At 37.5% G+C, this 144,179-nt stretch overlaps 4 protein-coding genes across 4 annotated transcripts in view; 2 read left to right on the top strand and 2 right to left on the bottom strand.

Annotated features, from left to right (window-relative positions):
• The window catches only part of ints11 (integrator complex subunit 11), a 26,983-nt gene extending 15,024 nt beyond the window's left edge, over positions 1–11,959 (bottom strand). Inside the window, exons 1-6 of the mRNA XM_038309392.1 lie at positions 11,932–11,959; positions 11,616–11,713; positions 10,443–10,516; positions 10,116–10,344; positions 9,885–9,983; positions 9,775–9,809 (exon numbers count right to left, since the gene is read on the bottom strand). Of these exons, the coding sequence (XP_038165320.1) occupies positions 9,775–9,809; positions 9,885–9,983; positions 10,116–10,344; positions 10,443–10,516; positions 11,616–11,713; positions 11,932–11,959 (563 nt within the window). The remainder of the gene's footprint in view (positions 1–9,774; positions 9,810–9,884; positions 9,984–10,115; positions 10,345–10,442; positions 10,517–11,615; positions 11,714–11,931) is intronic.
• Positions 11,960–12,357: 398 nt separating this feature from the next.
• LOC119799326 (ceramide-1-phosphate transfer protein) lies at positions 12,358–18,037 on the top strand. Its single transcript, XM_038309160.1, has 2 exons — positions 12,358–12,704; positions 17,210–18,037. Exons 1-2 carry the CDS (start codon positions 12,580–12,582, stop codon positions 17,730–17,732), a joined length of 648 nt encoding a protein of 215 aa, XP_038165088.1. The 5' UTR covers positions 12,358–12,579; the 3' UTR covers positions 17,733–18,037.
• Positions 18,038–28,260: 10,223 nt separating this feature from the next.
• On the bottom strand, positions 28,261–42,294 carry zgc:193690 (ATP-dependent RNA helicase DDX19A). Its single transcript, XM_038309391.1, has 11 exons — positions 42,136–42,294; positions 41,951–42,002; positions 41,682–41,874; positions 41,505–41,597; positions 35,114–35,216; positions 34,224–34,338; positions 32,974–33,151; positions 32,661–32,898; positions 29,996–30,158; positions 28,728–28,919; positions 28,261–28,643 (listed from the first exon to the last, which is right to left on the bottom strand). Exons 1-11 carry the CDS (start codon positions 42,196–42,198, stop codon positions 28,582–28,584), a joined length of 1,452 nt encoding a protein of 483 aa, XP_038165319.1. The 5' UTR covers positions 42,199–42,294; the 3' UTR covers positions 28,261–28,581.
• Positions 42,295–47,734: 5,440 nt separating this feature from the next.
• Positions 47,735–123,747, top strand: vwa5b1 (von Willebrand factor A domain containing 5B1). Its single transcript, XM_038309204.1, has 22 exons — positions 47,735–48,064; positions 57,517–57,673; positions 57,801–57,962; positions 59,977–60,202; positions 61,774–61,928; positions 65,315–65,446; positions 69,199–69,323; positions 71,599–71,775; positions 73,529–73,639; positions 80,524–80,726; positions 87,005–87,119; positions 87,317–87,502; positions 87,757–87,958; positions 92,666–92,856; positions 98,187–98,421; positions 100,511–100,804; positions 101,037–101,174; positions 101,423–101,545; positions 105,439–105,510; positions 105,908–105,980; positions 114,343–114,466; positions 122,399–123,747. The coding sequence occupies exons 2-22, from the start codon at positions 57,535–57,537 to the stop codon at positions 123,038–123,040; spliced, it is 3,825 nt and encodes a 1,274-aa protein (XP_038165132.1). The 5' UTR covers positions 47,735–48,064; positions 57,517–57,534; the 3' UTR covers positions 123,041–123,747.
• The last annotated feature ends 20,432 nt before the right edge of the window (positions 123,748–144,179 follow it).

Raw genomic sequence — 144,179 nt, 5'->3', positions numbered from 1 at the left:
TACTAACAAAATCTCACAAGAATTTGCAAAATATCACAAGAGTTTGTAACAGAACGATGAAATTTCACGAGATTTTGAAAGTAAAATAGATCGATACCGCGTTTTAAAAATCAATTTGATATCAGCATATGAAAATATATTTGAGTATATTATTTTTCAAAGTGTCAGAAATGGATAACAAAACTGCTATTTTCAATGACTACTTATTTTTGTCCAGCTTTGACATCGTTATCGATATCGGTTATCGGCTACAGGAGTTTTAAAATATCGGCATATCGGATATCGGCCAAAATCCCAATATCGTGCATCCCTAGTTTTCAAACTTGGAAACAAAGTCCAGTGGATTGGTTTTTTTTTTAACTGGAGTATAGAGACTCTAAAACATGCCTTTAGCTGGCAGAGCGACCCACTTAGAGCAGTAATTATACCAAAAGTGTAAAAAAAAAAAAAAAATTGTACATATATACATATATATATATATATATATATCTCAACCTTTTGCATTTAAGGCAAGGCAAGGCAAATTTATTTGTATAGCACAATTCAGTACAAAGACAATGCAAAGTGCTTTACATTATTAAAATACAGGAAGATAAAACAGAATCAAAGCAAGTAGGAAAAAAAAAAATAAAGTAAAAAATGCAGAAACAAAAAAGAATTTTTTCCTAAGAACAGTTGGACTAAAGAAAATATGTTTTAGTTGAACTGTTTAACTAGAACAGTCGAACTAGAACAGCCTTCGACTGTTCTAGTTAAACAGTTCAGATTTAAGATTTTAAAAAAATTAATCTGTCAATAAGCTCTATACAGAACTCCTTAAGGGGAAATATTTAAGTTTCACCTGGTTTAATTTTATAAAGTCTTCTGTAAGGAATCATTGGCTATCTGATTATTAACCGATTAATCGAAAAACTTATCGACAGATTAATCAATCTGCAAAACAATCCTTAGTTGCAGCGCTAATCTTATTATCAGTGAGTCTGCGGCTGCTGATTTTTTTGTCACGATTACAAAAACATGGTTTAAAGATAACAAAGTAAACATAGCCAGATTATCATCGATCTGGGTTTATTGTAGAGGTTTTGGTTTAATTCTCCTGAGGATAGTTTTTTTGTTTAATTTTATTTTACAGATACATTGGTTATAATTCATATCTTTATCTCCTCTTCTATCATTATGGACGACTCTAGACATAAGAAATGTATTAAAAACACGTTGGCGCCATCTAGCAGTAAGTAATGCACCACAGTACCCAAAGTTATATCTAATGCTTAAAACACAATTATTTTGTGAAAAAGTAATCAAATTAATTCAAATAGTTAAGGATGGTTATTTATTTCCAGGACTTGATTATGATGCTTCATTTGAAACACTACTTAAGCAGGAAGGAAGATAGTAAATGCATAAAATAAGGAGCTTTTAAATGGTAGAAATGTTTTATTCTACAGAAACAAATTGTATATTTTGACAGAATAAAGTCAATTTAGCAGAAATCCATCCTCATCCAAACATTTTGCATCTGGATTTTAAGTCACATTTTACAAAGTTCAACATAAACTGAAGTGAATACATTCTGCAAAAATACCAGATTTTTTGGATCACAATGTTTTTTTCATGGATCACAATGTTGATACCATTTTAAACATGTGAACATTCTTTTGAGGACCACAATGTTCACATTTTGGACAAAGAAAATAGGTGGTTTGAGAGGGAAGGAAGCCATCCATGTTAAGAAAGAAAAAACAACCTTAAACAGAGGGGGTAGACTTAGATTTTAGCTTTCAAAAACCTACAATACAGCAATTGAGTTAATCCCTGCTATCATCGCAACCCTCAACCCCTTTACAGGGGAACAGAAGACCCCGCCTGTTCAGCCAGGCCAACAATTCCCTTTAACGACCCCCCTTTCAGAAGCATAGACAGGTGTGGGGCATTATAGGCTAACAAAAGCAGCCAGACGACCCCCATTCCAAATGGATGGACCCGTTTGTCCGTTTATATTTGCATGTTGTCTAAGCAAAAACAAGGCTTTGTTGGGCAGCTGTATAAAGCAACTCAACGCTATTTCTGACATTTGAATTGAAAAAGCTTCCTGGATGGGAAGAGAAACGTCTTCAAACTTAGAAATAAAGTCCAGTGGATTGTTTTTTAACTTTTTTTTGGAATACCATTTAGAAATGTTTGTCAATGCTTTGCTAATATTCTTGCACTACCACCTCTTATCTCTTCCGTTTCTAGTGTTCCTCTCCATTAACTGCACATGATGATCAACAAAACACAGCCACTGGTTTTTCTAGTCTGATGCAACAAAAACCGTTGACAGGCTGAGGCTGCTGTAGCACAGGAATAACTGGATCTCACAAAGAACTGTGGTCCAGTAAAGCAGTGGTTCCAACCCTGGTTATCAGGATTTACCACTCCTGTTTGCCTCACTTCAACTGATCTACAGGAACGGGTGAAAAACAGGTTTCCAAAGAAACAGATTGTATATAGAGAGGGAAAGTCATCACTGAATCTGGTGTGCTGGAGCAGGATACATCAAAAACATGCAGAGGAGTGAGCCTTGATCACAAAGCTTAGGAGTAGTGATCCTCCAAAAAAAAAAAAAACAAACTGTTACTGAAAATAAATATCATCTGAATTTATTTTATTGGCTTTGGGGCAGAATGATTTTTTTCTCAAATTTGGATTTAAAAGTCTGAATAATGAAAAAAAGAAGAGGAAATAGTCCATTAAACCTCCAGAGACTGAAGAATTGACATGTTTTGCTGTTTTCTATCAGCCCAGGACAGCTGTGTCCCACTGCTATTCCAAACTACGTCCCTTTTTCAACGCAGCCGATTAAAGATTTCTTCAAAGGCCGAGCTATAAACCGTTTAATGTTTCATTAAGTTACATTTAGCCGTTTAACTAATTAATTTTTGAAGTTTCCACAGCATCAGTGTAATATTTCTCTTCTTGTTTATTGTACAACAACGCCTAATGAATCACAAATCCTACAAATAACTCATTTATTATTCATTTTATTTACAAATATTTTATGTTTTTCTTTTTTTATTTCTCAGAAGGTTCGTTGGCAATTATTTCATGGTTTAGGCTCAAAATGGTTGAGAGTTTTTTTAATGATTTAAATATTTAAGATCCAAAATTTTCATAAAATCTAAGTTTAAATACGATGTTTAACTTATAACTTGCGTAACATTGCCAATAAGTTAATATAACACTACAGGGTTCCTACAGCATGAGGCAAGTTATATTCAAGACTTTATAAGACTTTTTAATGCCACTTGAAATAAAAATTTAAGACCAAATTCACAAGAAACACAAGAAAAACCTGCTTGCGACAACTTTACCCAAAGGTTTATTTTAACATAAACCAATGCGCTAATGTTTCAAATAGGGATGCACGATATTGGGATTTTGGCCGATATCCGATATGCCGATATTTTAAAACTCATGTAGCCGATAACTGATATCAATACCGATGTTAAAGCTGGACAAAAATAAGTAGTCATTGAAAATAGCAGTTTTGTTATCCATTTCTGACACTTTGAAAAATAATATACTCAAATATACAGGTGCTGGTCATAAAATTAGAATATCATGAAAAAGTAGATTGATTTCAGTAATTCCATTTAAAAAGTGAAACTTGTATATTATATTCATACATTACATACAAACTCATATATTTCAGATGTTTATTTTGTTTAATTTTGATGATTACAAATGACAACAAATGAAAATCTCAAATTCATCATATCAGAAAATTAGAATATTGTGAAAAGGTTCAAAATTGATGGCCCCTGGTGCCACACTCTAATCAGCTAATTAACTCAAACCACCTGCAAAAGCCTTTAAATGGTCTTTCAGTCTAGTTCTATAGGCTACACAATCATGGGGAAGACTGCTGACTTGACAGTTGTCCAAAAGACGACCATCGACACCTTGCACAAGGAGGGCAAGACACAAAAGGTCATCGCTAAAGAGGCTGGCTGTTCACAGAGCTCAGTGTCCAAGCACATTAATAGAGAGGCGAAGGGAAGGAAAAGATGTGGTCGAAAAAAGTGTACAAGCAAGAGAGATAACCGCACCCTGGAGAGGATTGTGAAACAAAACCCATTCAAAAATGTGGGGGAGATTCACAAAGAGTGGACTGCAGCTGGAGTGAGTGCTTCAAGAACCACCACACACAGACGTATGAAAGACATGGGTTTCTGCTGTCGCATTCCTTGTGTCAAGCCACTCTTGAACCACAGACAGCGTCAGAAGCGTCTTGCCTGGGCTAAAGAGAAACAGGACTGGACTGCTGGTGAGTGGTCCAAAGTCATGTTCTCTGATGAAAGTAAATTTAGCATTTCCTTTGGAAATCAAGGTCCCAGAGTCTGGAGGAAAAGAAGAGAGGCACTTCATCCACGTTGCTTGAAGTCCAGTGTAAAGTTTCCACAGTCAGTGATGGTTTGGGGTGCCATGTCATCTGCTGGTGTTGGTCCATTGTGTTTTCTGAGGTCCAGGGTCAACGCAGCCACATACCAGGAAGTTTTAGAGCACTTCATGCTTCCTGCAGCTGACCAACTTTTTGGAGATGCAGATTTCATTTTCCAACAGGACTTGGCACCTGCACACAGTGCCAAAGCTACCAGTACCTGGTTGAAGGACCATGGTATCCCTGTTCTTAATTGGCCAGCAAACTCTCCTGACCTTAACCCCATAGAAAATCTATGGGGTATTGTGAAGAAGAAGATGCAATACACCAGACCCAACAATTCAGAAGAGCTAAAAGCCACTATTAGAGCAACCTGGGCTATCATAACACCTGAGCAGTGCCACAGACTGATCGACTCCATGCCACGCCGCATTGCTGCAGTAATACAGGCCAAAGGAGGCCCAACTAAATACTGAGTGCTGTACATGCTCATACTTTTCATGTTCATACTTTTCAGTTGGCCAACATTTCTATAAATCCTTTGTTTTTATTGGTCTTCAGTAATATTCTAATTTTCTGATATGATGAATTTGAGATTTTCATTTGTTGTCATTTGTAATCATCAAAATTAAACAAAATAAACATCTGAAATATATGAGTTTGTATGTAATGTATGAATATAATATACAAGTTTCACTTTTTAAATGGAATTACTGAAATCAATCTACTTTTTCATGATATTCTAATTTTATGACCAGCACCTGTATTTTCATATGCTGATATCAAATTGATTTTTTAACGCTGTATCGATCTATTTTACTTTCAAAATCTCGTGAAATTTCATCGTTCTGTTACAAACTCTCGTGATATTTAGCAAATTCTTGTGAGATTTTGTTAGTAAAATAGATCGATACCGCGTCAATATATCAACATATAAAAATATGGCAAAATTTCGTGAATTTTCGGGGATTTCGTAGCATAACGATGACATATAGCAATATTTCATTAGTAAAAGAGATTGATATGGTGTTTTTAAATGGCAATATATCAGCATATGAAGATATTGGGATATTTTAATGGATCAATATTTTTTCCCTCGTCTTTAGAAGTTTTTAAGTCTGTAAAAAAGAAGTTTTTGAGGAAGAAGAAGAAGTAAAATTTTTTATTTTTTTTTTTTTTTTTTTTAGACTTTAGAAACTCAGAAGCTGATCAAATATCGGGTTAAATATCGGTGGGGTGGCCGATGTCCGATATTCAGTTTTAAGGCCGATACAGGCCGATACCGATAGGGGGACGATTATATCGTGCATCCCTAGTTTCAAATTTTGAAAACCTTCCCATACAGGAAGAAAGCTAAAAGCACACAAATGACAGATATATTTTAACAATTATTTAACTAAATTTACAAACTTTGTTTTAGATGGGAACAAAACAAATCAGTTTTAAAGCCACAATATAACCAGTGCTAAGTCTTTTTTTGCATCTATTTTTCTTTATATCGTTTTCTTAGTATGTTTGATTTGGTGATAAGTGGAGGCGTTGCAGAGACAAGGGTGGAACTAAACTGAGAAATACCGGCTGTTTCTCTGTAATAGAGACTGACACGGGAGTGGATTTTCACTCCTGTCCCGTCCCACTCCCACAGAAAAAAATTGTGTCCCATCCCGATCCCAGGCCAGAGAAGAAATCTAAATCCTGTCCCGTCCCACTCCTGGTGAAATTACTCCCACTCCCATCCCGCTCCCATTCAGAATGACTCCTGCTCCTGCACCACTCCCATTCTTGTTGTTTTTGAGCGCAGGTGAAAAACTCAGAGCGGAAGTTACTATTGGTTTGCTCCCGCTCCCGTCTGCTCCCGTTAATGTTTAATCCTGTACCATCCCAATCCCGCGATCGTTACTAATACTGACTCCCATCCCATGGGAATCCCGTGACCCATGGGATTCCCGAAAAAATGTCAGTCTCTACTCCGTAACTCGATTTTAACGCTTTATATCTCACATGTGCGACTCCACTGCCTTAATTCCCATCGTTCGAGCTTGAATGACTTCTTGCACAAAATACACTGAGCCTCATGTATGTTCCCTGGTTTTAGCCATGGAGAAAACTCTTGGCTGGATAGACAATTTTCTTTACATTTACACTTGCTCATATTTAACTCTTTGGCTAGCTGGTTGGACTCTACCTAATCAAACTCCTCCAAGTCCCATTGATATATTTTAATATAAAAAAAATGTTTAATACCAAACAAAAAGCATGTTTTTAACTAATTATTGAATTCATTCAGACACAAAAGCTAATCAAGCTAACCGTTGCCGCTTCTCAATCTGTGTACTTGTGCGTTCTCGTGTACTCCTGAAATGTCACCACAAAAAGTAAATGGCGCATCTCCCAAATGTCCCGACTGCAACAACGCTTTTATTGGTTCCGCTATCGGGACGGAACCAATAATGGCGAGCCGTTATTTTTTTTGTATAAAATTTTTTTTTGTCAATTTTAACATTTTATTTAGATTACAAAAATAAATCGTAAAAAAATAATCCTATTTATGATGTTTTAAAAATTAAGACCTACGAAAGACTGATTTAAGACATTTTAATACCAATTAAGGCCTTAGTTTTATTTTGAAGAATTCAATGCCTTTTAAGACTTTTTCAGGATCCGCAGGAACCCTGCACTATCTAAACATGAAACTTAATGAAAAACCACAGAGGAAATGACTGAACAACATTTATATTTAAAGCCAAATTAAATGTCATTAAATTACTGCTATGGAAAACCTTTTAATACATAATATTGCGGTAATTGAATATAAAACAGTTATCATCGAGTACAGGTACTGACTCCCTGATATCGGTACCATATCGGTTGAAAGGTGAAAGCAACCCGACACTATAAACGATAATAGCAGATATTTTTCTCAACACTACAAGACATAGAAGAGAGCGTATTTACAGCAGCTCTTTGATTGAAATTGGAGTTTTTAATGCAACAGATTTAAGATTATAGCTATTTAAGCAACAACGAACATTTCTTTAACATTTTAATGATTTTTTTTTTACCAAAATCAAACCTGAGCATCAAAGCGCATCATGTTGGTTGATTTTTTTAAACACAAAAAAAGGCAAAAATAGTAGCTGTGATTCATTAAAGGAGTTTTTTTTTTAATAAAAGTTGTTTTAAAACTAATGTGGTTTGGATTTCTGGCAGATTAATGGATCCATCGCTGCTTCGAGACACACTTTCATGTCGTGCTTCTGGGAAATAAAAGCTTAAATAAGCTTGGATTAAATGTCAGGCCTCTGGTGCTACTGGGTTAAAAAATGACCTGAAGGGGTATTAGACAATGAATTAAGCTAAAGAATCAGGCTAAATTCTTGGAAGAAATAAAAGATCATGCCCTTTAAATATTGGTTGTTGTTGATGGGTTATAGAGGGAGACGAACGCTTTCATCACATCCCAGCTGGGTCATATTAACGATTGATCCATTCTGCTGTTTCCTAGAACAGTTCCTTTAAATCTACTTTAAGTTTCCTAATAGGAGCCAGGACAAGATTTATTGCTATTGTGTAGAATTTTCAAGTATCTGTTAAACATATAAAAGAGTTAGATTGAAAATAAAAACAGAAGAGGATTTGAAATGTTTTCAAAGCTCCATCTGATAATAAAGGCAGATGAAGCCTCTTAAAGCCCTGAAGATTTCCATCCAATTTGCTGGAGTCGTGAGCCGAGGCTTCGAGATGCCCCCTTTCCACTATGGCGGCTCTTTAATGCCCCATGAAAAAGGAAAAAGATGGGATTTTTTTTTTTTTTATATATATATGATGTGCAGGAGTTCAAACAAAAATTCTTTATGTTTTCAAATGCTGTAAAAATGTGTATAATAAATTAATTCAAACAACAAATGCAAAAAGTTCTGTCAAACAAGATTTGCGTCATGCCTGCAGCACACGTTTTAGCATGGTGCGGTGCCAGGCAGGTGGCTGCTGGCATTTCCTGGAAAGGCAAGCTAAATATACAGCTGACCACCAAGCTGGGAGTGAGAGGACAAGTGTAATTGCAGGACTTCTGGATAATTTAGAAGAGAGTAAAAATGAAAAACAGGTCCAACAGGTAGCGCTCTGATGCAGGTATGTGAACTTTCTTCCATTCCCCCTCCATTTAAATAATGCAACAAAACCTGATACATTAATACTGCAATGGAATTTAAACTCAAAGCACCAAATATCGTTCATCAGAGTAGCCACATGATGTGACATTTGCTCCAGGATCAACATTTAAATATATATATATAATACATAAAATAATACATGAATGCTTATTATATATTTAAGCACATGTAGTACTTTTTTATAGAGGGCTAATAAACTCAGAGACCGTGTTGTCTTTCGAGGCTTATATTAGACTTTTACATTTTTTCGGCTCCAGACAGATTTGTTTGGTACAATATGGTTCTTTGAACAGTTCGGGTTGCCGGTTTTATCAGGTGGATGATAAATCTTACTTAAATACATAATTGAATTATGTGATGCCTAAAAAGAAATGTTGAATATGGTCTGAGTATGATATTAACGAAAAAGCTGTGCCACGCTGGAGAAAGCGCAACAAGGAAGATGGCAACAACTGCTGAACAGTTCTCCTTTGACTCAGCTTTGGAAGGATTAGACTTGGGGTTTTGTTTAAATCTTAGCAGTAAAAGGCTCTACGCTCATTCATTTTTACCGACAGGCTGTTTTTTTCCACTCCCCCACCTTCCTGTCGCGCTCACTACGTCACAGTCAGTTGCGCTGATTGGTCAGAGCGTTGGCAAAAAGGCACAGAGAGCAGTTTAAAAAAAAAACGTGTTGTTCTCATCAACAAGCTTCTGATGTGTCATTGATCGGGGCCAGACTAAATTACACATTTAATCTAACTTTTAGAGTGAGACTATCACCTCCAGATGTCTCTATTACTGAGAGCAGTAATAGAGGCTCTAAAGCCGCCAGTTAGCTTAGCAGCAAAACAGACAGAAGCTAGCAGTATTCTTTTTTTTTCTAAATAAAGTGTGTTTTTAACATTTCATGTTATATGAGTTTGTTTTAAATGCATATAAATAAATTTAAAAATGTAAAGCATGTTTCATCATATGCTTTGCATTCAATTCAGTTTATTTATATAGCGCCAATTCACAACACATGTCATCTCAAGGCACTTTACAATTCAACCCGATTGAATTTTAGCAGGAATATTGTTTTAACATATTGCTTTATTCTTTCTGAAGGCGTGGCTGTTTTTATTTTGTGCCCCGATCGATTACACGTAGAGGAAACTTTGCAACTATTTATAAAAAAAAAAGGCTAAGAAAACTCACCCTAAATGTCTGTCTGGCGTCATGTTGTAGTCTCCCTAAAATAGGGGAGAGAAATTATGAAGTCATTGCACACACCCACTGTGACACAGTCCCAACTTGTTTCCACTCACCGTGTAGACAACAGACTCTGATCCCACTTTGATGTGCACCATAGCAGCTCCCAGGACGTGGCCTGCATAGTAAGCCTTGATCTCCAGCTCATCGTCCACCTGCCGGGAGCACAACAGAAACAGCTTGGTTTGCCATCAAAAAGGCCGAGCAGCTGGCGCAGAAAAAGGCGGGATTAGATAAAGTTGTGTGGCAGAATACATCCGAAAATAAACAGACTTTTAGCACAGGACCTGGACAGTTTGATGGAGGTTCAAAGGAATCACTTTCTTCATGCAGTCCTTGATCATTTGTGAAGTAAAGAAGTTGGTTTCTCCTTTCTTGTCCACAGTGATTTTCCGGAAATCTTCCAGTAAAATGGGACAAATGGCCTTGGTGGGATGGGTCATGTAGATGGGTCCGTCGTAGCCCACCATCTCGCTCATGTAAGGTAGGGCGCCGCAGTGGTCCAGGTGGAAGTGACTTAACGTCGGAACAGGAGGAGATAAAGAAAAGGTTGAAAAAAAGATTAGTGCAACGAGGGTTTGAAGAATGAAGAACTATTGGAGAACTTGACAAACCTGATGATCACGCAGTCCAAGAAGTCCGTCAGACGTCCGTTCTGCGTTATATAGGAAAAGTCTGGGAAACGCCTCTGCAATGAGAAAACGGACTTATTGTCAATATAACAGTTTTACTTTGTGTATGTGCAAACATTAAAAAATATATATTTTACAGATAAGAGAACAATGATGAATTTTGAGTAATACCAATTTGTTTTAATAATTTACTGACAAGACATCTTCAATATTTAAACCTTATCTTACCGCAAAATATTGAGCACTCATGAGATAACAAAAACATTTCAAATAATTGTCCTAAAATATAAAAGCAGTTTCTACAGCCTTGATAGTGGGTGCTTTTCAGACCTTTTTGGAGCCAAATAAGATCTGTGGAAAAGACCGGGTTTATATCCAAGTATCGGCTGATTTTCCAAATGCTGTGACCATTTTTTCTATAATCTTATTGCTGCTGTAAACACAGGCATTTCCCTATTGTGGGACAATAAAGGGATTTTCTACTCAATTCTGTTCAAATTTAATGAAATCAAGGCTGACTGATCAGCTGAACAATTATTCAGTCACGGTAAAAAGCAGTACAATAAATTTCTATAATTTGGCTTTGGAAGCAGCTTGAAGCCTTGGTGGTTGCTCTAAGTCATTAGTTTTTGCAGCCATCCCTTGTTAGCTCCGTAAAAGTTTCAAAACAGTCCACTGGACTTGGTTTCCAAGGATTGAAGACGTTTCGCTTCCCCTCAAGGAAGCTTTCTCAATTCAAATTCAGACATTTGATTTGAGAAAGCTTCCTGGAGGGGAAGTGAAACATCTTCAAACATTGGAAACCAAGTCCAGTGGACTGTTTTGAAACTTTTACGGAATACTATGACCTGGATAACTGAGAATCTTCATCAGTATCCCTTGTTAAATCAGTCATGAAGAAAGTTTAGATAAAAAGGAATAACTAATCTTGCTAGCTGCTTAGTCTTCATATTAGAAAGGGTGTCTGCCTTGGGGACTAAAACTGCAAATAAGCACATTTCACAGAGGAGAGTGGCAACAAAAAGATCTGCCTCCCTCCATAAATCTGCAGTCTGGAATCTAAGTTGTGCATCATAAAGATGAGACAATAATATGTCTGACTTAAAGGATTTTTATTTCCTTTAAGTCCTCTATTGAATGTTTTGGTTCACTTACATCGTCGTTGTATCCCATGTGCATCCCACAGTCCAGCATGATGTTTTTGCCTCCAATGGAGACGAGGATGCAGCTGCGACCGACATCCTGTCCAGCACCTTTGATAGAAAACACAACAACTGAGGAGCTGCAAACACAAATCTGAGCCACTTCAGTCACCAAATAGGTGACAAAGCTTCAAAACATTTTTTCCCTTATAAAATACTGAACCTTTGGTGCTGGGAGAGGGTGAGACACACGCCCCTGATCCAAATCTGTCAACATGTAATGTTGACAGAACTAGCTTAGCTTCGGGCTAACAGGCTGCAGTACTCACCTAAGGGAGTTACTTTTATTTCAGGCATTCTTTTGTCACCTGCCCGCTGCTGGACTCAGTAGGAAGGATAATTCAAATAATATCTTATAAGAATTTATTTACGGCAAACAATACTCTATAAAATCGGAATGAAACCGCTGCATGGTATTGTTTCAGACATTCAGAAGCATTAAGCTAGGCGGCTAACATTACTCTTCCGATGAACGCTATCAAAATAAAAGCCGCGAGCAATAAAGCTAATAAAGAGTCTTCATTTTTAGGATGAAAACTAAATTAAACTGAACGAAACACCTGGTTGAACTTTACCATTTTGTACTTTTAACCTATTATGTCTGAAAGAAAATCATCAATCCACTTTACGCGAGTTTTATCAATTCAAATAGCTTTTATTTTGAAAGCATCCCCGCGATTTCCGGAGTTGTTCCCGGTTGGAGTCTGCGCAGTAGGAGTGGATTAGAACAGGTATCACCTGCAATGAATTGTTTCCACTTCACTTTGAGTTTTTCTCTGTCGGGTTGATGTGTTCACTTTTTGATCCTGTAGCCCCACGTCCGAATCTTTCCCCAGCTTTTGGTTTCTTTTAAACAGATCTTTGTCATTCGCTTGGTTCGTTTTGTTGACAATACTTCCTGTTTGAGAAAATCCATTATGGCAGGTTCAGAGAGCCAGAAATTCAGTCTACAGCAGGTCCTGGACAGTTTCAAACTGTGTCTGTCGCCACACAAAGACGTGTACCTCGAACACTACGTCTCTGGATGGAGAGGTCTTGTAAAGTAAGTGATACATCGTTAGATTCTTTTTTGTTCCATAGCAATGGATTAGGGGTACGTAAAAATAAGAGATATAAGAATATGTACAACGACGCTAAAAGGGGATTTTCTCTAGAATAATGGAAATAAATTACAATGTCAAAATCTGGATTAATTAAAGTGTTTCGGTTGGCTCCAAATCAAACATTCAGATCTTGAGGTTTGGAGGTAACCTGTTGTTCAGGTTGGGTCACTAACGTGGTCATGACCATCTATGGCAGGCCATTTTGACATTTATTAGCTTGCCTGAATATGTTTTCCAGATTTCTCAAATGCATTTCCTCCTTGCCGAAATGAACTTTTCAGATATCTGCAATGTAATTCACGTTTCCCATTCATGCATATTGGACTTTTACTTCCAGATATCTAAATAACATTCTTCTAATCTAAAATAAACATACTTTCTATCTAAAATGAATTCTGTCTAGGATGAATTCTAATTTCAGATCTCAATAATAGAGTTACTGCTTGTCATAATTACGATCTCGGATATCAAAGATGAATATAACATTACAGATATCCAGAAATCCAATTCTTAGCATCTAAAACATATTTCTGCTAGTAGAAATATAATTACAGATATGAACTATTGATATATGACTAGTTAAATTAGAATTCCAGATATCTCAATTTTAATAATGCCTATCTAAAACTTAGTTTTAGATACTTTCGAAAGAAAGGCTGCATTTTAACATAAAATATGCAGGCTGACTAGTCACAATTCTAATATAGATGGCACTAAAGCATTCTACCTAGTGACAATTACAATATTCCTAGTCAGAATTGTATTTTAAATATCACAAATTAAATTTTTACCTCTAGAAATTCGATTTTAAGTGCTCTGGAATTAAATTAATACTAGTAAGAACTACATTTCAGATATCTACAAATCTTATTTTAGGTGGCCGTTTTTAACATATATTTGTTTCTATTTCAGATATCTTTAATAGTATTCCTCCTACATAAAGGAACATTTCAGATATCTGAAATGTAATTCTTACTAGGACAAATGACATCACTTTTCCCCATTCATGTGTATTGGGCCGTTACTTTCAGATATCCAAAATTACATTACCCCTAACTAAAATAAACATTCTGGATGTCTAAAAATGAATTTCAGATCTCTATAATCTAATTGTTACTGGTCATAATTTTGATTTCAGCTATCTTCTGCCTCTTAGACACTTTGCACAATCTGAGGTTCTGCTGGAGGCAATTGCTTCACATAGGGATAATCATAAATGCTGGATCCCATTTTCTGTGGGGAAGGAAATCCAGCACTTGTCACCCTTTTGAGATCCTTAAACTGAGATCCTAGTTTAAGGGTGTGGTTTGTTTTACTTATGTTTCTATCATTATTTGCTTTTATTCTCCTTTTATTTTTCTATTTTCTTATCTAGTTCATGTAAATCTATTTGAATTGTCCATGCGCTGAATTATTGCCTAATTTGAACTTATTGCAACTATGAAGATTTTTTTCTTTGTTATTAAAAACTGAATCTTATGTATTAAAAGGGTTCATTACAATAACAGGGACATATTTCCTGTGTTGATTTTGCTTTGTTAATTTGGGTGATTGTGGCTAAAAGATCATTAAAACATTAAAATAAAATATATATTAAAATAAAAACATACAGAAAACCAATTAATGGCTTTTTAATACTATAAATATACAGTCACTGACAGTCCCCAGTTTAAAGTGTGGGATCCAAGCATAATTATGGAAAGTTAAGTGGAAGGAAAAATGTGGTGTTATAAAGAACAAAGGCAATAATAATAATGACTCCGCCTTGAAAAAGGATGTTAAAGCAACAGTGATTCAAGTGTTTGTTGATTTATAAGCCGAGTGCTGCAGCAACACAGATTAAGCGTTTCATTCTTTTAATGAAGCCACTCCTAAACAGGTGCATCAGAAGAGTCTCAGGGATATTTCCAGAGACTCAGGACAGTGTGAGGAAACATTGACAAGTTGTTTGATCTCCAGATGTGTGGATTTGGCGAGCCACTGTGTCTGTACTCAGCACAGCCATTTTTCAGACAATAGATCTTCAATCTTTTATTATGAAAGGGCCGATGTCATTTTCCAGCAGGATTCGGCCACCTGCACACACTGCCAAATGTAAAAACACCTGGTTTTAATGAGAATGGTTGTATCTGTTTAACTGGATTTGAAACTGGTTTGACTTGTAGCCCTCTGAGATTCTGTGGAGTGTCGCAAAGTGGAAGATACAGGTGCTGGTCATAAAATTAGAATATCATGAAAAAGTAGATTGATTTCAGTAATTCCATTTAAAAAGTGAAACTTGTATATTATATTCATACATTACATACAAACTCATATATTTCAGATGTTTATTTTGTTTAATTTTGATGATTACAAATGACAACAAATGAAAATCTCAAATTCATCATATCAGAAAATTAGAATATTGTGAAAAGGTTCAAAATTGATGGCCCCTGGTGCCACACTCTAATCAGCTAATTAACTCAAACCACCTGCAAAAGCCTTTAAATGGTCTTTCAGTCTAGTTCTATAGGCTACACAATCATGGGGAAGACTGCTGACTTGACAGTTGTCCAAAAGACGACCATCGACACCTTGCACAAGGAGGGCAAGACACAAAAGGTCATCGCTAAAGAGGCTGGCTGTTCACAGAGCTCAGTGTCCAAGCACATTAATAGAGAGGCGAAGGGAAGGAAAAGATGTGGTCGAAAAAAGTGTACAAGCAAGAGAGATAACCGCACCCTGGAGAGGATTGTGAAACAAAACCCATTCAAAAATGTGGGGGAGATTCACAAAGAGTGGACTGCAGCTGGAGTGAGTGCTGCAAGAACCACCACACACAGACGTATGAAAGACATGGGTTTCTGCTGTCGCATTCCTTGTGTCAAGCCACTCTTGAACCACAGACAGCGTCAGAAGCGTCTTGCCTGGGCTAAAGAGAAACAGGACTGGACTGCTGGTGAGTGGTCCAAAGTCATGTTCTCTGATGAAAGTAAATTTTGCATTTCCTTTGGAAATCAAGGTCCCAGAGTCTGGAGGAAAAGAAGAGAGGCACTTCATCCACGTTGCTTGAAGTCCAGTGTAAAGTTTCCACAGTCAGTGATGGTTTGGGGTGCCATGTCATCTGCTGGTGTTGGTCCATTGTGTTTTCTGAGGTCCAGGGTCAACGCAGCCACATACCAGGAAGTTTTAGAGCACTTCATGCTTCCTGCAGCTGACCAACTTTTTGGAGATGCAGATTTCATTTTCCAACAGGACTTGGCACCTGCACACAGTGCCAAAGCTACCAGTACCTGGTTGAAGGACCATGGTATCCCTGTTCTTAATTGGCCAGCAAACTCTCCTGACCTTAACCCCATAGAAAATCTATGGGGTATTGTGAAGAAGAAGATGCAATACACCAGACCCAACAATTCAGAAGAGCTAAAAGCCACTATTAGAGCAACCTGGGCTATCATAACACCTGAGCAGTGCCACAGACTGATCGACTCCATGCCACGCCGCATTGCTGCAGTAATACAGGCCAAAGGAGGCCCAACTAAATACTGAGTGCTGTACATGCTCATACTTTTCATGTTCATACTTTTCAGTTGGCCAACATTTCTATAAATCCTTTGTTTTTATTGGTCTTCAGTAATATTCTAATTTTCTGATATGATGAATTTGAGATTTTCATTTGTTGTCATTTGTAATCATCAAAATTAAACAAAATAAACATCTGAAATATATGAGTTTGTATGTAATGTATGAATATAATATACAAGTTTCACTTTTTAAATGGAATTACTGAAATCAATCTACTTTTTCATGATATTCTAATTTTATGACCAGCACCTGTAAGAGAAACTGGATCCAACAAGGCAGATGAGCTGAAGGCCTGACACTGAGATGCTGACTGCAATTACGTTACAGAGCATGGAAATACTTTCAGCTGACTCTCTGACCTCTGTTGTTTCATATATCGTTTGTTGATCTTATGAATTGTTGTGATCAGGGAAGATAAATTTGAAGTTTTATTTAGCTGTAGTTGATCCTTTTAAAGGATTTTCTAATCACTTTTTAATTTCCTTTGCTAGGCAGTGTGTTTTTTATTGTTTAACTGGCACTGTCAGCCATGACACCCACTGTTATCACTAATTTAGCTGCATATTGCTGAGGACTCCAAAATGGTCTTACTGGTACAGAAGTTCCTTAAATGTTATTGATTATGACAACTGCTTGCTCCAAAATCTAAAGTTGTTTTTGGGGTACAATTTGTAAGTTTTTTGTAAAAAAAATATTTAACTTTCTTGAAAAGCAGACAGAAACAAATAAAATGAGCATTAAAGAGTAAATACTGCAGGCAGGCAAAGCCTGGAAGAGTCTTGAAATTCCTTGTATGCATGGTCTGATTATGTTTTTGAGCTCGACTGTGAACAGGAACTTTAAAATGCTCACAGGCCACGTCTGTTTATCTTGTCAACAGGTTTCTGAACAGTTTGGGAAGCATTTTCGGTTTCATCTCCAAAGATGCTGTCAGCAAGATCCAGATCCTGGTGAACTTCATGAAAGGTGAGAGCGGCTCCGAGTACGTCACCGTGCAGTCCATGGTCAAGTACGAGTTGAACAATCAACTGGTGGACGTGGACAAGAAGGGCATCTATCCTGAGTCCGGCTGCCGCACTCTGCTGAGGCTCCACCGTGCTCTGAGGTGGCTCGAGCTCTTCCTGGACCGCCTGCGAACAAGCAGCGAGAACGACAAGACTTCAGTCATGTGCAGGGAGGCCTACAACGAGTCCCTGGCCAATCATCACCCGTTTATGATCCGGAAGGCAGCGGGCATGGCTTTTCTCGCCATTCCCGGACGTGCAGCTTTCTTTGATGTGATGAACGTTGGCCCCCCTGAGCGGGTGGTGGCAGTGCTGGGGGAGGCTTTGCCTCTCATTTCTGAAGTGTACCAGATCACAGAGGAACTCTATACAAAACACAACCTACATGATCTACCATAGACGTGCATAGGCTCTCCTTTGGATAGATTATACCTGTCTGTAAATAGTCCCTGCTGGGAAGCTGTGGAAAATGCTGCTACTATATGATAATCCCAGCATTTGAACTATATCTATAATTTATGACACTGATTGTAATCCTGTATGTTACAGTTTTAGGTATAATGTTGCATGTTTATCTTTGACTCATTATCCTGTAACTTAAAGCAATACCTTTACAGTTCCACAGGTGTTATTAGTTCAAATAAAAAGCAGGAGGTATTTGATTAATCCTATTATTTATGAAAGGGAACCATATATATATATATATATATATATAAATATTTTTTTTTTCATTGTAATTTTAGAAGGTATAAGCAACAGCCTGTATAGAACCAAGTCATATTGTTATGCTTGCATGCAAAGAATGTTGTCAGTCGTTTAGTTGCTTAATATTTCTATTTATATATTCATGTTGTAAATGGAAGAAAAGCATTACTTTTAAATTCATTTCCATAAAGCCTGCATTAAGATTTCAAAGTCGACTTTGTAAATTAGATACCAAATATAAATAACCTTGTTAAATAAAGTAACTGATTTAACATCTTGCATTTAAAATGTAGTTTTTCCTTAAATATATATATATATATATATTTATCTAGCACCTTCCAATCTTAAAGAATTTAAATCCACTTTCAGAGGTCACTATTTTTTTTTATACAATATTATTTCTTACAGTCCTTATGTTTAATTTAGCTGCTGCCTCTGCATTCACCTCGGTTTCTGCATCACTTTTGCTGCCGTTTCCTGTGTGTTGCTCTTCCACTTTATATAAATGGAAAGAAATTAAATCACTTTGAATGGAGAATGTCTAAGAACATATAAATTCAAGGTGTTTCCACTAATTTATTATGTTTTTATAGAATCCAGGGCTGAACTTTAAAGACTTATGTTTGATTCAAACCAATCCCTTGCAGCCCTTTGTTTTTATTTACCATCAATGGCGGTTCTAGACTAAATTTAGAGAGTGCAGAGATTTTTATTTATTTTTTCTTAATGGGGAAAAAACAAAAGAACACAAAAAAAAGACCAAAGAGTGCTTTTTTTTTTTAGTTTAACTGAACTACAAACATGTAATTTCTTAATTGTTCGAGTAAATTGTAAACACAAAATATTACATTCGTCTAAAGGACAAATTGGTTACAGGCTTATCAGCATTAGAAACTGTATGACATTGCAAAAATTCAATTCAATTCAGTTTATTTATATAGCGCCAAATTCACAACACATGTCATCTCAAGGCACTTTACAGTTCAACCAGATCATACAGTCAAATTGATACAAAGTTTTCTGTCTAAGGAAAACCAGTTGATTGCATTGACTCATTGACTCAAATACAATCCCTCACACTAAGCATGCTTGTAGCGACAGTGGAGAGGAAAAACTCCCTTTTAACAGGAAGAAACCTCCAGCAGAACCAGGCTCAGTGTGAGCGGCCATCTGCCGAGGCCGACTGGGGTTCAAGGAGACGGAAGCAGAGACACAAAAAGCAGCTGTAAAAGCCGGCCCCATCCAGGAAACACACAGCCAGGCAGACGAGCTCCGAGCCAGCTCCCATTCCAGAGGACGAAGAGAGCACATCCACTCAGTCACGGTCAGAGAAACAGAACCACACTGGAAAACAGGCCGATCTCCAACATCTACAGGTGCTGGTCATAAAATTAGAATATCATGAAAAAGTAGATTGATTTCAGTAATTCCATTTAAAAAGTGAAACTTGTATATTATATTCATACATTACATACAAACTCATATATTTCAGATGTTTATTTTGTTTAATTTTGATGATTACAAATGACAACAAATGAAAATCTCAAATTCATCATATCAGAAAATTAGAATATTACTGAAGACCAATAAAAACAAAGGATTTATAGAAATGTTGGCCAACTGAAAAGTATGAACATGAAAAGTATGAGCATGTACAGCACTCAGTATTTAGTTGGGCCTCCTTTGGCCTGTATTACTGCAGCAATGCGGCGTGGCATGGAGTCGATCAGTCTGTGGCACTGCTCAGGTGTTATGATAGCCCAGGTTGCTCTAATAGTGGCTTTTAGCTCTTCTGAATTGTTGGGTCTGGTGTATTGCATCTTCTTCTTCACAATACCCCATAGATTTTCTATGGGGTTAAGGTCAGGAGAGTTTGCTGGCCAATTAAGAACAGGGATACCATGGTCCTTCAACCAGGTACTGGTAGCTTTGGCACTGTGTGCAGGTGCCAAGTCCTGTTGGAAAATGAAATCTGCATCTCCAAAAAGTTGGTCAGCTGCAGGAAGCATGAAGTGCTCTAAAACTTCCTGGTATGTGGCTGCGTTGACCCTGGACCTCAGAAAACACAATGGACCAACACCAGCAGATGACATGGCACCCCAAACCATCACTGACTGTGGAAACTTTACACTGGACTTCAAGCAACGTGGATGAAGTGCCTCTCTTCTTTTCCTCCAGACTCTGGGACCTTGATTTCCAAAGGAAATGCAAAATTTACTTTCATCAGAGAACATGACTTTGGACCACTCACCAGCAGTCCAGTCCTGTTTCTCTTTAGCCCAGGCAAGACGCTTCTGACGCTGTCTGTGGTTCAAGAGTGGCTTGACACAAGGAATGCGACAGCAGAAACCCATGTCTTTCATACGTCTGTGTGTGGTGGTTCTTGAAGCACTCACTCCAGCTGCAGTCCACTCTTTGTGAATCTCCCCCACATTTTTGAATGGGTTTTGTTTCACAATCCTCTCCAGGGTGCGGTTATCTCTCTTGCTTGTACACTTTTTTCGACCACATCTTTTCCTTCCCTTCGCCTCTCTATTAATGTGCTTGGACACTGAGCTCTGTGAACAGCCAGCCTCTTTAGCGATGACCTTTTGTGTCTTGCCCTCCTTGTGCAAGGTGTCGATGGTCGTCTTTTGGACAACTGTCAAGTCAGCAGTCTTCCCCATGATTGTGTAGCCTATAGAACTAGACTGAAAGACCATTTAAAGGCTTTTGCAGGTGGTTTGAGTTAATTAGCTGATTAGAGTGTGGCACCAGGGGCCATCAATTTTGAACCTTTTCACAATATTCTAATTTTCTGATATGATGAATTTGAGATTTTCATTTGTTGTCATTTGTAATCATCAAAATTAAACAAAATAAACATCTGAAATATATGAGTTTGTATGTAATGTATGAATATAATATACAAGTTTCACTTTTTAAATGGAATTACTGAAATCAATCTACTTTTTCATGATATTCTAATTTTATGACCAGCACCTGTATAAACAAGGGTGTTGATGGAAGCAGCACAGCTGATGTTTCTTTCCAGGATGACGTCACAGCCAAACAGGAACAGACGAGGCAAAGCTACTCTGAGGAAAAGCAGAGAGAGCAGAAGGTTAGAGATTGAACTAACAGATTCTGCAGAATAGGAGAACAGAGAGAGAATGAAGCAGAATGATGAAATGGGCGTCCCTATGCCCTCCAAAAGTCTAAGCCTATAGCAGCATAACTATAGAGATAGCTCAGGATAACCTGAGCCACTCTAACTATAAGCTTTATCAAAAAGGAAAGTTTTAAGCCTAGCCTTAAAAGTAGACAGGGTGTCTGCCTCACAGAATAAAACTGGTAGTTGGTTCCACAGGAGAGGAGCCTGATGACTAAAAGATCTGCCTCAAATTCTACTTTTAGAAATTCTAGGAACCACTAGTAAACCTGCAGATTGAGAGCGAAGTGCTCTGTTAGGAACATAAGGAACAATCAGATCTCTGATATAAGATGGAGCTTGACCATTTAAGGCTTTATATGTGAGAAGGAGGATTTTAAATTCTATTCTTGATTTAACAGGAAGCCAATGAAGAGAAGCCAGGATAGGAGAGATATGATCTCTCTTTTTAATTTTCATTAGAACTCTGGCTGCAGCATTTTGGATCAGCTGAAGGCTTTTAACTACAGTTTGTGGACTTCCTGATAGTAAAGAATTACAATAGTCCAGCCTTGAAGTAACAAATGCATGGACTAGTTTCTCAGCATCAACCCTGGACAGGAGATTTCTAATTTTTGCAATGTTCCTCAGATGAAAGAAGGATATTATAGAAACCTCTTTGATATGGGATTTAAATGACAGGTCCTGATCAAAAATAACACCAAGATTTTTTACTTTATTATCTGAAATCAGTTTAATCCCATCCAAATGAAGTGACTGGCTAATCAGCTTCTTTTTCAGAGACTCTGGTCCAAAGACTATAACTTCTGTTTTGTCTGCATTCAGAAGCAGAAAGTTAAGAGTCATCCAGGTTTTTATGTCTTCAAGACATGCCTGTAATCTATGTAATGGGTTAGCTTCATCTGGATTTATTGACAGATATAGCTGGGTATCATCAGCATAACAGTGGAAATTAATCCCATGCTGTCTAATAACTCTACCAATTGGGAGCATGTATAAAGTAAAGAGAATTGGTCCTAGCACTGATCCCTGTGGTACTCCACAGGTAACCTGTGAGCATGTGGAAGATTTGTCATTAACATGAACAAACTGAATTCGATCAGATAGATAAGATTTAAACCAGTCTAGTGCTGTTCCTTTAATTCCAACAAAATATTCAAGTCTTTTTAAAAGAATATTATGGTCAACTGTATCAAATGCAGCACTAAGATCTAACAGGACGAGCACAGATACAAGTCCATTATCTGAGGCCATGAGAATATCATTAGTGACTTTCACCAGAGCTGTTTCAGTGCTATGATGAGCTCTAAAGCCAGACTGAAACTCTTCAAAAAGTTCATTATGGTGTAAGTGATCGCAAACTTGTTTGGCAACTACTTTCTCAAGAATTTTGGATAAGAAAGGAAGATTGGATATAGGTCTATAATTAACCAAGTCATCTGGGTCAAGAGACGGTTTCTTAAGCAGAGGTTTAATTACAGCAACCTTAAAAGCTTTAGGTACATATCCCTGTAACAGAGATAGATTAATCACATCTAAAATGGAGGAGGAGATCAAAGGGAATACCTCCTTAAATAACCTGGTTGGAACTGGATCTAACATACAAGTTGAAGGCTTAGATGAAGACAATAATTTTGCTAATTCAGAAAGTTCAACTGGATCAAAGCAGTCTAAACCCGGTTCAGATTCCATGACTACCTCAGGTACAATCGCGGATAGAGGAGTGCTTATGATCTTATTTTTAATAAGATCAATCTTATTTTTAATAAGATCAATCTTATTTATAAAGAATCCCATAAAATCATTGCTGCTAAGAGCAGGTGGAATGGACGGTTCAACAGAGCTATGGCTCTGGGTGAGTTTGGCAACTGTATTAAAAAGAAATCTAGGATTATTCTTATTCTCCTCTATTAATGAGGAGAAGTATGCTGCTCTTGCTTTACAAAGGGTCCTCTTATACAGCAGTAAACCATTTTTCCAGACTTGGAAGGACTCCCGCAGGCCTGTGGAGAGATATTTTCTCTCCAGTTTCCTAGCATTTTGCTTCAAAGTACGCAGCTCTGCATTAAACCAAGGAGCAAGCTTTCTATTTTTAACGGTTTTCATTTTCAAAGGAGCTGCGTTTTCTAAGGCAATACGCAGAGAACTAGCAACCCCATCAACAAAATCATCAACCTGTGAAGGGGAATAAGCTATGCTTATGCACTCTGCAGCACTGCTCAGTGACACAGAGGAGAGAGAAAGTGAAGCAGATTCTTTAAAATTTATAACTGCACTATCTGATAAAGATCTACTAAAATTGAACCTTTTTTTGGGGGAGGAGAACTCTGTTAAAGTAATCCTGAAGGTTATTAGAAAGTGGTCAGAGAGGACAGGGTTGTGAGGAAATACTGTTATTTCTTCACATTCTATGCCGTATGTCAGCACAAGATCCAAAGTATGAAGATGAGAATGTGTGGGACTATTCACATTTTGAACAAAGCCAATAGTGTCTAAGATAGCATTAAAGGCTGCTCTTAAGCTATCGCCTTCAATGTCAGCATGGATGTTAAAATCTCCCACTATGATGACCCTGTCAGTATTTAATACCAAATCAGAAAGGAACTCTGAAAACTCATTTAAAAATTCAGAGTAGGGACCTGGTGGACGATACAAAGTTACAAAAAGAATAGGTTTTCTTGCCTTGAAATTTGGATCAGGGAAATTAAGGGTTAAATGTTCAAAAGAGTTGTAGGTATTAACTGTTTTGGGAGTAATCAGTAAGTCAGACTGGAAGATTGTTGCTACTCCTCCTCCTCGCCCAGAACTTCTGGGTATGTGAAAATTTAAATAGCTTGAAGGAGTTGCCTCATTTATGCTCACATAATCCTCTTGCTGCAGCCAGGTTTCTGTAAGGCAAAACAAGTCAATGTGATTATCACAAATCAAGTCATTAACTAGCAGACTTTTAGAGGAAAGCGATCTTATGTTAAACAGACCGCATTTAATTGTTTTAACTTTTTCCCCAATTGAAGTTATTTTGATTTTAATTAGATTATCATGATTTACTCCTTTGGGAATCTTTGCTAATTTATTAGATTTTGGTCGTGGGCAAGACACTGTCTGGATGGAGTAAAGAGTGGGTAACAGTAGAGAAGCTGCAGAGATGTGTGTTAAACTACAACTCTGCTTCCTGGTCTGCACCCTGGGTGGTCAGGGTTTTGGAGGACTAATAAATGTGGCCAGATTCCTAGAAAGAAGACCTGCACCATCCAAAGTGGGATGGATGCCGTCTCTCCGAATCAGACCAGGCTTTCCCCAAAAGGATTGCCAATTATCAATGTAGCCCACGTTGTTTTCAGGACACCACCTAGACAACCAGCGGTTGAATGACGACATGCGGCTAAACATGTCATCACTGGTCAGATCAGGGAGGGGACCAGAGAAAATTACGGAGTCCGACATTTTTTTTGGCAAACTTACACACCGAAGCAACACTAATTTTAGTGACCTCCGATCGGCGTAACCGGGTGTCATTACCACCAGCGTGAATAACAATCTTACCGTATTTAACCTTATCCTTAGCCAGTAGTTTCAGGTAGGATTTGATGTCACCCGTTCTGGCCCCCGGCAAACATTTGACTATGGTCCGTGGTGTCTCTAATGCCACGTTTCTGACTATGGAGCTGTCAATCACCAGAGTGGGCTTCTCAGTGGGTGTGTCACTGAGTGGGGAAAACCGGTTAGAAACGTGAACGGGTTGGTGGTGACCAGTGGGCAGAGATCCACGACTACACTTTCTGCGTACAGTTACCCAATCGCCTGGCTGCTCAGGCACTTTTGGAGGACAGCTACGTGGGGGGCCTACTTTAACTCCTGGATGTTCAACAGCCTGAAGCCTGGATTCTAACTCTGACACCCTCGCCTCCAAAGCTACAAAAATACTACACTTATTACACATCCCATTATCACTAAAGGAGGCAGAGGAATAACTGAACATCTGACACAGAGAGCAGGAGAGAGGAGAGGAAGAAGGAAGAGTTGGAAAAGAGAGGGAGGGAGAGAGAGAAGCCATAGCAATGCTAAGCTAGCGCTAGCCTAGGCTAGCTACTCCTTGCTATCAGAAATAAAACCGTGTGAAACTGACAAGTGCTCAGTAGAAAAGTGCAGCAGAAGGTGCTATGTTTTAAAGTAGTCAGTTAGAGTTACTCAGATACAGAGATATCACAGAGAAAATAACTTAACTTCAGATGGAGTTCCTCTGGACAGCTGCAACACCTCCACACTCACAAAAACTGATCTAAAAAAGTAAGTCTTTTTTTCATTTTGAAAATACAAACATGTCATTATCTGAACAAGTTCTCTTTGTAGTTATGGCATGACAGCAGTTATTTTACTCAACTCAGGGGAAAAAAAGAGAAAAAAAAAAAACAAACAAAAAAAAACAAAAAAACACACACGGCTTCTCAAAAACGGGGGTATGTAAGAAAGTACTAATTGGTCAGGTATGGATATACATATCTATACAACTTGGCACACCACAGGTTCCAGTAAATTATAACTCAAACAGACCTTCAGTCAAGTTTAAGTCCTTAATAAAATTAATGAAAGGCCCCCAAATCCTCTCGAAAAGATACCGTTTGGATTTCTGAATATACATTATTCTTTCTAGCGGCAAATTAGACAACATCTGTTAAGTCTCTTAAATTTCAGTGCACTTTCCCCATATTTGATCTCCTAAAAGGAGGAAAAAGTTGCCCTTAAAACAAGGTAAATAGATACCATGCTCTTGAAATATGGTAATTGATCAAACATTGTTTTTCTTTTTTTAAAACAAATCAGCTTATTTCATCTGTAGGTTGTCTAATCTACCTGCTTAAATCAATGTAATATGCACCTATTTCTTTTAAAGGTTATTTTAAGGCTCTAGTTGCCTTTATTGTTATTTTAGAAAGTATGGAGAGTAGGGCTGCAACTAGATATTATTTTGCAAATTGACTATTTTTTTTATTAATAATCTGATAAAAGTTCCTTTAAGATTTTTTATTAAATTAAGCCATGTGTAGCTAAAGGTTTTCCACTGGAGGAGTTCTGGATACAGCATATTAACAGATGAAAACTTAAATGCAAAATGTTTATATATTTTCTTTTATAATTTTGATATAATTACTGCTCGGAGTAGGTCGCTCTTACAGTCTCTGTATTCCAGTTGTCAATTAATCCATTAGTTTAAGATTATTTCAACAATCGATTAATTGCTTCAGCCCTAATGGAGACTGGAAAGTGGGTTAAAAGAGAGGGGAGAGAGATTCAGCAAAGGTCAGCAAGGCTGGGACTCGAACCTGCGACAGCCGGTATATGAATCGTTCGTTCTACCTCCATACCATAGCACTAATATTATGTATAGATGTTAGAGAGATGCCTTTTGGTGCATTACAAATATAGGGCCCAAAAACAATGTATGAAAAAAATCATGAATAACAGCCAGTTTCTAAATCGATATATCATGCATCCCTGGAAATACAAATTCAATTCCATCCATCCAGAAAAATCTGGATATTCTGCATTTTAAATATAGAATAGCATATTTTTCATGTAAACTTTGTGGTAAACTTATTTTATTGCATGTTGCATATCCCAGTAAATCTGTTTCACCTTTAAATCTGCAGCTCTCCCTACTTCTCTCTGTTCTGTTTAAAAAGATTTATGAACCTCTTTACTAATATGCCAGAAACAAAATTTCAAGATATGTGGAAACTCTGTAGTCTGATTCTGTCTGTACAATAAGAAAACATGTTAGGAAAAAACTCAAAAGGCTCTGAACACAGATAGCTGCACCCAACCCATTATAGTTGGCTAAAGTAAATGAGCAGAGAGGTGCTGGGGACATGTCCACACCAGTCCTTCAGAAAGTCATGCCTGTGATGGAGTATCTGACAAAATATAAAACATTGCAGATATAAACTCGCCAGTTAATCCACAATGCTTGTTTTGGACTGAAGCAAATCAGACAAAACATGCAAACTCCATAAAAAAGATACAAAGTTTATAACTTTTAAATAAAAATCGTCGTTTTTGATACATAAAATATACGATCTTCAACTTACTTTCCTGCTATGTGTAAAACCATTCTACCAATGAACCACCCTTGGCAGAAAACAAATTGATTTGTTTTACTAAAAGTCAGACTGTTAGACCCACAGGGATTCACAACTAGGAGAGTTTTTGTTCTCATTTTTGATTTACTTTGAAAAGAAATCAAAGCTTCAGATTTCAGTAATAATTAAAAGACCTTAAGGCGGTATTAGGTTATTGCAGTTCATAGTTTAATCCATAAAATAAAAAGGTTTTGTTCACAGCACCTAATGTACAAGGCCACTTTAATTTGAAGTTTGACATTTTGAAAAAAACACCATTTTAAGTTTAACAGCTACTTTAAGGCTAGGTAATGTGCGCCATGTATTAAGCCATTTTTGAGTGTTGCATGCTGTTGTTTTAGACCAGAGCCTTTAAATGGGCTGACCAAGAGTTGAATCATCATCCTAAATAAAGATGATTAGCTCAAATTTAAAGATGTATGGAATAAAATCAATTTTATTTAAAAGAATATGCTTTATAAATGGAAAACATAAAAAATACAATCCATAAATATGATTTAATGATCTGTGATAGGCTACCGGTAGGTGCTGTTGCAGTTACTGTCTCTTTAAGCTAAGCCGAGATGCTTCTGGAAGAAGAGGACCGTTTTTTGCAGGGGGAACATAAAAAAAAAAAAAAAAAGCCTATCAACTCCGGTCTAGAGTGTTTGCATTGGGCTAAAAGTGGGAATGTAATCTATTAACGATACTTAAAAAAAAAATGCAACTTCTAAATATCAGTGAAAGAAATAATCTTAAAGATAGAAAAAAAAAAGTTTGAAAATAACATCAAAATATAAAAAATAAACAGCAACATCACTCAACAATGTTTTTGTGATTAATAGGTTTGTAATTTTTTTTTATTTTTCTCTTCAAAGTTACATTTACCAAATGAGTTCTTTGCTTGCAGCAATAATGGATCAAAATTCACTCCATACATGCGTTAAATGCCTTTTCATTTTGGCTTGCTAAACAGACCAGAATTGTTTGATTGCTTACAGCACTGCAAAAAAACAAAAATGAACAAAAAACAATATCCTCTGAACTTCAGACATTTCCTGGTCAGTCTGAAAAACTTTACTTTAACAAAGTGTGCAAAGGAGAAGAAATGTACATCATACATGCATGAATTACAAATCAAGCGCAAGCATCTTATGCAAAACAATATACACACAACACAAAAACGATTAGATATTTAACAAAATATAAACATGCAAACCTCAAAGAACACTCAGTTTAAAGCTTAAACTCAAATCACTAGAAAACAGTTGGAACATCAGATCGTCATCTCCTCCATTTCCTCAAGGTTGCTGGTATCAAGTTTTGTGATTTTCTTGTCTGGAAGAAAAAGAAAAAAAAAAAAAGAATTAGGATCAGATTATACATCTCATTAGACTATAATCAAAATGATCAAAAACGTACCGAAATGCTTTTCAATTTGTCTGATTATGTCCATGCTGTGGTCACTGTCCACCATGTTGACAGCGAATCCTCTTCGCCCAAAGCGTCCTGTTCGGCCGATCCTATGCAGGTACGTCTCGTTGTCAGCATTCCCTTGCATATCCACTGGGAGGTCAAAATTGACCACGAGAGACACCTGCTCCACATCAATACCTGCAAACAGGCAGAACCAGGTGTGGAGGTAACATCTGTTGGGCTACTGTATAAAACCTCCAACTCAATGCTACTCCTGACATTTTAAATTCAAAAAGCTTCTTCAATGGGAAGCGAAACGTCTTAAAATTTGGAAAGAAAGTCCAGGGGATTTCTTTGAATTATATATTTTTTTAAATACCAATGTTCAGTTATTAGTGTTGAAATGTTCTATATACTAGGGATGGGACGGTTTATGAAAACCATCTGAACCGTTCGGTTCGACTGTCTCTGTTCAATTCGCGTGTGTTGCGTTCGATTCATGCACTGCTCCATTTTCTCATAGGCGAAGCGTTTACACTCCAGAGCAGAAGGTGGCGGTACTGTGACCAAAGCCAGCCACCAGTAGTAAACAAGAAGAAGAAGCGAAGCAGCGTAGCCGGGTGTAGCAGAAAAAAATCAGTTGTTGTGGAGAATTGTGTGGGTATGGCGAGTGGGAAAGAACAAGAGTTGGAAGGCGCGCCAGCAGCACTTTATAGGTCCGCTGTATGGGACCACTTTGCATTTAGAGTGACCTACGATGACGGCGGAAAGAAAGTTGTGGATAAAAGTGCAACAGTGTGCAAGCATTGTGCAACACGTTTTGTTTACGCTAACAGCAACATTACCAACATGTCATGCTAACCCCGCAAATCCCACATACTCCATCAGCGCTCCGCCCCACTGCGCTCCAGACCGCCTGCGCAAAGCAAAGCCTACAGCCTCCACTGTGGCTCCCGTCCGCTCCGCTCTGAGTTCCTTGGGGATCGTAGAGAGTATGCGCCAGATGATTAAATTCAAAGCAGCAAAACATGCAGAAATGATCCATGGTTTCTGCGAATCATTAAAAATAATTACAATTCATTAATTTTTTTGGATTTTTTCATGAATTTCGTAAAAAAAAAAAATGTCATTAATTTTTATAATTTTCATTAATTTTTTTATTTTTCGGTGTAACAATAAACATATACCCAACCGAAAACCGTGACCACGAAACCGTGAACCGAACTGGGGATTTTGTGAACCGTTCCACCCCTACTATATGCAGGCCTGCTTACCTCTGGAACAAACGTTAGTGGTCACCAGCACTTTCTCGTTGCCATTTCTGAAGCGTTCAATGACAGCAGCCCTCTGCTCCACAGTCATTTCTCCGCTCAGCAGAGCCACCCGGTGGCCTTCTTCAATCAGCTGTGAAGCCAGCCAAGCAGCCATCTTCCGAGTCTAAAACCAAAAAAAAAGAAAAAAAAAAGAAAATAATGGAAGGGAGTGGTTAGGGCATGGGGCTTGGAATCCAGAAGGGAGTTTGCAACCCACAGCCACAGACTGCCACTCGGGCTCTCGGAGCAAGACCCTTAATCCCACACTACTCCCGGGCGCCCCATGATGGCAGCCCAGTGAATTTCATTGCGATGTTCTTGTAACAGTGTAATTATAATTAAAAAGCTGGGAAAAAAAGCCCTACTAATCATTGATAGGCCCAACAGTCTCCTGGTCATCTAAACCAATTATTACCAAATGTTCTAATAAATGGAGTATTCAGACTATAAATTGTACTTTGCTAAATAAACCACCCAACCACAGGAGAAAACAGGCCTAAGAATGAGAAAAAATATTTTGCATTCAAGACACATTTTTTGGGTAAATTTTTTATCCTCAAGTGGCCAAATTTTAGCTTCAACTTGTTCCAATTCTCCTTAAAAGTACACTATGCAACCGATGTTGATTTTCCAGCGAAGCTCCCCCCAGAGGGCGAAAGTAAAAGTGCACTGTCGTAAATATGCACAGCTGTTCTCCTGGTTTCTCCGTCAAGCCAGGCGCGGTTGTTTTGAGCTTAGCAGACAGGCGAACGCAACGAATGACTAAGCACCTGACGCGCGTGACGCGCCGCAAACGCGCTGCTGCTCGAGATGGAAAAATTGAATCTTTGCTGCTCGACGCACCGCGTCAACCAATCAGAGAAGCTGATCTGGGAGCTGGAAGGGAGAGAGACACAGCGCTGATGATCAGAGCGCTATGATCACTCTTAAACAGTTTATTGACGCCTAAATTAACTTAAAATGCATTATCCTGTTGCCTGCAGTTTGGATTATTTAGATGAAAAACACCTACCAGATGCCGCGGTGAACCGCGAGGAGGCGACCCGGCCAGAAGCTGCTGATGAAGGGATTCCTACTGTCGGCGCACCGCTGGTATGTGGGGGTCAGAGCGGCTCCGAGAGAAAAAATATTCTAAGTCAGGATGATAATCTGAATGAACTGACTGCACCGATTACGTTTTTAGGTGTATTTTCTCACTTAAAAACATATTAAAACTACTTTATTCCCACTGATAGTGAAGCTCCGCCCAACGCGCGTCAGACACACTTTTGCACCACGCAGCCAGAGCAGCAAAGCTGCTTCAGCCGCGCATCAGAACTAACTGGTACAAGCAGTAAAAATGAAGCAGCACACGCGATTTTGCTGCTTTTGCTGCGTCCGGTGTGAAAGCAGCACTGCACAAAGATCGCCACTGTGCTAGCAACTAGCATGCTTTTAACTGGGGGCGTGTAGCAGTTCTCGCCGTAAAGCAAGACCGACTCTCGCAAGACTTCTGAGCCTGTGGGTGCGGGCCGAGGGCTCCTGCAATTGCAAGTGCGGTATTTCCCCCACAGACCACCAGGGCTGCCGAGAAAACCTTTGTTCAACCTGAAATGACTCATTTAATCATCCAAAACGTTATGGAACACATTCATTAACTGAAAAATTTTGCATAGTGTGCCTTTAAAGAAATAAAAAAATCTATTAACATCCATTTTCCATCTGAAAAATTATTTATAAAAAAGAAGTTGAAATAAACAATTAGAAAAATAACTGTTCATTCATCATCAGGGAGAAGCAACAGGTGGGGGTGGGGCGCTTGGCGTTAGTATTACTTATTGCTTCTTTAATGAATGCAGAATGACATCTAGTTTAGTATAATTCTATTAAATCCAAAACGATCAGCTCTATTTAGTAATTTGCAGGAACAATTTATTTCATGGAAAATATTAATAAATTATAGATGATGTAAATTCAATTTGATATATTTAATAATGGAAATTGTTGCCCTGCGGCAGACTGCCGACCTGTCCAGGGTGGACCCCGCCTCTCGCCCTAGACAGCTGGAGATAGGCACCAGCACCCGATAAGCGTGACCGAAAACAATTCTTTGAAAAGTAAATGCTGCTGTAGAAAAAGATAGATATTGTCAAGTTAAACCTCAGTTTAACAGAATAAGCATCAGGTTGCTGAAGGCCTCTTTAAATCAGCCAAGCTGAAGCAGCAACACGTCCAAATCCAACTAGAGATGGACTCTGGACAAGCAGGACTAAAGATAAGAGGAAGACTAATGTCTTTGTCTTACATGTTAAAAAGGAAATGCTCAGAAACGTAAACTACTGGAAAAGGTTCAGGCTATAAAATAATTCGACTTTTCTTGATGAATCGAAAGTATTTCTGTCCATCTGACAGTTTGACACGCTGTGCTGCAAAATGCTGTTGGAAGCTCAGCGCGTCCCTGTGGGTGTCTGAGGAAGAGCGCTCCCTGGGCCTCCCACTGCGCCCTATAGGAGGGGGTCAAACAAAGGGGACACTTTCCCCTCTAGGGGACTATAAATGGATCATTTCTCTCCCCTCTAGTCTTCATGTCGTAAATTTAACTGACAAAATGCACACAAAAAAAATCTTTAGAAACATTTCAGCTTACATGGCAGAAGATCATTGCCTGTGCAATAGTCAGGCACCCGTACAGGTCGCAGAGCGCAATGAACTTGTCCTCCTTCCTCCTACAAAGAACGTAAAACTGTTTGATGGTTTCCAGCGTCTCTTCCACCCGTTTGAGTCGGATGATATTCGGCTGTGAAATCACTCGCTCAGCAAACGTCATCACAGAATCCTCAAAGGTTGCGGAGAAGAGCAGCATCTGACAGCTTTTGTTGAGCAGCCTGGATAAGAGTGAAGGCAGGGATCAGAGATGTTTTTTTTATTTTAAATCCGTCATTAATTGAATAGGTTCCCACCTTTGGATACGGATGCTCTGTTCCCGATGGCCCTGCCTGGCGATCATCACGTCAGCTTCATCCAGAACAAACATGGTGATCTTCTTGGGGTCGATAAGCTTGTACTTGGTGCACCAGTCTAGGACCGTTCCTGGGGTTCCAATGACGATCTGCTCCTGCCGCTTAATGCCTCGCTCCACTAAACACAGGCATGCAGACATAAAAACACCACTGCTGGATTTCAAAGTACAGACCTTCTAAACTCGCTTAACAAAAAGGTGTGAACTTCAGACAATAAAAACACCTTTAATCAATTTAGATATCTCAAACATTTATTCCCCCAAATATTCTCTCCTTCTCGTTTCTTCTTATAAAGTATGACACTAGCTACGTTTACATGGACACAAATAATCGGATTGAAGGCCTGATCAGATCAAAAATGTTTTGTGTAAACATGTCAGACTGAAGATTCTAATCCGATTCGGTCCGATCGGAAATAAATTTAATTCCGAAAGAGAGAGGTGGTTTTTGCCGATCGCCATTCTGATTGGCGTCCATTCGGAACACCCATTCGGATCTTAAGAGTAAAATAATCTTCACTGCGCATGTGTGCGACGTCAGCGTGACGTTTTTCCGCCTTGTCAACAACAGGAAACCACCGGTCGCTCTTGATCTTGTTGTGAACAACATGGCGGGAGGAGTCTAGGAACGCCGACTTATACACTCAAGTTCATTTAAAGCTGCAGGAAGCAGGAATTTATCCTCCTCCTCTTCCTCTTTTCTCTCTCCACAGCCCACTCGCTCTCCCACGCCGGTTCAATCGCTCATTCTCTACATTTTCTCTCGGACATTTCGCCGCCAAGCGCTTTTTTCCTCCTCTCTCCGTTTTTCTTTCCGCTCGCTCCGAGCGCATCGTTTGTCAGGCCTCCCAAAAACCAGACGCAGACAGATCTGCCAAGTTTGGCAGGAAGTTCTGCGCATGCTTAAAATATTTAATCTGATCCAACGCTTGGTACATGTATACACACGTCATGATCGGATCATTTCATTTAGTGTCCATGTAAACAGAGATTTTGAATTTCCGATCAACCAAGGTTTGGATCGGATCGGGGAAATTTTGCGCATGTAAACGTAGCTAATGATGCTCCTGAAAAGTTTAAGGATAAATTTATTTGACTGACTACAGATAATGAAAGAATGGCTTCTGATGCTCACGTAAACATGTACAAACAAATCCTCCAACCACAAAAAAGATCATTTCAGGTTCTTACCTCGGCTCCCTCGTATGGCGTAGGCCAGTTTCACATTTGAACAGAATTTGCCCATTTGTTCGATCACTTGGCCAATCTGCAACGCCAGCTCATAAGTTGGTGCAACACACAGACACTAAAAGAAATTTTATTATTAAAATGAGAGAGAATGCTACCAGAGACTAACAAAGACCCCATTTACACTACCCTTGAAAAACCGATCCATGTCTAGACCGGTCCGAGCTCGGATCAGTTAACCAGGCCGAGCTCGGTTCTGACGACCGTTTACACATCACGCTATCTCGGTTCCTCGACTCTTCGCCTCCTAGTGACGATCTGCGGTATTACTGCCAGTATTGAAGGAGGAAAACAAGCAGTTGGTGGCGGTAATGCACCAAAAGTTGTTTGCCAACCGCCATAAAACACAAGAAGATGACGAAGGAGGGAATCAAGCAAATCAAAATGGCGGCGCCCGTCACATTCAGAAAGTTATGCTTGATTATTGCTGTACTTCGGTGTTTGCGGAGGGTCAAGCGAAGACGGCAACCTTTCGTGGATGTTTATAGTTGTTTATAGTTCTCCTTCTTCTGTTTTGTGTTGGTTAGCAAGCAACTTCCGGAGGGGCATTACCACCAACTACTGGAATGGAGTGTGAATCGGGACGTACAGCCAGACAGAGATGACGCGTTCTGCTCATGCGCTCTTGTTATCAGAGAACCGAGCCAGGGCAAAACAGAGCCCACCTCTGGAACTGGTCTGCAGTTATCTCGGTTCGGTTGTGTCTAGCTCGGTTCAGTTCAGTTTGCTTTCCATTTACACACGATAAGTTATCTCAGTTACTGAGCTCGGACCGGTCTCGACACGGTTTTTTTTTATGGTAGTGTAAATGGGGTAAAAGATCTTTTGCTCACATGAGTCCAGTTATTTTCAGGGTTGACGTGACTCAGCATGGCCAGAGAGAACGCTGCAGTTTTACCGGTGCCAGACTGCGACTGAGCGATCAGATTCTGACGTCTAGAAGTAAAGACAGCTTACATGAACTGAACCCATCGCTCATCCGATGGAGTAAATACAGAATGACATCATCAGTTATAATACAGATAAACCTCCCCCCATCTTATTTTAAATGGAAAACACCAATAATTGAACAAGGAAATATACCTGAAAAAATATATATATAAATGTCAATTTTATCAATAACATTGATAAAAGGACAGAATCTTAAGCTCACATTCCTTTTATTCTTTTTCTAAATTTGTCCTATATAAAATTATTTTAATAATCGTTTGATTCATAATGATGCAGGAATGCCCACAGCTTCCAAATGATCCGGCCCTGGAGGACTGTGGTTTCATTAATGAACCGATTTACTGAAATTAATAACATTCCTATTTACTGAATAATGCTGGATATTTAATCCCAATTGTTAGTGAAATTGTGCAAAAATAAAGGATTTTTCTCCTTGTACAGGATTATACAGAATATATATTTCACACTGATATCACAATCACATTATTTACAGGGATGTGCACAGATAGAAACTAGGTGGTGCTTTGGTCCAAAATACTAATTATGAATTTAAAAGCCTATCAAACCAAGAGTCTAGATTCTTGTAATTTTTGCTTCATGAGACGTGTAGCACCACCTCAATAGAGCCTTGCCCTGGTGAAGGGCCAGCTAGCTCTGCAAATAACTAAAGCGCATTTACATCCTTCAAAAACTGGTTAGTTTATTTAGTTTTTAGTGAAAAAAAAAAAAAAAAAATCTATTTTGGCAATATATTGTGATTTTTGGCTGCCCGATATAAATATTGATTATTCAGTTCCTAGTATTGATAAAAAACAAAAAACTTATTTTTTTTTTTGTTTTTACAGCACCAGTGGCTTGTTATTTTGACAGTAGGCTGACAGGAAAGGGGGTACGAGAAGGGGAGAGACATGCAGCAAAGGACCACAAATCGGATTCGAACCCAGGTCGGCCGCACCGAGGGCTAAGGCCTCCATACACTGGTCGTGCCGCTTACCGCTGTGCCAGCTGCACTCCCAAAAAACAAAACATTTTTACCTAAAACGATAAGGGAAAATGGGCTACCTCTGCACCACTGCTCTTGCAGATGATGCTGTGGAGCCCCTTTGCTGTGCAGCACAGCACCATATCTGTAGCTGAGGCAGTCACAGTGGAAGACATGGACTGACTCAGACCCCAAACAACATGGATACCAAAATAACCAAATGATCAATATCTTTTCATTAACATATATAGCACTTGCCGCTTTATCTATACATTTAATTTTGATAGATGGAAAAACTATCACAATAAATAGTGAGACTGCAATATCGTGATAATATTGTATCGTGATCCAAGCACCCATGCCAATACTCACCCCTAGTATTTAATGGCCTCCAGTAGGTGTTAAACGACTTAAAATGCAACTAATTAAATTAGAAAAAAATATATAATTTAAAGCAGGGGTCTTCAACGTTTTCATAGCCAAGGACCCCCCAAACTGATTGCGAGATGGAGCGGGGACCCCCTAATTATATTTATTGTATGAAATTGTGTTATATCAAACTTGTCCTATAGTCACTCTATTACAGATGGAGTCATGTAACGAAAGTTATTTCTGTATTTATTAAAGTATTTCTGATTCCTGGTTGATGGGACAGGTGTTGTGAATGAAACGGTGCCCTGGTTTGAAAGAGCTCCTGTGTGTCGCTGAATGTGTTCGTTGATGACTGAAAGACATCTTCTGCTTCCTTTTATGTGTTTACTACAGTCTGTTGAATTTATGTTAATTTGGATTTAAAGACATTTGAATTAGTGCAAAAAATTGCAGTACCTCCGCGGAACCCCTAGGGGTCGCGGACCCCCCTGTTGAAGACCTCTGATTTAAAGCATCTCATTGATGACTCATACCTTTTTTATGACAACTAGCACAAGTTACCTTTTGTCTGCCAAGTATTTAGTTTAAAAGCAAATATAAGGCCAAATGATCACAATTGTAAAAACAACTTTAATAAAGCTTTATCTAGTTAAAGAGTGGAGTGTAGATTAAGTTGCATTTTTAATTGCTGTGTTTATTGACAGACATCTGGTATGGAGGACCAACTCTGCCATATTTAAAAATAAATACAGAAATAAATAAATGCTCAATAAATATATAAGCATACCATTAATTGCCAACAAAAATACAATAAACAAATAAATGTAAGTAGAAATTAAATTATACAGTGAGACATAAATGTATATAACTCTTAATTAGCTTCTTTATGTGCCTTTTTAATATTTACCTTATTTATTTTTTGTCCTTTATATTTTTTTTTTACATTTCTGCCTGCCCTACATTTACAGGCCAACTAATGTGCATAAGTTGACTCTCTAGGACACACCCCCTCCTCATTTGCATAATGAAACAGAAATGCAGGCAGGAATGTAAAAAAAATATAAAGGACAAAAAAATAAATAAGGTAAATATTACAAAGGGAAATAAATAAAGAAGCTAATTAAAAGACATATACATTTATGTCTGTATAATTTAATTTCTACTTACATTTATTTGTTTATTGTATTTTTGTTGGCAATTAATTGTATGCTTATTAGGGCTGCAACTAACGATTATTTAAAAAAAAAAAAAAAAAAAAAAAAAAAAAAAAAAAAAAAATCGATGAATCGGCCGATTATTTTTTCGATTAACCGATGAATCGGACAAAAAATATTTTTTATATTTTATACTCTTTATTCCAAAATAAACATTTTAGACAGAACAAACAAGCACACAAGTACAGGTTGCTCATTAACTGTACTGGTGCAATATGAAAAATAAATGTTTGTGTTAAAACTACGCAAACTTACATGAGAAATGTAGCTGTACATCCACAAAATATAGGGTACTTTGTTTCATAAAGCGCAAAAAAAGACATTTTAGTTTTTTAAAGCCCCTAAGGGGTTCAAACAATAGGCCCCCCCATTTCAACAAATGAGGTTTTTTTAGACTAATAGAGTTCTGCCTTTTAAGACAGGAAAGTATAGCAGTTAAAGTTGCTACTTGAGAAAATACTGAACCATAGAGATAAAAATAGCCCTGTGATTCAAATTATAAATTGTATTTGGAATAAAAATGAGAACTAGGGGTGCTAAAAAACACATCCTCCAAAAACAGATATTTACATGGGAATGTGGCATATAATTAATTGACATATTACTGATCTTTCTGGATTTTATTCTGCTTTACTTCCATAAATTGCAGGATCTTTACTTTATTTTTGCCAGAAGATTTAAACTTTAAAAGCCTTGCCCTCATAATTTGCAAGTTAATTTATTTATAAAGAAAATATAAACGCTGCTTAAGCTAATTCAAATGAAATTAAAAGTAAAATAAGTAGCCAACCTTATCACTGTCTGTAACCTACTAACACGGTAAGGAAAGCATCAGATGAGCTACCTGAGAAACTAACGTTACGTTTCCCCACTTTAAAACGAAACAAACATGGTGGTTCCGTGCCATGTTAATTTGTTTTGACAAAAGTTGCATGTTACGACTTTTTTCACTATACAAAGCGCAGGCTATTTTAATTATTGTGATCAATTTGCGCCGTCAATCCCGGTGCATGCGCGCTTCATTTGCAGTCTGGACGCTGAGGGTAAAAATCCTGCTGCTCTGACTGCAGCGCTGAGAGGGACTCCTGCGGGAGTGGGGGGAGGCACTCCACGGCAGAGTAGGAATGATACATGCTTTCACGTAAGAGTCTCCAAAAGCCGCCAGTGACACCGTAAAAAGTCGCCAGATTTGTCGCTAGTCGCTTTTTTGAAAAATAGTCGCTGGATGGGTCTGAAAAGTCGTTGAGTTGGAAACACTGCACCTGCAGCGCTGGCTCGCTCTGCCGTATTTTTTCTTCTTCCCCCGCTTCAGTCAAGTGGCAGTGATGACGGCGGCGGCGGATGACGCATTAATCGCGCGACACAACTAATCGATGATGAAATTCGTTGCCAACGCTTTTAAAAGTCGATTTTTATCGATTTTATCGATTCGTTGTTGCAGCCCTAATGCTTATACAGGTGCTGGTCATAAAATTAGAATATCATGAAAAAGTAGATTGATTTCAGTAATTCCATTTAAAAAGTGAAACTTGTATATTATATTCATACATTACATACAAACTCATATATTTCAGATGTTTATTTTGTTTAATTTTGATGATTACAAATGACAACAAATGAAAATCTCAAATTCATCATATCAGAAAATTAGAATATTACTGAAGACCAATAAAAACAAAGGATTTATAGAAATGTTGGCCAACTGAAAAGTATGAACATGAAAAGTATGAGCATGTACAGCACTCAGTATTTAGTTGGGCCTCCTTTGGCCTGTATTACTGCAGCAATGCGGCGTGGCATGGAGTCGATCAGTCTGTGGCACTGCTCAGGTGTTATGATAGCCCAGGTTGCTCTAATAGTGGCTTTTAGCTCTTCTGAATTGTTGGGTCTGGTGTATTGCATCTTCTTCTTCACAATACCCCATAGATTTTCTATGGGGTTAAGGTCAGGAGAGTTTGCTGGCCAATTAAGAACAGGGATACCATGGTCCTTCAACCAGGTACTGGTAGCTTTGGCACTGTGTGCAGGTGCCAAGTCCTGTTGGAAAATGAAATCTGCATCTCCAAAAAGTTGGTCAGCTGCAGGAAGCATGAAGTGCTCTAAAACTTCCTGGTATGTGGCTGCGTTGACCCTGGACCTCAGAAAACACAATGGACCAACACCAGCAGATGACATGGCACCCCAAACCATCACTGACTGTGGAAACTTTACACTGGACTTCAAGCAACGTGGATGAAGTGCCTCTCTTCTTTTCCTCCAGACTCTGGGACCTAGATTTCCAAAGGAAATGCAAAATTTACTTTCATCAGAGAACATGACTTTGGACCACTCACCAGCAGTCCAGTCCTGTTTCTCTTTAGCCCAGGCAAGACGCTTCTGACGCTGTCTGTGGTTCAAGAGTGGCTTGACACAAGGAATGCGACAGCAGAAACCCATGTCTTTCATACGTCTGTGTGTGGTGGTTCTTGAAGCACTCACTCCAGCTGCAGTCCACTCTTTGTGAATCTCCCCCACATTTTTGAATGGGTTTTGTTTCACAATCCTCTCCAGGGTGCGGTTATCTCTCTTGCTTGTACACTTTTTTCGACCACATCTTTTCCTTCCCTTCGCCTCTCTATTAATGTGCTTGGACACTGAGCTCTGTGAACAGCCAGCCTCTTTAGCGATGACCTTTTGTGTCTTGCCCTCCTTGTGCAAGGTGTCGATGGTCGTCTTTTGGACAACTGTCAAGTCAGCATACTTCCCCATGATTGTGTAGCCTATAGAACTAGACTGAAAGACCATTTAAAGGCTTTTGCAGGTGGTTTGAGTTAATTAGCTGATTAGAGTGTGGCACCAGGGGCCATCAATTTTGAACCTTTTCACAATATTCTAATTTTCTGATATGATGAATTTGAGATTTTCATTTGTTGTCATTTGTAATCATCAAAATTAAACAAAATAAACATCTGAAATATATGAGTTTGTATGTAATGTATGAATATAATATACAAGTTTCACTTTTTAAATGGAATTACTGAAATCAATCTACTTTTTCATGATATTCTAATTTTATGACCAGCACCTGTATATTTATTGAGCATTTATTTCTGTATTTATTTTTATTTTTTAAATATGGCAGAGTTAGTCCTCCATAATCTGGACTGTAAAAAAATGACCTAAAAATATATAAAATTTTCTAAAAAATAACTGATTCTCCCTGATCCGAACAGGAAAAAAAGATAATCTGTAAGAAGAATGAGAGTTTTTTTTTTTAGTAATTATTATGCACTGGAAATAAGATAACAGTTTTTTTTTTTTTCATATTTTAAATGTAAACCTTAGTTCATCTGCAAAATGTCATATATACCCCATAATAAACTTAAACATGTTTTGGCATCCTAGGCTTTGCATTAAACTTCTATTTCTATATTCCTTGGAAAACTGCCTTGCCTTATGGTTAGCATCAGGATAATAACAGTTTCTCACATATATTAGATCCATGTTACAACAATTGAAAGATGCTTCACTGTCACAAAAACAGATTTTAATAAAGGATTTTTTTTTTTTAAGAACTTTTCAAAATTTTGAGACAATATCGTCTGATAAAGAGTACATTTACATAATTTTTAAACAATTTTATTTGACATTTAAATATGACTTCCCTATGACTTTAAAGGAATAAACTTTTCCAATGATTCTTCCTCCAATTTAGTTGTTACTTACGGTTCTGCGAGCATCATAGGCAAAGCATTTTCCTGGATCCTGGATGGTCTGTTGAATCCCATTGTGAAGACACCTTTCAACAGTTCAGGTTTCCTAACATAAAAACCAGTCAGGATGAGTTTGCACATTCAACAGCTGGAAAAAATAAAATAAAAATGGCTACCATGCAGAACATACAGTCTGAGTTCCTCAAAGGTTTTGGCAGAGAACAGAGGGGACTTGGGGTCTGCCTGCTGGACTTCGACCTGGTTCCCGTTCTTCACCAGAGAGCAGCGGATCAGTTTATTAAGCAGAGACTGCTCCGCTTTGTTAACTCGATCACCCCCCGCGTCATTTTCTTCATCCTGGCTCCATTTTGGCTCTAGGTTAGCTGCAGGGTCAAACACCACAGACACAATTAAAGCGGTTCAAATTCAAAATAAGAACAAAAAGGATTGAAAAAATACCATTAACGTCCTCCTTCAGTTGATGAAGTGTTGATGTGATATGTTTGGGAAACTGAAACAGTCAAAAAACAACAAAAGGAAATCAGTTCCAACGGGCGTGGTTAGCTTCAGCTAACAGGATATGCTAATGAGCTAACGAGCAATCAACAGGTGTTTCTGACCGACAGATATTTAAAAAAACCAACCAAACGGGACGGAGTTGTGGTCTCCTGAACATCGACTGCTAACGCCCAAGAATCCTCTGCCATTCTCTTGAAATATATTTATAATCCAGTAAAAAACGAACTGATTTTTGCCGCCTGCGTCCTTTAGACCGGAGGGGACCGTTACTGCTTAAATTCTGTTGTTGCCTTTACAAGTGCAGCCCATGTAGTAATTTCAAGTTTCTATCAAAATCCGCATTTAATTACTCAAATATAGATTTTAAATTCAGTTTCACTTATGCGATCATAAGGTGTTTCTGTGAGTTAAAAGAAATTTTTAAAGAACTATATATATAAACCCTTTTTGTGCAACATTTATTTTCATTCTTTGATTATTTTTTTTTCTAAATAATTCTCTAATATTTTACTGGGTGACTTAAATCACATAAGATTTGAAAATGAGTTTTAGTATTTAACACATATACCGAAATCATTACCTTTTTTTAGATTATATTTTAAAGGCCAGACACTTTTGTCCAGACTGATATTTTCTTACTTTATTGGGATACATGAAGGCATCACAAAGTTTTGCTCAGTGCATTATTTGGGCGGGAAGTTGCACGCCGCCACAGTCTCCCCCTTGTGTTGGCTGAAGCACATTAGAATTTCTAATTTTTTATAATTCAGAATTTCTACAGAGGCTTGAATGGAATGGACAGGGGGCAACCAGAAAAAGAAATGATTATAAATGATTATAGATTAGAAATGATTATATATTTTTAAAATATAAAAAGAAATTCCAGCACTGTTATACATTATTTTGTATATATATATATATATATATATATATATATATATATATATATATATATATATATATATATATATATATATATATATATATATATAAAACTGTAACTGGAGCGTGTAACAAAAGCAATTTCCCTCTGGGATTATTAAAGTATTTCTGATTCTGATTCTCATTTTTAAGAAGTAAACAGTAAAACAATGCAGGAATATATTCACTAATATCCCCATCTTGCATCACATCAGGTCTCCCCGTCTGTCCACGGCAGTTTGCTCGTACCGGGGCAAAATAAGTGCCATGTGCGCGTAATTTTACTTAAAGATAATGAATGAAAGAAATCAATGCATCTTTATAGCAGTTTAAAAGCTTACATACATTTTATTTGTGTGTGGCGCAATATCACTGTCTTTCATGGGGCCCCATCCCTGGTGCCCCCCCCCCCCCCCCCCCCCCCCCCCCCGGGAATGGAATTAAGTTTAATAATTTTGGAACGGATATTCATTCAAAGCGCTTTATTCACCTGCCAAATGGAATTCATTTATCCATTAATCATCCAGTTTTTTATTTTTTTTTTATTTTTACAGTTTCTAACAGTAAAACCTGATATCACATTAATCATAACAATGGTTAAATAAAATTCATATTGAATAGTGTGTTCTAAATGCCCTCTGTCATTTAGAACACACACAAATATTTGTCTGTTGCTGTTTGGCTGTGACACCATACTGGAGAGAAATTGAAGCTGTGCTGCTGCAATCAACACCTTTGTTTATAGATAGTGGAGACCTGCCTGTTTTTCAGTGTAGTCCTGTTTCTCTGATTGTGACTGACTGGATGTGCTCTCTTCATCCCCTGACATGGGAGCTGGCTCGGAGCTCGTCTGCCTGGCTGTGTGTTTCCTGGACTGGGCCGCCTTTTATAGCTGCTTTTTGTGTCTCTGCTTCTGTCTCCTCGAACCCCAGTGGTGATCTGGTTGAACTGTAAAGTGCCTTGAGATGACGTGTGTTGTGAATTGGCGCTATAGAAATAAACTGAATTGAATTGAAATATAAATGCCATTTATCAATTCACAAGAGCAGGAATATGGACTTGTGTTCTCCACAAGTACATTCTGGAAAACAACACAGGAAAGTATGGACGGAGCACGCAGAATAAATCTGGGTCTGTTGGAACAAAAGCATAATTGTTTACAATGCTAGTCTGGAGCAGCATTTCACCTCCTGTTATTAATAGTCTCTATAGTTATGCTCTCTCTGCTTTTCCTCAGAGTAGCTTTGCCTCGTCTGTTCCTGTTTGGCTGTGACTCCATCCTGGAGAGAAACATTAGCTGTGCTGCTTCCAACAACACCCTTGTTTATAGATGCTGGAGATCCGCCTGTTTTCCAGTGTAGTCCTGTTTCTCTGACCGTGACTGGCTGGATGTGCTCTCTTCGTCCTCTGGCATGGGAGCTGGCTCGGAGCTCGTCTGCCTGGCTGTGTGTCTCCTGGACGGGGCAGCCTTCTACAGCTGCTTTTTGTATCTCACTGGAAAACACTATCTAGAAATAAGCAAAAATGTCTTAAATTAAGTGTATTTACACTTAATATGAGTAGGTAAATGAGATAGTTTGTCAATTGAATGAGTATTTTTAACCCTAATATAAGATAATTAGATAATATGCACCTGAAATAAGACAATGCAATTGTGTTTTCTTATTTTAAGTCTAAATTGTCTTGTTCCATTGGTAAAATGTCTCTTTTATCTCCTCAATCAGAGAACAAATGGACTTATTTTAAGAAAAAATGACTCATCTAGATTTTGATTTTTTCCAGTGCTCTGCTTCTGTCTCCTTGAACCCCAGTCGGCCTCGGCAGATGGCCGCTCACACTGAGCCTGGTTCTGCTGGAGGTTTCTTCCTGTTAAAAGGGAGTTTTTCCTCTCCACTGTCGCTACAAGCATGCTTAGTGTGAGGGTTGCGAAGAGTCAATGAGTGGATGCAATGAACTGGTTTTCCTTAGATAGAAAACTTTGAATCAATTTGACTGTATGATCTGGTTGAACTGTAAAGTGCCTTGAGATGACATGTGTTGTGAATTGGCGCTATAGAAATAAACTGAATTGAACTGAAATGTATATGCCATTTATCAATTCACAAGAACAGGAATATGGACTTGTGTTCTCTCCATGTATATTCTTGAAAAGAACACAGGAAAGTATGGACTCAGTGAGGACGGTGCACGCAGAATAAATCTGGGTCTGTTGGAAAAGAAGCATAATTGTTCACTACATTCAAAGCTAGTCTGGAGCTGCATTTCACTTCCTAGTATTAATAGTTTCTAGATAATAATAAATTATTAGTTTTTTTTATCTATTGAAGGAATCGTGATTAACAGTCAGATAAACACAAATCAAATGAGCTTTTTCCTTTCAATAAACAGTCTTTAAATGTTTGCAAGTAAAGTTTTGTTTCTTGCCTTAAATTAAATTTGCAATGATTGGAAATTAATAAAAATATGAGCAAGTTTCTCTAATTTCTACATAAATCATGCATATCTTTTATTCTCCATACAACATCGTATCCTTCCTCTGCTCTATAAGTAGGCTACATGACGGAAATAAAACTGCTTAAGAAAAGTGCTGCATATTCGCAAAATACCACTAGTGAACTGAATTACTTAAAAAACAAGTTAAAAAACAATCCACTGGACTTTTTAAAAAAAGTTTGAAGACGTTTCGCTTCCCATCCAGGAAGCTTTTTCCATTCATAGTGTCGGAAATAGCGTTGAGTTTCAGGCTTTATAGAGTGGACAAAAAACAAAGCCTTGTTTTGGCTTAGAAAACATGCAAATTGAGCAGGATGAACCGGTCCGCCCCTTGGGAATGGGAGTAGTTTGGGTTCTTTGTTAGTCTGTAATACCCAATACCTGACTATGACTCTAAAATGGGGGTCGTTAGGGGGAATTGTTGGCCTTGCTCAACACACGGGATGTTCTGTTCCCCTGTAGGGGGGCGGGAGTTGCGATGATAGGTGGAAGGAATCAACTCTATCACTGCATTGTAGGTTTTTGATGGCTGAGTCCACCCCCTCTGTTTTAGATTGTTTTTCTTTCTTAACAAAGATGGCTTCCTTCACAACCCTCTCAAACCACCTGTCTTCTTTGTCCAAAATGTGAACAGAGGTGTAGCCAGAACATTTTTATACGGGTGGCCAGGCAATAACCACTGTAACCTGAGGGGTGGCCGATAATGGATCGTTGCCAGAACCTCATGGTCAATCTACACTGTTTAAACAGAAAAATTTTAATTAAAATCAACATTTTCTAAAGAAAGACAAACTATACTTCCCTAAAGCCTTTCCAAACAAACAGACATATATATTTAAACATCTGTGCTTTCTAGATAAAAGTTATAGTGGATAAAATTATTTCAGGTTTGAATTCTGGTTGAACACCTTTTCCATTGTCATTACTTACCTACTTTTTTCAATAATCATTCTGCATAAAATGTATATTTACATGTACTATTATCTACATAAATTGATTAATTATTAAGTTTGTATTTAAGTATTTATCTATGATTTCACTGAAGACTAGATGACTTGCAGAGACATAATTTTCTTTTTACCCCAAAACACAAAATCTAGTTCTGAAAAGAGCATGAATTCTGTATTTATCATCTTTAATGTTAGTATATTAATGTGCATAATTAACCACAGTGTTTTTGTTGTCGAATAATTGTTAATATAGGAAGATTTTAAAAATGTTGAATATTCCACTATTACTGTTGCCACAATCTGTATTAGAGGGGAAAAAATGGTAGGGGGGGCCTCAAGGGTGGCCAATGATTGGCTAAGGGTGGCCAAAGCCACCCCTGGCCCCCCATCTAGCTCCACCCCTGAATGTGAATTATTTCCCATTTACATTTAAACCTGTGATTTGCAAAGATGGAAAAGCCAAAATTAATTCATATTCAGTTTTAGATATCAATGGTTCTGTTCAAATTGTCACCAGATGTGCAAAGCAGAAAAATCCTTAAAGACTTTGGGAAATATTGTTCCCACAAAAGAACAGGGACTGAAGGAGAGACTGCGTACTTAAAAGCAAAAAAAATGCAAATATTTTCTTTAATTTATCTGAAGCGTGAGGATTTCTCTTTTTTTTGTAGATATTCCCTTTTATTGAATTATGGAAATCATTTAAGAAATTATTTAAACAGCAAATTACTTTTATTCCAATATTTACATTTCCCATTGTTGGTCCTTTTGGTTTTGAGAAAACGAGGCAGAAGTCAGGCTTCGTGTTTGGATGAGAAACGGATAGGGACACTGGGGGAAGAAAGAGGGGGAGGAGAGGGGGAGAGCTCTATTGGCTGCAGGTTAATCCAATTTAAAGGCGGATGCTGGGTCCAAGCTACCTACCCATCCACCCACCAACACACACACTGACAGACATCATCTCCAAATTCACAACAGCACCAAAATGATTTTCAAACACACATTAATTGTCATGGAAACCTTTGCAAAGCAGAAAGCAGATGTATCAAAGTGATCAAACAACCCTGTGACAACCAAGCCACCCACTTAGGAGGAAAACGCTCCTGTCCGTCTGCATGCGGCTTCTCTTTCAGTCTCTCAGTAGGCAGGCTGGATGCTGTCTCCCACCCATCTGCTGCTGGTGTTACACTGCATGACATGCTCGCTGATCCCCTGCTATTAAAAGGACATTTGAATTGTTGATACTGTCAACAAAGAGCGTACAATGAGTGGGTGGGGATAAAGCTTTGAATAGGGATAGGTGGAGATGATGCTTTGGATGCTTAGCCCTCCTTTTTGAACCTCAAACTCCAGCATCCACTCTAGGAGGAGGATGAGGAGGAGGGGGCAGTGGAAGAAATAAATGAAACAGTTTCTGTAACCACATGTTGCTGGGTTTGACTGAAGCACTGCTGCTGCAGCAGCCTCTACCCCGCTCCCCTCCTTGCATTGTGCGTCTGCGTGTGTAGTTCCTGCCACCTGTGGCAGCAATCCTATAACCTAAACGCAAGGAAAAATAATTATAATAAAAAAAAGAAAACAGCAGTGAAGAGAAGAGAAAAGGAGAGGCTGGGCGAAGGGGAGGTGTTCTTTCATGTTAAGTGGACTTCTGACTGAGAGAGAGCCACGCTGCACTTGACACAAATGAAAGGTAAGACAATGGGAGGGAAACACTAATGCATTTTATTGCTGCTTTGCGTCTGTCTGGCGACGTCTGCTTTTGACATCAGTCTCAGTAGTTTTAACTACATGAGGAAAAAAAAGGTCAATCACTGAATCAGTCAGTGGATGTAAACAGGTTTACCTCAACAGGTGGTGACATAGCAGCTGCCGTCGGCTCTGACACCAATGAATGAGTGCAGAAGAAGGCTGTCTGGGTTCAGAGTTGATGCTTTTTTAGTAGATCCCAGAGGGTAGCTGGGGGATTCATATGACCGTACCCACTTTTAATACTCCAAAACTACCAAAAGATATTAAAGAAGCAAAACTTTTCTAGGAATAAAACATTTTGATTTGTTTTCCACTTCTATGCAGCATGATGGGGGATGTTTCCTATTACAGCTGTGCTTGTTTGCTTCCTTTATCGAAGTGTTGATTATGTCCAGCTAAAGCTTTCCGGTCTTGTTTTCAATGTGTGTTTGATTGGACACTTGATGGCACTATTGAGATAGAAGAAATCTGTGGCTGCATTGACATGCCCTTTCCTTAAAACCAGAAAAAAAGACCAGTCTGTTATCTGTTGGCTCTAAATATGGAATGTGCAGCTGAAGTTTTATTTATTTATATATATATATTTATATATATATATATTTTCTTTAAAGAGGAAACTAACCAATGCTTGAGGTAAAGTCTTATTGGTTTCACTGTCAGATTAATGTGCACAGTTTGACGATGCTGCTGGTCAGTATGCAGGTAAGCAAGTGAGCAGAGCTGTCTCTATGGATATTGCTTTCGTCATCCCATCTAGCTAGTACAGAGGGGCTCTGCTTGTGCAGCCGACGCAGACCCCTTGACAGCAGAAAACAGATTACTTGTGCAGGTGAAGGCATAACCAATAAACCACTGGGTTATTGCATCAGTTAATTTTGTTTTAACAGATAGCACACTCTGCACTAATTTAAAATAATTTCAAATGGCAGTAGAAAAATATCAAGCTACATTTAAAATAATAATAAAAAAAGATCTTAATTCCTACTTAAAATTGTTTTTTTTTTTTTCAAAGCCAATGCTTCAATCATTATAACATTTTCCAAGGTCAAAAATATTTTCCTTAATAAAAAATGCTCTTTTAGCTCAACTGGTAGCTGAGCTTTTACTTTAGATGGAAAAATATTCACCTAAATATAACTAAGAAAATATAATATTTTGTAGGGATGCACGATATAATCGGCCCCCTATCGGTATCGGCCTTAAAACTGAATATCGGACATCGGCCACCCCACCGATATTTAACCCGATATTTGATGTGCTTCTGAGTTTCTAAAGTCTAAAAAAAAAAAAAAAATACTACTTCTTCTTCTTCTTCAAAAACGTCTTTTTTACAGACTTAAAAACTTCTAAAGACGAGGGAAAAAATATTGATACATTAAAATATCACAATATCTTCATATGCTGATATGTTGCCATTTAAAAACACCATATCAATCTCTTTTACTAATGAAATATTGCTATATGTCATCATTATGCTACGAAATCCCCCGAAAATCCATGACATTTTGCCATATTTTTATATGTTGATATATTGACACAGTATCGATCTATTTTACTAACAAAATCTCACAAAAATTTACAAAATATCACGAGAGTTTGTAACAGAACGATGAAATTTCCCGAGATTTTGAAAGTAAAATAGATCGATACCGCGTTTTTAAAAATCAATTTGATATCAGCATATGAAAATATATTTGAGTTTATTATTTTTCAAAGTGTCAGAAATGAATGAATGAATGAATATTTATTTATTTCAGACAATAATAATAGTAACAAAAAAATAAAATAAAGAAATCAAATTAACAAATAATAGAAATGAATCAAAAGAACAAATAATAATAAATAAAACAATTCCAATTTCAGAAATGATCAAATAATAACAATAATTAAATCAATTTCAGAAATACTAACAAATGTGTATCACATAAAAAGTGAATGGTAAACATTAATTTAAATTTCTTGCTCCGATTCGATTTAAAAGTTTGAACATAAATAGAAATGCACTAAACAATGTTTACCATTAACAAGCATTATATTTACCCTAATGTCTGTCATTGATTTTTTCTTACTGTAAATTGTCTGAAAAGGGGTATAAAGAAGTAGAACTTATTTTTCATACCCCTTCTCCCTCTAGTTGCACTGAAAGCAACCTAAAAGTACCTTCTTGTTTAACATCTATGTTATGTTGTTATTTTTTTATTTATTTTTATTTATTTATTTATTTATTTATTTTTCACACCCACATACATACATATACATACCCATTTACATACCAATATTTACATCTACACACATATGCACACAAATGGATAACAAAACTGCTATTTTCAATGATTTGAAACTTGTTTGACTTATTTTTGTCCAGCTTTAACATCAGTATCGATATCGGTTATCGGCTACATGAGTTTTAAAATATCGGCATATCGGATATCGACCAAAATCCCAATATTGTGCATCCCTATTATTTTGTGCTGGCTCTGACCATATTTGGCATTTACTTTATAACATGTAGTTACTTTAACACAATTGTTTCATGTTAGCAAGGTAGGACATAAAACAATTGTGTTACGGTAACTAAATATGATTAAGTAAATGCCAAAAACAGCTGCATTATTTTTTTCAATGCGTATTGATAATAACTGAACTTTATTAATCTAACATTGCAGAAATTTACCTGAAATTTACCATTTATCTGCATTTAACCCATCCCCTTGGGGAGCAGTGGGCTGCCCTTGTGTGGCGCCAACGGAGCAGTATGGGGTTAAGGGTCTTGCTCAGAGACCCAGAGTGGTAGCCTCGTGAGACCGTCCTGATCTTGCGAGCTTTCAAGGTTTCACTCGCTAATCAGTCTGGAGACTCTCCGTTAAAGAAAATTTGGAGCCGTTCACCAAACGAACGTCCAATCAGCGTTGGCTTTGAGGCGGGTTGAGGTGTGACGCAACGAGAAGCGCGACAGTTCAGTCTAAAGAACATGGCGGCTTCAGCCGATGAAACTAGCGTTAGCGTGGCTAACGAGCAAGTTTTATCGGAATTACAGAGTATTTCTTCACTGAAAGAAGAGCAAAACACTGCTCTGGAGGCTTTTCTCAGAGGAAAAGATGTTTTTGCTCTTCTCCCGACTGGTTTCGGCAAGAGTTTGATCTATCAATTGGCTCCTCTTCGTCGTCGCTCTGTTAGTACGTCATATGCTTCAGTGATCTGATTGGTTTATTTGGCCCGTCTATCACCAACATAGGCCAATCAGCTAACCAGTATTTTCGCCCCTTCCCAAAATTACTTCAACGGAAGGTTTCCAGATGGATATGCGGTGCAAATCCATCTGGCGGAGTCAGGTTACCAGAGTGGCCAGTTTGTAAGAATGGGGCTCAAACTCAGAACCTCAGGATTCCAAGCTCTATGCCTTAACCACTATGCCACCACTCCCAAAATGCAAATGGCATGGCAGTGAACTAACAAAGTGCAAAAAGGACATGAGGGTTCCAAAGATACTTGCCAGTAACCTTTGCAAAGATCTGTAGTCCATCGGTCTCTCAATGGACGTATTTTTTATGGAAGTTGTGGTGAATTTATTCCATACATGTGGAGAGTTTTCTGTTTGACCATGATTTGAGCTCGATTCACACTTTCATTTGTTGTTCTAAAACTCAACCAGTTGGGCGTGCATTTACAGAACAGTATATGACAGTCTGAATATTATTTGATTAAATAGCATACTTACTACTCCTACTGGTGTAGATAATAAATAGATCATAAATGCACAACTTATTTTCTTCCTCTCCATGTTTACTTTGTTCCCCGTCTTTGTATTTTGTCACTTCTGCTCTCGTAAAACCTTTTTTTCCGGGGCAGCAGTCGCTTTTGGTAACTTTGAAAGCAGCGTTCTGTTGTGCTCTTTCGTTCCCCTCTTTTCTGCACTACTGGGATGGCTTCGTTTCCTCTTCTTTTTCTCTTTTTTCACTCCTCTTCTTGTCTCGTCTTGCCTCTTCATTACGATTTGTTTGCTAATATGTGTCGCTGCTGTCTTGCTAAATCTTTTCTGCATATGCTCAGTAAGAAGGACTGATCCAATGCAGTGGAGACTGAAAGGGGGGGGGGGGGTGTCCCGTAACACAGTGAATGTTTTGCTTGAATTTTAGCGAAAGGATATAATCAAAAACATAACTAATGTGCACAAATATTAACTGTATGAACCAAATCTGTATGAGGAGTCCTATGAGTCCCTCAGGAACTTGAGGCCCTCTTCAACCTCCTAAATTTGCCTCATTGTATCTCCAGCCTCTTATTAAGTGTGATTGAATGATGCAGAGTGGCTAGCAAAAACATAAACGGGGAGATCGAGGAGGGTAACCATATAGCAGAGGTGAAAACTGCGATGTGCACGGAAACATTAAATCCAAGGGAAAAGCAAAATAAGCAGAGGAAGAGCTAAAATACACAGGAAATGGAACACAACAACAAACAAAAACACAGAGGAATAACGATTACAGCAAGAATGCAGAACATCATAAAAAACAAGGAGAATAACAAGGAGCTATAGTTTTCAAAGTTTGAATCTAAGGAAATTCAAAGTTTTCTATCTAAGGAAACCAGTTGATTGCATCGACTCATTGACTCGAATGCAATCCCTCACACTAAGCATGCTTGTAGCGACAGTGGAGAGGAAAAACTCCCTTTTAACAGGAAGAAACCTCCAGCAGAACCAGGCTCAGTGTGAGCGGCCATCTGCCGAGGCCGACTGGGGTTCAAGGAGACAGAAGCAGAGACACAAAAAGCAGCTGTAAAAGGCGGCTCCGTCCAGGAATAAGAACAAACAAAAGTAAGAACCAAAATATTCATGGTTTGGTTAAACATTCCTGTGTCTAAGAGACTAAGTGATGTCCCATTTGTTTTTTTATTTGTAACAAGAGGGATGCGACAAAGTGGAATACAATACATTTTTTTTCCTAAAGTTCTTAGTGTGAGCTGACGCTAATGCAAAAAATAACAGTCTATCCCAACATTCTTTTTTTCCTAATGTCTACTAGGTATGCCAATAATTAATTCAAACAGTGTATTTATTAAATCCATTAAAAGCGAATTACTGCTCTTTTAATCTATTTAATGTGTTTGAAGATCCATATTTTCTGCCAGATAGCTCTAATGTGTTGCAAAAACCTGCAAATCTCTTGCTGTGCTTTAATAACAATATCACTTTAAAACCTTTTTTTTTTTTTTTTATCACCATGACTTTTATCCTTAATGCTCGTAAAACTGGTGTCACCTTACCATAGACATCCAGGTTTTACATGATACTGATGAGTAAAAAAGATGAGTAAAAGTGGCCCTGCTGTGAATTTGAAGTTATTACTGCTGGCTACCAAAAGTGAAATTGTGCTCAATTTGAACAAGGATGCTTTTAAAACTCTTAAATAAGATTTAAGCCTAATTTTAAACTGCAATTTTAAAAGCATGTTCTTTTTAGCAAAAAAACACGGTTTGGAAAGGGATCAAAAGAGCGGGTACATTTCACTTTTCACTACTTTTAATGGAAACGAGTAAATGTGAAAAACAGCATCCCAGAAAGGCCAGAGACGAGTGAAAACAAATCTGAGTGGTGTAATAAATAAAGTTGCATTCCTTTTGAAATGAGATACTGTGGTATTTGAGCTTAAAAGACATGTTGCTGAGCTTGTTATTGGAGCATAATATGAAAGCCAACATCTGCTTTTGTTATTAAAAGTCCAAATGGTGATTTTGAAATGATCCACTTGCCCATCTGTGATGTCCCCAACAATGCCGAAAGATATTAAAAAAGTTTTGAACCAGAGAAGGTTGGAATGTCTACTCATTTCTTTTATTGGAAAAAAAAAACTCTCATTGCCTGCTTGACTGGGAATAAATTTGCTCACCATTCTCTTTATACGACTTGAAAAACTTTAAATTCTGGATTTTGATTTCCTTAAGAACAGGGTTAGAATTATGAAAGGCTAAAATATATATATTAACTGTAAACCACAGCCAAATTTTTCAATATAACGCATTTGTACACAAGAAAAAAGCAAAGCACATTGCAGCAGCAAAATGGCAATACAAATAATAAAGCTATAAATTTAAATAAACATAGAGTTATGTGCTTTTACAGTTTTTCTGTATGCTTCTGGTTCTGGGTTTGATTCGAGCACAAAGACCTGAGGTGTCAGGGTGGTTGATCAACTGATATGATCTGAAATGCATTATAGAGCTCAGCCATTCAGTGATTTATAGACTAACTGGAGTATTTTAAAGTCTATTCTCTGACATCTGTGGAGCCTTTGCCAGGTCTTAAGAACTGGGCTGATATTCTCCACTTTCTTAGCTCTAGTGAGGATGCAGGCAGCAGCATTCTGGATCAGCTAAAGACCTGTGAAACATAGCTGAACAAAAATATTTATGATTTAGAGTCAAATTTATAATTTGACTCAATGTAACACAGAGGACACACATTGCTTGCTCAAACCCATCTAAATATACAAAACTAAAGTAATCAAGTTTAATAAATATCATGTTCTTGGAGCACCATCTCTGTTGTGATTTTATGTTAAATGCTCATCCAGGTTGGATGCCACATTAATGTTGTGGATTTATATTCTATTCAAATCCCAGCCAGTTGGGAAGTTATATTTCTGATACTTTAAGACTTTTATTGCCCTCCCCGGTTGGGGTGGAAATTATCTTATTTAATCAGATATTATTTAAGCCGTTATATACTGTTTATGACACACACCCTACTAGCTGTGTGTTAGAACAATAAACGAAAGAGTGATTCGAGTACTAATGGTCAAATAGTTAATTCTGCACATACTGTACATGGAATAAACTCACCACAACTTCTGTTCAAAATATAAGAGTTTATTAACAAAAATCATTCAACTCTAAGTCAAACATATTTCAGTTTAACCCTCTCAACTAAGACTAGTAAAACTAAACTAAACTATTATGTACAAAGAGGAAGGGAAACATGGTTAAAACCATAGAACAGTTTAAGATGGAGCTTGAGTTTGAAAACCAAACTTTCTCTGGAAGAATTAGGGATATGATAAAATTAGCTTTTCACTGATTTAGAGCAATTTGAATGTTTTCAGACCAATTCATAACGCAAATCTATGAGGTGAATAATACATTATTTTGCCAAATAATGTTTAATTAAATGATTTGCTTAATCAAGATCCAGTAACCTTTAATGATTCTACCCTCTTTGAAATAGCTAGCAGTGAATAGACATCAGGATTCCACTAAATGACTCTTGGTCATACTTGGTAATGGAAATGTAATGAGCATTAAAGGAACACATGAACACTAATGTTATATCAGTGTTTAAACCCTTAGTGAATAAAGCTTGTCCAAGCTTTAGTAACAGCTCAACACATGTTTCTGCATAGCATAGCATACAGTCCATTCTGTTAGCTTTGTCCTTACTCATCAGTAAACACATGAAATGATCAAGTTCATCAAAAGACATATTGTTTGTTCTGTCCCTAACTATGCCAGACCTGCAAACCTTTTTTTTTTTCCCATTTCCATTAGGAAAGGTTGAGTTTTATCCAGCTGCAGCTCAGCAGTCAGGCCACAGCAAGGCAGTCTCTCTCTTTATCTCAGTGGTTCACATCAAGGCGGCTTTCTCGTCAAGTCTGGCTCTATAAGTTCTGAAACTAAAGAGAAATGTGTTGCAAAAGGTCTTTTTTGCAGCAGTCTGGTTCTGAATGGTCACCATAATAACTTATCCTTGAGGATTCTGATCTGGGTATCCCTGGGCCTTGGAATTCCATCTCGCTGGGAATCCTGCTGAAGCGGACCCCAGCTTCATGGGCAAGAGAGCAGGAAAAAGAGAAAGAATCTGGTTGGGTCTTTGGTTTTCTCTGTCCACACAGAGAGGGTCTGGCAAGTCACACCTCTGTGGGAGGTCCTGTGACTGCTTTTGGAGGCCTTGGCTGAAAAGGGCGGGTTGCAGAGATTCCACAGCTGTTTATTCGCCAACGCTGTGACTTCTTCTCTGGTCATCATGTCAAGATGTAACATGGACACTGGTTCCCAATGTCCAAAAACTATGATCATGGCAGATGGCACAACATCTCTGAGGCAGTAATATCAGTGTAGTGAATATGTGTTTAGTAGCTTACATCAGTTTCAGTCTCCTTTGGGTGCATGTAAACAAATGACTAATGTTGACATGACTCATGGTACATTTTGCCGACACACAGGGTAAACGTAATAACCAAAGGATATGAAATATACAAAGGAAGTCATCTGATGGATATCTGCCCTGTTTTTAGTTAGCTTCACTTTTATGAGATGAAGTCGTTTGACTCAAGTTTTGCACATTTGGCTAGATTTGCCAAATTGTACCAGAAGACAACTCCATCCCAATAAAATCTTTGTGGAACAAATATTCTGCAAATGATTTGGGTCTACGTTGCTGCAGTTTTATTCAAGATGTTAATTTATAGAATCTGAGGGATCTCTCTCATGGTGCCCTCTGGGCCCCTTATGTCATTTCTTTCCCTAAATACTTGTAATAATTTTGCTTCTATACATCAATGCTACAACTATCAAAGAGTCCTCAATTAGTGTTGAAACATCCTGAACAAAAGTTTAGTTGCCTTCCAATTTAAGAGTGCTAAATTGAATGATGAATTTACACAGGCAAGTGAAGAAGCCAAGAATTTGACTCAAGTAAGAGTAGTGATACTTCATAAAAAAATTACACCACTAATAATTAGAAAGTATAGTGCAGTAAAGCTACTCCTCAAAGTAATTTTTTATTGTCAAGTAAATGTAACTGAGTAACTAGTAATCTCCCATCTCTTACCTTTGAGAGTGGAAAATATTTCCTTTTTTTGCCATAGGGGTATATAGGGGTCTTCAACGTTTTCCAGGCCAAGGACCCCCAAACTGATGGTGAGATGGAGCAGGGACCCCCTAATAATATATATTGTATGAAATTGTATTATATCAAACTGGTCCTATAGTCAATCTATTACAGATGGAGTAATTCAATTCAATTCAATTCAAGAATTTATTGTCATTGTCAAAATGACAATGTAACTAAAGTAATTTCTCCCTGGGATTATTAAAGTATTGTTGATTCTGATTCCTGGTTGATGAGACAGGTGTTGTGAATGAAACAGTGCCCAGCTTAAAAGAGCTCCTGTGTGTCGCTGAATCTGTGCATTGATGACTGAAATACATCATCTGCCTCCATTTATCTGCTTACTTCAGTGCGTTGAATTCATGTAAATGTATATTTAAAGACATTTCAATTAGTGGAATAATTTGCAGGGGGAAATATGAAACAGAAATCAACAGAAACTTTTTTGTGACCCCCATGCAGTATTGGTAAAATGAACTGATTTTGACTTTTTTTGCTTTTCAAACCAGAATCTTAAAGCCAGCAGAATGCCAGGACTCATTAACAAGGAGACCCGGTGTGCTCTGCCTCTCAGTGTGTCTGACATCACCTGCTGCGTCAGGGGTTACACTCTGGCCCTGACGGCCTCTATGACCTATGAGAATATTGAAGATCATGCCATTGAGGGTAAGTGAGACTGTTGCATTGCATAACCATGTTGATTCGGTTCTCCACTCCGTGCCTCATAAAGCAGGGGTTAAAATCCTTTTTTAACACCTTTGATTTTATGTCTTGTCTCATTTTTTTCCTGCAGGCATCTTCATATATCCACTGGAGGAAAATTCCATTGTTGTAGGGTTTGAGGCGATGATATCCAGTCAAATTATAACGCTGCAAATTAAGGGCAAGGCAAAACTTGATGATTGCTATCAGGACAGCTGCCACACATCTAACGGAGCGCTGCATAGCAGCACTGGTAAGGCTGAAGTGACTCAGATCAATATTGTTTTATGAGCTTCTGGTCCAAAGGCCTCTATTTGTGTAGGCTATAGGGGGTTTGTTTTGATAAAAGGAAAGAGCAGCAAAATCGAAGATTGCAGATGTTTTCCAGCTCTGCGAAGGGTCACTGGATAATTCAGCACTGCATTCTGGTTTTAGACTTATCCCTGAACTGTCTTGCTTAATGTCTTTCAGCAGCCAGGTTGTAATCTAATAAACATACAGAGAGACATGGGTATTCTTCATATTCAATGCAGACAGGGAAGCATTGAGAATACAGCAGGGTACATTTGTATCACACTCTTATTTTGATGAGGCTTTTGACATGACAGTAAAATCAGATAACCCAGTTAACAATGTTTACACACATATATATATATATATATATATATATATATATATATATATATATATATATATATATATATATATATATATATATATATATATATATATATATATATATATACATATATATAAAAAATCAAGCAATAAGCCTAATAAATATCCTTATATGTAATAATGTAGGATGATAGGAACGACAAGAATTAGAGCCATACAGAAACATTTTTAAGATTACTTATAAAGCTAATATAAAGCTAAAATCTGAGAATGTTTTGAGAGCTCATAGCTCATTAATTCTAAATAATGTCCAAAGGTTGGCCCAGGAGCCATTTGCGTGCCTTGGAGGACATTTGGTTGGCCCTTTACCATAGTTCAAAAATGGCATAAAATGTGTTTTGCCAGAAAGACAGAAACTTTTTTTATATTATATTATATTATATATAAAATACCTTTATGTACTTTATGAACTGTTATTGCTTTGCACTGATATTTTTGGTTGTTACAAACCCAAGAGGCTTATGCTAAAAATGTTATGCCTAATATCAGTGTTGTGGTCAAGACCACCTAACCCGAGACCAAGTCAAGACCAAGACCAGCGCCAGTATGTGACAATAAAATGTGAAAAATGATCAAAATCACTAAAACTGATCTAAAAGACCCACATTCACATAAAAACACCTAGATATTTAACACACAGAACTGGAATTAACATAAACATCTTTTAAGTAATAAGTCTCTACCGTCTCTGATAGCGAAGCACTGCAGAACTTACATTGCGCTGTATGCTTTGTTCTCAATGTTGCTTTACAAATATATTCCTTGTGATTTAAATAGCCGAATTTTATAACAGATGATTTGGCCGATATCTTATACCGTTCTCAGACAACCACTTGTGACTTTCAATCGAAGTGCTGCAGCCCGTGCGCAGGTGAAAGAGGGCGGGCGTGTCAGCGGTAAAACAAAAACAAAAAAACAAACAAACAAAAAAACATGCATTTACCAATGAGACAGGTTATTGCTTGAATTTGAATCCAAGCATCCAATAAAAAGAAGGATCTGAAAGAAACTGATAATATTCTGATGATTAGCGTCATTTCCACAGTTGTGGTCTTGACCGGTCTTGAAATAAAATGCCGAGTCCTCAGCGCCCGAGACCGAGACAAGACCGAGACCAAATGTGATCAAGTCCGAGACGAGACCGAGACCATCAAAAAACCGATCTAGAGTACTACAACACTGCCTAATATACACAATCCTGAATCAATTTACTGAGAAAAATATTGACAAGCACAAATCTTTTTTTTTCTGTCCGTAATTACATTATTACAAAGAATCTAAATGGCAAATATTGGATTCATTTTGAGAGGAGGCCTAGAACTGCAAGCATCATTGACAATGCAGCCCCGAAGGGTTTCTAAAAATTCATCCAGCAACTATTTTGAAGCATTAGGCATGTCATTAAATACCAATTTGCTAAAAGCTTTAAAGGGCCCATTTTCTTTATTGGTCTTATAAAAAAAAGAAAAAAAAAATCTGTTTTAAATGTTTTGAATCATGAATAGAAGAACTGACCAAATAACACATTGTTGAAAGTTACTTTAGGAGAATTTTACATCGCCAAATATTAAAAATGTTCTGCCCTGCAGTTACAGGAAACATACTGCTGGATGAGGATTTTGAGAGGACTGTGCTTGTGGTTAATCTTGGAATTATCCCTCCGATGGAGACCGTTCACATCCTGGTCAGCACATCCTCTGAGCTCACCACCCTGCCCAGCGGGGGTATCAGGGTCTCATCCCCACCAGTTTGCACACCTCGGGTGCAAAGGACCATCAACGAGGAGCAGGGGTTGTCTCCAAACTTTTCTAGAACGTAAGAAATCAACATGAAAAATTTGTGTTTGAGCTTAAATTTATAGAAATCCACACTTCCCTTTTCGACAGTTGTAATAAGTAAATTAGATCTGCCTTCTAATGCCGCTAATTTGTCAGATTTAAAGCAACTTTTGAAAATAGCAACTATTAAGCATGTATTAAACATACTTCTCTTTAAGCCCACATTTCTGCACCCCTTAAGCCTAAGTCTTAGGAACAAATTCTGCTGGACAGCTCACAAACTATAAATTGGAAATTCAATTGTTTGTATTTATATGACAGAAAGGCATTGAGGAATCTTTTTCAGGTGGAAACAGTGTTTTCAATGTCACCATGTCTGGTTTATAGGTGATTAAACAAAGAAAAAATGACAAATATTTGAACTCGCCAAAATAAACACTGCAAAAACCATGAAAACCCATTTTAAACTCTAGATGAACCCTCCAAATTTATGGAGCCATATCTTGACTATAACTCAAGCAAATTTGGACTGAATAAGCTAAAGCATGTTTATTCCACATAAGATTTTTGCAGGCAGTGAATTCATTTTTCCACACATAAAATGGTATCTGGTTAGACAAATATGCTGATTTACATTATTTTAGACCTTCTGCATAAGGCAAAGCCTTTGCTCTTAAGATCTAGCCATTGTTTAATTGAAATTGACCAATAATATCTCCAAACTGAATAGAAAATAAGAATAAAAAGAGCGAGCTTATGTAAGGCATTCCAGTTGCATTACCTGAAATGGTTGCACGAATACCTCTGACCCCTCCTTCACTGCAAAAAATCTAATCTAAAAATGTGTAAAAATATATTAAATTAGTGTGTTTACCCTGAATTTTAGCAGGTAAATAAGATGATTTGCCAATGGAATGCATATTTTTACTCTTAAAATAAGATAATTACATAATATCCAGATGTAATAAGACAATATAATTATTTTTTTCTTATTTTAAATGTAAATTGTCTCGTTCCATTGGCAAAGTGTCTGACTTACCTCCTTAATTCATGAAAAAATCACTTATTTTAAGAAAAAAAAAGACTTGAAATTTAATTTTTTTGCAGTGTTGAAAGGTCTTAGCCTCTAGTTTCCAATGATGTCAACCATTAGGGGGTGTGGCTAAAAATGAATACCTGCTGTTGCATTACTCCTGCAGAGTCACACATTTCAGGTGGAATTTTAAATTTCATTTTATTTTTTTACACAGCTATAAAACAAAAGAGTGAAAAAAATATTTTGAAACATGTTTTAGAAATTTTAAAGCCCCATTTGAAAGCTGTGTGGAGGAAACACCATGTGACTGTGTTTTGGCCATTTCTATAAACAGATAAATGTGAGCAGGTGTTAGTTGGGCCCTGTACCGGAGCCGCCGGGCTTAATGGTTTCACAATGCTGTTATTGGTCTAATTATTATATGACAACATCAGTCTGTGTGCGATTAATGAAAAAGTATTTCACTAAGTAAACTGAGTTACTAAAATAAAAGACTATTGTATGACACTGTATTTTTGAATAAAATTATATGATGCTCACTGTCAAAATTATAAAACAAATTCTATTTTTAGGCGTGAAAAACCCACTTGTGCTTCAAGCCCTCATGATCATAATCCAAACACCTCTCCGCTGTGGCTAGCAGTGCTGCTGGAGGATGAGGCCATAAACTCCATGGACTATGAATTTAACTTCCAGCTGGAGATCCGGGCTCCGTATCTCCTCGCAGGTAAGAAGATTTAACTCCCTGTGTTAATGTATATGATATTCTGTTATTGGAGGCTTTAAAATCTGTGAAACAAAACTACCACAATATAGAAATATATGTATAGTTTGTCTGAAATGAGCAGCTTGAATGTAGAATAAAGCTAATTGTATTAAAAGATTTCAATTTAATCCCGCTGTCACACTAGTTAAAGTTTACCTTGTATTCTCTACCATCACCAAAACGGCTTCTATGTCCCTGCTTTGTAGCACAAGTTTTTCTTTCCTGTGTTCTCTTTCACCCTAATTTCAGGACATTTCTGCACATACAAAGAAGCTTTCTTATAATCTGTAACATTTTTCTTTTTAATATATGAGAGATTTCTTCACATCTGCCATCAGTTACTGCATAGAAAAAGATATCAGTGATTTAACTCTTCTTATACGCTGCAAGACAAAATCCAGCGGTTTGGTTTTGTGAACAAATGCAAAGCCAAAATAAGCTCTTTCTCTCGAGAAGTGCAACCAGAGGCAATCATGCCACCAAATCCAAACTGATCACTGTGGATCTGAACCCTGAAGCTTGCGTCTTTAAATCTACCAGCTATAGTTAAAACACTCTGCCCCTTTTTTTTCTCCTCATTAATTAACTCAATCTCGGGGATTCCCTTAAACAGCATGGCAAACACTGTTTAAACTGAAAGTTAAAGAGTTGTACATTTCTCTCAGCCTCATACATGCAATTTGAAGTGGTGTGTACTTCACCAATACCTGGAGCACTATTTCATAGGGGCCACAGTGCAAATTATATTTGTATGTAAAGAAACTTCTCAAGGCAAGTTTGTTGTGCTATTCTGTTGATTATATGCATTCTGGCTGATTTGTTATTCTGTGATGTGGCTTTACCAAAAAAAAAAAAAAAAGAAAGATAAAAACAACCCACTTTGTTTCCAAGTTTGAAGATGTTTCGCTTCCCATCCAGGAAATAAAACAAAGTCCAGTGGATTGTTTTTAACATTCTTTTTGTTTGGAACGACAATGACCTGGATGACTGAGAATCTTCACCAGATGTGGCCTTAGTCTGGTGTGACTGAGCTTTAAAAGCATTGGTGAAAATAATAGAATCTATTTATGCAGAGAATCAGTACATTCACTGAAAAAAATAATGCAACCATTTTTGGTATCTAGTTCATCATATTTAGTTACTTTAACAGATTTTTTTTCATGTTAACATGGTAGGACAAACATGGTATAACAATTTTGTTAAAGTAACTAAATATGATTAAGTAGACACAAAAAATGGTTTCATTATTTTTTTCAGTGTTTTATAGGTAGTCCTATGCTAATTTCACAAATACCACACACTTTATCACAATAATGACTGTAGTTAATGTCTATGTGGCTTCACTGTAACTCTACAGCTTTAGACATAAGTTAGATTGATTAAATTTCTATAGCATTTTATCTGAATTCCAAATTGTTGGTTGTATACCTTGCCTACTCTTTATATATAAATTTACCTGCACAGCAAATTCCTAAGTGTTAATTCAACATCCAGGGAAATAAATTTAACACTTTACTCTTTACTCACTTTACTTTTGGTAGGCGACTGCTCCCCAAGGGGATGGGTTAAATGCAGAGGTAAATTTATGTGAGAACAATAAAGTTAAAATATTATTATTATCAACCATTATTATTACCAAGTATCTATATTGCTCCACACTACTCTAGTTAAAAGTGTTAAACAGGGGATTTGGAACAATACCCTTGATAGTTTAAATTCAACACTTATCAGGGTTGAATTATTCTAAAACTAGGGTATAGTGTCAACAGTTAACACCACACACTAGTGTTAGCAATTAGCAGAGTATCATCAGCATAACAGTGGTAATTAATTCCATACTTTCTGACACACTGTAGCCACAGCTGCCCTGGGGCATGCTTATGGAAGCAAAACTTCTGTAAACAGGTGCTACCAGGCCTTATGGAAACAAACAACACTTCACAAAGTCACGTGACTTGCCCAAGGACACAACAACAGAGCTGAGGTTCACACTTGCGACCCTCTAGGCGCAGGACAAACTTGCATTGTGACATAGGATGCAACTTTGTATCCATCACAACTCCAAAATCCCCTGATGTTCCATAAAAATTCAAAAAATGTCCACTGGACTTAGTTTCCAAGATTTGAAGACGTTTCGCCACCTCTCCAGGGAGCTTTCTCAATTCAAATGTCTGGATCTGCAGTGAGTTTGAGTCCTATATAGATAAAGCCTTGTATCGCTTGGAAACATACAAATGGTAACCGATGAATGGGTCGTTTGGTTCCATCGTTAGCCTGTAATATCTGAAACCTGTCTATGATTCTGAGGGTCGGTCGTGAAACGGGGGGATTGCCGTTAAGGGGGGGATTGTCTCCTGTAATACCTGAAATCTGTCTATGATTGTTAAGAGTCGGTCGTTGAGGAGGTATTGTTCACTGGCTGGAGCAGGTAGGTCCCTCGTTCCTCTGTGATGGGGTGGGGGGTTTGGTGATATCTGGAAGGGATCATGTCTATGATTGAAGTGTACGTTTTTGGAAGCTGGAATCTGAGTCCACTACCTCTGTTTAAAGTTGGTTTTTCTCTCTTAACATAGATGGCTTCCTTCACGCCCCTCTCAAACCACCTATTTTCTTTGTCCAGAATGTGAGCATTCTGGTCCTCAAAAGAATGTCCTTTGTCCACAAGGTGTAGGTGTACTGCGGAGTCTTGTCCAGAGGAGGGCGCTCTCTGTGTTGGACCATGCGTCTGTGGAGAGGTTATTCGCTTTCTCCAATATAAAGATACCTTCTCAACGACTGACTCTTAACAATCATAGACAGGTTTCCGATATTACAGGCTAACAATGGAACCAAACGACCCATTCATCGGTTACCATTTGCATGTTTCCAAGCGATACAGGGCCTTGTCTATATAAGACTCAAACTCACTGCAGATCCAGACATTTGAATTGAGAAAGCTTCCTGGAGAGATGGAGAAACGTCTTCAAATCTTGGAAACCAAGTCCAGTGGATATTTTTTGAATTTTTACGGAATTACTATGACCTGGATGACTGAGAACCTTCATCAGCATATTGCTCCCCTGATGTTGTTGTTAGCTCATGCCTTCCCAGATGGGTTGGCATTTCAGAAAAAAACTTTGCACATTTTTTATTTCAAAAGCAACACTTAACTGATTTGTTTGAGTTTAACTCTGCAGATTAACACAAACTCTTTGGAGCAACTAACTCACATAGTTGAATTAGACTAAACAAATGTTAAAACTGTACTTTCAGCATACAACACTTTCGATTTTTCTGTGTGTATAGGTATGATCATACCTGAAGTAATTGCTGGTGTTTTAGATCCACTTATCATTTGCTCTGTGTAGGAGTGGAGAGCCCTTCTCATGCCATCCGAGCTGATGCAGACCCTCTTGCTCGCTCGGCAACCAGCGTCGTCATCACACTGGCTGACAAGTACACTTACGACTGCCCTGTGGAAATACTTATCTACCCCAGCGGTAGGTCTACAGCTTAAAACTCTTTTGCAGCCCAGCCTGCAATTAAACTTTTATTCTTTCTACAAGTAAAATATCTTGAAATTGCTTCTTGGTTTTTTTTTTTCCTCAACACAATAGGTGGCCTGTAATCAGATCAGCTATGAGGTGACTCACTACTTAGAGTATGAGTGTCTTACTGAGGAAAAAAGCCTCCTTAGTTGCAATAAATGCCTGCAGAGTCCCTCTCCATAGTGTAGGAGTGGATTGCCAAGGTATTTCTTCTCGGGTGCTCTTTTTGTCCCTCGATGCTGTCTGATCTGTAGCCTGTGTGGGCTGGTGGTCTCCCTGAGGCAGGTATGAACTATGGACAAACTGAGCTGATGGGCCTCTTTTGAGAATTTTGTTCACATGCAGACGTGAGGTCAGTGTAGGGCAACCTAATTCAAAGCAAACTTGAGCTGTTGTTTCTGTCGCAACATGGACGCTCAGCATAAGCCAAGGAACTGAGGAGAAAGAGCTGCATTTCAGACATTCAGGAGATGAAGGTATCCCTGCTTTTAGCTGCAATACAGCATTGGGTTTCAGTTGCTCTTGACATATTTTTACGAAAAGCTGTGAAAAACAAGACATTCAAAGGAATTTACTTTATAAATTATTATTCGAATGTGATAACAATATTTTCCCATTTTAAATGTGACAGATCAAATGACCAAATTTACTAATGTTTGATATTCATTTGTGTTTAAATGTAAAACAACCTGTACTTTCTTTTTTTTTAAACAATAATGACAACTAAATAAAGTTATGTCTGCCGCAGCAGCAGGCTCTGCTCAGAAACAGTTGAATATAATCGAGATCTGCTCTGGAAACAGGCACCTTCGCTGCATCTGTTACTGAATGACTTTTTTACAGGGGTGGAAAGTAACGAATTACATTTACTCACGTTACTGTAATTGAGTACTTTCTATGAGTAATTTGTAATTTTCTGAGTAGTTTTTGAAATATGCAATTTTTACTTTTACTCGAGTAAATTTTAACCTAAGTAGTTTTACTTCACTACATTTAAAACCCCCTCACGTTACTGAGTAAAAAAAAATAAAAATACTGCTGATGAAATAATTAAATGCAGCCGGAAATTTAAACCCCTGTGTCACGGAACCGACACTTAATCGCCATTAAAAAATAGAAGGAGACTTTTGACTTTTAACAGCACTTTATTTACACAATTCAAACATATAAACAATTGATGTAAAAATAAGTGACAGCTAAAAATCACTACTAAAGTAAAACAAGTGTCAGTTAAAATCATTAAATGAGGAGCTTGTTAATAACAGTGGCATCCTGTTGTGTTTGAGTTTGATTCTTGGTACCTTTTGGGCATTTAATTTTGTGTGCATTTTGAAAACTTTAAAACGTAGTTTAAATTTCTTTATTCCTATCATGGTGTTGTCTGTTGGACAGTAGGGTTGAAAATTGTTGGCACTTTATGGTACAGGTTGTCACTGTCCTTGTGCTGTGAGGAAGTATGTTCCTTAGCCCAGCTGATCTTTTGCAAGTGTGGATGTTCACTGAAATACTAGCCTCGTGAGACCATCCTGATCTCGCGAGCTTTCAAGGTTTTACTCGCTAATCAGTCTGGAGACTCTCCGTTGAAGAAAATTTGGAGCCGTTCACCAAACGAACGTCCAATCAGCGTTGGCTTTGAGGTGGGTTGAGGTGTGACGCAACGAGAAGCGCGACAGTTCAGTCTAAAGAACATGGCGGCTTCAGCCGCTGAAACTTAACCTGACAACAGCCAGATGCATGTCTCGCTCCGCCTAGCTCCACTCACATACATCTGGGAACCCGCCATAGGAATTGCCTTTACTGAAGGCTGGGCCTTATCAAAACTCCTTGCATATATTTTGGATAAGCCACTTGTCTGTCATCTTTATTGACGTGCTATTTCAACCACTCACACCGAAGCTAACCCGTGACGCTGTGAGAGGAGGAGCCATTTGGTAGATCAAGCTCTTGCCAAATCCGGTCGGGAGAAGGGGGAAAACATCGTTTCCACCAACAAAAGCCTTCAAAGCCGTTCTCTGATGTTCTTTTAATGAAACAATATCAGATAGATTGGACAACACAGAAGAAATAGCAGCATCAATGCTAAAGCTTGCTTCCTCAATGCGAGCCGCCATTGTTGTTGGAATCTCACGGTCGCTTCTCCACTCCAGGACACACCCACCCTGCGTCCTGATTGGACAGACCATAAATTCCGTTGGGGAAATCACTTTCAATGAGCGGGTTCCCAGATGTATGTGAGTGGAGCTAGGCGGAGCGAGACATGCATCTGGCTGTTGTCAGGTTAGCTGAAACTAGCATTAGCGTGGCTATCGAGCAAGTTTTATCGGAATTACAGAGTATTTCTTCACTGAAAGAAGAGCAAAACACTGCTCCCGAGGCTTTTCTCAGAGGAAAATATGTTTTTGCTCTTCACCCGACTGGTTTCAGCAAGAGTAGCCTGGCTTGTGGTTGTGTTTTCGTCGTCGCTCTGTTAGTACGTCATATGCTTCGTTGATCTGATTGGTTTATTTGGCCCGTCTATCACCAACATAGGCCAATCAGCTAACCAGTATTTTCGCCACTTCCCAGAATTACTTCAACGGAAGGTTTCCAGATGGATATGCGGAGCAAATCCATCTGGCGGAGTCAGGTTACTGAAATACGCCTTGAAATCGATTAAAACACCTTGTGCTCAATTCGATTCATGACTCATCCTTTTTTTTGCATTAAATAACTCAAAGTAACCAAGTAACTTTTACTCAAATTACATTTTAAATGAAGTAATTTTGTACTTTCACTTGAGTAAATTTTGAGATGGGTAATTTTACCTTTACTCTGAGTAAAATTTAGTAAAAATACTTTTACTCAATTACAATTTTTTAGTACTCTTTCCACCTCTGCATTTTTACTATATCAATAATATTGCAGAACCTCTATAAAGATAGAAAATGATAAACTGTGGTTTTCAAGCAGATTACACGGGACTTAAAAACATTTTTTCTGCATATTGGGTGATCTCAAAAGGACGTGTTTTAGAAAACCAGCAGTATCTATAATGTAAAACTCAGCAGCAACCTTTTATTATTATTCTAAAAGCTGTGTAACCAAACACATTTGATGGTAAATATTATTTGTATGGATAAAACACAACACAAATATTAATACTACCATTATAAAACCTTGTAATGCTGATTCAAATGCTAGGGTGATACCCTATTGAGCTCTGCTGATAGAAATGCCTTCATACCTTAATAAACTAAAGTCAGGAGTTATCCAAAATTACTTTAAAATAATGTGGGAGGGTTATAAAGTGATGCAGAAAATTAATCGTTTCAAGTTATTTCTGCTGCAAGCTGGTAAATTACTTATCTTTAAACACAATTTTCATCATGCTTTAAAGGTCAAGTGGTAGTGTGTTTTTTTTTTTTCTAAACTTGAAGAGTTTTAGAACCTGGTAAAGATTTGAACTTTTATTATTATTATTATTTTGGGTCGATTTGTCTTGGTATAAGGATTTTCTTTCTACTATGATCCTTGATCCTGGTTAGAACTTAATCCTTTCTCTTCATATTTCTTTCTTTAGTCCCACTGTGATAGAATTACATCTACAATCAATGTGGGCGTAATCCTGTGCTTTGGAGTACCCCCCACTTCCCTGTTAAGCTATGAGTCAGAAACTGACAATAATTATCCTGATGTCTTTTTTCTTAATCGCTGTGCCGTATCAGAGCCCCATGTGCCCCACGTGCTCGTCGAGAATGGAGACATGACGCAGGAGGAATACGATGAGTACCTTCACAGTCGGAGTGATTTCATCAAAGCAACCAAAAAGGACTCCAGCAATCAGAGGAAAGTGAGTGAGGCGCAGACATTAATTCTGTTAATATTATACCCATTATCTTTTAAAGGGATCCACAACCAGCTGAACATGTTGGTCTAAATGTTTTAATTTTTTTATTAGCCTAAAAATATCCCTTTGTGATACGTAAAAACCAATAATTACTTCAAAAATTATATGTCCTTTGTTATATTTTTCGCTCACTGTGGTGAATTTTTCACCTGAAAATGTGGGATTGATGATGCGATTACACTGCAAAAAATGGAAATCTAAATAAGTTGTTTTTTACTTAAAATCAGTGCGTTTATTCTTTAATTAGGTAGATAAATGGGACACTTAGCCAATGGAACAAGACAATTTACATTTAAAATAAGGAAAAACAATTACATTATCTTTTTTTAAGCGTATATTATCTAATTATCTTCTTTTAAGAGGAAAAATACTCATTCCATTGACAAATCATCTTATTTTTCTACTCAAATTAAGGGGAAATACACTTAATTTAATACATTTTTATACTAATTACTAGATGGTTTTTGGAGTGTAGTTCTTACTGGGAACATAGGAAGGCTAACATTATCATTGCATTGGGGGGGAGTGTTGGCCTAGTGGTTAGAGCAGTGTACTTGTGCTCTGAGAAGGTTGCAAGTAGGCGGTTTCATCCCAACAGCCTGAACTCTGGGTCTCTGAGCAAGACCCTTAACCCCACACTGCTCCCCAGGCGCAGTTTTTATTATTATTTTATCAGAATGTTTTTTTTTTTTTATTGTACTGTTATTGATTGGTAAAAGTAGAGAATGCCACACTATGTCATCACTTCAAAGTTTTCATGAACCTTTATACATGAGATAGCTGCTGGAAAAAAACAAACATAATAGGCTTGAGATCTAGTGATTGATAGAGCTAACACTATTAGCAGAAGTTAATTCAAAATCAAATTGAAAGATAATGAATAAGGGTATTAAGTGACGGTGAAGTATCTTTTAGTTGTTTTAACTGGGTCGAACCGGACCAAACTACTCTAATAAAGGACTCGCAGAAAACACAGGGAGAAACTGAGAAGAAGGATGAGAAAACGCACACATGATAATGACGAAAACGGTGGCTTAAAAATCAAAGTTATTCCAGTGACATACAAGTAGGGGGTAGGCACGGTGGGGCAGTTGTCCCCCCATTGACCCCTCGTAGATCTGCCCCTGGTCCCAACCATAAACTGATTGAAATGCTACAGTATGATCTGAATTTTCATGCCAAAACAAACAAAACCTTGAAATATTGCTAAATTAAAGAGTTGCCCCACACACACACACACACACACACACACACACACACACACACACACACACACACACACACACATATATATATATATATATATATATATATATATATATATATATATATATATATATATATATATATATATATATATATATATATATATATATATATATATATATATATACTATTGATGATGTTGTAGCAAGAATATACTCAGTTGTTTCGGTGTAGGGGAATGATACTTTTAAATATGCTCTATACAAAAGCAAAAAACCAGGAGCCAATTCTTTGTGACATTGCTGAATTGCTAAGTAGCATTGATGGAGTAAGTGATTTGCTGGAACACATGGGACATCCTCCACTGCCTGAAGTGTCTTGGTTGTTGTCCAGGCTTCTTCAATCAGATAAAATGGCTCTTTTGGGAGGGGGCCTTGAGGGGACAGGACCTAAAGTGAAGACTTTTAATCAGAAAGAGACAAGAGAAGCAGCTTTGATTTACTCTAAGATGAGGAGCTATTGATTTTGTTTTTTCAGGCATTACTTTATTATACTGTATATTGACAGTATAGTATACACTATGCACAGTTATCAAATTATACACCTGTTAATAAACCGCTCTGCTGTTTGCAAACACGCTCTGATAACAAAGGACAGAAGGCTGCTTTGGGCTTAGGTTCAAGTTTTCGATTACACCGCTGCACGGGGCCAGGCACATCCAGCTATGATGAGGTTATTAAGTGACCAGCAGACCTAAACTGGAGGAGAGAGCACTTAGCCATAAAAATGGGTTTCCATGGAAACACTCCAAAGGCGAGGCTTATTCTGCCTGATCTTTTCCTGCACATTTTCAATAATTGAAGTGTTTTGTCTAATCTGATCACTTGTCCCTTTTGTGCGTCAGAGTTTTGAATGTTAAATTGAATACCCTGCAGATAGCCTTTAGTTTATTATCTCCTGAATCTGAATCCCTTGGTATTTATTTCTGATTCCGCTCTGTTTATCTATCCAGGTAGATGTCATTCACAGACGGCTGCATAAGGACATCCTTCACAACCCTGTGGTCATGTTAAACTTTTGTCCTGACCTCAAATCTATCTGCTCGGACCTGAGGAAAGTTCACGGTGAATTCATTTTCCTTATTGACCGAAGCGGCAGCATGAGTGGACCCAACATCCACCGTGTGAAGGTATTATTACCTCAGCAAGCCATGTCCTCTTTATCTTTTACGTTTCTTTTGATCAGTTTCTCTGCAAATGGATGGGCACATTCTGATTTATATGTTTTTATCCCAGGTATATATAGCACTGGTTTATGGAGGCTGTTATGTTTAGACATTTCATGAACGCATCATAAATTTGAAACCAGTTAAACTGGAAGGATAATTGAGTGCTTTAGTGGCCTTATTAAGCATTGCATAGTTGCTCCATCCATCCGTTCGTCCATCCATCCATCCATCCATCCATCCATCCATCCATCCATCCATCCATCCATCCATCCATCCATCCAACTATCCATCCATCCAACTAACCATCCATCCATCCATCCATGCATCCATCCATCCTTCATTCATCCATCCATTGATCCATCCTTCCATCCATGCATCCATCCATCCTTCATCCATCCATCCATCCATCCTTCCATCCATCCATCCATCCATCCATCCATCCATCCATCCATCCATCCATCCATCCATCCATCCATCCATCCATCCATGCATCCATGCATTCACCCTTCATTCATCTATCCATCCATGCATCCATCCATGCATCCATCCATGCATCCATCCATCCATACATCCATCCATGCATCCATGCATCCATCCATCCATGCATCCATCCATCCATCCATCCATCCATCCATCCATCCATCCATCCATCCATCCATCCATCCATGCATCCATCCATGCATCCATCCATCCTTCATCCATCCATCCATCCATCCATGCATCCATGCATCCATGCATCCATGCATTCACCCTTCATTCATCTATCCATCCATCCATGCATCCATCCATCCATCCATCCATCCATCCATCCATCCATCCATCCATGCATCCATGCATCCATCCATCCATCCATCCATCCATCCATCCATCCATCCATCCATCCATCCATCCATCCATCCACCATCCATCCATGCATCCATGCATTCACCCTTCATTCATCTATCCATCCATGCATCCATGCATCCATCCATCCATCCATCCATCCATCCATCCATCCATCCATCCATCCATCCATCCATCCATCCATCCATCCATCCATCCATCCATCCATCCATCCATCCATCCATCTACCACCCATCTATCCATACATCCAACCATCCATGCATCCATCCATGCATCCATCCATCCTTCATCCATCCATCCATCCATCCATCCATCCATCCATCCATCCATCCATCCATCCATCCATCCATCCATCCATCCATCCATCCATCCATCCATCCATCCATCCATCCATCCATCCATCCACTTCTAAAGGTTTGATTTATTTATATCACTTTCTTTGAAGTATGGTTTTTAATGAGTCATGCCATTAGCTTTTTGTAGACTCTTGTTTGATCTTTTAATGAATGTGTCTGACTCTGTGGAGTTTGGTTTAAGGCCAGTGTGAGCTTGATAGGGGTTGGCACAAATCTTTTAAAGAAATTCTTCAGCAAAACTAGAACCTTACTCAAAGGATTTTTTTATTTTATTTCTATGTGTGAACAGCATTTTTGAGTCCTACTAGTTTTAGTCATGGCAGCCTTAGCACTGCTCACCCAAATCAGAATGGAGATAAGTGGTATTATTTTAGAAACTGCCCTTGAGCTGGTGAAGAGGCAGTGATTGGTGAAATGATAATGTGTGATGCTGCTCACTCGTCTCACAGCCAGCCATTTGCAGCTATGACCCTATTTGATTTATGCTCTCAATTTTCTCGATTTCCTTTGTTCAGGATGCCATGGTGGTTATTCTCAAGAGTCTGATGCCTGGCTGCCTTTTCAACATTGTTGGATTTGGATCCACTTTTAAGTCACTCTTTGCCACCAGCCAAAACTACGAGGAGGTAAAAGTAAACAATTCAGGCATGTACTTTAATAACCTGAAGTCTGACAGTCTTACTTAAGCTTTTGTTTTAACCAATTAACAAACCAATATGAAGTAAAATTAAAATCATATGACCTTCTTTTTTTTTTTTTTTATGTGTACTGTCTTGGCAATGTGGCAATAAGAATAATTGTCTTGATGCCAATAAGATCCCAACAGATTTTACTTTCACAAGTGGAGCAGTAGGGCTATTGCCATAGTGTTCCGCTTATTTCATGCATATAAATTGCTTTATTATAATTATGCAGGGAGTTTTACAGATTATGAAAGAAAGAGGAGATAAAAGGGAGATAATAATAATCACAAAATAACATGACCTTCACCGCAGGTTTGTCCCTCAAAAAAAAAAAAAATCCATGGTTCAACAGCTCAGTAATTAGCTCAGTGGCTAATTAGCTAATTTTAATGAATAAGCAGGGATAAAGTTTGATTCATTGAACTAAATATAATCAACTCTGTCTTGCTTGGGAAGCATAAAGGTCTTAGTTTTATCACCACATGTTGAATATTGGAATCATCTGGTCCTATGGAAACATCTGATGGACACTCCCAATAGAAACTTGTACAAAGTTGGTACCAATGAGATTGGAACCAAGTGTTTCCAACCTGTGCGATAAGATGTCTTGTGAAAGTTACTTTAAAGCTACAGTGTGTAATATTTACAGGGATATACAGTCAGAAATGTAATCTTTTATACATAACTATGTTATTTATCATCATCTACGAGCTCAGCCTCTTAACCTTAATATTTGCGTTGCCTTAGAATTCGTTATTTATAATTACATAGGAGCGGGTCTCGCAGCCATGGAGGCAGACATCTTTGCGCTACGGCAGCGCAGAGCCAACAAACTAGCGATTTGAGATTGCCCATTACGCTCGAAAGTAACTACGGCAAGTTGAGAGATATGAACTCAGACGGTACTGAACAATAGATGGCAGTATTATGCCTGAGAATACTATCTGTAAAATTATCTATGTAAACAAACCTCATCACTTGAGAAGGTAGGTGATGCGGACGTCGTGGAAGACATTTTGTCCCGCAACGCTCGCCGTACTGTTGGGGGGGAGAAGCGGTGGGGGGGGATGTTCATGTTGCTGCGGTCTGCAGTCTGGACGTTAGATGTCGCTAAAAATTATACACTGTAGCTTTAAAACAGTAACTAGTTACAGTTACCTCACTCAAAAAAATACCTCAGTTACTGACAGAAACTTTTAAACAATCTAACTGGACTGTTTCTGTAAAGTATCCTGAGATGACATGTGTTGTGAGTTGGTGCTCCATAAATAAACTAAATTGCATTGAATTGAATTTTCTATCATTCTAAAAAAACATAACGAGTTGCTGTTAAAAAAGATATGTATATAAAAAAAAAAAAAAAAAAAATGCACACATAAATGTTCTAATAACTTAGGTTTTATGGCAAAAATGATCTAGAAATAAGTAAAAATGTCTTGAATAAAGTGTATTTACCCTTAATTTGTGTAGCTAGATAAGATGGTCTGCCAATGAAATTAGTATTTTACTCTTAAGATAAGATAATTAGATCATATGCAGTTGAAACAAGATAATGCAATGCTTTTTTGATTTATCTTGTTCCATTGGTAAACAGTCTCACCTTCCCAATAAAAAAAGCACTTGTTTTAAGAATAAATGAATATTTATAATGTGTATATATTTTTAGAAATATTTAGATTTCAATTTTTGCATTGTTGGTGATAGTCTGTTGAATTTCTTGCAATGCTGCTGTTTTCCCTATAATACTTTACCCTGGGGGACATAGCAAATATATACGGATGTATGCTTTGTGATGCAGATCTTGAAAGACAACAGCATAGTTGCCAACTCTCCCGATATACGCGGGACACTCACTATTTTTTAAGATATCTCAGCCGAGCTATGAATCAGTAATTTCTCCCGCTTATCTCCAAATTTTTCTGTGAAAGAAAAAAAGCAACCTTGTGGGAGATAAATGTCTGTTGCCAGATGCTGTGGAATAAATCCCCCACATGTTTAATTTTCTGTGCGCTCCTTTGTATCTCTGCTGGTATCAAATTACACAACTTGTTTGTTAGGTTATAATTTTGATAGTTTTCTTCACTCATGAATTTGATGTTCTTATTTAGTAGTTGTGGCCACTTTTCCTCATGGCAACAGCCAATTATTCCTATTAGTGGCGGCAGACAGTGTTACAAACTCTTTAATTTGATCTGTAATACTGCATACTAAACGCTCTGCAGTGCAACTGTCTTATTATTTATCCTTCTGGTGCTGATTCCAACAATTAAACCTTTTTTCTTTTCCTTAAATTCATTATGTGAATGTAAAAAAAAAAAAAAATAGTCAGAATAAGGTATAAAATACAACACAGTAAATAACAAATTAGCCCTTGAGCCGATACACTGATGAAAAAAAAATCTCCCTATTTTTCCCAATTAAAGCATGCAACAAGTTGAAGTGTTTTGCTCAGAAAGTGTACCTAAAGGTTCCCGCTCTGACTCTGTGCGTCTTTCTTTTCCAATTCTGTAAAAAAACAAACAAATCCAAAAGCGATCTCATTTGCCATCAATATTTTTATTTAACCTTTATTTAACGAGGGAAAAAAAAAATCCCATTGAGATTAAAAAACCCCATCTTTTTCAAGGGAGTCCTGGCCAAGAGGCAGCAAAGTTACATAATAAACAGAGATACATTAAAATAAATGACAGGTACATAAAAAAACATATCAAATAAAACCATTACAGATCATTGAGGCTGCTTCAAATTCTTTCACTTTCAACTTAAAAGCATTTAAAGATAAAAACTCAGTCAACTTCCAGTTTCTTTGTAAGAAATTCCACACACAAGGAGCTGCGTAGCTAAAGGTTGCTTCCCTAGTTCTGTGCGGGCAAAAGGAACAGCGAGCAACAGCTGATCTTAGGATCTCAGGGCAGAAGAAGCCATGCTTTTCTGTGTAATTAATCCAAGAGGGGCATTGAAAATAAAAGTGTACCAGTGACCCTGCCTTCTCATAGAGACGGAAGGCCATCCCACCTGAGAGTAAAGGTCACAGTGATGTCATGGCTCTACAGTTTATGATGAATCTTAATGAAGCATGGTAAACATTTGAAGACATGAAGAATATAAATATATCAACTAACTCTTTCTATGCTTGGGAAGTGCTAATATACCCAAACTGTATTCTTAATCTCAACAGGATTTTATGTTGTTATATAATGGTTAATTTAATAAAATGAGGAGTCTAATATGGAAATAATATGCTAGGAAGTTTATAAAGTGCTCAATCTGATATCATGGACTTTGTAGCTGTAAATATATTTTTTTACCATGCTATCTTCTTTAACCACATTCTAGAATTTGCATTATCCTTTGAAAAAACATAAAGCTTTTGCCTTAGCTGGATGCTAGTGTTATTGTTGCACACTCGAACAAAGTGACGTCGAGACATGCAGTGGTTGCAAACTTTCTTTTAACTTTCCCGTTTCTTCTGGAAATACAAACAGCATTCGTATATCTGACGTGCATCACACACTATGGCTGCTATCAACTACTGAGCTTCTTCACCAACAGGAAACGTTGGACCCAAGGGTGCCCTAAAATGCCTGTTCAAAACAAATCCCTTTCTAAACTCATTTCAATCTCTCAGCCAGAACAGTTATCAATATACTCTTATGAGTGTTCAGCTTAACATTAACAATGAAACGCAGTGCCGTTTTAATAAAAAAACAAAATAAAATAGTAGGAAAGAGAATAGAATATTTTAATGGAAGGGGGGGGGGGGGGCCCTTGATCTAACCTCCAAAGCATCTGATCCCCCACATTATCTCCACAAGTTTTATGTCTTATCTGCAATATAACATTATAGCACTGTACACTAATTTCTCTTCTATAATCCGCTTCCTCTCCACTCCTGCTTTCATCTTTACTTTCTCCCTCTGTATAAAACGCCAAAGCGACAAGCAACAGTTTAGAGAAAATGCTGCACAAGACTGGTTTAGAAGTGGTGCAAGTGACTGCATTGGAGCGTTTTAAAACCTAGTGAGAAATAAGGAAACATGAGGGATACACAGTGAGAATCTGTGCTTTCCTCTTGGTTTTACTCGTCCTCTCCAGAGATGGCAAAAGTACTCACTTTCCGTACTTGAGTAAAAGTACAGATACTTGTGTTAAAAAATACTCTGGTAAATGTGGAAGTACTGATTAAACTTCTTTACTCAAGTAAAAGTAAAAAAGTTCAGGCTTGTAAATTTACTTAAAGTATAAAAGTAAAAGTAGAAACCACTTTTAATGCCATTGCCTACATTTTAAATGGATGTCTGCTAATAGGACTAGATCTCCGTTGTGTTCATTTTCAATCATCTCGTCGTCCATGCTACTATGCTAACGCCACCGCCACCAAGCTGCAATGATTTGCCGCGAATGAATACCGCCGAATCTGTCGATTCATCTTGTAGTGGTGCGTCAAATGCAACGTAGATTCCCATCCAATTAAATTTAATTTGGTATTGATGACGTGAAAAATAATAACGGTAACTCCATTGAAATTATTCAAAACTAAAGTAACGAGCCAATTTTTTAAAATGTAAGGAGTAGAAAGTACAGATATTTGTGTAAAATTGTAAGGAGTAGAAGTAAAAAGTCGCCATAAAAATAAGTAGTTAAGTAAAGTAAAAATATCAGAAAAATCTACTTGAGTACAGTAACGAAGTATTTGTACTTCGTTACTTCCCATCTCTGGTCCTCTCTAACGCTTCCCCGGGTCTCACTTTGGTTTCAAACGCTCATGAGCGCTATCAGTCAGTTTCTCTACCCTCCAACCGGCCTCTCGCTCTAATCTCTTTTGCTTATTTTTTTTATTTGCTATGGTTTTGCATATGAGGGCTTTAGGCTTGAGTGAAATACCTGAACAGCATTGATTGTTGATTTTTAAAAATCTTGACCTCCTGATTGTCAGTGTGTGCCTGAGTAACGGACTGCAGCACCACAGCCTAATAAAACTGAGTGACATTAAAGCGAATTGTGTTATTTCTCTTGGCTGTAGTTGCCCTGCACCAACCGATCCATTTAACCAACTAGACCTTCTGGCATTGTTGGACTTTCTCCAATGCTTTTGCTTTAAAACATCCCTACCTATAAAGGAGCGATAAGTGGTACACCTGTGTGAGCCAAGCAATGGCTGGCTGCACAGGAACAAATGGCCCAGTCATTTTTTCCAGAGTTAAAAGCATTTTACTCAAAAGGAGCTTTTATTTATTTATTTATTTTTTTCGCTTAACTCCGAGTTGACAGAATGTTTTGAGTAAAAGCGGGGGGCAGATTTTCCGAGCAATCAATAGAGAAATGGGAGCTTGAGGAAAAGGTTGTGTTTTCTCTGCCACACCGGTTTTTCCCTTTCCAGTCACACATGCCGTGCTGATGAGGTTTTGAAAGGCAGGTGAGGTGCAGCATATATAAAGAGGTGAAACTCATGACCCGTGCATGCAGGCCTCAGACCTTAACGTGGGTCTCATAGGTTTTTAGTCCCATCCGCATGTCTGCCTCCTCTCCCTCCAGGCAGTAACCCCATTTACTGTCTGCTAAATAAAACCAACACAGAGCTGGATTCTAGAAGTAAATGGCTTTTAATTTATCTAACTCTGGCTTCACAGCGCAAGAAGAAAACTTCACACTAGCTTTCTAATGAACAGGTGTGAAAATGGACCATCTAATGATTATTAGTGCCAATTCTTCTGATGAAATTTACAGGGGGCAGTGTTTTTTAATGGGGGCTGAATCAGTTTCAGTCTGTTAGCAATTAGAAAAACAAAAATAAGAAAAAAAGTATATATTTCTCAAAATAAGTGTTTTTGCCTTTAATTTGAGCAGGTAATAATGTTGTTTAATGTTTGCTCCTAAACATAAGATAATCACATATTATGCACTTGAAATAATGGATTTTTCCCCCATTTTAAATGTAAATAATCTAATTCCAATGAAAAATGGTCTAATTCATTAAATTCTCCAATCAAGGGAAGATCTATTTAAAAAAAAAAAAAGTCTTCTGTTTAATTTTTGTTTATGTTTTCATTTATGTTTTCAGTACAGGGGCCACAACAGGGGCCAGGGCCAGTCCTACAGGGGCATCAATCGGTGTTGGTCCCTATCTACTGTAGAACCGTCCATGGAGTTATACGTATAATCGATAGGCATGATTTTTGTTTTTGGTTAGTTATCAAGACTGAGTCTTTCTCAAATTTGAAGTTCTGTTGTACTTTAATAGCTTTTATTAACCTGAAAATTTAACACAGGCCCTTAAAAAGTGCAAAAGGTTTTACCTTAAAGGAGGAGAAATGTTTCAGGTTTATGTTCTGCATAAAAGCATAAGAATTCTGTAACTTACACTGCAAAAACATTCTAAAAATTAGTAAATATTTCTTAAAAGTTGAGTAGGAAAATACGATGATCTGCCAATGGAATTAGCGTTTTTACCCAGAAAATAAGAAAATTAGATATTATGCACTTGAGATAAGAGACTGCAGTTGTTTTGTCTTATTTTAAATGTAAATTGTCTTATCCTATTGGCAAAGTGTCTCACATACCTGCTCAATTCAAGAAAAATGCACTTATTTTAAGAAAAAAAAGTCTTACTTAGATATACATTTTTTGCAGTGTAGACTTACTTAGACCTAGACTTAGGCAGGCTTTATTGTCATTTTGTACACACCCAGAGTATACAAAAAGAAATTTTGTTCATTACAGCTCTCAAGACATTTCCATTTTAAAATTGCAGCAGTGATAAAATGTAAATATAAGACTGGTATATGATTTACTGTGGGACCTAACTCCTCTTCATCCTCATCATCCAGGAGGCCCTGGCTCAAGCTTGTGATTACATCAGGAAGATGAGAGCCGACATGGGGGGAACCAACATCCTGGCGCCGCTCACCTGGATTATGAGGCAGCCCACGTTCAGCGGTCACCCCAGGCTGCTCTTCCTGCTCACAGACGGTGCAGTCAGCAACACGGGAAGGGTTATTGAGCTGATCCGCAGCCATGCACGCTATATCAGGCAAGAACTACTGTCAAACCACCTGCTTTTGTGATCCAGATCGATAAATTATGTTGCTTGGCATGTTGTCAATACTAAATAACAACAAGCTCTCTTGTTAAAGCTCTCCCTGACCGTAAACACTTTGACATATGATCAAGGTTATGCTTGTTTCTATGCTTGTTTGTACCGTTAAACATTTTCTCCCATAGAGTTTATTTTGAATTTATTTTGTTTTTGATTTTTTTTTTTTTTTTGTGAGAGACCAGCACCAAGTTGTGCAAAAAAGGTAAATTAAATTGGAAGTAAAATGATAAATTTAAAAACTGTTAAAATTGTTTACAAATAAAAATCTAAACAGTACCCAGGGCATGATGCTGCCATCGTCTTGCCCAAATATAACAGCAAAAATCATCTTACCTGTTATCTAATATACCCGTCATTTTCAGCAGTAATGCAAGAAAATGTGAATTAATAAAAGAAAGGAGACTGGATTTCTGCAAGAGAGTCTGGGGACATCTTTCAGATAAAAAGGAATAAAGTGTAATTAGATTAAATAAAAAAGTGGGACATTAGGGTTTCATTTTTTAAAGCTATTTACACATATTCATATTCATATTCACCTATTTAATTTAACAAAAAACTAATATTATCCTATATATATATTATATACTAATATAATTCAATTCAATTTTCAATTCAGTTTATTTATATAGCTCCAATTCACAACACATGTCATCTCAAGGCATTTTACAGTTCAACCAGATCATACAGTCAAATTGATACAAAGTTTTCTATCTAAGGAAAACCAGTTGATTACATTGACTCATTGACTCAAATACAATCCCTCACACTAAGCATGCTTGTAGCGACAGTGGAGAGGAAAAACTCCCTTTTAACAGGAAGAAACCTCCAGCAGAACCAGGCTCAGTGTGAGCGGCCATCTGCCGAGGCCGACTGGGGTTCAAGGAGACAGAAGCAGAGATACAAAAAGCAGCTGTAAAAGGCGGCCCCGTCCAGGAAACACACAGCCAGGCAAACGAGCTCCAAGGCAGCTCCCATGCCAGAGGACGAAGAGAGCACATCCAGCCAGTCACGGTCAGAGAAACAGGACCACACTGGAAAACAGGCAGATCTCCAGCATCTAAAAACAAGGGTGTTGATGGAAGCAGCACAGCTGATGTTTCTTTCCAGGATGACGTCACAGCCAAACAGGAACAGACGAGGCAAAGCTACTCTGAGGATACTAATATAATATATATATATATATATATATATATATATATATATATATATATATATATATATATATATATATATATATATATATATATATATATATATATAATATACTAATATATATATATATTACGAATATATATATATATATAAACTAATATTATCCTATATTTATTATATACTAATATATATATATATATATATATATAGGATAATATTAGTTTTTTGTTGAAGTAAATAGCTGAATATGAATAATTGAATATGAGTAAATAGCTTTATATACATATACATATATATATATATATATATATATATATATATATATATATATATATATATATATATATATATATATATATATATATATATTTATAATTATATGTTGATGCTCATTCTAGTATAAACATGTAAATATTTCAAATTTATAAAACATTTAACTAGTTTCTTACAGCTACCATATTGCCAAATGCCATATTTAACCAGTTGATTATCTTTCCCTCCACATTATTTTTAATTAATGGGGCCGGTTTTGTTTCCACTGACTAATTTATTTTTTTTCCATAAAGGCTTTAATATCAAAACTGAGTAGATAAGCACATCTAAGCCTCAACGTCTTTGCTCAGAAAAGAACTAAAATAAATTAGCAACTCAACTCTTTGCTCTGAAAATATAAACTAAAGGTCACTAGTTTCTTGTAAAACATTTTAATTTGGATGAACCTTTGTTAAAACTGTTGGCGGCGAACATAAGTCTTAATTTTTCTATCATCTTGTGACGATTTGTCCACCCTCTCTCGCTTTCGCCAAAGCTAACCGCATGCTCTTTCTTTAGTCTTTTTTAATTGTTTTGATTAAAAGGTTTTTGCTAAGATCTTTAAAGCCTGTAGGCTTAGCTGTTCTTCTTCTACTGTGTTTATGATGTCACAAATATCACCCGCAGCTCTTATGATAAACATGCCCACTACACTTTCTACATTGTTACCATGATAACGGTCCACATGCAACACTTTATTACTCTCTTTAATGAGATACTAAGATTGGTCAAATCTCCTGGGACAGCTTTAGTCATGGACTGTCCTCCGGTCAATCTGCACGGCACTAGTTTCTTGGTTTTTAAATGTAGTATAATACATCCAAAAACACTGTGGTAAGGCATATCTAAATTCATCACTTTTCATGCCTTACAAGAGAAATCAATGACTTAGCTACCGCCAAAATAATCTCTCATGTCTCTCTATTGGGGTATTAAAATGTAAATATGGCTATAATGTGGAGATCCTGTTAAAATGAAATGTCGGAACCTGCAGCTCATTTTATCTCTTACAAACATTCAACATCACAGGTCTATCCTGGGGGAAACATCTGTGCAGCTCTAAGCCACAACAAAGCTGTGTGAATAGATGCTAGAATGAGGGAATAAGAAAACAGCATGTGAACACCATCTGTCAACTTAGAGGGAGAGACAGTGACACCACAAATCTGCCGCGCTCCAGGAAATCGTTTCATTTTGCCGCCTGCATTTAAGGGTCACGCTGTGAAGTCCCCGTCCAGAGCCGTTCTGGAATTAATTTACTTTTGTCTTCTCCCTTTTAATGGATGACTTCCCCCTGGATAATTGCATTAGGTGTAGAAAGCTCAGTCTACTCATCAACACTTACCAGGTCATTATCACTATATGCTTCTAAGGGACCAGATCAAACAAGAATCTTTCTATTACTAAAGTCTGGATTTTAACTGTGTGATGGATGAAACACCCCTTCTAACCGGCATTCCAAAAAAGCTGGAAAAAAAAAATCTACTGGACTTAGTTTTCAAGTTTGAAGACGTTTCGCTTCCCATCCAGGAAGCTTTTTCCAATTCAAAATGTCAGAAATTGATGTGTGTATATATGAAGAACTGCATACTACTTTGATTTGCGCTGCATATCCATCTGGAAACCTTCCGTTAAGGTAATTTTGGGAAGGGGCGAAAATACTGGTTAGCTGATTGGCCTATGTTGGTGATAGACGGGCCAAATAAACCAATCAGATCAAGGAAGCATATGACGTACTAACAGAGCGACGACGAAGAGGAGCCAATTGATAGATCAAACTCTTGCCGAAACCAGTTGGGAGAAGAACAAAAACATCTTTTCCTCTGAGAAAAGCCTCCAGAGCAGTGTTTTGCTCTTCTTTCAGTGAAGAAATACTCTGTAATTCCGATAAAACTTGCTCGATAGCCACACTAACGCTAGTTTCATCGGCTGAAGCCGCCATGTTCTTTAGACTGAACTGTCGCACTTCTCGTTGCTTCACACCTCAACCCGCCTCAAAGCCAACGCTGATTGGACGTTCGTTTGGTGAACGGCTCCAAATTTTCTTTAACGGAGAGTCTCCAGACTGATCTGCGAGTGAAACCTTGAAAGCTTGCAAGATCAGGATGGTCTCACGAGGCTAACTTATGACTTTTTATGTAGAGACTTTCCTTCACCAGAGACAAGGAAGTTGGTCAGTTTGTTAAAAGTAAAATACAGGGTATTATTAGGAAGAAAATAAGTTAGAGTTCCTTCAGCACAAGCACTGACAGACGTCTAATGATGCACCGTTAGCATGGCATTCTGTTCCACAGTTGTCCTAATCACTTGGCTATTGGATTCTTGTGGGTTGTGGCAGAGTTACATGCAAAGTTGCGAAATAAGAACAACCGAGGGCTTGAGTTTGAGAGGCAGATGATCCGAGTCATATTCATGTGTCAGAGTAGAGACCCTGTCAAGCAGGCATACCTTGATCTATTATGACAAAGCAGAAATGGACAGATTTTTCACTACCCAGACATATACATCTGAAAACCATACACATTAAGACTTACAGCTGAATTGTAGTGCCTTTTTATTTTTATTTGTATTACTAAAAGTATAATTTTTCTTCTTACTTTCCATATTTTGTCTAATTTTACAGCTTACCCCATAACTTGTCACTAAAGAACTCTATAGAATGAGGTTGTAGTTTAATAAAAGGTTAAAAAACATCCAGAGTTGAGGTCAATTTTTCAGCTCTGCATGTCCCGTGTCTCTATGTAAAGTATGTACCCATAAATTTCTTGATCTATCCTTGAACACTGCAAAAACGATCTAGAAAAAATCAAAAAATTCTTAAAGCTACAGTGTGTAATAATTACAGGGATATACAGTCAGAAATGTAATATATTATCAGTGACGTGCGGTGAGGTTCATAGCTGGTGAGGCACTGACGTCATCAGAATCAGATTTGCAAATAGATGCATAGATTGACAGCAGTTTACAGGTTATGTTTCACTTCTGCATCCTTACACATACAAACTGTAGCTCACAAAACACACATTTCCTTAAAAAACAAAACAAAATAAATGTTATTACTGTCTTACCTTTACTTATAAATGAATAGAAGTCCTCCTTATCTTCCTTCAGTTTTAAAAGTCTCTCTGTCTCAATGGAGATCACTGCCAGGGAAGAAAGCCTTCCTTGATCCGTCCTGTTCCTGCCTTATGTTTTCAGTCTCTTGAGCACCCCCTGCCATGAGGCAAGAGAACTGCCTGCCTCACCTCGAACTTGTTCTCTGCCGTTTATAATCGCTCATTACACGAAACACGTTACACAAACACAGTTGGTGACAAAAAGCTCTGTACATTATATACATAAGCCAAATTATTAGAAATAAGTTCACATATTACATTTGTTTAAACTATTTTATTGACGCCGTACAGCAACATGCTCTCTCCGCTTTGCAGCCAGCGCAGAGCCAGGGGTTGCGCAATCCAAGGTGAGGCAGAGCTCGCTGCTGCCTCACCGGCATCGCTTCCAAGCATTTGAATGGGAAAATAAGAAAATTCAGCGATTTTGAACAAATAAAAATCGAAATTGGTGAAGCTACATGAAAAATGAATATTTTTTAGTACAAACCACCGGATGAATATAACAATTTAAATTACTTTATGATTATATATTTTCTTTCTTTCCATGATGGCTGGTGAGGCACTGCCTCACCTGCCTCCCCTGACCGCACGTCACTGTATATTATACATAACTATGTTATTTTATCATCATCTACGAGCTCAGCCTCTTAACCTTAATATTTGCGTTGCCTTAGAATTCGTTATTTATAATTACATAGGAGCGGGTCTCGCAGCCATGGAGGCAGACATCTTTGCGCTACGGCAGCGCAGAGCCAACAAACTAGTGATTGCGAGATCGCAAAAATGTAACAACGATGTAGAAAAAAAAACCGGGTATATTTATTATCTTAAGTCTACATGAAATCTATACCCTACACAAACTAATGAAATACTATCTGTAAAATTATCTATGTAAACAAACCTCATCACTTGAGAAGGTAGGTGATGCGGACGTCGTGGAAGACATTTTGTCCCGTAACGCTCGCCGTACTGTTGGGAGGGAGAGGAGGTGGGGGGGAGATGTTCATGTTGCTGCAGTCTGCAGTCTGACCGCTAGATGTCGCTAAAAGTTACACACTGTAGCTTTAAATTAAGTGTATTTACTCTTAATTCACTGGAAAAATCTAAATCTAGACAAGTCACTTTTTCTTAAAATAAGTGCATTTGTTCTTGAATTGAGGTAAAAGAGACATTTTGCCAATGGAACAAGACAATTTACACTTAAAATAAGAAAACACAATTGCATTGTCTTATTTTAAGTGAATATTATCTAATTATCTTATTTTAAGAGTAAAATTACCCATTTCATTAGCAAACTATCTGATTTACCTACTCAAGTTAAGGGTGAATACACTTAATTTAAGAAATTTTTACTTATTTCTAGATCGTTTTTGCAGTGTTTGAGTAGGTAAATAAGATGATTTGCATATGGAATTAGTATTCTACTCTTAAAATAACATAATTAGATAATATGCACTTTAAATAAGACACTGGAATTATTCCTTCTTATTTTAAATGTAAACTGTGTTGTTCCATTGGCAAAGTGTCTCCCCTCCTCAATTCAAGAAAAAATGCACTAATTTTAAGAAGAAATTACTTATTTAGATTTACATTTTTTGTAGTGAATGTGCTGCCTTTCATGTTTCTGCGCAGATGTTTTTCATTCGGCATAGGACAGAATGCTTGCCGGAGGCTCGTGCATGGACTGGCGGCTGTTTCCAAAGGAACAGCTGAATTCCTGTCTGACGGAGAGAGGCTGCAGCCCAAGGTACTCGTTTCCAGCCTGGAGTGTCTCTCATAACATGACATCTAGCTACTCTGAGAGACACTGGAGGGTCATTATGCAGTCATTTAAACACACTGAGAGCCTGCAACTGATACCCATTTCAAGATCGTATATGAAACACCACTTCCTCTGTGAAACTGTCAAAGGGAAGCAATGTTATTTCTGTTTTAACTCCACAGATGATAAAATCACTGAAGAAAACCATGTCCCCTGTACTCAGTGACATTTCCATTGAATGGCTCTTTCCTGAAACCAAAGAGGTGCTGCTCTCCCCCGTTGGCAACACCTTCCTCTTTCCTGGGGACAGTCTGATTGGCTACAGTGTGGTGTGCGACACCACTCGTTACCATGACAACCCCAAATCTGTAAGACACCTGATGAAGGGTAACAATTAAGCGCATGCTTGTGTGGTTCAGAAAAATAACCTTTTCCAGTATACAAATTGCTTTTTTGACATCAAAACTACCTCTAACTGTTTTGATGAAAATTATTTCTGACTGTCCTTGACATTTTTTTTCCTCAGATGTAATAACAAAATACATAAAACTGTTTGAATTGTTTGATCTAATAAACAAAAGACCACTTGTCAGAAGGAGAAACTTGCTTCACATCTCAACAGGATAAAAGGAGGCGATACAGCATGATGCGCTCCATTGAGTCAGACAGCTCGGTCTTTTACCACTCGCAAGAAGAGGAGGCGGGGAGGACAGGAGTTGACAGTCACGGGTCCCTCCGGGAAGCACCCTCTGGCACGCTCCATGACTCCTACCAGGACTCCATGATGGAGAGGGGCCCTGTCATGACAGAGCCAGACTTCACAGGTAATGAACTGTACGTTTCATTGGTCAGCATTCCCATCGTTTGTAAAGTTTTTGCTCTTTGACAAAGAAGTTCCATGATTATTTTTATAAAGGTTGATGATTAGTATTGTTTTAAATGTGCAGGAATCATCAAACTGTATGCAAGGACAGTAGGGGGTGTAGAAAAATGTATCACAATATTCAATTTAATTAAATTAAGTTTATTTATGTAACGCCAATTCACAACACATTTCATCTCAAGGCACTTTACAGTTCACCAGATCCTACGGTCAAATTGATTAAAAGTTTTCTATCTAAGGAAAACCAGTTGATTGCATCGACTCATTGACTCAAATACAATCCCTCACACTAAGCATGCTTGTAGCGACAGTGGAGAGGAAAAACTCCCTTTTAACAGGAATAAACCTCCAGCAGAACCAGGCTCAGTGTGAGCGGCCATCTGCTAAGGCCGACTGGGGTTCAAGGAGACAGAAGCAGACATAGAAAAAGCAGCTGTAAAAGGAAACACAGCCAGGCGGACGAGCTCCAAGCCAGCTCCCATGTCTGAGGATGAAGAGAGCACATCCAGCCAGTCGCAGTGAGAGAAACAGGACTACTCTGGAAAAACAGGCAGATCTCCAACATCCATATACAGAGGTGTTGATGGCAGCAACACAGCTGATATTTCTCTCCAGGATAAAGTCACAGCCAAACAGGAACAGACGAGGCAAAGCTACTATGAGAAAAAGCAGAGAGAGCAGAACGTTAGAGATTGAACTAACTGATTCTGCAGAGTGGGAGAATAGAGATAGAATGAAGCAGAATGATGAAATGGGGGTCCCTATGTCCTCCAGCAGTCTAAGCCTATAGCAGCATAACTATAGAGATAGCTCAGGATAACCTGAGCCACTGTAACTATAAGCTTTATGTGGTAATGTGGCCTTTTTGTTTAGTTGTTGAATGTTTTCTAATTTTGGATTTTCTTTGTTTTTGAACTTGTTTGCTTGTTTTTAATTTTGTGTGTTGCATGTTTTTTTGGGATTTTGTTTGGAGGCCACATTGCCACTCACACCTGGACACGCCCACAGCAACGGCACAGGTGTTCCCAATCAACCAAGCAGCGTGCCGACTGGGACGCTGATTAAAAAGGCAGCTGTTTGGTTGGAGAGACAGACCCGGACATGGGAAGGTTTGGTTGGAGACAGACACCGGACATGGGAAGGCCGATCATGGAGGGAGCCGGACGGAGCGGGTGAGAGAGAAGCAGCGGGAGAGGTTTGGGGACTGACGGCCGGAGGCCGCTGGAGCAAGGTGCAGAGACGCCGCACTGGAGCGAGGTGCAGAGACGCACACCGGAGCGAGGTGCAGGGACGCATACCGGAGCGAGGTGCAGGGACGCACACCGGAGCGAGGTGCAGGGACGCATACCGGAACGAGGTGCAGGGACGCGCACCGGAGCGAGGTGCAGGGACGCGCACCGGAGCGAGGTGCAGAGACGCACGCCGGAGCGGGGTGCAGAGAGGCCCGTCATGGAGCGAGGCGCAGAGACGCACGTCGGAGCGGGGTGCAGAGAGGCCCGTCATGGAGCGAGGCGCAGAGGCACGCTGGCGAGAGGCGCGTGTTGGAGGTGACTTCGCAGGCCAGCTACGCTGGAGAGGCCCACACGCGCAGCGTGCCGGAACGAGGATCCAGCGCTGGGGTGGACGGTGTCCTCCATTGTACCCGCCGAGTGCGCGTCTTTTAACAGACTGGCCCATTGACTCTGCTGCTCTTCACCATCTGGATTTTTATCTTTCTTTTTATCTTTTTTTTATTGGATTTTAATCAATTAAACTTTTTAAAGCTCTGCTCACAATTGCCGCAGTCTGTTTGGTTTTATGTTTTTTTTTTTTAAGAGGATCGCACCTCTCAGGTGCCACATTTATCAAAAAGGAAAGTTTTAAGCCTAGCCTTAAAAGTAGACAGGGTGTCTGCCTCACGGACTAAAACTGGTCGTTGGTTTCACAGGAGAGGAGCCTGATAACTAAAAGATCTGCCTCCCATTCTATGTTTAGAAATTCTAGGAACCACTAGTAAACCTGCAGATTGAGAGCGAAGTGCTCTGTTAGGAACATAAGGAACAATCAGATCTCTGATAACAGATGGAGCTTGGCCATTTCGGGTGAAAGGCGAGGTAAACCCTGGACAGGTCACCAGTCCACGACAGAAAATAAAACATTAATCCCTAAAAAAATAAAAAAATAAAATTTTCTTTGCATAAATGTTTATCAAAATTATGTTATCTTTTATTCAGAACATAATAACATTTGTGACACTTAAGTATTTTTTTTTTATCAGCTAGACTGAGGAAGGAATGGCCTTTTGCACTGTGAAGGTTGCAGACCCCAAATATGGATCAATCTATTGGATGCTTTTACTATTAACATTGATTAGGTTTCTATTGCGATATATATATATATATATAAATATTGATATTGTTTTATTACACTGCCTCTAACCTGGAGGAATGATAAATTATTGATATAGATAACCTGTCTCTCTCAAAAGTATGACATTGCCTAAGGGGGGATTTGAACTAATTAAATCCCATTCTTCCACATTTGGTGCTAGCTTTAAGATCACAGCTGTTTACGTTTAACAAAAATAAATAAAAAAAAATAAAAAAAGAAGCTTTGTATGTGGAAAACAAGTACATGGTGACAGTGCCGGCATTTTGTGACTCTCTGCTAATTTGGCGAAGCGTTGAAAGCAGTTAGAGGTTTTCTGTTGAATGTACCACAAATTAGTTTCTGTTGGTTGTTGTTTTCTCGTCAGTCGGAGCAATGGTTGCCAGTCTTTGGACCATGAAGAAAAATACGGCTCTACTGTAGGTGTTTAATGGTAATTAAAGAAGAGTTTAGTAAAGATTGAATGGATTTGCTCATATTTTGTTCAAATACATAAATCTATAACTAGATTGTTCCGTGCAGAACTTTAGGTTTTTTTAGTTTCTGGTTTACATCCTCAATGACAATCTCTTACATCTCGTTTACAATTTCAAACACAAAAGCGGTACGATGAAGGATCAGGGCCAGACAAAAAAACAAATACAAATAACGAGAATAAAGTCATAGAAATTATAAATTTATTATCGTAATATTACCAGAATAAATAATGAATAATGATGGAATAGAGTTGTCAGATTATTAGTCCTTTCAGAAGCAAAATCTTCAAACAATATCTGAGAGCACAACCCAACTACCATTTACAAACATACTAATAATTTGATGGCAATGGGCTAAAAGATTTAATATTTCCTTATCTGTAAAACTAAGAATAACTTCAGCAGATTCTCAACAGTCCTAATTTTATTGCATGGGATGACAGAGCAAGAGTTCTCATTGAATAATATTGGCTTTATTCTTTTAATATTAAGACTTTAATCTTACAATATTACAACATTAATTTGGTAATATAATGGCTTCAATCTCGTGATAATACGAATTTAATATTGTAATATTATGACACTTTATTCTCGTATTTTTACGACTTTATAATGCTATGTCTTTATTTTTGTAATATAATGATGTTATCTAATAATATTACAGCCTTTCAAAAGCAAAATTCAATTTAGTCTAGCCCTAATACTCCATCGTAATTTTTGCCATTAGATCCATAAATCTAGAAAATATGAAAAGAGGCAAACGCATGTAGATATTTGACCATGGCAAGACTAGTAGAATAGTTTTTTTCCATAAAGAGATAAAACTTGCATTGTGTAAAGGGATGTCCTAATCTGATATTATCACCGTAAATTATTATATATGAGAAACACTTCACTTCCATTTAAAGGTTATTTAACCCCATGGTTTGTAATAAATGTGTACTTTGTTCTTATTAGTCTAAAGGACTAATGTCTCAGCATGATCTGGAAAAACTAATCCATGCGTTTATTTTTAGTCGAAATGATTACTGCCACGGTTTTTTACAGGTCTGCCTAAAAAGTGGATCAGACAGCTGCAGCTGATCCAGAACGCTGCTGCCCGTGTCCTCACTAAGACTATAAAAAAGTAGAGCACATCACCCCAGTTCTAAAGTCCTTACACTGGCTCCCTGTATCTCAGAGAATAGACTTTAAAATACTTCTGTTAGTCTATAAATCTCTGAATGGCTTAGCACCTAAATACATCACAGACTTGCTATCAGTGTATCAACCCTCCAGACCACTCAGGTCTTCTGGCTCCAGCCTGCTCTGCATACCTAGAACCAGAACTAAACATGGAAAAGCAGCATTTAGTTCCTATGCTCCACTTATTTGGAACAAACTTCCAGAAAACTGTAAAAGTGCGGAAAGCCTGAGTTCCTTTAAATCAAGACTAGAAACACATTTGTTTAGGATTGCCTTCGACTGTTCTAGTTAAACAGTTCAACTAAAACATATTTTCTTTAGTCCAACTGTTTTTAATATTCTTTTTTGTTTCTGCATTTTTTATTTTATTTCATTTATTTTTTTATTTTTTCCTACTTGCTTTGATTCGGTTTTATCTTCCTGTATTTTAATCATGTAAAGCACTTTGCATTGTCTTTGTACTGAATTGTGCTATACAATACATTTGCCTTGCCTTATACCCAATGTTGATTATTGTTCTCTATTTGGATAATATCACGTGATCAATGATAAAATTATCCATCATCATTGTATTTTTGCTTTCTAAAGTGTTGACTCTGAATTCTTTACATCATTTTTAGATGACACATCACCAAGGAGACGAGCCTACAGCACTAACCAACTGATGGACTACAACCCAGGGAAGAAAACCTTCACTCTCAGTGACCCTAACTCTGTGGTGCCCAAGAATCCTCTGAGAAGGAGTAAAGTCCAGGAGCTGACAGGCCAGATGAGCCCCGAGCATGAAGTGCAATGGAAGAACGACTACCAGGTAAGATTACGCTGCAAAATTACCATTAGGGCGACAGTGGCGTCGGATGTAGGAGTTTGCCCTGAAATCGAAGGATTGACGGTTCGGTGTCGTTGTGTCCTTGGGCAAGACACTTCACCTGCATTGTCTACTGATGGTGGTCAGAGGGCCCGGTGGCGCCAGTGTACGGCAGCGTCGCTTCTGTCAGTGAGCCCCAGGGGAGCTATGGTTACAATGTAGCTTGCCACCATCAGCGTGTGAGTGTGTGTGTGAATGGGTGAATGAATGTAGTGTAAAGCGCTTTGGTCAAGTCTCCTGACTTGAAAAAGTGCTATATAAGTACAGGCCATTTACTATTAAAATTTATTTTTATTCCCTTACATAATATACCAACCAATTTTCCTCAATGTGATTTTAATTTAGCACATGCTGGTTGTTCGAGGTTCCTGCCACCAATACAAAAAAACTAAGTACTAGCATATAATTAAGGCAGCAGCATGTGGATTTATCTAATGAGGGAGTTGTCTAACTGTCAAGTAGAAAATGATATTTGAATCCAGAATGAGTTGGCAGCTACAAAAGCTACCTGACCCATGTCTGGATTGGAGTATAATCAATAAGAGACTAATGTGTCCTTCTCTGTAATTAAGGGCAAAATTAATGAATCACAATTAGGTTTGAAAACTCAGGAAGAAATTTGCCGTGACTAAACAGAAATAAAAGGAGGAAACCGTGTCTCCTCTGGTAAATCCCGCTGAAGAACCCCGTCTAAGCTGGACTTAATGAATACATATAGCAAATCTCTAATTTAATTAAAATGAGATTCATGAGACACAGAACTCTTGGGGCATTGAACTTGTCAACAGGATAAATATCCCTCCTGAAAACGTCTGTTTCTCCAATATGGGTTTTGGAACACACTTTTGCACCGTGGATATTTTGGTAATCAGAAAAAACAAGAAAATATAAAATACTGTGCAAATCCCAATGAAATGTTTTACATTTGGAAGTGATGCGATAAACGGAAACACAACTGGTGCATAACTGTTAAGCAGAAGGAAAGTCTTCTGGGCATGTCTCTGCCATAGTTTCACATCTGCTTACAATAATTTTGTCCTATTCATCTTTGCAAAGTAGTTCAGGCTCATGTGTATAGAGACTGTCTACCTTCTCTATGATTCCTAATGATACTTTGTACTTTTAAAGAGTAACACACATGCTGATAGGTGAACCTCTACCCAAGTCTTAGGTCTTTGACCAAAAGAAATATTGAATTAATTCCTCTTTACTCTTTATACCTGAAAAAAACAACAAAAAGGTGCCTTTGAAAGTCTGTTATAATTTCCTTTAAACAACTTAGTTTAGTTATATGGGTTATAAATATATAAAAAAAACATATTAACTTAATTTTCATTACAAAATACCTTACCGCCTCAGCTTTCCCTGATTTTGGCTCTGCACCCCCCAGAACTAAATGTTTAAATTGGTACTTTATAAACATAAAAATGGCTGCAAAAAGATCCATAATATTACAACTGTACAACTCTGACCCTGAGTCAGACCCAGAGGTTGAAAAAGTGGAGCCTCTTGGGCAGCTGGATTGGGGAATAAAACGAAAACAGACAGACCCCTTTCCAATTTTATAAAACAGAAGGAGTATGGAAGCGAATTGTTACCATATTTCAAATGAAAAAGCATTTCCAGATGTTTTTTTCATTTTAAGAATGTGGCTGTATTACTAGACTCATAAATAAAATTAGCAATCAATCATCCTATTTGCGTTTGCATTTTCTTCTTCAAGACTGCACTATGGAGGACTGACTCTGACATATATGAAAATATATACAGAAATAAATAAATGCTCAATAAATAAATAAGCATACAATTAATTGCCACCAAAAATACGAAAAAGCAATGTCCGCTGTGTTTTCTCCTTGATTATGTAAAATGTGCAGTCTTAAAAAAGAAAATACAAATGCAAATAGGATGATTGATTACTAATTTCATTTATGAGTCAAATAATGCAGCCACATTCTTAAAATGAAAAAGCATTTCTGGAAATGCTTTTTCATTTTCAAATTTTACATTTCAAATTGAATTTTGGTTTGTATTTGCTGGGGTACATTTTGAACAATAAATCTCAAATTACTTTTTTTTCTCCATTTTAATTAAGTAAAATGATGAGCAGTCTTGAAGAAGAAAATTAAAATGCAAACAAGATGATTGATTACTAATTTCATTTATGAGTCAAACGATGCAGCCACATTCTTAAAATGAAAAAGCATTTCTGAAAATGCTGTTTCATTTGAAATACTGTATGGTAACGATTCTCTTCCATAGTATGGAAGAACAGCAAACCTGAGACACACTGAGAAAGGAGAGCACCTGTCAAAGAAAAAAAAAAGGCCAAGAGTTCTGTGACTATGGATGAGCGGCAGAGATCTGCAGCTCAGGTGGGGGAATCTGTTTATATGGTACTTATAAGGTGGTAAGAAGGAAATAAATCTGTCGGAAGTTTGCCACAAGCCATGTAAGAGACATAACTAATGCAGAAGAAGAAACTATAGCGACCTAAGATCCAGCTTAAATTCTTTCTTCTGCACTATATGTGGTAAAAAGCTAACTCCATACTCCTACCTGAATACCCTATCTGCAATGTGAAACACGGTGAGGGCTGCATAATACTGTGGGAATGCTGTTAAAACTCTTCATCCACTCTAACTCAGCTTTAGCTTTTTAGCAAAGATGAATAAGCAAAACCGAGTTATTGCAAGCAAAAAAACATGTTCTGCAAATTGATATTTGACAATACACACAATCTAGAAAATAAACTTTTAAAATGGTTGTGCGAGTAACTTTGGTGTTCTTATATTTTGTTATTTCAAATATATATTTCTTGCATTTTATTTTATTTTATCTAATCACATTGTTTTCACTTCAAGTTCAATATAAACATTCATTCTTGACATGCAGATCGACCAGTACAATTGTTGCTAATTTACATGCAGCCCAGTCTTTGTTTCTCCCTCCAGAGTCCGCCTCCAAAATATAAGACAATGGGCCGGATCTATCAAAGGTTTGCGTGTATAAAAACGTGAGCTATTTCACTGCGCACACTAAAAAATGTACAAACTGAACTATCAACAGCGTGCTAAAATGATTTGGTCTTTAAAACGTGCTAAATAGCGCCTCTTATCCATTTAGTACTTTTTCCTGCAGTAAATATGCAATATGGGGCGTTTACACGCAAAAGTGCGTCTTGTGGGAGGAGAACATGTAAATATATTAATTTAGCACTCGCAAAGTGATTTATTAAACCTGAAAGCAATTTTGCTAACGGTATCTGACTCTATATTTAACACGTTTCAAAAGAAGGTGCAAATGGTCTTTATGCGTAATTGCGCACACATGGCAGCAGTTATTGCCGCAAGAAGGAGAAATCGAAATGAAGCAAGGAGACGCAGAGAACGCATTTTTTCACTCCGTGTGAATATTTTTGGAATGAATGAGGAAACCATCATTAAAACATATCGTTTATCCAGCATTGCCATTTTGGAACTGTTGGGGGAACTCCGAATGGATTTGGAGCCAGCCACAAGGAGGACCCACGCAATACCAGATATCACAAAACTCCTTGCAACATTGCACTTTTTTGCATCTGGGATCTCCCAACCTCGTTTTTCAGAAGTGCTGTCCGACGTTTTAAATGCCATGTCGCCCGGACGCCCTAACGGAGAACCCCGACCTCATCCAGCCTGTGGAGCAACATGCCAATGCTGCGGGGATATATATATATATATATATATATATATATATATATATATATATATATATATATATATATATATATATATATATATATATTTTTTTTTTTTTTTTTTTTTGGAGGGGGTGGGGGTGTCACTGTAAGATTAAAATTTCTTAATGCACTAGTTTGCACAAACAACAAACTACTTTGCCGCAAACCACAAAACGCGCAAAACCATCATTTAAATAGGGCGTCTCCAACAGTTTTGCACCTGCCACCAGTTACGCAATCACTCTTGTTAAATCACCCGCAAACCATGGTTCAGTCCCTCGCGCAAAAATTCCAGTTTGCGAGCGCAAATTACTGCACGCAAAATTGGATCTTGATAAATCTGGCCCAATGAGATCCATAAAACGCTATTTGCAAAGAACGTAATTTCTGAATCTTAGTCTGAAAACACAGAAACTTGAAAAAAAGGAAAATATATCTAAATATATTTAGAAGAAATCTGCAATAAAAGGCTTTTTGAAAAAATTAAATATAAAAAAAAATAATCTGAGAAAATAGCAAAGTTAATCTCTAAACCTTTGTTTGATTTGAAGTTTTATTTCTAGGAGTCAACACTATTGCTTCCTTCCAGCTATCACCGCAACCCCCATCCCCATACAGGGGAACAGAACATATCGGCTGGTTAGCAAGGCCAATATCTCCCCCTGATGACCCCCCTTTCAGAGGCATAGACAGGTATTGGATATTGCAGGCTAACAAAGAACCCAAAACGACCCCCATTCCTAAGGGGCGGACCCGTTTTCTTTTTCTTTCAAGGCTTTGTTTTTGGTCCACTCTATAAATCCTCGAACTCAGTAGTATTTGTGACAGTTTGAATTGAAAAAGCTTCCTGAATGGGAAGCTAAATGTCTTCAAACTTGGAAACAAAGTCCAGTAGATTGTTTTTTAACTTCTTTGGAATGACTATTGCCTGGATGACTGAGAATCTTCACCAGCATTTCTGGATTGCATTTTTTTTATGTGAATTAACAAAATGTGTGCTTTTTTTCCATTTAGAACAATCTGATTTTTTGCTCATGATAATAAATAAACAAAATCTCCTCCAAACAAAATGCTCTGCTTGTAGATGTGCAATGCAGAATGAGCACTGCCCCTTTAGTGAACCTACAGCATATATACATAGGGGTTTAGAACTAGTGGATATCACAATTTTTACCTGTGAAAATAAAACAAAACATATTTTTATTGTTCAAGGTCATAATTTTATATTTTGTTGTTTTTTTATCATATAACATCCTTACAAGAATAATTAAAAATTGTGGTGTAACAGAACAAAATCAGAAAAAAATTGTAATTACTATTAATAGTTTTGCAAGGGATGTAAACACTGCCTCTAATTCGGGTCTCTGAGTAATGGGTATATGTTTTGTTGTACCTCTTCCATTATTAAAATGATAAACAGCCTCCCTCTCTAACATCCCAGCTTTTGTGAGCAAACAGAAACGACCAGAATAACAATTTGTGAATGTTGTATTACACTTTAACAAACCAATATAGGTACCTGGACTTTATGGTTTTATCTTTATGGTTTTAGCCACAGCTGGCCATGTCGTTCAGAGGGCGACCGGCCAGCTGTCCCAAACCGTCTCCTCAGCAGGAGCTGCCTCCACAGCAGGAAGAAAGCTCTGAGCTTCATCCCCAACCACAGCTACAGGATGGACCTCAGCCAAGCGACAGCAGAGGGGCGCCTCTCGCTCGCCCTCCTGCTGGGGATGAAGGGTCCAGATCGTCCACTGACAGCCCCTCTGTTGGCAGCGTTGGCGACACAGGTGAGAACACAAGGACAGCCTTTCTGGATTAATCAGTTAGTTCTCATTATTTCAAACAATTGATGAAAAAAACGTAACTTTTATTCAAGGACTCATCCCTGTAAAAGGTAAGCGTCTGTCATTTTAGGACAGCATTTACAGACATCTATATAGTGACAATTTATTAGTTGACATAGACAGTGGCAGTTGGTAAATTAACTTTCTGTCCAACTCCTTGAGGGGACTGTGACGGGGAAAAAAGGTCAGCCGTCCTTTACACCTTAAATTCAATTTGCATGGCCAGGCAATGAGAGAGAAGCACCCCTCTGTTGGTTTGATGTGGAAACACTGTGAAAGGTTTAAACAATGAGTGGCTGAAGTCGGTGACTGATTAACAGCCTCTGTTTCCAAACAATAGATTACAAAAAAATATATATATATATTTTATTTCATATTTACACACATATAAAAGAGTCAAAGCTGAACTGAATAGTACAAAAGTAATTATAATTGCTTTAAAGCACGACAAAAACTCAAGGCCTGCCTGCTTAATGCTTAATACAGCATTTCATCCGGCCCTCAGGAGCCAATAAAGGCAAATGTCGTAAAGTAGGGGCATATATAGTAGTGGCTAAAACTCTGAAATACATTGGAGTAAAGTTATAATACCAGACCAGTGGACTCAGTGAAAGAATATAAAGAATCAAAAGTTTAATTTAAAAAATAATGTATCATAAAATAAAAAAGTGATTGAACATCATATTAAATGTGCAGGTACTGGAAAATTTGCGATTATATAAACCTTAATTATTTTAATTTGTTCATCAGAAATTCATAAATTTGAGATTAACGTAAAGCCAGAATACTGACTTCCATCTCAGAATTATTATCTTTTTAAAAAATGTCTCAGCAAATTACTAGTTTCTCAGATAATTAGATTTAAATTCAGATTTCTAAATAAAATCACCAAAATTGAATTTGATTGTCATCAGAATTCTGCCTTTAATCGTAGAATTTCATCTTACATTACAGACTATAGAGAAGAAAGAGAATTCACACTTTGATCTCATAATTCCTAATTTTTATTTTTTTGAATTCTGATTTATTTATTATTTTTTTTAAGATTACATTCAGAATTCAGAGAAAAAAAAATCATTCAGAAAATTTCTTTCAATGGAGTGTTTTACTTTTTTTTCTAAACTGCCCCCAATCTTCTTCTTTAGATTATAATGTAATTCAACTAGTGATATAACCCGAAATATTTTCCCAGAGGAAGACACTGTTGAACCCCTTTTTTTTTTTTGGAAATCAGAAACAAAAATATTTCTAAGACCACTGTTATTATGGAACAATGTAACATTAACTGCAGCATATTTCAGACAAAGGTTGTCCTGTCCCAATGTTTGTGGTAAATACTGTAGAGAGGCCAAAATGAGCTTCTCTCACTGTGAAAAGCGCGTTTTGGCCTCAACCTTCTGATTTGAAGCTTGGAACCAAAAACATCTGCTCAAATCTACTTTATATTGTTATTTTTCAGCTCTAGATGATTGCCAGAAAAGATCATGGCTGTATCATTAAAGGTTTGTCTGTTACAGCTACTGTAAACTAGTCCAGTAAAGAGGTCAGGCTTATTTTTTGAAATGTTTTCAATATTCGATTTTCAGGTAACTGTACAGTTTTGTTTATTTTGTGACATGAGAATATTCTGGAGTAAAGTTTAAAAAGCCTCTGACTGAAGTTCTTTGACTATCTCTCTTAATAGTTAAAAGATCAGTTAACAAAAAAAACAAACAATTTCTATATTATTAACAACTTTAATTTAGAGCATCTTCAAAGCAGTTGTACATTTTTTTCACCCACTTTTACAAGAGCAAGTCATGGAAAAAGTGTTGTTGGTTCGCTAAAAGATTTAAAATTGCGATGACAGAACAAAGGGACTCTAAGGTGATGGGTGTGAAGAATTAGTATTCTCAATTTGCAAATAATAGATGACATTTTGGATCAAATGTAAAAGACCAAGCAAATATTTAAATACTGTAAGATTGCAGAAATTTTAAAAACAACCTAAAATTCCCTTTTTTTTCATCACTGTGATGCTCTGATGTCTCAGATGGATATGGGCACCAACTGTGTCAAGCAGAAACACCTCAGGAGACCCATGCCTCACATCTGGGGAGCACCAGCCAGCACAAAGGGAACTGCAAAGCGGTGGTGTCAGGACTGCTGTGTGGTCAGCCGATGAAGTGGGACGTGGTCTTTGACATCGAACCCTTTTTAAGCGGCCGGGAACGAGAGGAAAAGGTTCACGAAGAGCTGTGGAATGAGACGTTTCACCACCTGGCCGGGAGTTCAATCATTCAAGACTTTGAGCACATGGCCGATAAAGAGTCGGAGATAGAGCAAGGTGAGATTAGGCAGCTGCAGAGTGGAGGAAGCCCCCTTTGAAATTAGCTTTGCAGAAACGTACTTTAGTAAATATCAAAGCATGATGTTTAACATCCCTGATAAACATATTTCATGTTTTCAGTTTATGTTTTTTTTTACCATATAATTCACATGTAAACATAAAAAGTAGCTAAAGAGCCACAAAAAATGACTCAATCTATGATATATTTTCCTTTTTTGTATAATTTCAGGTTCTGGCAGGAAGTACCAGGTATACGCTATTCACACCAGCAAAGCCTGCAATATTCTCAGCAAATACACAGCATTTGTTCCCATTGACTTGGACACCAATGAGTATTTGCCAACGTGTGTTGAATGCATAAATACTGGTAAGTTACGTGCCTCAAATTTCCATTGGACAATCACTATTTATTTTTGAAAAGATAAGCATTGGTGCAGAAAATCAGGTGTGATAGCCGGTCTTTGCTTAGAGGATGGATTCTTTTGAAGTTGTATTTTCTAAGGTGAAAAGTAAGATAAAAAGGTTTGATAGTCTTTGGCACAGGAAACTGTTTTCTTTTCCTAATTTTGCCCTGCAGGTGCAAAGAGGTTTATAATGGCTTCCATTTTCTTGAAGGGTCAGGACTGAAGAGAAGCTCCAGGTCTCGATCGGGGAGCAGGAAGAACAGAGGGTACTCCATCGGGCTCGGTCGCTCCCAGTCAGGGGGCATGTCAGAGGAAGCCGAAGATATGCCTTACAGTATGCACCATTTTTATATCTCTCGTACTTTTTATCTTCATGAAAAATAAAATGCAGAAAGTGTTTTTTTCCTCATGTATGCTTGATCTGGAACCTAACAGGATGACTCATATTAGAAAGTGTTGATAGTCTATAAACTCCTTGAAAGACATTGTAATTAATTGGGATTTTATGAGCCAGATCAACACAAAGAAATGCATCATTGTGAGGAGGCAGGGAGAAAGACATATGGTTCTGGAGTCACATGTTGTCAGCAAGCTCCGTTCCCATGAGTGCCAATTGATTAGCCTGTTTAGGTGTAGATGTGTGATTAGTTAATTAAATTTTTTCTCTTTGGTATGCTTTCATATTTAAACACGAATGGTTTCCCGCTTGTAGGCCACAGACAGAAAGACTTTGGTCCCACTAATGTATTTATTTATCTATCAGTTTATGATCTGTGGAGTAAAAAATGAGCCCCAGGAGATGTTTTGCAAGGGAGAAAAAGTTTATTCCGCTCTGCAGAGGGGAGAATGACACAGAACAGCCAAAGACAGTTCTCAGTGTGATTCTGACTAGGTCCTGCCCCACCATTGCATTATAAAGACTTCTCACACACGAACATTCAGTCTTTCCAAGAGAAACACTTCATCAAAAGACATAAATATACGTTCAGATAAACATTTCAGACAACTGTTTTCCATTCACACCAAAGACAGGACATGAGGATCTTAAACACAATAAGGACCTGTTTATCTATGTTTCCCCATTATCTAACCTAGGGAGGAAGCTCCTTTTCAAACCTCCTTCCTTTCCCTACATCTCAGCATAAAGAATGGAACAATAGCCTCTCACTAATTGCTTCTATTCAGAAACAAAGAAACGGCACACTAACATTTTATCAGGCCGAGGAAGAAATATGAATCACCAGATCATTAAACGGAAAATTAAAATGTTAAATTAATTTAGATATTCCACTCCAGAGCATCACCACTGTCACTCTCTGGTTTAGATGGGAACAGCCTCTCCTGGAGGTGGTGAACTACATCCACATGGGAACATCAAATCACCTGAAGAGGATGGCCAGTGACTGGTAGCCATGGCCATCTCTAACCCCCCCATTCATTTCTGCCCATGCTAAGTAGAAATGCATACAGTGGCAGTTCCAGACCAAATTTATTAGGAGGGGCAGGGTGTTTTTTTGGTTGTTGTTTGTTTTATAAGGGCACGAAAAAATAAAATCATTCGAGATATACAGGAAATGCATTTATTATTAAATACTGAAGTCTTCAGTAAATTGTCGAGCATATTGTAATTACAGTATATAAATGGGTGACTAACAGACCTCCTTAGACCTTGATTGAGGTGTGTTGAAGCAGAGGAACGTCTAAAACATACTGGTCACCATAAATCTCTGAGCTAATATAATAAGTGAGTTAAAGAGCAGCTCTGCAGCTGCAGGATGCAGACTCCTGATCTTGCATTTGATAGCTGTGCTCCAATCTCAATATGGGACTAAATGCAACACCTTCATTAAAAAATGACTCTTAAAGCAACACTGGAAACGAAAAAAAAAACAAAAATCCCTTGGACCAATTAATTTAGATTACATTAAATTAGATGAGCTTTATTGATCTCACAGTGGAGAAATTCACTCGTCACATATTGGCATAGAAGTTACAGAAGGTGCAAACAAGGAGGAAAAAGGTGCATTAAGATTAAGCAATATATATACAGTATATATATTAATGGTTACTGTGTCAATATGCATCATTTTAAGAAACTGTATTATGTCTCCAATGCATGAGTCACAGGGGTTAGGACCAGGTCTCCAGGGGCACAGACCCCTGTTGGCCTCGTTTAGAACTGCTTATGAATGCATATGAAATTTTTAGGGTTTTTACTTGTAAGACCTTTTGAAATGTGAATTTCCATCTATTTCCCAGTTATTATTTTAGTTATTTTAAAAACAAATATTTATGCACAATTTGTGTTAATCTCTCACATGAAAATATAATAAAACTGATCACATTTGGTGGTCAAACAGTGCCAGATTTAAATACCCCAACAGGTCCTTTCAGGTCCTTTCCTGGGTTGTTAATAATACTATTACCGGTGTATATATATATATATATATATATATATATATATATATATATATATATATATATATATATATATATATATATATATATATATATATATATATATATATATATATATATATATATATATATATATATGAGTAAATAAATTTTTCTGTGAAACTGAAATGTTACTCTACGAGCTTTAAGACATTTTGACTTCTCAGAAAACTTTTGCAGGGCTGCTTTAAAAATAAATTCAGCAGGAGGATGAAACATTTTAAAAGTATCCTCAGTGATGGCATAGCAACAGCACGGACTGGTGTGGGCAAGCGATGTTGGAGCATATGCCTGTAAAAAAAAAATACTCCACATGGCACGGATGTGGGGGAGCTTTAAAGACATCATGATTTAAAGCAAAATGATAAAAATCTGGCTAGAGAAATAATATCAGTATATTTCTTATTTACCATTTAGCCTTGGCTGACCTTGGAATGTCAGTTATCATTTTAGGAAGCTTACAAAATTGATGGAAATGCTGTTTCTCTTTATTTCTTTTTCTAATAAAAATTTAATCAGGTTTTCTTGGAACATTATTTTGAATAGAAAATAACAGAGTAGAAAATCCCTTTATTGGCCTACAATGGTGAAATTGTGGTGTTTACAAAAGCAAAAGTTATAGTAGAAGTGGTCAAACAATGTGCACCTTAGAAAAATGTATAAAAAACAGATAGAAAAATAAAAAAAATAGAGTATTGTACTGTGCAGTATTTTTATACTATAATACTCAGTAGCTAAAGAACAAAACATCAATAACAGCTGTGGACATTTAAGTATAGAATAGAATAGAATAGAATAGAATAGAATAGAATAGAATAGAATAGAATAGAAAATCCCTTCATTGTCCCATATTGGGGACATTCTGGTGTTTACAGCAGCCAAAAGATTATAGATAAAATGGTTACAAAAATTTTGACCTTAGGAAAATTTATAAGAATGACATAATAGTGAAGAGTTAAGAGATAAACAGATAAAATACTGTACTGTAAAGTGTTTTAACAGTATGAATACTGTGAAACTAGAGAACAAATAACCAATATACAGCTATGTACATTTTTTCAGTAATGGGTATTTTAAAATAGCAGCAACATCAGAGATGTACAAAATGACAGCAGCATGTTATTTAACTGACTAAGGTAGAAACTGCAAAATCAGCATGAATGTAACAACTTATTGAGGTTGTTAGGATCAGTGATTATAAAGTGTTACATATGCTGGGTGGAAGGATCTGTGATAACACTCCCTGGTGCATTTAGGGTGCAGGGTCTGTCACTGAAAAGAGCTCTCCAGTTCAGCGACAGCTTCATGCATGGGGTGGGAGACATTATCCAGCCGAGATGTTAATTTAGTTAGGATCATTTTGTTTCCCACCTCCTGCAGAGGGCATCCAATCACAGAGCTGGCCTTCCTGATCAGCTGATCCAGCTGCTTTGTCTCAGCTACAGGTATAATTATAGTATAGGTATAATTTGCCTGTTTCTTCAATGTTGCTTAAATCTGATGAAATCCAACAAAATCTCATTTTTAGTACCATTGTTGCTGATAGAACTTGAAGTTTGCTCCAATCTTTAACATAAAAAAATCTCACTTTGATAGGAGTGATTTTTCTTTTTTTAGAACCAAGCCCGCATCAAGTAAAGTGAGATATTTATTTAATTCTAGATTTTTTTTCAATGCACTTAATTCCCCCCTGTGATATAAACTTTAAAACATAATAAAATGCATTTTCATTGATATCTTCTTTTAAAAGGATCTTCTTTTGTGTCTCAGATGCAGAGGATGGAGTCTCTCCATGCAGCACCCCCTCCTCTGCCGGCTGGGAGAAATGCAGCTTCACAGAAGGTAAGCACTTCCTTACCGATTCCTCAATTTTCCGCCACCAAGACATTCGGTTTGTAACATCTGGGAGGGTGCTACTATTTACAGGCTCATCCAGCTGCATTTCTACCAAATATGGAAAAGCGGGTCATTAACATCAAAGTTCCTCTTCTTTGCAGAGGTTGGCAGACTTTACTTTGGCCTTGTGTTGACGAATTGTAATATGAGAACGGTGTCGGTGCAAAGCACCTGGAGAAGAGAGACAGATGCTGGAGTGTAGTGAACGTTTTCTGTCATCACTTGTTACATCTCATTGTTCCACAGTTTTATTTATTGACAGATGGTGAAAGATGATGGGCAGACCTCTGCTTCTTTCCTTCATTTAACTAACTCTGTGTCCGTCTGCCTCTTTGTCTCCAAGTTGCCCCACAGAGGAGTCCATCTGTGACATCTGACCAATCACAGAAATCAGTGGAGAGTCTTTTTTCTGCCAGGTAGGTGATTAGCCTTCAGCTGGCGTCTTATTTTACTGCAGCTCCTCTTATCAAGCAAATACAGACCAGAGATAACTGTAAATAGAGGTTAATTCTGCTTCAGCCTGTTGGGACATTTCAAATGTGCTCCTCATGTATAAAGGGAATATTTTTTAAATCACCAGTTTTTTTTTTTTAAGATAACAGCAAAAGGATTTATTCCAAGCAAATATCGCCATCAGGGTTGGTGGATGTTGTTGTGATCCAAAATGCTGAGTAGAGATAGTTTTTGCTGTTTTAATGCTAAAGTATATACAGGGGCGGATCTAGAAAAATATTTATGGGGTGGCAAGAGGGGGGCAGGATTTTTTTAGGGGTGGCAACATATGGCATTTGTTTACACAGAATTTAATCACAGTTTGGTGGGAATAGTATCTAGAGTAAGTGTTTCATGTGAAACAGTTCATATTAATAATACATCGTACAATGTGATCTCACTTAATAGGAGATAGAAGAATGATAACACTACTTCTAGAGGGGCCTTATGACAGGAAAGGTATTAAGGTAAGACACAGGTGCTGAGTCGCAGATGTGTGAGATTCACTGTCAGAGAGGCAGCTTTGCAGCATTTGCACAAGAAGAAACTATAGAAAGAAAAAGTTACCCATCAGAGATCTATGGACTGAGCTGTACTAAAGTGAGCAGAACTACACAGTAGAAATAAATGGGTCAAGGCACCCGAACAAGGTACTGGACATCTATGTATTGTTTACTCTGAACACACATTTACCCCATTTGTTCCTCAGTAACTTGACATACAGCAGTTAAGGCAACATGAAAGGGACATTTCATGCATGTAAATATGCTGTAGATAGAGCTGTATATGGAGGACCAACTCCACCATATTTAAAAATAAATACAGAAATAAATAAATGCTCAATAAATAAATAAGCATACAATTAATTGCCACCAAAAATACAATCAACAAATAAATGTAATTAGAAATTATATTATAATGGCAGGCAGAAATGATAAAAGGGCAGCCAGAAAGAAATAGCGGCGAAGAAATAACTAGGGTAAAAAAATACAAAGGAAGAATAAAACACACAAAAATATGATAACATGCACATAAATAAATACTTAAAAATATAAGTAATTTAAAAATGAAGTTGAAGATAATAAATGACAAAAAAATAAATAAGGTAAATATTAAAAAGGCAAAGAAATAAAGAAGCCAATTAAACAATTAAAAGAGTTATATACCTTTATGACTAGCTGTATAATTTAATTTCTACTTACATTTATTTGTTGTTTGTATTTTTGGTGGCAATTAATTGTATGCTTATTTATTTATTAAGCATTTATTTATTTCTGTATTTATTTTTAAATATGGCAGAGTTGGTCCTCCATACTTCTGTATCAACTAATCAACAAAAAGGCGGGTTCTGTATGTTACATCAAAATCTCCACAAATCTGAAAAGAAGCAACATAAAAATACATTTTGCTTGTGAGTAGGTTCATACAGGTCATTTCTGGATAGTTTCATATTATATATACAAAAAAAGAAACATTAACACTGCTTCATATTAAGCAGGATTCACACCAGTATCACATTTTTAACAATTGTGGTTTTGTTAACGGAAATATCAGATTTTCTCAGGTGCCAAAACAAAATGTAACATCTCTGTAAAGGCTCACCAGAGAGCAGAACATAAAGTTAACATGACTATAACAGCTGAATGCGGTGATTTCCATGTTGCTCAGCAAAACGCTTCACAGATTTATTTAGATCCAATGCCTTTGTGCGTTTTGATTTGAGTTCAACCAAACTTGATCGTCTCTTTTCTGTCATAATTGACCGTAAATATGTCTTTCTGAGCCTGAAACGTCAGGCCTAACTAACATCATAGTTAGAGAAATAATGTTCTGCGACCTGATTTTTATCATCTCAAAATCAGCATTGCAGCTATGCTAGCAACATTGTGCTTTCATTATGATTTCATTTCTCGATAGATAGTTAATCAATATTTACCTGTTTCATCCCGTGTCTCCTCTCCCCATCACCCCTGGCTCCCTCGCTTTGCCCCATTCGGTTTTCAAAACAATCAGTCTCAGTCGCTCTCGCGTCATCTCGTGCTGCATTCACTGCAGTCCGACATTGGAAATTAGCGGTCGCAATTCTCAAATGATCCATAATTTATAAGCCTCGCCACCCCTACCGCCAACTGGGGTGGCAGCTGGGGTGGCAAGGCTGTCATTTAGGGTGGCAGTTGCCACCCTATGCCACCCCAGTAGATCCGCCTATGGGCCGGATTTATCAAGATCCAATTTTGCGTGCAGTAATTTGCGCTCGCAAACTGGAATTTTGCGCGAGGGGCTGAACCATGGTTTGCGGGTGATTTAACAAGAGCGATTGCGTAACTGGTGGCAGGTGCAAAACTGTTGGAGACGCCCTATTTAAATGATGGTTTTGCGCGTTTTGTGGTTTGCAGCAAAGTAGTTTGTAGTTTCTACAAACTAGTGCATTAAGAAATTTAAATCTTACAGTGATATATATATAAAAAACTTTGGCAACCTTTATTCCCTAAGGTGGTATGTGGCTGAATTTCTACTTCACTGCAGTAAAAAAAACAAAAAAACAAAAACAAAAAAAAACAGGTGTTTTGTATTGGCCTGTAGAAAAATGCACATACCAAATGGCTCACAAGAAGTGACTGTGGATGAGATTACGCATCCCCGCAGCATTGGCATGTTGCTCCACAGGCGCAGGGGGAGAACCCCGACCCCGTTGGACAGCACTTCGGACAGCACTTCTGAAAAACGAGATTGGGAGATCCCAGCTCTCGCTGCAACCGTACGCTGGAATGACCCAGATGCAAAAAAGTGCAACGTTGCAAGGAGTTTTGTGATATCTGGTATTGCATGGGTCCTCCTTGTGGCTGGCTCCAAACCCATTCGGAGTTCCCCCACCAGCTCCAAAATGGCAATGCTGGATAAACGACATGTTTTGATGATTGTTTCCTCGTTCATTCCAAAAATATTCACACGGAGTGAAAAAATGCGTTCTCTGCATCTCCTTGCTTCATTTCCATGTCTTCTTCTTGCGACTATAACCGCTGCCATGTGTGCGCAATTACGCATACAGACCATTTGCACCTTCTTTTGAAACGTGTTAAATATAGAGTCAGATACCGTTAGCAAAATTGCTTTCAGGTTTAATAAATCACTTTGCGAGTGCTAAATTAATATATTTACATGTTCTCCTCCCACAAGACGCACTTTTGCGTGTAAACGCCCCATATTGCATATTCATTGCAGAAAAAGTACTAAATGGATAAGAGGCGCTATTTAGCACGTTTTAAAGACCAAATCCTTTTAGCACGCTGTTGATAGATCAGTTTGTACATTTTTTAGCGTGCGCAGTGAAATAGCTCACGTTTTTATACACGCAAACCTTTGATAGATCCGGCCCTATGAGTATATAGTACCAAAACATAAATCCAGAAATAACAGGCTGGGAACCAAAAATAAGAGACGCTCAGGAGAAACATACGAGAAGCAATGAAGAGGATTCAGCAATGAGGAACTGCACAGGAGGTGTATATATAGGAGACAGTACAAAAAATGGGCTAATTAGCTGATATGGAGCAGGTGTGGATAGAAGTAACTAGAAGAGAGCAAGTGGGAAGGAGACTGGCACAAAGGGGCAAACAGACATTAACTCAAAAATAACAATGCTTAAATATAACAAAGTGGAAAAAAAACAATGACCAACATAACAGAATTACACAAATAACTAAAAATTCAAAAAGAAACTTCAACAGAAGTCCAAAAAGGGCAGAATCGTGACAGTTACAAAGTTACATGACAAAATGATAACCTCCCTCACTAAAACGTACCCTGTAACGACGCACCTTATTTAAATAATTTCCCAAATTGTCAGAAATCATAACTTAATGTGCTTAAAATCAGGGCTCACTCTCTTAGTGCGGGTTATGTTCCTGATACTCACACGTTAGGACACATGGTTCCATCTTACAATTTAAAAATTATACATCCGGTATTTGGAGAATCCATTCTCAGAAAATATTGAACGTGTTTTTTTTTTTTTTTAACTAGGGGGTGCTTTATTGGAAGTTACTATGTCCTTTAGAAAGAATTTTAAGTTATTTTCCTAAATCTACAGGTTATCCTGTCAGAACCCCAAGGTTACTTTTGTCATGATTTTATCTGAGGCTCGGACCCACATGCAGTGAAGCTAAACAGAGAGACACTGAGTAAAAGTTCAATGGGTTTTATTGAAATGTATTTTGAGTTCGGTGCAGAGTTTCTCAAGCCTGACGTAGTCCTACTCAATTCTAGTTAGAATATGAGTCTGATACTGCTCCATAGAGCTGTGAATATGGGGCGTATTTCGAACGAACCAGGAAAAAAAATGCCTCTGCACTCAATTGGATAGACCTACAACCAATAAGAGCAACGGAGTGCGTGACGTATGTTAAACGACAAAGGGAGCCAGCTGATAAATTAAACTTTTGCCAAATCCCGTTGGAAGGACGCCAAAAACATCTTTCTTTTCAACAAATGCCTTGATCGCGTTTCTCTGTTCCTCTTTTAAAATTAATTTGCTGTAGATATCTTCTAGAACAGACCTAATAGCAGAATCTACACACCTCAACTCTCCAGCGGCAGCCATTGTTGTTGTCACCCAAGCGCGCTTTGGTGACGTGGTTGATTACGTTACTGTTGATCATCTGTCCATCATTGTATAAGCCCGCCCTGAGAATTTGATTGGCCCGACCAGATATTGGGCGAGCATAGTCGCGCTACTATTGAGCAATGCCAGACCGAACTTCCTGACCTCAAACGTTGTGGGCGGGACTAAGTTCGGAATGGCACCCAGGCTAGAGTTTCTCCGAACTCAGCTCAGCCGGAAACTGGAAGATGAGGGACTGTTAGGCAGACTGTTAAGTTCAGGCTCAGTGGGAGATTGGAGTTGTTAATCTTGAAGGAGAGGATTTGTTGCCATTCACGTTTCCAGAGAAGTGGAGACTCTTTGACTCCAGTCTGTGTGTTGGTCTTTCAGAGTTTGTTTGATTCGGTGGAGGGCAGAACAGGGTTTACCCAGAACTCGGACAGAGTGGAATGATGCAGCCGCTGGTTGCAACTCAGTTTTCCTGAGATACTTGAACGGGACGTGGTGAAGATGATTTCCTTACTCAGAGAGTGATCTCAGCGTCTTCAAAGTTGGGTGGATTGAAACCTCCTGTTTGGAATCCGTCGCTCAGTGTAAGACTCAGTGGATCCCACTTGGGAGAAGGCGGTCCAGAAAGGTCCAGTTGGCAGGAAGGCCTCCTGCCGAAAAGGCGAAAACAAACAGAGTTGAATCCCAGGCAAGACAAGCACTAAGTCAAACTCAATGTGATCTCAGCTTGGCTAGAGTACAAAAACTCGAAATGCAAAAACTCAGATAAGGCTCAGAATAAACAAGGCTTGGCTAGAGTATCCCAAACTGGCAAACACTCTGGCGTCGAGGTAGTGGCAACCAGCAGCTTAAGAGCAGTCCGTTAATGAGGTAACCGTTTGCAGGTGTGTGAGGAGGCGGACCGGAACCAGGCGCCTCCTGGTGGTGGAAGGGAGAACACAAAGACAAGACAAACAGACAAACACAAAAACTGGAGTCCTGACAACTTTTTCAGAAAGTACAAGTTAAGACTGCCTCACATGGATTTTTAAATTGTCAGATGTTTTCCTAAACTTAAGAGGCCCTTAAATCGATGATAAAACAGTTTTGTACAACCAGTTTTGAAGCCACACGTCAAGCACATCACAACAGCCTGGAAATCTCTCCAAACCTCTCGGGAGAAACACAAACCAGAGCCACAGCTCACTATTTATCTGCTCTTAAACCATTAGGCGGATGCGTTGACATTTTATGACCGTAATCAATATTATGAGCCTGGTTACTAAGACAAGGTTTTATTTCAAAAATGTTAGTCTAATTTAAGCATCACTGCATCTAGGAAGATGTCTTTGTATTTGAACTGTTGTCATGCTGTTCAGCAAATCCCACTTCCTCAATGTCTTAATGACGTAAACAAAGTTTAATGGACTTTATAACCTGTGCGATTTTCCAGCCATCGCAGAAGAAAGATAAGGATTGTATGAAAACTGTGGAGAAATCCTTGCTTGCAGGTCTTAATCTGAAGTTTGATGTTGCGCTGTGAGGAAGTCTGAACGTTGGCCATTGCTGGCATCTTGCAGCCAAATATACTTGTGTCCTTAAATATCCGACAGTGTCAGGTATTTGCAAATATATATCTGCCTGCGTCATCAGCAACCATAGGAACACAGAGGAAACTGGGAGCAGTGGCTGCCTTTATCTATTTATAAGTTTTCCTGAAGACTTTTACAGTTAATATTAAAAACATACTTAAATTAGAGATAAAGGCATTTTTTTTCATTTCTCCTGATATATATTTAAATCAGAATGTCTTTATGCCTTACATGCGGTGAAATGACATTTAAAGCCACCAACATCAGTGTAAAGATAGGGCAGAAAAAATATGAAGAATATATAACATATTTAACTATGTACTATGGAAACATGTGATTATAGGTTTTGGTAAGAATAGATGATAGATAGATAGATAGATAGATAGATAGATAGATAGATAGATAGATAGATAGATAGATAGATAGATAGATAGATAGATAGATAGATAGATAGATAGATAGATAGATAGATAGATAGATAGATAGATAGATAGATAGATAGATAGATAGATAGATAGATAGATAGATAGATAGATAGAGTTGGTGGGATAAAAGGAATGATGAAACATTGCTATGGAAACACCAACTTGAAATTGGTCTTTTTTTTCTTCCAATACTTTAAACATTTATACTATATTGCTCGGTGCAAACATAAGTAGATATAAATAAAAACACAGCAGATATATTTAAAATAAGACTTTGCAAAATTGTTCAACAGATAATTTTAGTGCTATCTGCTGCTTTAAGTTTTCCTTTTTTTTCCCCTTCATTTGAGAACAAACACTGATTAACAATTTCACATACTGTTGTACAAATGCTGGTGCATTGGGTTCCTCCTAATGCAGGACAATGCTAGACCTCATGTAGCTGGAGAGTGTCAGCAGTTCCTGCAAGATTAAAGCATTGAAGCTACGGATTGGACTACATTTCCTCAGACCTGAATGCGATGAGCACATCTGGCACATCATGTCTCGATCTGTTCATCAACGTCACATTGCACCACAGACTGTCCAGGAGTGGGTGGAGGCTTTAGTCCGGCTCTAGGAGGAGATCCCACAGGAGACCATCCATGCACAGGCATTGTAGAGAAGTCAAACAGGGAAATGGAGGCCAAACACAATACTAAACCTCATTTTGACCTGTTTTAAGGACATTAAATCAAAGCCTGAAGTGTGTTTTTCCCATTTTAATTTTGTGTGTGACTCCAAATGCACCCCCCCAATGGATAATACATTTGATTTCCACTCATGATTTTTGTGATTTTTGTTGTCGGCACATTCAACCTTGCACAGAACAAAGTATTCAATGAAAATATTTCATTAAATTAGAGTGTCCCTTTTATTTTTTGGACCTTTTTGGATTAGATTGGATTTTTTATTTCGAACATGCAAGAAAAAAACAAAACAAAAAAAACAATAAAACAATGTTTAAAAACATTGGAGAGAAAAACAACAAACAAGGTACCCTTCTTTCCTGAGTTAATATACCTCTATTACATGTGCGAAAAGGAGTAGGAAGAAGTAAAACTTATGTACTCCTACCCCTTTAATTCTTGTATTTCTTCAATTTACAATATTTATAATTATGCTGCTCCATATAAATAAATACCTACCTACACATATACATACATTAATATATATGCACATATACCTTCATATATATATATATATATATATATATATATATATATATATATATATATATATATATATATATATATATATATATATATATATATATATATATATATATATATATATATATATATATATATATATATACAAATAAACAAAACAAAAAACACAAACAATGCTTCTCTATACCTTTTAAAAAATAATTTCTTAAAGGAATATGTTTGGACATTGCTTTAGGTTCTCATTTAGTTTGTTCCATAATTTAGCTCCGCAAATTGATAAACATAATCTTTTCCTTGTTGTTCTACATCTATTAGTCTTAAAATTTCCCCTTCCTTTTAAATTGTACCCCCCCTCCCTTACTGCATTAATTATTTATTAAGGCTGTTAAGTTGTCTTGAATTCTTTATGTGTTGAGTTAAAATGTTGCAGATAGTGTTCAGATAACTCCTCTCTTGCTCTCCTCTTCCAGGCTGGCCCTCAGCAGGACTCGCCTACTGACCCGAGCTGCCAAAGGATTCATGTGTCGATCTCACAGCAAGTCCGGTGATTCAATAGGAGAGAGTGAAAACGAGAACAAAGACTACATTCCCCTGGTGAGCAGCAGATCTATACTGTTTTTAGTAAATGCTATTTTAACATTCAGGTTTACTTGAGTGTGATTGATATGAATTAATGGCAGAGAACATGAGAAAGAAACTCTAGTCTGAGGTGATAAATCACATTGAGTCTTTTTTGCACATAAAAGGGGGGCCCAGCCAGAAAGGCTTACATTAGTGTATTCTGCAGCCACGCCTTTAAATCACATGAAGCGCATTCATTGCCGCCCGCTCCATTTGCCATCCATTGTTAATGTTTAGTTTGATTCATTACTAAATGTCTTTTTTGTTGTTGTTGTTGTTTAAATGGAAACTTGTCTAGCATTTCTAATATTTTGTTATTTATATCATGTAAATGGAGGAAGAAAAAACATCAGTCTTAAGAATCGGCCCCAAAGTATCAGCAGAATATATCAGGCCCAATAAAAAGGATCCAAACCTTGATCGGTTGATCTCAAATTTATACCTTGTATCTGCACGCTTTGAGTACTGAAAGCCTAGCCTTCAAAATCCTTTTTTTCTAACATGTTTTTTTACCTTCCAAAGCTACAAGTGTTACAGGAAGAAATGCGTCTGCTGATTTCTTTCGCATTCAGTTTAGTTTTTCGTCTCATGCCAAATTAAAACAAACTTCTGTCTTCTGTCTTCAACAGACAGACTCCAAGTAAAGTACATATTCTGGTTTAATCATTCTTATCAAACAGTCAAATTCAGTTTCTTTTTCCAATGTGTTAAAAGTTTCCATCTAATAAAACCCAGCAGATGGCATGGAGTGTCTGATTTGCAGCTTCTACTCCTCTTGCATGCAGCGAGAGTAGACGGTCGCTTGCATTGTGTTATTTACTTTGCAGCAATCCCTCATACTGAGGATGCATGTAGCGACGCCAGAGGGGAAAACTCCCCTTTAACAGGAAGAAACCTCGAGCGAGATCAGGCTCAGTGTGAGCAGCCATCTGCTATTACGGACTAGAAGTTTGAGAAGAGAGAAAGAGGTTGAAGTTTTAATTTCTACATGTCAAAAGCAAAGACTATCCTCACTGGACATATTTATCAGATGATTGTAACTTTAAATGTTTTACTTTGGTTGAGTTTAGCCAAGCTTTTTACTTTGTACAGTACAGCAGATGTAAATGTTTCAGATGGCAGACAGAACAGGCTTTTTTGTTTCTCCACTGGAGGTACATTCCTTGTTTAAGAATAAAGTATTTATCCTTATTTTTTTGACAAATCATTCCATTTCTGATTCAATCAATTAAAGGAAAAACATTTAGATCTAGAACGAAATCAAAATCAAACTACCATGAAACCACATTTGCTTTTGATTTTTGATTTAAAATGAAAGGTTTGTAGAAAGAAGGAGAGAAAGTTGTGGGTGAGAATACAGTCTATTTCTGACACACATTAAGGAGACATGATTGTTATGTGTTTTTTTAATAACAGAAATATGGCAATTGATTGTATTTTATGAATTCAATACAACAGTCAATAGAAACACAGCATGCTGTTAAATAAAGACATTTAATAGATATTGAAATGTTTATCAGTTCTTGAGAAAGTGTGCAGCTTTTGTTGTGCCACCAATCTGGAAGAAAATATCTAGCGTCTCTGTGGATGGAAAGTGGGAGACATCTGGTCGTTTTATTGAAAGCTGCATGCAGGCTTCAACATGGCATTCCTTTAGTCTGTTAAGGATGTTTGTCCTTCATCTGAAAAAACAATAAATGTAGGCATTAAAGTTATGGTTTCAAACAACAGCAGTCGAAAAATCAGAAAATGCTGTTTTTTCTCCTCATATTTCTTTATTTATGTTTATCAGTTTTTCTACATCTTCCTTCCTTCCTTCCTTCCTTCCTTCCTTCCTTCCTTCCTTCCTTCCTTCCTTCCTTCCTTCCTTCCTTCCTTCCTTCCTTCCTTCCTTCCTTCCTTCCTTCCTTCCTTCCTTCCATTTTTCTTTTTAGCTGTCTTTGTCTGTTTCTCTCCATCTCTTTATCTTTATTATTTATATTAGTATTTCCCTACTTTTTTAACAGATCATTCTTTGGATATTATTCTTCTCTGACAGCCATGCTTACGGTGGCTGTGAAGTGCAAAACACATTTACAATTCAAAAACACATTAACAAATAAAAAACAAAATAACATTTGAAGAAACAAAATTATATTTTCTGAAACAAATTATTTTTGAAAAAAAAGTTACAATTTTTAAAAACACATTTACATTTTAGCAAACAAATTTATATTAACAAATAAACAAAATAACATTTGAAGAAACAAAATTATATTTTATGAAACAAATGTATTTTTGAAAAAAAAAGTTTAAATTTTTAAAAACACATTTACAATTCAAAAACACATTAACAAATAAAAAACAAAATAATATTTGAAGAAACAAATTTATATTTTATGAAACAATTTATTTTTGAAAAAAAAAAGTTTAAATTTTTAAAAACACGTTTACATTTAAGGAAACAAATTCACATTTTAAATAAGTTAGATTTTAGGTGAGAGAAAGTTTCATTTTAGAGAAAAAAAATACATTATAGGGAAACAAATTTACATCTAAAAAAAAATCGACCGTTCGGAAACACTTGTGCAAAGTGCAAAGACAAAGTGCAAAGACAAAACTGCAAGTGGCAAAACACAGTTACATAGCCAAAAACAAATTAACAAAAGACGGCTACACGGAAAGGGAATGTCCCAGTGGCCGGATGTGACGTCACGATTACCCTGACTTGTAGTACAAACAGCTCAATCTGTGGTCCTCCTGCTTCACGTGAAAAGTCAGCGGCGATTTTAGATGGAAAGAATTGCACTGAAGCTGTTTTTCTTAAGTTTACGCTAACCGAACAATGTTTTCAGCCAATTTACACCATTTTGTTCTTCGTGCGGACGGTCTCTGGAACTTTTACGGGACACGGACCAGGTGGCAGGACCAAGCAGCCGGGCCGGGCGTATTACTTGCCGGAGCCACTATTATTTTGTCATGTAGTTTTTTAATTACTTTTCTTTGGTATTTAATTATTTTTTGGGTATTTTTCCTGCCGTTTTTCGGCAAATGCCTTATTTATAGTACTTCTAACTAGATTGTTTTATATAGATATATATATATATATATATATATGTATATATATATATATATATATATAGGCTATATATTGTGATGTTATCGCTTAATAACCTGTATTAAAATGTATTCTTTATGGGTTTCTTTTTATTGTGATGTTAGTGCTTAATAAACTGCATTAAAACTTTTATAATGTCACATTTACTTGATGGAACGGAGTACTTTATCTGCGAATAAGTGGCCTCGGCCGGCAGCAGCCACCATCGGCCTCTCCGATGGCAGTCTCTGCCAGCAGCGGCCACCATCGGCCTCTCCGATGGCAGTCTCTGCCGGCAGCGGCCACCATCGGCCTCTCCGATGGCAGGCTCTGCCGGCAGCGGCCACCATCGGCCTCTCCGATGGCAGGCTCTGCCACTGCCACGAATTGAGCTCGGCCCTGCTGCTTGGTCCTGCCACCTTGTACCGTGTCCCGTAAAAGTTCCAGAGACCGTCCGCACGAAGAACAAAATGGTGTAAATTGGCTGAAAACATTGTTCGGTTAGCGTAAACTTAAGAAAAACAGCTTCAGTGCAATTCTTTCCATCTAAAATCGCCGCTGATTTTTCACGTGAAGCAGGAGGACTACAGATTGAGCTGTTTGTACTACAAGTCAGGGTAATCGTGACGTCACATCCGGCCACTGGGACATTCCCTTTCCGTGTAGCCGTCTTTTGTTAATTTGTTTTTGTCTATGTAAATGTGTTTTGCCACTTGCAGTTTTGTCTTTGCACTTGTACAAGTGTTTCCGAACGGTCAATTTTTTTTAGATGTAAATTTGTTTCCCTATAATGTATTTTTTTTCTCTAAAATGAAACTTTCTCTCACCTAAAATCTAACTTATTTAAAATGTGAATTTGTTTCCTTAAATGTAAATGTATTTTTAAAAATTTAAACTTTTTTTTTCAAAAATAAATTGTTTCATAAAATATAATTTTGTTTCTTCAAATTTTATTTTGTTTTTTATTTGTTAATGTGTTTTTGAATTGTAAATGTCTTTTTAAAAATTTAAACTTTTTTTTTCAAAAATACATTTGTTTCATAAAATATAATTTTGTTTCTTCAAATGTTATTTTGTTTATTTGTTAATGTAAATTTGTTTGCTAAAATGTAAATGTGTTTTTAAAAATTGTAACTTTTTTTTCAAAAATAAATTGTTTCGTAAAATATAATTTTGTTTCTTCAAATGTTATTTTGTTTTTTATTTGTTAATGTGTTTTTGAATTGTAAATGTGTTTTGCACTTCTCAGCCACCGTACATGCTATATCGTAACTAGTCACCAAAGGATGTGTTATATTTACCCTAAGGGGTGGAGCCTAAAGCACTTTCTAAAGGCTATTTTGTATCAATAGGGCCATAGTGGGAGATTTATGGGTACAACCTTACCTGATGTACAGTAAAATTCTATGAACATTTAATAAACAGATGTTTTATATTTTTTTACAGGTTGTTGCAACATCTTTTTGGCACCTTCTGTGTCAACTGGGATGGGTGTGTTTATCTGTTGGTGCTGTGTCTGCAAACTGGAGCAGTAACCTTACCAGATAGATTGCAAAGAGTTGTCAGAGGCAGAGATGTTGATCATTGTTTTTTTTCTTCTAATTATATGACAATATATATTCTTTACATATAAAAAGAAATTTCAAATCACCTTGAAACTGATATTTATGCTATGAAGACAATGAATTTGATGTAATTACTTAATTGATTGACTGAGGGAAAATGGGCTTGCTAAAGGGATGGGAGGCACCATCAATATAACAAAAGGGGAAACACATTATAAGCTTTTGCAATAACTTGCCCTCGACTAGCAACAGTACAAAATAATGTATAGTGATTGACTGTAACTTTGTGATGCTAAAATATTGAAAAATGAATTTAAGGGTAGACATAGACTGTACGATTTTTTTGGGCCAATTTCTGAGTCGTGTGGGAATGTTTTAAATTGGGTTGAGTTAGGGTTAGGGTGGTGCAGGTGGAGGTGGTGAACAATGAGTCAACATGAAAAGAAAACAAGCCACTGTCACATTCTTCTCACACTCCGGATTGTCTGGCAGATTTTAACCATAGACCAACACCAGCACACGTTTTAACATGATAAAGCCAGTTGTTCAATGATTGTAAAACAGTTATATATATTTTTATTTTATTTTATTTTTATTTTTTAGACTTAAAGACAATTCAAGAACTGAATTGAAATACATCATCAAGGTATTTAAAGATCCCCCCATCATGCCTTTGAGGCTCCAGAACAACTGCCAAAATATTAAGGAGTAAATAAGAAAAATTAGAAGTTATCATCAGAGGTCCATCCTGTGAATGAACTACAGGGATGTATTATACAATGAAAAAAAATTAAAAAAACCTGTTCCAAATGGAAAACTTTACAATAGACTGAAGTGTTGAGTAAACATTAAATAAAAACCTGAGGAAGAATGGGATATTTCCATACAGGAAGACTGCCAAGCCCTACCTGCATATCCTGACTGCCGTGTCATCCGGATCAACCTTCTATAGCTCTTCTAAGCAGCAAATAGTCTCTCATTGTGGTCCAATCTGCTTTACAACCAAGCAACATCCCTCCTCTGCCCCCTTCACCACTCTGGTCTTCCTGCTGCTCCTTTCATCCATCACCTCCTTTCTAACACCAGTGTCCAAAGGGAAAGACATCTCTATTTTGATAATCCTTCCATTATATCATCATCAGCAATGCTCAGCTCTGTGCTGTCTGTCTGGGTCTGAGCACCAGAATATTTAAAATCATTAGTGTCAATAAGCTTTCTAATTGTCTCCTTGTGAGTCTCTCCAGGTTGAAATGTCCTTTGGCCAAATGAGCTAAAACTATGTTTATTCACAGGAAAGATCTATATTCCACTTTCCACACAGGGAAACATGATGGAGGCTTTGGTGCATCTGGAAAAGAAAACTAATGAAAGTGGCAGATAAAGAGGAGGATATGTGGTTCTGGTTAGAATTTTGCTGATATCTGTGGGTTAAACCAAAGATGAGGGTCAGTTTCAGAAGGATAAACCTTAAGGAATTATAGATTTTTGTCAAAGAAAAACAAGATATGCTAGAAAGTGGTTAAAAAACAGCAAGAAAAAGGCTGCAAATCAGAAAAAAGGAAGAAAAAAACCTACCCATAGCTTTTAGGGGAGCAAACAAATCTGAACCTGTTTGTATTTTGGTTGAAGTATATTTTTACAAAGGAAAAATAATGTCAGTGTTTAACCCCTTTGACCCTTTGTTATGCTCTTGTTTCGGTTACAAATGGCTCCTAACGAGGTAAGAACGTATATAAATGCAGGTATCAAGGGAATAAAAAAAATGCCATGTTGTTGTTTTTTTTTCTTTGCCCTATTTAAAGGTAATTGGAAAAAACCAAAAACTTTTTAACCCTTTAAAGCCTAATCCAAGAATAAAACAAAACAGAAAATTACTTTTTTTTTTTGGTTTGAATTACTTATTTGGCCTTTTAACAAAATATGTATAAAAAAAAAAAAAACGAACAGAAATACATTTTTGATATTAATAATTTATTACTATGCGATAAGTCAAGATTATTTTTTGTGTAGTCTTCTGCCCTCTGTTATCAGGTATACCTGATTGTGTACAATAGGATTTTGAGCAAAGTTTTTACCATTAAATTATGCAAAAGCTGTCAGACGCAAAACATTTCAGAAACAGTATGTATCAAATACGATACATTTGGCATTATAGGGTTAAACAAAAAAAACAACAACTTAGATTTTCATAGGTGGGGGTTGAGGTCACAATTTTGTTTCCAACTGCTGATGTATTTCCTTAGTACTTAATTCAAAGTGTGAAAACCATAACATATTAAACATAACATATTAAACAGAGATGCATTTTAAAGTAAAAGGCCATAGATATTGTTTATGTTGAGCAATACAGGCACTTGAGATGCACTAGCCTCGTGAGACCATCCTGATCTCGCGAGCTTTCAAGGTTTCACTCGCAGATCAGTCTGGAGACTCTCCGTTAAAGAAAATTTGGAGCCGTTCACCAAACGAACGTCCAATCATCGTTGGCTTTGAGAAGGGTTGAGGTGTGACGCAACGAGAAGCACGACAGTTCAGTCTAAAGAACATGGCGGCTTCAGCCGATGAAGCTAGCGTTAGCGTGGCTATCGAGCAAGTTTTATCGGAATTACAGAGTATTTCTTCACTGAAAGAAGAGCAAAACACTGCTCTGGAGGCTTTTCTCAGAGGAAAAGATGTTTATGCTCTTCTCCCGACTGGTTTCGGCAAGAGTTTGATCTATCAATTGGCTCCTCTTCATCATCGCTCTGTTACGTCATATGCTTCGTTGATCTGATTGGTTTATTTGGCCCGTCTATCACCAACATAGGCCAATCAGCAAACCAGTATTTTCGCCCCTTCCCAAAATTACTTCAACGGAAGGTTTCCAGATGGATATGCCGAGCAAATCCATCTGGCGGACTCAGGTTAGGAATGCACCGCCTTACATCACAAACTAGCCAATCAATTAATTGATGCATAAGTTCAATTGAAGGAATATATATGTTATTATCAAACATACACAGGATGAACATATGCAGTAAGATTTTTCTCCTCCAAAACAAGGTGTTGAATTATGCTGCAAAAGAGTATTTCTTTTAAGACTGTATATATGAGGAGCAAGCATGCAAATCAGGTGCTCAGGTGCTTTTCTCTCCTCTCATTTTATTGCTGCTCTGAAAGCAAATACAAATGGGAGTTGATTTTCAGCTTGAATACAATACAGCTTATGAAGTTTCCCTTTGGTAGAAACAACAATGGCAAATTATTTCCCTCCCCTGTGTGCAGGTGTTGCTGCAGTTAGCCTGCGGTGCATTTCTCCTGGACTCAGCTCTGTGTGAAGCCATTAACGTGCCAATGGACAAGCTGAAGTGGACGTCACCCTTCACCAGCCACCGCTCCAGCCTGGGCCCCCTGTCTCACTCCAGCAGCCGCCGCACTGACAGCTCAGATGATGGGTCCAGATCACCGCTTGAGCCAGATCATTATCAGAGAGCGGCAGAGCACACTGCTGGCATCCACAGCCCCTCTTATCTATCTAGAAACGCATGGCAGGATGCTGCTCAGCCCACCGCCTTCGAGCCCCAGTTTTTCCCGTTCACCCAGGCGGATGCTGGAAGGAGCTCGGGTTTCGGCGGCTCGGAAACAGCATCACCCAGCAGCTCACTGAAGAGGATGCAGGATCCGGAGAATTTGGTGTGGGCAACAGCAGTTGCCCTGGCCTGGCTGGAGCACAGCTCTGCCAGTTATTTTACGGAGTGGGAGCTGGTGGCTGCCAAAGCCAGCATGTGGCTGAATGCACAGGACATCCCGGAGGGGAAAGATTTAGCCTCCATCAAGGCTGCTGCCAATCAGCTCTTCATAATTCTCAGACACTGGGATGAAAACCTGCAGCTGAACATGCTCTGTTACAACCCCAACAGTGTCTGAGACCTGAAACACACCACTGAAGGCACCGAGTGCCGTACGTTACTATGCTTACCATGGCTGTACCGTCACAGCAGCGTTGCAGTATTCAAACCCCTTGAAATGTATTCATATTATGTTACATGATAGACAAACACCAAGCATGGTTTTGTTGTAAAAGGAAAATGCTCAATTCATTTCAAAAATAGAAATTAAAATTAAAAAATTAGGCTGAGGATTTTGATTCGACCCTCTTTGCTTATAACCTCTTAAATAGAAGCCAGTCTAAAAAAAATTACTCTGAACGTTATCAATAAATGCAATCATTTGTGTGCAATTTAATTTAGGAATAAAGGAAGTTGTTCTACAAATGCCCCAGAGGCTCATTAGAAAGAGTAGCATTTTTTTTTTAATTCTTTCTCTCTTTTCTTTATGTCTATCTCTCTCTTCCCCTCTCCCTTTTTATATCTGTACGTTGCATACCATTTCATTCCCTAAACCAGGGGTCACTAACCTTTTTAAGGCTGAGGGCCACTTCAAGGGTACCGAGACTTAGGAAGGGCGACCATTACTGACCCATGAGCTGCAAGAGTTAGCGTTAGCCTAAACTTTGCTCATTATCAACATATTTTTATTGTTTCTGTTAATTTCTAAGTTTATTTAGACATTTTCATTTTGAAATCTCTATAAATGATTAAAAAGAAGAGCAACAGAATAAAATAACATTTCAAACTTAGCCCACTGGTGGGTTGTTCTTTATTTAGAAGACTCTGAGCCCCCCCCCCCCCCCCCCCCGTGTGGTCCTTTAGGGCACCGCGTTGGTGACCCCTGCCCTAAACCTTTTCTAATAAAGCTTAGGGTTACATTTAACAATCAGTATAACGGGACCCCTGATTTAATTGCATAGACTAGAAAAACAATCTAGAAATAAGTAAAAATATCTTAAATTAAGTGTATTTACCCTTAATTTGAGTAGATAAATTAGATAGTTTGCCAAATGGAATGAGTATTTTTACTCTTAAAATAAGATAATTGGATAAAATACACTTGAAATAAGACAATGCAATTGTGTTTTCCTATTTTAAGTGTAAATTGTCTTGTTTCATTGGCAAAATTTCTCTTTTACCTCCTCAATCCTCCTCAATCACAACAAATGCACTTATTTTAAGAAAAAATTACTTATTTAGATTTCGATTTTTTCCATTGTAGATGTAAATGCACCATTAACTAAATAAACATGAAACAAATAAATTTAACATCTATTTATTTTTCTAAAACATGACTCAAGTAAGTAAACCATAAATTCTAAAAGACAATAATTGATTTAATAATAATATAAATGATTAAATCTCTCATGAAATAAATAAACGAAAGTATATTTTAAATAATATTATTCCTTTACTTTACATGAATATAGATAAAAATGGATTGAAATAATTAGGTAAATATTATTTTTTAGGGATTCTCCAGTCTGTTTTATTACTATTATTCATGTCACAGGGTGAAATATATATTAGATAAATAAATATTTAAATAAATACATTTTACATCTACTTAGTGGATAGTATATGTATTTATTTAATCAGAAAATCCAATTTATGTATCTTTATTATATATATTGTTCCTCCATATTCCTCAGGGATCACATCACAGTGATCGTGAAACCATGATAGACTCTTTATTAATTTGTGATATGAATGTAAGCTATAAAATGGTGAAACTGACTGCATGCAATGCTTTTAATCCACTTTCTTTCATTAATTCTGATCACAAAACTTCTTTGCCATTCAGTTTCTTTATTGTATATCAAAACCATGTATTTATAACAGGTAGAAAGATTTACAGAATGAAAAGCACTGAAAGGTGGATCTTCATAATGTTGACTCAGGGGTACAAAAAAAAAATATTAATCTTTCCACCAATTAGGTGCCTTCTAATAGGGATTTATTTAATTTAGCTGAAAAAAAGATTTAAGGTGGTTGAAGATGAGTGCCCTGCATGTTTTTTTTAGGTTTTTAGATCGAAGATTAAAGCATGTATTCTCTTCCTTATGCACTACTTGGTGTTAGTCTATCACATTAAGTCATATAATATCAACACATTTGGCTGTACTGCCAGAAAATTCAAGGGGTAACAATGCTGCAAAGCAGCGTCTGCTGAACAGGTTGTTCTCTAGAGTCGGATTTTTCTCTTTTTTTCCCCCGTTGCAGTGGTGAACAATGTGCGTTTTGCTCTGTTTGTGTGTTGTTCTTCCTAACATATCACTGGCTCTTCAGAGACACTTTTATAATAAGCTATAACCTCACCGGAACCAGACACAGTCGCTGGATCTCTGACGTGAGGAATGTGTTTGTGAGTTTGTGTAAATCAGTGTTGGTTTCTGCATGTTGAACCAGTCTCCATGAACATCTGAGCAACACTGTTATTATCATATTGATGTTACTGTATGGATGCAATGCTATAAAACAGTAATGAGAGAAAAGATTTCCTATTATTTATTAACACTTGCTGCATTTTTTGGAAATAGTTGTGTCGTTAAGGCAGGAGGGATTCTACTAATAAGCATTTAAATTCCTACTGGTGGTATTTTCCCTATTTTATCTTGTGTCTGTGACTGTTACAGTGTTATTATTACTTGACTTTTTAGTTTAAGTGTAGCAGAGACTGAAAAATATGCAAACAGCTAAAGAAAAAATGAAAATCTGTATGTTTGCTTTCAAAAAATATATAGATGGGCCTGGTATAAATGGGAGAGTGTGCATGTCTTAATGCTTTGTTTGGAATTATGGTGATTGTTGTTTATCTTCTTTGAATGATATGAATTTATGGGTTTTGTAAATGAAAATATGACCATGCTTTGATGTTTGCTAAAACGTGTGCAGCAGCCGTTTTCAAGGGAAAAAATATAAAAAACATAATGTTCAGTCGCATCTTCTAACCAATTAGAAGCTTAACTAAACAAATTATTATTATGCAAAATAAGAATATTTAGTCTTTGTTAAACTAACAGATCCAAAAGATACTTGAACTAATTTCCTTCAACATGCAGCATTAATGCCAGACTTTTTGAACCTTCAATCCCCAATCGGCTGTAAAAAGGAAGAGCTATGTGCTGCATCTTTCATCTATTTAACTCACCAAATAACTTTGAACATTTTATTTATTTATTTTTTTTAGAAAATGCATTGCCAACTCCTCCTGCATAAATTCTTCATTAAGCTTGTTAGCATAGGGAGGCTTTAAGTGCTGTCATATTACAGGGAGGACATCTGCACTTTACATGATAGAGAAATTAGACTTGATCAAAAACAATGAACCAATCACATCAGGACCACAAATAAAGTTCATTCTCTGCCAACAGAGCTGCTTATTTCAATGGTATAGTGCACAGCATTAATATTGCATTATTTGAAGTGTGATAATTGTTAGATATAAAGTCTGAAATCATCAGGAAATAAGGATTGTATGCTGATATTTTTAGCCTGTTTTGAATAATATCAGATAAATAATAGTGCCCAAGAAGATTAAAGTCATCCAAGCTTTTTGAAGCCTTATATTAAAAGATGCAAAGAAAGGAGTAAAGAAAGCCTGAATTTATTGCAGCTGATAGAATTGCATCAAAAATTCATTAAATATTCATTTCTCATGATTTCTTAATATTTAGGAAAATAAGAAATAGCTAAATTATTTCTTCATACTCCAGCTAAAACTCATTTCCTGGATACAGCTATGTCTGGCGACTTTGAAATGACTGACCTTAACCTCAGTTTATGACTTGTTAAATCCCCACAGAACTATTTGTGTTGGTGGTGGTGGATGGAAGGGGGGGCTCGGCTTTATAAGCACGTTGCAGGCTTCAGTTATCTCGGTTTTCTAATCAATGCTTCTTTCATCAACCTTTCCGTCACCATGAGTGCATAATGCAGCCTGTGACAATTTACCATTTTCAGTTATTGTCATTTTGTGTCTCACCTTCCTGGCAGAGGATCAATAATCTTTATTGTTGTTATAAAACCATAACCATAATGTACATAGCCATGTAGTCTGATTGTCCGTCAGGATGTTTTAGTTTACAGTATGTGTGTTTGCTGAGGGGAGAATGTGTGGTTGAAGGGGAGATGGTGAATGAGGGTCGATTGCATTCACAGAAGTTTCTAAAGCTGTTTTAAAGCCAGCTTATTCCGGATTTAATGCTGCTGTATTGTTTACCTAATAGAAAGAGCACAAAAAGTACACGGCTCTGGTTGGTAAGATTTGTGCCAATGTGTCAGGATGTAATGACTGCTGTAAAATCCCATCTTAATGAAGGCCTTAAACTATCCTATCTAAACAATCTTCATTTTTAGTTTTAGTTTACACTCAAAAAAATGGAAATCTAGATAAGTCATTTTTCTTAAAATAAGTGTATTTGTTCTTGGATTGAGGAGGTAAAATAGACATCTTGCCAATGGAGCACGGCAATTTACACTTAAAATTGTCTTATTTCAAGTGTATTTTATCCAATTATCTTATTCTAAGAGTAAAAATTCTCATTCCATTGGCAAAGTCTCTCATTTACCTACTCAAATTAAGGGTAAATACACTTAATTGAAGAAATTTTTACTTATTTCTAGATCGTTTTCCCAGTGTAATATTCTAACCTCAGTGCTACTGGAATCTATTTAGGTATTTAAATATTAACTAGTCTTTTTTCCCCGTTCCTTTTTCCTCTGTGGAGATGTCTAGCTGCTGAATCCTGCATCCACTCTGTGCGTTTGTCCTAATCACTGCCTATCAAATCTCCTTACACTGGAAAAACGATCTAGAAATAAGTAAAAAATTCTCAAATGAAGTGTATTTACCCTTAATTTGAGCAGGTAAATGAGAAGATTTACCAATGGAATGAGTATTTTTATTCTTAAAATAAGATAATAAGATAACATGCACTTGAAATAAGACAATGCGGTTGTGTTTTCTTATTTTAACTGGAAATTGTCTTGTTCCATTGGCAAAATGTGTCTTTTACCTCCTCAATCCAAGAACAAATGCACTTAATTTGAGAAAAAATGACTTATCTAGATTTTGTTTTTTTCCAGTGTGTAGGGGCCTTTCGTTGCCTCTTGGTCTGCAGCTCCAGCACAATGCCAGAAATGTGCAGTAACCTTTGGCTTCTCTTTATCTCACATCTGTCCTTAAAAAAAAAACAAAAAACAGCGATCTAATCATTAAACAATTCTCAGAATTGGAACTAATGATTAAAATATCTTTTTGAGTGAGCTTGAGCTTTAACAGTTAAAAGAAACACATTATTAGATTTTTCAACCAAAAAGCAAAAACTAATTTTCAGCCAACCTGCTGGTGCAAACTGGGGCGGCCTGAAAAGATGCTACTGCAGCTGTCGCCTAGGGTTAATCTAGTCAGAGGTGTCCTGATTCAACTTAGTGAGCAAAGCAGGCTCAAAACATCAAAGCTGCAACATCAGAGAGACGTTTTTTTTTTTCTATACCTGAGACTTTCCAGTTCAGGTAAGAGAAAGCTCTGCTCGTCACACCACCAGCTAACACACCTCCACAGATGGAGGGGTCAAATGTGTGGGTAGGTGTAGGTTATAAAGTCTGTTTCACAGCTGTAACTCTGCAATTACTTGAGAATCACAAGCACTTATTTAAAAAGATCTACAGGCTCTACGCTTTAATTTTGTTTGGAAAGAACATTGTTGAACATTAAGAAAAATATTCACGCTGCACCTCAATCAAATGTCTGCAGCTAGAGAAAGAAAGGATGCATAAACCCATAACTTTAAGGTGAACACGGTTTTATTGTTGAGTCTCTATGATGAGTATAAAACAATAGACAAGGTTATGAATTATATAAGGCAGCTCTGTCTTTTGTAATTGTGTCTGATCCCAGGTTAGATCAGGGCTCTAAACAAAGCATTTCCTTATGATAGAAAATGGACTCTGGTTGGCCTACTTTCTTTGGTTGTACAAAAAGCATTGTTACGTCCAAAATAGATTTAAATATAAAAGAAACATTTGAATATAAAAATACTAAGCACATTTTGAGCTGTCCACTATTCATAGACCGCTCAGTTCTGTAAAATGTTGTTCAATGTCTGAAGTTTGTGTTGCTGTGAAATAACTTTTATGTTCTTTTCAAACAACATTTTCTTTATCTGCATCGACCAATTCGGGTTGAAAATCTAAAGTTCGATAAACTGTCATAAAATTAATTGATCCAATGAATCATGACAATATAAGTGTTTTTTCAAGCCATCAACATGCTGAGGTGTGTGAATCCAATCAGTAAAAATTGCACCTATGGATGAAGTTTATTGAATTCTTAGGCCCGTCCACACGAAGTCAAAACGAACACGAAACGCTAATATTTTCCAGAAAGTTTGTTGTAAAGACGGAGATGTAAAATAAATGTGATCGACCACATGAATGCATGAAAACGCTGCAAAATGTATGCCAGGCCTGTAAGTGGCGCTGTGGTGCCAAAGCAAAAATAGGCGAAAACAGGCAACGAAATGTTGGGCATGCGCAGTAATATTTATACATGGTTGCCGGTTCAGTCAAATTCAGGTGCTGAACTATGTCGTCGATATTGCTCTGTTCTTCCTGGAGATATTCCAGAAGAAGAAGATTCTGTTGTAAGCCCGACAGCAGGGTGAGTAGCATGAGCAGCACCCATTCAACACAGTACGGCGCCATTGTTGTTGTGATACTGTGTCGCGCATGCGTGTTTAGAGGCGACGCTATGACGCATGCGTGTAAAAAAAAAATGCGGTTAGAGCTTAAAGATGGAAACGCGAAAACGGCGTTTCAAAATCTTCCCACTCTGAAGGCTGAATAGAAAAAAGATCGTTTACAGACCCCTGAAACGCCGGCTTCGTATGGATGAGTGGCTGGTTTGGTGAAAAATTTGTGCGTTTAGGCCAGGGTTTGACTTCGTGTGGACGGGGCCTCAAGTTGCAATGCTATATCAATAAAGTTTTTAATATGTCCAGAAAATGCATGCCACCCTATTTTAGGTAGAGATCAAATAAAGCATCTCAAGTCTAAAATCTACATATCTTTGGCTGAGGAAGCAGACCAGAATTGGAACTTATGAGTGGGTGGACAATAATGAATTTATAAAGAACTGGTCCAATTACTCTCCAATCATGCAGAATAGGTGGAACAATTCAAAACCTTATTATAGATATCGAAACAGTGAAATATACAGTTAGCTATCATTGTGGAAACTCATTTAAACCATAAGTGCCTAAACTGAGTTTAAATTCAGCAGAAAATATTTTTTTAAAGCATCAATGGATCTGAAAACCAACATCTAGTTGTATTACTTTTACTGCAGCTGCTTTCTGAATCTGATGCTGTTTATCTGCAGTAATTAATTCCAGTTGATCAGATGGAAGTTTTTCATTTGCTTCAGTTTCATATTATTGTCTGTTAGGATCTGCTGCCATATCTGTTAAGAAACATTATTAATTCTGTTCTATTTCTAAAACAGAATTAAGTAGATTTAACTCAGCAGTAACAACAAAAAGAAAGTTTCTTTAGTTTAAATAGTAATGATTTCTGATTTAGATGACTAAAGTAGAACTTCAACGCTGCATCTCAGCCCATTAATGTCAGCTAGCAAATGTTTGCTGTCTCTATGCTTGGATAATAGGCAAGTTTCATTTTTCTAAAATGAGAAAACAAACTCTGCAGTAATGTTATTCTTTTTTTTTTAACTCTTTTTTTTTTTAGTTCTGATTTCTGAGTTATTTCCATATAAATATCAGTTTAGTTTTTCTTTACTCAGGTATGTTTATTTCCACTCAGGCTGATTTGCATGAGACATTCATAAACAAACTGGAGCCAGTGGTGTAGTGTTTCCTTTCTGAAATTCAAAATATGATTTTGATGTTATAAAGTCATATTTCTGTGATGTAATTGCGACACTAAGTGCAGCTGTAACTGTTATAAATTGTATTTTAATGTACTGAGTCAGTTGTAAGGTGTATTATTCCTAAAATGACTGTTTGTGCCTTTACACATGATTGTTGACCATTTTAAGCCATCAGAAGCTTATGTGACGTCTTTTGTTGTTGGTGTTATAATAACATCTGCAGGTGCATGAAATAATAAATATTGCTACAAACAAAATGCACGCTTGGATATTTGAATATGATGGGTTTTTTATTGACCAGACAGGTGTTAGGGCTTTCTGAGAGAGATTTTAAACCAGAGGCTGTACCTCTGAGCACTCGAACGTTTACATGGTCTTACTGGATATTCCTGAATAAAAGCAACATTTAAGACAGAAATACATTCATATTTTGGATAATAGTGATCTATTTGAACATTTTATTTAATTTTCACACTGCAAAACAATCTAGAAATAAGTAAAAATTTCTTAAATTAAGTGTATTCACCCTTAATTTGAGTAGGTAAATAGTTTGCCAATGGAATAAGTAATTTTACTCTTAAAATAAGATAATTAGATAATAGTCACTTGAAATAAGACAATGCAATTGTGTTTTCTTATTTTAAGTGTAAATTATCTTGTTCCATTGGCAAAATGTTTCTTTTACTTCCTCAATTCAAGAACAAACGCATTTATTTTAAGAAAAAATGACTTATATAGATTTAGATTTTTTGCAGTGTAATATTTTAAATCAATAACTACACATAGTTTGATTCTTGACATCGATGCTGGGATCTTCAATACTGTGTGTTTCACTTTGCTCTGTGCACACTTTGAAAACGATCTAGAAATAAGTAAAAATATCTTAAATTAAGTGTAGTCACCCTAAATTTGAGATGATAAATAAGATAGTTTGCCAATGGAATGAGTATTTTTACTCTTAAAATAAGATAATTAGATAATATGCACTTGAAATAAGACAATGCAAATATGCTTTCTTATTTTAAGTGTAAATTGTCTTGTTCCATTGGCAAAATGTCTCTTTTACCTGCTCAATCCAAGAACAAATGCACTTATTTTAAGAGAAAATGACATATCTAGATTTAGATTTTTTTTCCAGCGCAAACTTAACCAAATCGTTTAACCCTACACTGCAAAAAATGTAAATCTAAATAAGTCATTTTTTCTTAAAATAAGTGCATTTTATCCTGAATTGAGGAGATAAATGAGACACTTTGCCAATGGAACAAGACAATTTACATTTGAAATAAGAAAAATCAATTGCATTGTCTTATTTGAATTGCATGTTATTTAATTAACTTATTTTAAGTGTAAAAATACTCATTCCATTGGCAAACTATCTTATTTACCTGTTCAAATTAAGGGTAAATACACTTGATTTAAGAAAATCTTACTTAATTTCAGATTGTTTTTGCAGTGTAACTCTTTAAAAGTCTGGAACTTGGTTGTTGGATTCTCTGACTTCATTTTAGCTTTTGTGTTTGGGATCACTGCCTCTTAAAAAAAGTCCACCGTCGTTTAAATCCGATTCATATTGAAAATGTTGAGATTACATTCCACTGTTAACATGACACCCACTCGAACCATTATGCTGAAAATCTGGCCCACACAATATTGTTCCCACCTCCAAACTGTTCATGGTGGGCAAGTAGTTTTTGTGTATGTGTTTGTTGCAGCAGTATTTCCCTTTCAAAAAAACCCCGAAAGTATTATAAAAAGTATATTTTAACTCACATCTCATAGCCATATTCCCTCACTATTTTGTTTACTTTTTAAAATCTACTAAAGCAAATTTTTGATGAGCTTAAATATTTTTTTTCTAAGGTAGTGGATTTCTGTACAAAGACTTTTTATAGATGTCATTGAAATCAATAAATTAATTCCTTTTTTGGGGGGTAAATGTATGTTTTTAAACAATTTAGTACATTTACAATACATTTCTATTTCTATACAAAAGAAATATACATACATGTTTCCTCAAAGGAAAACATTTGACCAAAAAGATGTAGGCTGAAGCCGTTTATAGCGCCTAACCTAATAATTGTTTCTATCTACCTGAAAGTGTTTCTAGGACACAATGTATAATAAAATGTATTTGTTCTTGTACAAAATATATTTAAACACAAGCAACAAAAATACGCATTTTTCTCACTTTTCTGTAGTTTGTAATAAGTCTTAAGCAATTTCTGAAATATGATATAGAGTTAGAACTATCAGAAAAACTATTCCACAAGTTCACACCTTTAACAGAACAGTTTGTTTTTTTCATCTGCTTTTTTAAACATATTCACACCCCTGATATTATATTTACTTTATTTTATTTATATTTATAACATAAATAGGCTTTGTGTTAGTTTTATATTTATTTGCCCATATTTCAACCCAACACATGATATCTGGCAATATGAAAACAGTATAGTACATATGCAGGGTTCCCGCGGGTCCTTAAAAAGTCTTAAAAGGCATAGAATTCTTCAAAATAAAACTAAGGCCTTAATTAGTATTAAAATGTCTTAAATCAGTCTTTCGTAGGTATACATTTTTAAAACATCATAAATATGATTATATTTATTACGATTTATTTTTGTCATCTAAATAAAACATTAAAATTGACAATTTTTTTTTATTTAAAAATAAAAATAACGGCTCGCCAGTATTGGTTCCGTCCCGATAGTGGAACCAATAAAAGCATTGTTGCGGCCGGGACATTTGGGAGATGCATCATTAACTGTTTATCTGGAAAATATGAGCAAGTGTAAATGTAACGAAATTTGGCTCCAGCCAAGAGTTTTCTCCATGGCTAAAACCAGGGAACATACATGAGGCTCAGTGGATTTTGTGCAAGAAGTCATTCAAGCTCGGAACAACGGGAATTAAGGCAGTGGAGTCGCACATGCGAAGCACGAAACACAAAGCGTCACAATGGAGTTACAGAGAAACAGCCGGTATTTCTCAGTTTAGTTCCACCCTTGTCTCTGCAACGCCTCCACTTATCACAAAATCAAACATACTAAGAAAACGATTCAAAGAAAAATAGCTGCAAAAAAGACTTAGCACTGCTTATGTTGTGGCTTTAAAACTGATTTGTTTTGTTCCCTGCTAAAACAAAGTTTGTGAATTCAGTTAAATAATTGTTAAAATATATCTGTCATTTGTGTGTTTTTAGCTTTCTTCCTGTATGGGAAGCTTTTCAAAATTTGAAACATTAGTGCAGTGGTTTATGTTATAATAAACCTTTGGGTTAAGTTGTCACAAGCAGGATTTTCTTGTGTTTCTTGTGAATTTGGTCTTAAATTTTTATTTCAAGTGGCATTAAAAAGTCTTGAATTTAACTTGCCTTATGCTGTAGGAACCCTGATATGTACATGGTAGTTTTATTTAGGAAATACTTGGATTTCTGTAGTTTAGCAATTGTTTTTGATATTTTTTATTGTATATACGTTAAGTGAGATTTCCAGGTTAATTTGCAGACAATGATTATTCCAAGAAATTTATTTTTACACACTCGTTTCAAAACAACGTCATTTATTTTCAAATTGATCCATTAATTCACCAGTACAAAAAAAACAATAACATAATACATGTAGATTTTGTTAGGACTCCAGTCTGTGTGGTCTGTGTTTTTGTGTGTTTGTCTTCCTTCCTCCACCAGGCGGCGCCTGGTTCTGATTGTCCTCCTCACACACCTGCAAGGGGTTACCTCGTTAACGGAGTGTTCTTAAGTTGCTGACTGCCACTACCTGGGCGCCAGAGTGTTTGCCAGTTTTGGGTACTCTAGCCAAGCTGAGTTTTGCTGAGTCAAACTGAGTTTTTGTCAACCTGAGTCTTAACATTGTTTTTTTGTCTTTGCCTCTCGGCAGGAAATCATCCTGCAAATTAGATTTTTCGGACCTTCTCTCCCTGGAAGGTTCAACCGAGCTTCAAACTGAGCTGAGGATACAAACCAGAGGTTTGGATCCACTTTTCCCCGAGGAAACGTTTGAGCTCCACACTAAGCAAGGGATTCATCTGCACAACAGTCCGTTCACATACTACAGGAAATCTGAGTGGCAGTCAGTCTTTCTCCGTTCATCTACTAGCAACCGCATTCTGGGTAACCCTGTCCGCCCTCCTCCATATGAGACAAACACTGGAACACATTCCTCACCTGCTGGAGTCTAAGAGTAAACCTAATCTCTGGAAACGTGAGTCTGCCAACCTTTTCTCCTCTTCAAGTTCGAGAGGCAGTTCTCCCATTGAACCTGAACTAACCGCAGTGTCTTCCCCTCACCCTTCAGTTCCGGATGAGCAGTGTTCAGAGCAACACTGGACCTCCACAAAACTTCTCAATAAACCTGTTAAACTTTTCCCCTTGTCTCTCTGGATTGGTTTTATCTGCATGTGGGTCCAAGCTGTGGATAAAATCATGACAGATTTATTTAGATTTAAAAATCAACAATAACATATTTTTACACATCTGAAATTAAGTGTACTATATGTTGTTTTCCTTAAAAAACGGAACCAAATCTAAATCCTTCAGAATCTCCCTGCAGGCATTCATCATCTCTCGGACAAATCTAATTACTCTTTTGACTCCTCAGGCAGTAATCATCCATGGAGCCCATGGATGTTGCTGCTTTACGCTGAAATGATGTTAGAGCCCAAAGATGATTCATCGGAAAATTAATACGTTTAGAGATTTAGATATGACTGGTTTCAGAAACAGATGGTTAAAACAACGATAAGTTTAAAATGCATTTTGAGAGAGCTGGTGATTACTTGTTGATGATCCTTTTCATACGCCTTAACTTGGAGCTAAAACTAAAGTTTTTTGTCCCTCAATGGGCTGATATTTATTTCACTACTATGAGACAGGATCATTTTATAAACTATCCCTGCTTTTCATTCTCTTCCTTTTTCATTCCACATCACTGCAGATTGAAGATTTTGTTTGTATGTGTGAACATCTTGGGTTGTGACTGACCTCTGGTGTGAATTTCAAATAAATATCCACTTTTGGAAGATATTTATTGAGAAAATGGTTGATGTGTTCAATTCTTACCCCCCGTGCTTTAAATGTAGTTCATACTTGTCTTTAAAGCAAAATAAAATCTACATGACTAATGCAGGGGATCGCTGATTTTTCATGGTGGCTCCCACCTTAATTTCACAGAAAGTTAATGTCATGATTTAATTAAAGGTCTGACCCAAAATGACCCAAAACAGGTTTATTACAATAATGACATGAGTCCAATGCTGCTCAGAACACTGCTTAACCGGAAGTTTCCAACAAAAGGTGTCCTTTATATAATCCAGTCTGAGTGGGATGTTCCAGTGATTGTCTTGTTTGATGTTGGGTGGACAAGGTTTACTCAGACTGCGGTTGTTCTTTGGTGAACGGAGAAGCTGACTGCCACTCAGATTTCCTGCAGTACTTGAACGGATCGTAGTGGAGAATAATCCCTTTCTCAGTGCGAAGCTCAAACAATCTCTTGGGGAAAGTGGAACCAAACCTCCTGTTTGAACCCCAGCTCAGTTTGAAGTTTAGTTGATCCTTCCAGGGAGAGAAGGTCCGAGAAATCCAGTTTGCAGGACAACTTCCTGCCGAGAGGCAAAGACAAAAACAAAGTTAAAGGAATAGTACACCCAAAACATGATTAGCCTTCATTTTCTACTCACCCTCATGCTGAACAACACTCTGGAGTACTTTTTTGATATCTCAAATGCATCTGGAGATCTGGGAGGCTTCTTGCTGTCTGCTGACATTCAAATAATGGAGGTCCATGGTGCCCGAGACAGAAAGGTCCATAAAAGTCCACAAAAAACGTGTCAATATTCCTCCATACTGCTCGTCCAATGTATTCCAAGTGTCCTGAGTGGGTAGCATCCAGAATGTGCGCGCTTTCAGGAAATCCTATACACTACGTTTCGAGTAAATTCTGGATGCTACCCACTCAAGAAACTTGGAATACATTGGACGAGCAGTATGGAGGAATATTGACACGTTTTTGTGGACTTTTATGAACCTTTCTGTCTCGGGCACAATAGACCTCCATTATTTGAATGTCAGCAGACAGCAAGAAGCCTCCCAGATCTCCAGATGCATTTGAGATATCAAAAAAGTACTCCAGAGTGTTGTTCAGCATGGGGGTGAGTAGAAAATGAAGGCTAATCATGTTTTGGGTGTACTATTCCTTTAAACTCAGGTCGACAAAAAGTCAGTTTGACTCAGCAAAACTCAGCTTGGCTAGAGTACCCTAAACTGGCAAACACTCTGACCCCGAGGTAGTGGCAGACAGCAGCTTAAGAGCACTCCATAGGTAATAAGGCAACGAGCTGCAGGTGTGCAGGGAGGCCCAATTAGGACGGGGCACCGACTGGTGGAAGAGAAAAGGAAGCACAGAAACAACCCACAAAAACTGGATTCCTGACAGTTAACCCCCACCACCAATTCAACAGTAGAACAAAAATAAAATCACAGAGGACAAAAATCTTGCAATTGTAACATTAAACTTCACGTCCCTTTAAAAATGTAAGAATACATTTAAATTAAGGATCAAATAATTAATTACCCTTATAAATAATTAAATATATATCAAAATTGGCTGCACCTTAGTATGGTGTGTTTCACTACCTTGCAGTAGGAAGGTTTTGGGATCGAATCCTGGCCTGGGGTCTTTCTGCATGGAGTTTGCATGTTCTCCCTGTGCATGTGTGGGTTCTCTCTGGGTACTCTGGCTTCTTCCCACAGTCCAAAAAAAACATGACTGTTGGGTTAATTGGCTTCTCAAAACTGTCCTTAGATGTGAGTGTGTGTGTGTGTGCATTGTTGTGTGTCTTTGTGTGTCTCTGTGTTGCCCTGCGATGGACTGGCGACCTGTCCAGGGTGTACCCACCTCTCGCCCGTAGACTGCTGGAGATATCCACCGGCCTCACTGCGACCCTGAGTTGTAATGTAAATAATTAAATGCCCCATAAATTAATATCAAAAAGACATCTAGAATTATTAGTTAAATGTTATTGAAACCAATAACTTTATTTAAAAATGAATAAACTTAACACACTCTGTATGTATAAATAATTGTGGGTAGCCAGTCTGGCATTGTTATTTTTGGACTCACGGGGTAAAAAGTTCAGGAACCCCTGGGTGACTCTTTCCTAACACGCCTCAAGAGGAAATCCCGCCTCCCCAGGCTGTACTCTTCCTCCTACTATGAAAGCAACTTCCGGTTAACCACTTCTCTTCAATAGTTGGAAGTTGGTAAGAAAAGTCGTCATTAGATGCAACATGGTCTGGATGAATACAGGATTCTTACTGAATTTAGGGTAGTGGTGTGGGAAGAAAATCGATTTGGTGATATATTGTGATTTTCGGCTTCCGACACAACGAACTTTCAGTTCTTAATAATTCCTGCTGTGGAGACCTTTTGCTGTGCGGCACCTTTTGAGGCAGTCACGGTGGAAGACGTGGACTGACTCAAACCCCAAACAAGATGGAAACTAAATGATCAATATCTTCTGACGAAAGTATAAGCACTTGCTTTTACTATGTAGAAAAGGTTGCCCAGCTTTTCCAAATTTCTTTCAGTGTAACCATCATCACCCCTGCTTCACAGATCAAACAGGACTCACAGTTCCTGACGGTGTGTGTTGCTATCAACACTGCAAGCATAAAAATAAAGATTTACTTGATGCTTATTAGGACAAGGAAAGAAAAAAACTTTTTACATTTCTATACTGTTGCTAAGCTACTGACAGAAATTTAATTTAAGTTTGTTTGATTGCATGCACACAAGAAGAAGCTGCAGCTGAAGATGTCTGCCTTTAAGTTGCACAGAGCTGTTTTTCACTGAGGGCAGCAATACATTCATCTGGATTCAGGTAATTCAGTTGCGCTCGCTAATGTCCGTCATTATGTGCTTTACCACACGGCTCCGGATCTGGAGTGGACGATGAAACCTCGACGGCAATTATTCTGTTTACATCTCAGCCGCAGAGGCGACTCTGCCTGCATAATGGAGGCTGAGGTCTGATTTAATCGAAGGCAAGTATATTACCGAGGTTAAATTTGCACATAAATAGCACACAGAAAAGAAGAAAAGATATATGAGTAATTTTACCATCTGGGGGAGAGCTAAGCCAGTTGTGGCCCTTAATAAATGACTACAGTTATAAGAGGATGAAAACCGGTTGCTGTGACAACCAGTTATGTTTTTCACAAGATGATATCAAATTGTTAACTTTTACTTACGTTTAAAATAGAATTGATTTCATTCTATAGGTTGTGTGGGTCTCTGTGTTGCAGAGGTCTGCAGATTCCCACCTGGTTCCTACTATTATTCCAAAGAAACGTTGTCCTATAGAAAATTATTATAGACCGGTGGCTCTAACTTCTATTGCCATGAAATGCTTTAAAAAATTTATGGTAACAATACTGAAATCTGAAGTCAGCGCTAAACTGGATCCACTCCGGTTTTCTCTTAGGCAGGGGAGGAGTACAAACAATGCAATTAATAGCAACACCCATCTGACTCTTAAGCATCTGGAGGATCCCAAGGCCTATACGAACCTTTTGTTCATTGATTGTAGTTCTGCTTTTAACTCATTACAGCCTCATCTGTGCTTACAGAAAATTACCTAGATTGATGTTAATCTGTTTCCTACGACGGAGTATTAGGGCCACACATGAAGAGAAAAAATATTTTTGCCATGACGAGATTAAACTCGACATGTCGACTTTAAACTCAACATTTTGAGAATAAAGTTGAAATGACTGACATGTTCTCAAATTCAGAACTGCGAGCCCGGGTAAGCATAGGGAAGACGTTACGTTATTATTGGTAGACCACCGCTTCCTGTGATGATTATACAGTTGCAGCACGTCAAAGACTACCTTCAGTCTTAAAGGAATAGTACACCCAAAACATGATTAGCCTTCATTTTCTACTCACCCCCATTCTGAACAACACTCTGGAGTACTTTTTTGATATCTCAAATGCATCTGGAGATCTGGGAGGCTTCTTGCTGTGTGCTGACATTCAAATAATGGAGGTCTATGGTGCCCGAGACAGAAAGGTCCATAAAAGTCCACAAAAAACGTGTCAATATTCCTCCATACTGCTCGACCAATGTATTCCAAGTGTCCTGAGTGGGTAGCATCCAGAATTTACTCGAAACGAAGTCATTTAGAATGTTTTTAGAGCATAAACAGTAGTGTATAGGATTTCCTGAAAGCGCGCACCTGCGCGATCACGACGCTACGGAAGCTGGCAGACCAAACCAGATGAAAGTGCGCATTCAGCGTCTGCTCTTCCAATAATGCAAGCGTAGAAGAAGAAATGTGCCGTTTACCTGTGCAAAGAAAGAAACAACGAAAGAAAAATGTCTGAGGACTTCAGTGTTGAGGAAGAGCATGAGTTCTTTGCTGAGCTGAATGCGCTGGTTTGGTCTGCCGGCTTCCGTAGCGTCGTGATCGCGCATGTGCGCGCTTTCAGGAAATCCTATACACTACTGTTTATGCTCTAAAAACATTCTAAATGACTTCGTTTCGAGTAAATTCTGGATGCTACCCACTCAGGAAACTTGGAATACATTGGACGAGCAGTATGGAGGAATATTGACACGTTTTTTGTGGACTTTTATGGACCTTTCTGCCTCGGGCGCCATAGACCTCCATTATTTGAATGTCAGCAGACAGCAAGAAGCCTCCCAGATCTCCAGATGCATTTGAGATATCAAAAAAGTACTCCAGAGTGTTGTTCAGCATTGGGGTGAGTAGAAAATGAAGGCTAATCATGTTTTGGGTGTACTATTCCTTTAAAACGCAGACTGCAGCTGTGGAGCGCGGTTGCTCTTTTCTCCAAACTTTGGAATGTCGAGATTAAAGTCGCCACGATATATCAACTTTATTCTCGAAATGGCGAGTTTAAAGTCGACAGGACGAGTTTAAAGTCGACACGTCGAGATAAACTCAACATGACATTTCAACTTTATTCTCGAAATGTTGAGTTTAATGTCGACATGTCGACTTTAAAGTCGACATGTCGAGTTTAATCTCGTCATGGCAAAAATATTTTTTTTCTCTTCATGTGTGGCCCTAATACTCCGTCGTAGTTTCCTATTAAGTGTTTGTATTATTTTTAAGTCGTATGGCTTTTGCAAATGTTTCATTGCCAAATTCTCCAAATTGGTGCACGACTTTACACGAGTGAATAAAGTGAATGTGATTGGTGGTTTATCAAAAGGGCAGGGTTCTTGTGAGGGAAGGTTAGCAAGCATGTTTGATTGTGGCCAGTGTCTCGGAAGCATCTTGCTAACCAGTTAGCAGCTTAGTGCTAGTAGGTCCCCAATGGGAAATTCCATTGGGACCAAGTAGCACTAAATTGGTGACTTAGAAACAACACTGTCAAGGAACGATATTGACAGCGGAAACATGCAAGAGGAGGAGAGTTTTGTGTCGGAGGTCGTGGATGAAGATGTTGTGGAAGAGGACGCCAGGGCTGCAGAAGCTTGGTTTGGTGTAGAAGGCTAACAGCCATACATGTTTGAGCCTTTCCCTCCCAATGCTGCCAGTTCTGTTAGCTTTTAAAAAAATAAATATCGTCTTACAAAGAGTACATTTATATACATTTTTAAGCCAGAATGATTTGAAATTTAAATATGATGATTTCCCTATGACGTCAAAAAAAAAGAACCTAAAAAAATCAGTATAAAGGACTTAATTTGTGAATCCAAATGCATCAGTACAGGTATAGTTCAGGGTTGAGCAAGCTCACCGGTCCTGTTCACCCTTTACACAAATGACTGCACAAAGAATCTCCTGGATAAAACCTTTTTTTTTTTACTGACAACACTGCCTTTCTCAGCCTTCTTCACCAGAATTCTGACCCATCAACATATTTCATTGAGGTTACTAAATTTGTTCAATGGTGTGACAACCATTATCTCACAATCAACACTATCAAAACTGAGAAGATGGTGTTTGACTGTCAGACAGTGGGGCATCATACACCACTGTTCCTTTACAGCCATGGTTCTCAAAGTGTGTGGCGCGACCCACTGGTGGGGAATTGAGACGTGACAGGTGGTGCGCGCCAAGTTCCGGTGTGTGTGTGTGTGTGTGTGTGTGTGACTATAAATGTAGAACGTGTGAGAGCAAACTGTCCTTATAGCTGTATGTTGCCGCTTTTTAGACCAATCAAACCCACAAAGTAATCATTACTAGCCTACATGCAGTCTAATTAAAAGAACATTAGAAAAATTTCACCTGGAACTGAAGTGCCAAAATAATGATTGATGTGACGTCGGCATATTATTTGTAACGGAATAAACTTTCGCGCCCCAGTGTTGCCAACTCAGCGACTTTGTCGCTATATTTCAGACCCCTCCAGCGACTCTTTATCAAAAAAGCGACTAGCGACAAATTAGCGACTTTTGGAGACTCTTACGTGAAAGCACGTATCGTTCCTTTTCTTGTCCTCCAGCGGCAGGTGCTGCCGTGGGGCGCCTCCCCCATCCCCACCCAGTTCTCCCCCGCTATCACAGGAGTCCCTCTCAGCGCTGCAGAGACACAGCATGTTTACCCTCAGCGTCCAGACTGCAAATAAAGCGCACGTGCGCCGGGATTGACGGCACAGGTTGATCATAAATAACTGAATTTGAAATATTTTATCTTAAATAAATAGGACCAGTTTATTGAAATGACGTCTGACTCCACCCTGAGGCTCAGGTTTAATGCTCAGACTAATAGTGAATTCTGGTTTGGAGTGGAGAGGGAGTTTCCACTTATCGGGCAGAGAGCTGTGTGCATTCTTCTTCCCTTTGCCACATCATATCTCTGTGAGATGGGCTTTTCAACTGTTGCTTCACTGAAAACAAAATACAGATCTCAGCTGAACATTGAGCATGACTTGAGACTGGCAGTATCAAGCCTGCAACCCCGTTTTGAGAAACTGTGCAATGCAAAACAGGCTCACTGCAGCCACTAATGCAGGGATAAATAGACCTGTATTGCCAGATGGATTTCACTTCTTTTCTTTTATTAACAGATTGCAGAGTGGCACTTTAATTTTTTCTATCTTTGAGCTTGATACAAATTTTGACACAGCTGCATTTTTATTTTCTTTATTTTTGAGCTTGCTGTTATTTGATGTAGATAGTTTGTATTTAGATACTACTTGTTACTTCAATAAAATTGGAACATTTTAAGATTGTTGCATATTTCATTAGCATAGTGTTGGGGCGATGGGGACAGGCGGGGCTTGAAAATTCCCTCTTGTCCAAAGTGGGGAATGACAGAAAAAGTTTGAGAACCACTGCTTTACAGGGAGGTAACTTATTAAGGTACATTCAGAGCGAACATGAATTTCCCAGCTGAAGTGACGCAAAGGGGAGCAAAGCTGAGAGAGGCTACTGTGGCGACTGTATGGAGGCAAATGGGACGATTCTGGCAAGTTGGCGACATTTGATCCCTGCCTGATCTCCATCTCCCTGGACCCCTAGGGGTCACGGACCCCTGTTGAGGACCTCCGCTGTAGAGTCAAGAACACAATGCAGGTGAATGTCTACTGTTGCCACATGCTTGATCAGAAGCAAATCCTGCAAAGTCAATGACTGGATGCAATCAGCTGGTTTTCCTCAGATAGAAAACCTTAGATCAATCTGTATGTATATTTCAGGATTTGGTTATAGATTGTTGACCCAAAAGCAGAGGCAGGAAGGCAGAGAAGAATTTCTTAAGATTTAATGAAAGTGAACTGAAAACAGAGGCGGGTAATCCAAAATCCAAAATATGAAAACAAAGCCCAAATAAACGGGAAACTGGGAATCCAAAAATCCAAAATGAAAACAAAGTCAAAACGTACCAAAAACCATGGAGACATCAAGGGAATCACTGGAACAAGGAGGAAGGCTCAGAGAGACGAGTTGGAGGAAGTTAGATGAAGTTAGACGAGGACCCGGCAAAATGGAACTGAAGAGAGAGAGCATTTATAGAATACAGAAACAAAGAGAGGGCTAATGGAGGGTAGATTGGGAACAGGTGAGCAGAGAGCAGAACAGAAAGGGAGCCAGGGAAAAAGGAGAACACAAGAGGGCAGCAAATAAAAACCTGGAAGAATGAAAATAACAAGAAAACACAACGAAATAGGAATTAAACCACTAAGACTATAAAGACATGGAGTGAAGTAAAAATAAACACTCAAAAGAAAACATAACAGAACCAAGACTAAGACAGTAACTAAGAAAAAAACCAAAGAACACAACAAAA

The sequence above is a fragment of the Cyprinodon tularosa genome, unplaced genomic scaffold, assembly GCF_016077235.1.
Source record: "Cyprinodon tularosa strain WSP-4 unplaced genomic scaffold, ASM1607723v1 ctg66, whole genome shotgun sequence".
NCBI classification, from domain to species: domain Eukaryota; kingdom Metazoa; phylum Chordata; class Actinopteri; order Cyprinodontiformes; family Cyprinodontidae; genus Cyprinodon; species Cyprinodon tularosa.
Note: the sequence above shows the minus strand (reverse complement) of the source record. Positions and strands in the feature narration are given on the sequence as shown.

Bases quoted from the DNA above. Each gene is read 5' to 3' on its own strand.
- zgc:193690 (XM_038309391.1), bottom strand. From the start codon at position 42,198: ATGGCAGAGGATTCTTGGGCGTTAGCAGTCGATGTTCAGGAGACCACA. The intron at 41,875-41,950 runs GTATTTTTTCAA...TTGACCCTGCAG, and splicing joins ACTGAAGGAGGACGTTAATG to CTAACCTAGAGCCAAAATGG. The intron at 32,899-32,973 runs GTGGGAACCTAT...ACTCTTATCCAG, and splicing joins CAGAGCATCCGTATCCAAAG to GCTGCTCAACAAAAGCTGTC.
- vwa5b1 (XM_038309204.1), top strand. From the start codon at position 57,535: ATGCCAGGACTCATTAACAAGGAGACCCGGTGTGCTCTGCCTCTCAGT. The intron at 65,447-69,198 runs GTAGGTCTACAG...GTGCCGTATCAG, and splicing joins AATACTTATCTACCCCAGCG to AGCCCCATGTGCCCCACGTG. The intron at 105,511-105,907 runs GTAAGCACTTCC...TTTGTCTCCAAG, and splicing joins GAAATGCAGCTTCACAGAAG to TTGCCCCACAGAGGAGTCCA.
- LOC119799326 (XM_038309160.1), top strand. From the start codon at position 12,580: ATGGCAGGTTCAGAGAGCCAGAAATTCAGTCTACAGCAGGTCCTGGAC. The intron at 12,705-17,209 runs GTAAGTGATACA...TCTTGTCAACAG, and splicing joins GGATGGAGAGGTCTTGTAAA to GTTTCTGAACAGTTTGGGAA.